Below are 144179 nucleotides of genomic sequence, written 5' to 3'. Positions count from 1 at the left end.
TTATCTTCCAATTATCCTCCGTTAAGAAGGCTGCGTTTCCCAAAAGCTTCTTAGCGCTAAGATGATCTTTCGTTAAGAAGGTTTTGTAAGAAGGGTCTGGAGCCTTCTTAACACCTTCTTAATGACAAAACACTGGCAGATCCAGCCGCGTCAGGCAAAAGGAGATACTTGTGTCCACTGTTCCTCTTGTGTTTTTCCCTTTTTCCTTTCTTTCATGTACCCTTTAGTGTTTAAAATTAGGGAACACTTGAAAATCTCCCCTGTATGTATGGTTACTTGTGTTTTAAATGTTTTACCGTAGGCTATATTCCTCTAATCAGAATGGATTCCTTTTATAATGTTGTGGATTTATATAGCACCTTTCACAGAACCCAAGGTCGCTTAAATTCTGTAGTGTTTCTCTGTTTTGTTGTATGCTGTGTATATAAAGCAATTTGAACTGCAGTCCATGTCTGAAATAAATAATGTTTAATAAAGTTTAACATGACCATGATTAGGTGTTAACAGTGTTTCTCAACCACTGAGTCGTGGCCCACTGCTGGGCTCAGAGTGCCATCAAGTGAGCCGCTCCAGTTAAGATGCTTCTTAAGAGCCTTCTATTTTTTTTATTTTTCTCGACTGTTAAGAAGGCGTTTGGGAAACACTTCTTTGGAGCCTTCTTAACTCCTTAAGAAGCTTCTTAACTCCTTCTTAACTCCTTAAGAAGCTTCTTAACTCTTAAGAAGCTTCTTTGTTGGGAAACTCAGCCAATCAGTTTAACAATAAAAGGAGCTGTCCATCAGCACAGAAATCAGAAACTAAAAGTGAGGGGCTGTTCGCAATACGCAAATTAATAAATAATTAATTGCAAATTAAAGCACCAATCAGTAACTTGTTCACCTTAACTCATTGAGTGCCAAGGACGTCGATCGACGTCAAAGTAAATAGTGACGTAGAGTGCCAAGGACGTCGATCGACGTCAAATGCGTTTTTTGACGGTGGGACGTGGATCAAAGCCTCAGGCATCTCCTGTACAAATATTGTAGCTATTGAAGGTGTATAACCTATTTTACGGACTCATTAGATGGCGACAGTGCTCTCCAGATTAGAGAAAGGTCCGGAAAACAGCAGGAAAAAGCCCCGTGATGAAAAAGAAACCGCTCATGCTGCAGCCAGAGCCATATAGATTGCTCTGTCTGGAGCTGACGTTGGCTGCGAACAGCAGTCAATCCGCGCCCACAACTCAGCCCCTCTGTCTCTGCTGTATAGTTTCTCCACACGATTAGCCGCCAGAAAAGCAGCACCCGACGCCGAAGGGCCAAAGCATTCTCAGCAGTCCGGTTTGGCTCTTCCGTGTCATGCTGGGAGCCGGTGCACAAAAACGGAGGCTCCGAAAATAGACTGGGTGCGTGTTAGGCTGTGTGTTAGTGTGGGGAGGAGTTTGCAGCTGAGGATGGGGAGAGGGGGGTGGGGCACGCAGGCACCACACAACTACACCACGTCACTACATCAGAAAATATTATCTTCAGAGTCAGTGAATGTGCTTGAAATGCTTAATTTCACAAAAGGCGGAATAACTCAGCTTCTAATTTGAAACGCCTGTATTTGCTCAAAACGACCTATCTTCTCCGGCTCATAACTAAAGAACGGAAAATGGTATCAATAAAAAAAATTTATGCTGATGATACAATAGAGTCAGCTCGTTCTTTGTGCCTGTTCGGTGTTTACATAGTAATATCACACAATATTCTGTGGGCCTCGAGAAATCACTGAAAACGCTCTGAAACTCTGGCACTGGGAGCGTCCGTTCTCCAAAAGTGGCTGGCACTCAATGAGTTAATATAACAGCTTTTTAGTCATTTGTTGAGAGTGACTTGTAAGAGGGAGAATGTCACCTCTATTGGTCACACAAACCCCCCTCTCCTGGGACTAAGCAGTTTGGTGCCTGCGTCCCGGTGGCACATGCGCTGTACATGAAAACAAGGAAGTAACTCGATGTGGATTTGCTATGAAAATTACGTTTCACGTAACTATGGATTATTATTTCATCACGTGGTGAGTACCCGATGTCACAACATGTACATAGAGCTTTCTGGCGCTGTGTTTTGTTGACTTTGAACGGCGATATCGATACTATTGCACGCAGAGGGCGCAGTTTCTCCAATAGCAAAACTTGGAAAAGTTGCTGAATGGGGCTTTAAATAAGGGTATTATTCAACAATGGAGTAATGCATTCTCATAATATTTTTTTCGATAGGTTATAGGGCCCTATCTTCCTAAAAGCGCTAATTTAGCGTTTGCGCTCGTTTAACGCTCTGCGCAATGCAAATTGGGGGCGGGCACAAGCGCATGCCTGTTATAATTGTACTGGGCAGAGGCGTGCCACATGCCAAAGCAGGCGTTTCAGCGCTAAAATGTGGGGATAGATGGCATTATCCTATCGTCAGCAGCGCGCAATTAAGAGCGCTAAGAGCTGTGAAAAGGACCTCTTAAGTGCAAATACCTCGCTGCGCTGGATCCCGCACCATAATCTCCACGCAGCGCAGCGCAGAAACGTCATTACGCACGGACGTGCCACCCCAGTACATCAAATTCTGCTGCTATAATTGGGTAACCAGCAGATTATTCGGTGAGGCAATCAACTATAATTCACTGAGAAACTTTTATCACATTGCAAGGAGGGGTTATGGTAAATTAATTGAGAAAACTTGTACATTGTAGCCTACTTGCAATAGGCTATTCACCTTCACCTGCTATAACCCGGAGGGTCGTTGGCATCACAGCCGATCTGGCACAAGCCTCAGCACGAGTCGAGTTTTGATAGAGTCCACTGTAAATCCTCAAATATTTTCTTTTGTCTCCACCGTTTACCCGCTGCAAACACGTTTCTATTGTCCCACCCCAGTCAACAAAATAACCCGAATTGCATCAAAACTCAGATGTTTTTAACAGGTATATGGGGCCCTATTCTCCCACAGGCCTTCGGCGCAAAAACTGGCCTCGCGCCTGCCTCGGGAAGATAGCAACATGGCTTTAGGCCCCGAAATGCGCTTTACGCGAAATAGGCATGCATGGCGCAGTCCCAGAATGGGCGAGAATGGGCGTTTCGGCCTTAAATACCGGCCTAATGATATCTTCCCTCCTGGCGTTAATTTAGTGCTTTGGGTATTAGAAAACCAGGGCCCCGTTCCAATACCCATACTTGTACTTCTTTCTTGTAGTATGTACTGCCGCTGCCCTCACAAAGTATGGATTGTAGTGTGCAGCATGCATGCAAAATGCATACTATTGGGACACACTACATCTGTCGTCACGTGAGCTTCCTGAACTCCGACCTCTTGCTCACTTCCGCCGACGTCCGCAGCGCCACATTTGAGTTTTTTTTTTTTTTTATTCAATAAACAAAGTCTGGCAGTAACAAACAGTACATTATACAAAAAATTCAGACTAAACATTTACAAAATTGGAACAGACAATCAAATAAACAAAATAAAATAAATAAAGCAAAAACATTAAGTCAGAGATCTAAACAGGAATCAAGATATGCATGTTTTGGTACACACCATGCTTGTTTGGTTTTAACATATTTCAAGGCTTTCTTAAAGTTAATTATCTCATTCATGAACACGCAGCTCAGTCAGTGCGACGTAACTCCAGTAGGTGGCGGTAATGCACAAAAAGTTGTTTGCCAACCGCCATAAAACATTAGAAGAAGAAGAAGAAGACATAACTTCCTGCTGCGCAAAGGATTGTGGGGAAGTTTGGCTGAAGCAGCATGCATCGATGCATACTCCGAAATAGGAGCTGATGTAGTACAACATCCTGGTACTCTTGGCATACTGCATCTGACATACTATGTATTGGGACATACTAAATCTTTTTTTGCCTACTAAATAGTATGGAAGTATGGGTATTGGAACGGGGCCCTGGCCTATTCAGTGCGCCGGTTGCGCGGAGCGCTCCTCTGCCTCTCCTCTGTCCCCGTTCTCTCTGTGTCACTCCCTCTCTCTTGCTCATCAGTCTGACAGGCACAATACGACTGCTTGAAAAAAAGTTCGCCGGTTCTCTCTCTCTCAGAAAAAAGAAGTTGCTATACCGTACATAGTATAACAACATGACAGTTTTTTCTAACATGACAGTTTTGAGCCCGTGACATTCAGAGGCTGTTGCATCATCCTACCTGTGCAGTGAAGGCGAGAGAAAACGAGATCATTCTGGCCAAACATTCACTGCCTGGCTTCCCTGCAACAGCCACACATGTGAAATCTCCCAGCATGCATTGGGCTAATACATTTCGATAATAAATTGCATCCAAATTAGCCTAAATAGATAGAAAGGTACATCGAAATAGATCGAAATAATGTGTAATGTTAGCACAACATGCAATTGTAGAACATTTCAATATTGGACAAAATGAAATCGCGAAATCCAAACACAACCCTATGTGAAACATATATGTCATCCTGGGCCTATATATATCCCTCGTAGATTTAACGTGATTTAGATAAGTGACAGCGTTCTACTGTCATGTGCTATACTGTGATGTCTGCTTCAATAAATTGGCCCTACTTCACATTTAGTTTTACAATAAAAACACATTTCTGCAATGACTTTACATAATGTAGGCTAAATTTATGTGCATCTCAAGTGTGTCGGAGGACACTGTAGAAAAAAAACTTAAGGCCCTCAACCCTGCGAAGGCAACAGGACATGACAAGATTCCCGCCAGATTCTTGAGGGACGCAGCGGAGACAATCGCTCCCTGTTTAACCTTTATTCTAAACATGTCCATTGAAAAGGGGCATTTTCGCACTGATCTTAAATCAGCAAGAGTTATTCCTATCTATAAAAAAGGAAATAAACTAGACCCGGGGAATTACCGTCCTGTCTCGATCCTCAGCACGGTGTCAAAGGTAATGGAAAGGATCATCTTTGAGCAAATCAATGAATACCTGTCAACAAACAACATTCTGTATGAGTTTCAGTCGGGGTTTAGAATATCTCACTCCACAGACACATGTTTGCTGTACCTGACAGACCAAATTAGAACAGAAGTAGACAAAGGTAAATATTGTGGAATGGTTTTATTAGATTTACAAAAAGCATTTGACACCGTGAACCACGATATACTGTTATTTAAAATGAAGGCTATGGGTTTTAACAGTGCTTCGTTAAGGTGGGTAGAGTCATACCTGAGGGGTAGGAAGCAAGTGGTGGAAGTGAATGGCGGTGCCGCGTCTATGTGCCGACAGGCCGCAGTGCCGACAGGCCGCAATGCCGATAGCCCACAAGCAGAACCAGCTGAGCGAGGCGACGTGCAGCGTGTCGGTGAAGCTAACCTCTCCCAGCCCCCACGCCAAACCTAACCTCCCCCCATGCCTAAACCTAACCTCCCCCAGACCCTAACCCAAAACCTAACCTCTCCCAGCCCCCACGCCAAACCTAACCTCCCCCCATGCCATGCCTAAACCTAACCTCCCCCAGACCCTAACCCAAAACCTAACCTCTCCCACCCCCACGCCTAAACCTAAGGTCGGCATTGCGGGTGGTCGGCATAGCGGGTGGTCGGCATAGCGGGTGGACCCCGTGAATGGCACCATGTCCTCTTCACTAGAGCCAACTTGTGGGGTGCCTCAAGGCAGGGCTGGACTGCAATGTAATTCTACCGGTGCAATGGCCGGTGGGCCGCTCGCTAGTGGGCCGGTCAGGTTGGTGAAAAAGTATGTATTATGTATTTGAAAAAAAAAATGAGTACACCTAAAACCCCTAGACCGGGTCATAACATGTGGCTTTATAAGTAAATCCTCAACCCATGCGAGCGCGAGCTCGAAAAATTGGGCCGATTCGAAATTGTGGGCCTGTCTGACACATGGCAGGTAGCTTTTTTGGTCCCAGTCAGCCCTGCCTCAAGGGAGCATTTTAGGTCCAGTTTTATTTATTTTATATGTCAATGACATGAAGTCTGCCTGTGACTGTGATTTGCTTCTTTTTGCGGACGATGCTGCTCTACTGGTCTCACACCAAGATAAAGGGGAGGTAGAAAGGATCCTCAGCCGAGAACTACTCAGGATCAGTTGCTGGCTGGTTGATAACAGGTTGTCCCTCCACTTAGGTAAGACAGAAGCCATCCTCTTTGGTTCTACCATTAGATTGAGGAGATCTCCGGGGTTTAGGGTAGTGGTGGGAGACGTAGAGGTCTCAGCCAGAGAGGAGGTCACCTACCTGGGCTGTGTGTTGGACAACACCTTATCTGGAGAGAGCATGGCACACAGGGTAGCCAATAAGGTTAACCAGAGAGTGAAATTCCTCACTAGGATTTCAACCTCTGTTAACAGGTCTGCTTTGGAAATTCTAGCGGGAGCCCTGGTTCAATGTCAATACGATTACGCATGTTCCTCCTGGTACACCAGCATCACATTGTCACTGAAAAATAGGCTCCAGACAGCGCAAAATAGACTAGTCAGACTCATTTTACAATTGAATCCCAGGACTCACCTACTACAGTCTCATTTCGACAGCCTCAAGTGGCTCAGAGTAGATGAGAGAGTAACACAAATCAAACTCGGCATGGTCCACAGGATAGTCAACAATGTTGTTCCAAAATACCTCAGAAATTACTTCACCAAGGTCAGTGACGTACATGGTCATCATGGCACTAGAGGGAGCCCTACAGATTTGGTCCCAGTTAAATGCAAAAGATGCATTGGCCAGAATTCATTTCTATACTCAGCGGCAGTAGCCTGGAACAGCCTCCCAGCTGAGATTAAGACAATCAGCCCCTATTCTTCCTTTAAAGTAAAAGTCAAGAGTTGGATCAGGAGAAGCAGAACCTGGATTTAATGGTAGCAAGAGTGTTGGATGTGGGGGCGACCTGTTATCGGCCAGCCAGTAACTGATCCGGTATCTTAATCGATCCTGCATTTTATTAGATTTTATTTTATTTTATTTTATTTACTTAATTATATTTTACTGTACGGTATTTTATTAGGATTTGTTGGGTATATTTTTAATTGTACTAATTGTTTTTTATTTTATTTTATGCTTATTTTTATTGATTATTCACTGTGCCTTACTTCCCCATGTTATCCTCCCCCCTGCGTGGCAGGCACACCCACGCATTACCCGCAGACTCAGACAAGTGCATGGGGTACTATGCACTCATACTGTCATACACTTACACACATCCAGGCATACACACACCAGTGCACATTTTATCACAGTCATCTTAAGGACCGCAATGGAAATAAGCTGTTAGCTTTATTGCGTTTTTTATCCTTTTGATAATGGTGGGCCTGTGTATGTATATATGTATATACTGTTGTTCATTATCAATAAAGAACTCAATCAATCAATCAATCAATCATCCTACCTGTGCAGCAGGGGAGAGAAAACGATATCATTCTGGACAAACTTTCACCAATCTAATCTCATCATAGGGATACGCTATTTTTTTCGAGCCAATGCGTTGAGAACATTCTTTTCACTTTGATCTTGCTATAGTGTAGCGTATTTACATGCTTGCAGTATTTAAACTGCAGTTAGATTGGTTTGAGAAGCATAATAATATGGAATAATAGTTTATATATAGAGACAGACAGAGGGGGATGAAAGGGAGGGGGGGAGCAGAGCGCTTGGGGATGAAAGGGAGGGGGGGAGCAGAGCGCTTGGCTTTGACCGGACTGGATCGCTCCGTGGAATTGGAGCTTAAAAGGCAAGCTGGGGACTGGTTTACTGCACTTCTCCAATGAGCAGACTGTGCATAATTTTACGCTTAAAAGGCGTGGTTGTAATCCTTAAGGCTGCGTGTAGCGCCGATACCAAAATATCGAGTGCGCTGGTCCACGCCCACTACTCTGGGCTGCGTCTGGCGTTGGGCGCAGTTCATAGGCCGATGCAACGATAGAGCCCACGATGTGATGGTGTCGTTATGAGATAGGGATAATATATACAGTCAATAGGCCTACACCTATCCAAATTATGCATGGGAAGAATTACAGCATGCCTCACGCAAACTGTATTACTGCAGCAAGACGGGAATCTGGTTTGATTGTAACGCCCAGGCATTGCCAGGCCACACCTGTGAATAATTCTGGTGGTTAACACCGCCCAAATCCTGTTAATCTGCGTTTGCGGCCGTTGTTGGGACGAGTTATGCTTCCCCACACCACCATGCATCGCCACCATATTGTGGGGCTGTTTTAACTTAAAAACAGGGGGGGTCACGTCTCCCCAAACAATTATATCATTTTTAAACAGTTATGTTTCTGTATAAATCATTACAATAGGTTCCGTGAGGTGGGGATGCGTTTTGCTGCTGTCTGGCGGGGGTGCAAAACTCGGCATAACACCTGGACGGACTGCAATCTTCCCTGCTTTAAGGCACGCGCAAACAGGTGCGCAAGCGCTAATAGGGGATATTGCCTGTCGGAAGATAGGGCCATAATGTTTTGCAAATTTCTTGGTGGACCACTTGCAATACCTTCATGGCCCACCAGTGGGCCCCCGGCCCACAATTTAGGAATGACTGCTGTAGAATTGCTGCTCTCAACTCACAACCCACTGCGGTGTTGATGTTTCACACACAATCATGGGAACATTGTAATAAATGTAACAATATCCTATCCTATCCTATGTATGATGATGACATGCAATTACATTTGTTTGCAACAGCTGTTCCGGTTATTTTTTCTTTATCACTACTACTGTAGGGGTGTGCGATATTAACAAAGAATGATGTTGTTATTTTATGGGATTTTGACGATAACGATAATTAAATGATATTTTGCATCATTCAAAAATGTTGTATGTACTAGTTGTAGCTAGCTGGTGTTGTGAAACAAGCAAAGGTTTACCAGATATTCCCAATACACCATCCCATATTGCCTTTAAGATCTGTGTTGCGTTAATATTACTGTCTAATAGGAGGTATCACAGAATTCAACAACGAGATACCGCTATGATGAGATGTGGCTCTTGATCTTTAGGCCAGGAGTTTTCAAAGTCTGAGACTGTGGGCCTCCCCTCAGTCTTGGAACATGCACTCAAGTCAACAATTCAGCCAAGATAGCCTGATGTTGCTGTTTGACATACTAGACTACACCAAATATATTAGGTAGGTAGATATAGGTAGGTAGGTAGCACAGGAGGTTTTTCTAGTGAGGGAGAGGAGGATGGTCCTCCTCCATTTTTTAGAAGAGATTGGGGATTTTATATATATATATATATATATATATATATATATATATATATATATATATATATATATATATATATATATTTTAAATAAAATATCAATCAAATGTGTTTTTTCTGATGTGCGGACGCTCCTTTTTTCATTCATTATATTCTTAAAATGCTTCAACAACAGTGACACCTGTAGGGCACTGATGGAAAGGAGAGCGCTATGCAGACAGGAGGCCCGGTACAAAAGGGCGTTTATTTCTTTGGGATTTATCTAATGCAAATATATGATTGGTTGAAAAACACTTGCAATTCACAGGGAACAGTGAAATGATGTGTTTTTCAACCAATCATATTTAGCTGAAGCTAATTTATTCAACCAAATTGCTTGTTGATTGGATAGATGGTAAGATTGACATTGTATTGTCCAATGATGAATGATTCAGACTCTCAACACTGAATCCAGCTCCGCTATAGGAAGTGAATGATGATGACATCAAAATTCCACTTTGCTGTGATGACCTGACAGTGATAGATATACAATATTTACACGACAGTAACAACATATATGCCCCTTCTTCTTTTTCTTTTTATTTGATCAAGCAGTAAGTTAGCTCACAAGCCAGGCAGTCGTTGCATTGTGTTAGAGCGGGCAGCCGCGGTTACAGACGGCATGGATGTATTCTGCAAGTAAGTCAATTAAGTTCAAGTTATCCGGGCCTTCTAGTAAATTCGGTGTGCAAATGGTCCACCAAGCAGCGCTATTTTTTTTCATATTAACATGTTTCATGCTGCATAGCCTGCCATTTTGCAAATAAAAACGGCGACCTTAAACTCCCACATTTTTAAACTTAATTTGGCTTCTACGGCTGACAGCGAGCTCATTTTTAAAGCTAGAGTGATGATCTTTATACCATATGAACGTAGAAGAAACAAGGAATTGGGACCAAGCATGTCAACCTAGCATGTTGGGAAGGGAGGGTAAATAACGCTTCAAAGTTGATTAATTTGTCGTAACTTTCCCCTCCATGCAATTTAATATAACTAGTATGTTGGTATTAAGTTGATGACAGTAGCTGATAGTCACTCCCCCTGTCTATAAGACAGCTACTGTCACCAGTACAGTAGTGGAGTGGTTTTGATTGGGTATATTTTTAATTGTACTAATTGTTTTTTATTTTATTTTATGCTTATTTTTATTGATTATTCACTGTGCCTTACTTCCCCATGTTATCCTCCCCCCTGCGTGGCAGGCACACCCACGCATTACCCGCAGACTCAGACAAGTGCATGGGGTACTATGCACTCATACTGTCATACACTTACACACATCCAGGCATACACACACCAGTGCACATTTTATCACAGTCATCTTAAGGACCGCAATGGAAATAAGCTGTTAGCTTTATTGCGTTTTTTATCCTTTTGATAATGGTGGGCCTGTGTATGTATATATGTATATACTGTTGTTCATTATCAATAAAGAACTCAATCAATCAATCAATCAATCATCCTACCTGTGCAGCAGGGGAGAGAAAACGATATCATTCTGGACAAACTTTCACCAATCTAATCTCATCATAGGGATACGCTATTTTTTTCGAGCCAATGCGTTGAGAACATTCTTTTCACTTTGATCTTGCTATAGTGTAGCGTATTTACATGCTTGCAGTATTTAAACTGCAGTTAGATTGGTTTGAGAAGCATAATAATATGGAATAATAGTTTATATATAGAGACAGACAGAGGGGGATGAAAGGGAGGGGGGGAGCAGAGCGCTTGGGGATGAAAGGGAGGGGGGGAGCAGAGCGCTTGGCTTTGACCGGACTGGATCGCTCCGTGGAATTGGAGCTTAAAAGGCAAGCTGGGGACTGGTTTACTGCACTTCTCCAATGAGCAGACTGTGCATAATTTTACGCTTAAAAGGCGTGGTTGTAATCCTTAAGGCTGCGTGTAGCGCCGATACCAAAATATCGAGTGCGCTGGTCCACGCCCACTACTCTGGGCTGCGTCTGGCGTTGGGCGCAGTTCATAGGCCGATGCAACGATAGAGCCCACGATGTGATGGTGTCGTTATGAGATAGGGATAATATATACAGTCAATAGGCCTACACCTATCCAAATTATGCATGGGAAGAATTACAGCATGCCTCACGCAAACTGTATTACTGCAGCAAGACGGGAATCTGGTTTGATTGTAACGCCCAGGCATTGCCAGGCCACACCTGTGAATAATTCTGGTGGTTAACACCGCCCAAATCCTGTTAATCTGCGTTTGCGGCCGTTGTTGGGACGAGTTATGCTTCCCCACACCACCATGCATCGCCACCATATTGTGGGGCTGTTTTAACTTAAAAACAGGGGGGGTCACGTCTCCCCAAACAATTATATCATTTTTAAACAGTTATGTTTCTGTATAAATCATTACAATAGGTTCCGTGAGGTGGGGATGCGTTTTGCTGCTGTCTGGCGGGGGTGCAAAACTCGGCATAACACCTGGACGGACTGCAATCTTCCCTGCTTTAAGGCACGCGCAAACAGGTGCGCAAGCGCTAATAGGGGATATTGCCTGTCGGAAGATAGGGCCATAATGTTTTGCAAATTTCTTGGTGGACCACTTGCAATACCTTCATGGCCCACCAGTGGGCCCCCGGCCCACAATTTAGGAATGACTGCTGTAGAATTGCTGCTCTCAACTCACAACCCACTGCGGTGTTGATGTTTCACACACAATCATGGGAACATTGTAATAAATGTAACAATATCCTATCCTATCCTATCCTATGTATGATGATGACATGCAATTACATTTGTTTGCAACAGCTGTTCCGGTTATTTTTTCTTTATCACTACTACTGTAGGGGTGTGCGATATTAACAAAGAATGATGTTGTTATTTTATGGGATTTTGACGATAACGATAATTAAATGATATTTTGCATCATTCAAAAATGTTGTATGTACTAGTTGTAGCTAGCTGGTGTTGTGAAACAAGCAAAGGTTTACCAGATATTCCCAATACACCATCCCATATTGCCTTTAAGATCTGTGTTGCGTTAATATTACTGTCTAATAGGAGGTATCACAGAATTCAACAACGAGATACCGCTATGATGAGATGTGGCTCTTGATCTTTAGGCCAGGAGTTTTCAAAGTCTGAGACTGTGGGCCTCCCCTCAGTCTTGGAACATGCACTCAAGTCAACAATTCAGCCAAGATAGCCTGATGTTGCTGTTTGACATACTAGACTACACCAAATATATTAGGTAGGTAGATATAGGTAGGTAGGTAGCACAGGAGGTTTTTCTAGTGAGGGAGAGGAGGATGGTCCTCCTCCATTTTTTAGAAGAGATTGGGGATTTTATATATATATATATATATATATATATATATATATATATATATATTTTAAATAAAATATCAATCAAATGTGTTTTTTCTGATGTGCGGACGCTCCTTTTTTCATTCATTATATTCTTAAAATGCTTCAACAACAGTGACACCTGTAGGGCACTGATGGAAAGGAGAGCGCTATGCAGACAGGAGGCCCGGTACAAAAGGGCGTTTATTTCTTTGGGATTTATCTAATGCAAATATATGATTGGTTGAAAAACACTTGCAATTCACAGGGAACAGTGAAATGATGTGTTTTTCAACCAATCATATTTAGCTGAAGCTAATTTATTCAACCAAATTGCTTGTTGATTGGATAGATGGTAAGATTGACATTGTATTGTCCAATGATGAATGATTCAGACTCTCAACACTGAATCCAGCTCCGCTATAGGAAGTGAATGATGATGACATCAAAATTCCACTTTGCTGTGATGACCTGACAGTGATAGATATACAATATTTACACGACAGTAACAACATATATGCCCCTTCTTCTTTTTCTTTTTATTTGATCAAGCAGTAAGTTAGCTCACAAGCCAGGCAGTCGTTGCATTGTGTTAGAGCGGGCAGCCGCGGTTACAGACGGCATGGATGTATTCTGCAAGTAAGTCAATTAAGTTCAAGTTATCCGGGCCTTCTAGTAAATTCGGTGTGCAAATGGTCCACCAAGCAGCGCTATTTTTTTTCATATTAACATGTTTCATGCTGCATAGCCTGCCATTTTGCAAATAAAAACGGCGACCTTAAACTCCCACATTTTTAAACTTAATTTGGCTTCTACGGCTGACAGCGAGCTCATTTTTAAAGCTAGAGTGATGATCTTTATACCATATGAACGTAGAAGAAACAAGGAATTGGGACCAAGCATGTCAACCTAGCATGTTGGGAAGGGAGGGTAAATAACGCTTCAAAGTTGATTAATTTGTCGTAACTTTCCCCTCCATGCAATTTAATATAACTAGTATGTTGGTATTAAGTTGATGACAGTAGCTGATAGTCACTCCCCCTGTCTATAAGACAGCTACTGTCACCAGTACAGTAGTGGAGTGGTTTTGATTGGGTATATTTTTAATTGTACTAATTGTTTTTTATTTTATTTTATGCTTATTTTTATTGATTATTCACTGTGCCTTACTTCCCCATGTTATCCTCCCCCCTGCGTGGCAGGCACACCCACGCATTACCCGCAGACTCAGACAAGTGCATGGGGTACTATGCACTCATACTGTCATACACTTACACACATCCAGGCATACACACACCAGTGCACATTTTATCACAGTCATCTTAAGGACCGCAATGGAAATAAGCTGTTAGCTTTATTGCGTTTTTTATCCTTTTGATAATGGTGGGCCTGTGTATGTATATATGTATATACTGTTGTTCATTATCAATAAAGAACTCAATCAATCAATCAATCAATCATCCTACCTGTGCAGCAGGGGAGAGAAAACGATATCATTCTGGACAAACTTTCACCAATCTAATCTCATCATAGGGATACGCTATTTTTTTCGAGCCAATGCGTTGAGAACATTCTTTTCACTTTGATCTTGCTATAGTGTAGCGTATTTACATGCTTGCAGTATTTAAACTGCAGTTAGATTGGTTTGAGAAGCATAATAATATGGAATAATAGTTTATATATAGAGACAGACAGAGGGGGATGAAAGGGAGGGGGGGAGCAGAGCGCTTGGGGATGAAAGGGAGGGGGGGAGCAGAGCGCTTGGCTTTGACCGGACTGGATCGCTCCGTGGAATTGGAGCTTAAAAGGCAAGCTGGGGACTGGTTTACTGCACTTCTCCAATGAGCAGACTGTGCATAATTTTACGCTTAAAAGGCGTGGTTGTAATCCTTAAGGCTGCGTGTAGCGCCGATACCAAAATATCGAGTGCGCTGGTCCACGCCCACTACTCTGGGCTGCGTCTGGCGTTGGGCGCAGTTCATAGGCCGATGCAACGATAGAGCCCACGATGTGATGGTGTCGTTATGAGATAGGGATAATATATACAGTCAATAGGCCTACACCTATCCAAATTATGCATGGGAAGAATTACAGCATGCCTCACGCAAACTGTATTACTGCAGCAAGACGGGAATCTGGTTTGATTGTAACGCCCAGGCATTGCCAGGCCACACCTGTGAATAATTCTGGTGGTTAACACCGCCCAAATCCTGTTAATCTGCGTTTGCGGCCGTTGTTGGGACGAGTTATGCTTCCCCACACCACCATGCATCGCCACCATATTGTGGGGCTGTTTTAACTTAAAAACAGGGGGGGTCACGTCTCCCCAAACAATTATATCATTTTTAAACAGTTATGTTTCTGTATAAATCATTACAATAGGTTCCGTGAGGTGGGGATGCGTTTTGCTGCTGTCTGGCGGGGGTGCAAAACTCGGCATAACACCTGGACGGACTGCAATCTTCCCTGCTTTAAGGCACGCGCAAACAGGTGCGCAAGCGCTAATAGGGGATATTGCCTGTCGGAAGATAGGGCCATAATGTTTTGCAAATTTCTTGGTGGACCACTTGCAATACCTTCATGGCCCACCAGTGGGCCCCCGGCCCACAATTTAGGAATGACTGCTGTAGAATTGCTGCTCTCAACTCACAACCCACTGCGGTGTTGATGTTTCACACACAATCATGGGAACATTGTAATAAATGTAACAATATCCTATCCTATCCTATCCTATGTATGATGATGACATGCAATTACATTTGTTTGCAACAGCTGTTCCGGTTATTTTTTCTTTATCACTACTACTGTAGGGGTGTGCGATATTAACAAAGAATGATGTTGTTATTTTATGGGATTTTGACGATAACGATAATTAAATGATATTTTGCATCATTCAAAAATGTTGTATGTACTAGTTGTAGCTAGCTGGTGTTGTGAAACAAGCAAAGGTTTACCAGATATTCCCAATACACCATCCCATATTGCCTTTAAGATCTGTGTTGCGTTAATATTACTGTCTAATAGGAGGTATCACAGAATTCAACAACGAGATACCGCTATGATGAGATGTGGCTCTTGATCTTTAGGCCAGGAGTTTTCAAAGTCTGAGACTGTGGGCCTCCCCTCAGTCTTGGAACATGCACTCAAGTCAACAATTCAGCCAAGATAGCCTGATGTTGCTGTTTGACATACTAGACTACACCAAATATATTAGGTAGGTAGATATAGGTAGGTAGGTAGCACAGGAGGTTTTTCTAGTGAGGGAGAGGAGGATGGTCCTCCTCCATTTTTTAGAAGAGATTGGGGATTTTATATATATATATATATATATATATATATATATATATATATATTTTAAATAAAATATCAATCAAATGTGTTTTTTCTGATGTGCGGACGCTCCTTTTTTCATTCATTATATTCTTAAAATGCTTCAACAACAGTGACACCTGTAGGGCACTGATGGAAAGGAGAGCGCTATGCAGACAGGAGGCCCGGTACAAAAGGGCGTTTATTTCTTTGGGATTTATCTAATGCAAATATATGATTGGTTGAAAAACACTTGCAATTCACAGGGAACAGTGAAATGATGTGTTTTTCAACCAATCATATTTAGCTGAAGCTAATTTATTCAACCAAATTGCTTGTTGATTGGATAGATGGTAAGATTGACATTGTATTGTCCAATGATGAATGATTCAGACTCTCAACACTGAATCCAGCTCCGCTATAGGAAGTGAATGATGATGACATCAAAATTCCACTTTGCTGTGATGACCTGACAGTGATAGATATACAATATTTACACGACAGTAACAACATATATGCCCCTTCTTCTTTTTCTTTTTATTTGATCAAGCAGTAAGTTAGCTCACAAGCCAGGCAGTCGTTGCATTGTGTTAGAGCGGGCAGCCGCGGTTACAGACGGCATGGATGTATTCTGCAAGTAAGTCAATTAAGTTCAAGTTATCCGGGCCTTCTAGTAAATTCGGTGTGCAAATGGTCCACCAAGCAGCGCTATTTTTTTTCATATTAACATGTTTCATGCTGCATAGCCTGCCATTTTGCAAATAAAAACGGCGACCTTAAACTCCCACATTTTTAAACTTAATTTGGCTTCTACGGCTGACAGCGAGCTCATTTTTAAAGCTAGAGTGATGATCTTTATACCATATGAACGTAGAAGAAACAAGGAATTGGGACCAAGCATGTCAACCTAGCATGTTGGGAAGGGAGGGTAAATAACGCTTCAAAGTTGATTAATTTGTCGTAACTTTCCCCTCCATGCAATTTAATATAACTAGTATGTTGGTATTAAGTTGATGACAGTAGCTGATAGTCACTCCCCCTGTCTATAAGACAGCTACTGTCACCAGTACAGTAGTGGAGTGGTTTTGATTGATTTATTCATCAAACCTTTTACTGACAAACTAACTGTAAATGGCTTACTTCATTTTGAGGTGCATTGCATTGCTCAGCCAGAAATTATTCCCAGATCAACTCTGTTTCTCCTGGGCCTAGAATGCACCAGATGACAGCTGTTTAATCCATTTTATTTGTTTGTTTAAATAATGCAGATTGTTTAATCAATCTGCATTGAAAATGTACAAAAATTCACCAACCAACAGTTGTAGCCTATAAGCCAGTGGTTTTCAAAGGGGGGTCCCCAGCAAAAAGAGGGGATAATCTATTTTCACTATAATTCCATCCATAAGTAACACAATCTAAGCTAGTGAAGTGAGTAACTAAGCTAATAATAACCATAACAGCACAAATAATTTACAAAAATCTCGAAATAAATATACAGTATTTACTCTGAGAAATGAAATAATGAGAAAAGGAACAATTATTGATGGTTAAAACTGAATAATGACATCAGTCTAATCCTAATGCTAAATATTAAACTGAGATATTCCTCTAAATCTGTCTTGAAACTGCAAAAGAAAAGAAAAAAAAAACGCCAAAAGAAATTCGCTGGCGACCGAGTAACCTCCCTTGCTTTAAAGCTCAGGAGCCGCCACTGTAGGTAGGTAGGTAGGTACTTTTATTAATCGCTGAGGGGAAATTCCTTTGTTGCAGCAGCAATACAGCACACAAGCAATAAAATAAGAATGAATAAGAAATAAACTATGAATAGCATTTAACAGCAATCCATACATGTATCTGACAAATATATTCAGGTAACAAATTTACATATAGCCTATGTAATAAATATACATATTTATGTAACAGGTTTACACAAGATATTACACAATTATATACAGTAATGGACATAGTTATATACACCAATATACACAAGTAAATAATATAATACTAATAAGTGACCCAGTCCGTGTGGGGCGGTGGGGGTGGTTAGCCCAGGGATGCATAGAGTGTGATGGCTGTCGGCAGGAAGGACCTCCTGTGCCGCTCTGTGGTGCACCGGGGCAGAATGAGCCTGTTGCTGAACATGCTCATCTGCCTGGCCAGAGTGTCATGAGTGGATGAGAGGCGTTGTCCATGATGGCCAGCAGTTTGGACAACATTCTCCTCTCAGCCAAACCACCGCACTCACAGGCTCCAGGCTGGACCCCAGGACAGTCCCCACCCTCCTCAGCAGCTTGTCTAGTCTGTTAGGGCCCTATCTTCCCACTGGCCTTAGGCACTAAACTGGCGTTAAACGCAAAAAAAACGTGCTTTGCGCCTGACTCTGGAAGATAGCATCATGTTTTTAGGCCCCGAAATGCGCTTTACGCCGAAGAGGTGTGGCCCAGTGCCAGAATAAGCCAGAATGGGCGTTTCGGCCTTAAACGCTATCTTCCCCCCTGGCGTTAATTTAGCGCTTAGCGCTTTTCAAAACCAGGCCTTATTCAGTGCAACGCGGATATTACTGTGCGTAATTACCAAGGGGCAACCCCACCCCCTTTCCCCTGAAGATGCGGAAGTCTTTATTTAAGCTGTAATTCCTCAAATGACCACTTGAGGCAGGGCTCAGTAGTCCCATTGTTACTGTTTAAATGCCCAACTTCTAACTGTAATTAAACATAATACAGCCTGGTCATTAAAGCAGCTACGAGCAAGATTTTTGATTGTTATTAGACAGTCTAAATTTAATATCGATGCATCACATCTTACCTCTAATAGTAGACGAGACCAACGCAGAGTAGTCTCGCTTGAACCCCGAGTGAATTGGCCAGTGTTGTCTTGACGAAATAGTCTGTCTACGGCCGGGGCAGATCAGGAAGTGAAATGAAACGGTTTGCGGCAGCCACTTCGGCCATAACCACAAAATAACAAAATTACTTCCAAACTGTTAGAATATAACGAGAGATGTTCGCGAGAGTAGCAAGCCCCAGCAACCCCCATTTCGTTTAACTTCCGAGTTTATCCAGCCCGCCGGTAGACAGATAGAGAGAGAGAGCCTGGTGACGCAAGGTTAGTAGACAGACACAGAGGGCTCTATCGTTGCATCGGCCTATAAACTGCGCTTAGTGCCAGACGCAGCCCAGAGTAGTGGGCGTGGACCAGCGCACTTGATATTTTGGTATCGTATCGGCGCTACACACTTAACTCATTGAGTGCCAAGGACGGACATGTTCGTCATTTCAAATAGTAACGTAGAGTGCCAAGGACGGACATGTTCGTCAATTGCGTTTTTTGACGGTGGGGCGTCGATCAAAGCCTTCTGCCTCTGATGTACAAATATTATAGCTATTGGATGTGTCTAACCTATTTTACAGAACCCTTAGGTGGCGACAGTGCTCTCCACATAACAGAAAGGCAAGGAAAAAACAAAGAAGAAGTCGTTATGGAAACGGAAATCGCATCGCATCCGTATGCATCGATATGCTGAAGCACGTTACTGCAGCTGTGCCTGCAGCAGCCAATCTGCTCCCACAATTGAGCCGCTCCATGTCGGTTGCGACAGCACACCCGCACATCCACACCGTGGAGTTGTTATTATTCTCAACTGGAAGCATCGTTGCCGGTGACAAACACACGCGGAACGCTGTAAAAAAGCAGGATGTCAAGCACCCTTCACTGTGCGCACAGCAAACTCAGCAGAGAGCCACCACAGACAGGAGGAGGAGTGTGCAGTTGAGGCGAGGCGAGGCGGGGCGGGGCGGGGGGGGGGGGGGGGGAGGGGGCACGCAGAGCAGCACACACAACACCCAGACAGACCCAGGCAGCAGGACAGGATTGACAAACGCAAGCCAGAATATCCGATGCCCACCAGCAGCAAATCAAGACCAGCAAGAAGCTGCAACCAGCAGCGCACGCAGGGGCCAGCGCTGCTGGTTGTAGCTAAAAAATATTATTCTGCCAAACAGAATTCCCTGGCCTTCACTGTTTTATTGAAGGAAATTATTTTTGAGGTGTGACTACATTAGAAAAGATTAGCTTCAGAGTCAGTGATGTGCTTGAAATGTTTAATTTCACAAAAGGCCAATTATCTCAGCTTCTAGAAAAAAATTGCGGTTTTTGGATGAATCAAGCTATCTTCTCCGGCTCATAACTAAAGAACGGAAAATGGGATCAATAAACTTTTTTTTGCAGATGATAGAATAGAGTCTCATCGTTCTTTGTGCGTGTTCAGTGTTTACATAGTAATATCACACAATATTCTGTGGGCCTCGAGAAATCACTGAAAACGCTCTGAAACTCTGGCACTGGGAGCATCCGTCCTCCAAAAGTGGCTGGCACTCAATGAGTTAAGCATTACAACCACGCCTTTTTTTTTTTTTATACTTTATTTTTGTACATTTTCATGAAACAAAGCACAAGTAGAACATACTGGAAAACAAAACAAAAACAAAACAAAAACAAAACAAAACAGACAGTTGGTCACCTTTACATACATCGACTTACTAGTGGGGGATTCAACTCAGTTCGTACATGTAAACACAATCCATTTCTCCCAGAACTTGGAATACTTGTCAAGCTGTAAGTTCAATGAAAAGGTAATTCTCTCCATGCTCTGTATGTTGGTCACTATTTCTGTCCAGTCAGTCTTTGTTGGAGGATCGGACTGCAGCCACTTTCTTGTTAAAGCTTTTTTGCTGGCTGCCAGCAGTATTTTTAAGAGATATCTGTCCTGTGATATCAAATCGGTTGCAATGTTACCCAAGTAGATTGTAGGGAAAGAGCAATCAGTTTCTTTACCAAATATATCCTTTATTGCTTGTGATACCTCCTGCCAGTATGTCTGGATGGAAGGGCAACTCCAGAATATATGGTGGTCTGCCAGTTGTTCTCCGCACTTCCTCCAACATAGACTCCTTCCCAAATCACCCATCTGTAAACCTTTTAACTTAGGAGTTATAAAATACCTCATCAAATTCCGCCAACAAAATCCTCTCCAAAAACCCGAGCTGGTGGAGGTAGATTGTACGTTGCACATATTCATCCAGTCCTCCTCTGAGATTACAATTCCAGCCTCTTTTTCCCATTTTAGTCTAACCTTATTTGTTGTGTGTTTCTTCATGGATTGAATACTTGAGTGCAGTATTGAGACAAGTTTCCTGTTACTCTTAACTGTATACATGTTGGTAAATACGTCAACTATATTAGTGTCATCTTTCTTTGTATGTATTATCTTATCATTAAAATAAGCCCTGGTTTGTAAATACCTAAAGAAGTCTATCTTTTCTAACCCATATGTATCAGAAATTTCCTGAAAGCTGACCAGATCACAGTTTGATGAAATTGAGCAATATGAAGTGATGCCTTGTCTAAACCACTGCTTAAACCTTCCATCAATCCCTGCTGGTTTAAAGTCTGGATCAAAAGCAACCCATCTCAGCTGTCTAGACTGTCTCTCAAGTGATGGTGGTTTGCATTCCTTAAACCAGATTCTAAAGGGGATTTTGGACCATTGATTTAACCTATTAGAGTGTTTCTCGTACAGTGTTTTACTACCCAGCATAGCTTGTATAGGTATATCTAGCTGTGATGTTTCCAACTCTTTCCACTTTGCAGTGTATTCTGGGTTGCAGCAGCATGCAAGTGGTCTTAATTGTGCCGCTTTGTAATAGTCTAGTAGGCATGGTAGTGATCTACCCCCTTTCTCTTTAGGCAATTGCAGTGTTTTGAATTGAATCCTTGGTCTTTTACCCCCCCAGATGAATCTTGAAATCCACTTGTCCCATTCGTTAAATTGTTTTGGTGTTATTTCGGTTGGTAAGGACTGAAAAAGGTATAAGAATCGGGGGAGTACGTTCATTTTTATAGTTTCTATCCTGTTATGCATATCAAAGGGCAGCTGAGACCATCTATCAATATCTGACTTAATACTTTTACTTATGGGGCCGTAGTTACTCTCATATATCTTAGATAAATCCTTAGGGATTTGAATCCCCAGATATTTTATGACTGACGTGTTCCATTTGAGTTCAAATCTTTCCATTATTTCTTTCTGAGGGGTATAATTATAACATAAAATTTGTGTTTTTTGCGTGTTTAGTCTATAACCAGAGTATGTTCCAAATTTCTTTAGTACAGACATCAGTGTAGGGATGCTATCGTCTGGGGTTGCGGTAAACAGCAGAACGTCATCTGCATATAAACAAATTTTCTGCTCCAGCCGCCCAACCATTATTCCTCTTATCCCCTCCTCCTCCCTGATCGCTTGTGCTAACGGTTCTATAAATAAGGCGAAGAGGGCGGGGCTAAGATTACAGCCTTGACGGCAACCTCTATCTAGGTTGATAGTCCTGGACAGGTGTCCATTAATCTTTATTCTGGCGTTCGGTGAGGTGTATAGTGTCTTAATGCAGTTAATTGAATTTTCTTCAAAGCCAAATCTTTTCAGCACCAGGTATAGATACTCCCAGCGCACCGAGTCGAATGCTTTTTCCGCATCTAGACTGATTACTGCGCCACTGGTGTTCTTCCTAGTCACATAATCAGTTACATGCAATACCCGCCTAATATTATCCTGTGTCTGCCTCTCATGTACAAAGCCTGTTTGGTCATCATCTATTAGTTCTGGAATTATATGGTCTAATCTTTTAGCTAGTATTGATGCGTATAATTTATAGTCTATATTCAGTACGGAAATCGGTCTATATGAGCTACACTCTTTTTTGTCCTTCCCTTCTTTAGGAATAACTGATATTATTGCCTCCCTCCACGATCTTGGGGGTTCGCCTCCCTCAATTGTGTAGTTAAAACACTCATAGAGAATAGGTGCTATTTGCTCCCTAAATGCCTTATACCACTCGGCTGGGAAGCCGTCCGTACCCGGCGCTTTATTAGCTTTTAATCTAGAAATTGCTGCTCCTATTTCCTCCATTGTGATCTTGGCTGTGAACGCTTTATTCTGGTCTTCACCTATGGAGGGTAGATCCAATGATTCTAAGAATGTGGATATTTCCTGGGGGGTAGTTGTGTTTGATTCGCTATACAAATTTCTATAGTAATCTTCAAAGATACGTTCAATATCCTCTAAGCTATGACACACTTTTTTTAGTTGTAGGGTCCCTGATTTCGAAAATAGCCCTCTCTGCCTGCTGTTTTTTTAGCCTCCATGCCAGGAGCTTCAGGGCCCTTGGGCCATTCTCATAATATCTTTGCTTAGCAAATTTGGCTTTCTTTTCCCATTCTTCTTCGTATAGGTTGTTTAATTCCTTTTTAACCTCTTTGATTTGATTCAATATGTGGGTTCCCTTCTTTTCTATGTGTTCCTTCTCTAAGACTTTCAAATTTTCCTGTAGCTCGGTCAGTTTCTTAACCCTTTCTTTCTTTCTGTGTGAGGTGAAGGCTATAAGTTTTCCTCTAATCACAGATTTTGCAGCGTCCCATAAGACACTTGGCGACACTTCCCCATTATTGTTGTTATCCATATATTCCTTAAATTGCTTCTGTACAAATTCCTTACATGCTCCATCCTTCAAAATACCTGTGTTAAGTCGCCAAAGTGTGTTTTTCTTTTTATTGTCTAGGTGTAGTGTCAAGTAAACAGCTGAGTGATCAGAAATGTCCCTAATTCCAATCCTACAGACCAAACCAAACCACAAGTCTGTGTCTGTCCGAGCTATAGGTAAAAAAAATAATCAATTCTGGAGTGAGTGTCATGGCTTGCCGAATAAAAAGTATATTGTTTTTCTGTTGGGTGGAAATCCCTCCATACATCAAACATCCCCAGCTCCATCAGCATTTTTTTGTTATCCTAGCACTGGGAGCTAACCTCTTTAGTGTGTTCGAGGAGTCAAGTTTAGGTTGCATCTGGACATTCCAATCCCCTCCACATATTAACACTCCAGAGGCTTCAGAGGCTATCAAATCAAAAATTTCCCTTATACAAGAATTATCTCCACCCGGTGGTATATAGACATTGACTAGGGTAACTTCTTTCTGTTCAAGGAGTCCCTTGACTAAGACATAACGGCCCTCCCCATCACAAAACTCAGAGGTCATTTGAAAGTTGACTGCATTAGGAATTAGTATTGCTACCCCTCTCTTATTACTGTTTTTATAGGATGAATAAAATATATTTTTAAACCCAAACTTTCTAAACTTTTCATGCTCGATGCTGTTGAGATGAGTCTCCTGCCAAAATATTACATGCAGCTTCTCCCTCTTCATTTTTGCAATAAGCTTCCCCCTTTTAATTGGATTGTGTAAGCCGTTTACATTAAGGGTAATTACCCTGTATTCCTGACATTGCATTTTGTCCCACAGCTAACTGAAATGTGTAAGTTACATGTTATCGGTGACCAAACTTGTACTATTCTCAAAAAACTATAAGATGAACTCAAAACAAGAAAATACAAAACAAACCAGTAAACCACAAAACTCAAAAAGACCTCCATTGAAGTAAAAATACTTCTTGGTGTGGGGGGAGTAGTCTAGAAGATAGCTCCCAGAGCCCCCCTCAAGTGCAGCGTAACCCTCTTTTCAAGAGTGTAATTCGTGCACTTCAACACGTCACCCCAAAATAAAACTCTCATCCCTATTTGTCGGTCATCTATAGTCTCTCTATATGTTAGGGGCAATGTTTTGTTAACAAATTAAAATAGGACCGGAAAGAAAACAATGGGCTGTTACTGTATATGCCTCTAATCAGTCACATGAAAAAGCGCTCTATCAACAAGAGAAAAGAGAAGAGGGGAAAATAGTAATAATAAAGAAAGAAAAGGAAAATGGGAGGCAGCGAGGTTTATGTAGACAGTAGCTCCTGCATGTGTCACTCAGGCGTCATCATTAAGCTTAATGTTGCTAGATTCCTGTATGATGCAGGTTCATTTGACAGTTTGTTAACGTTAATTCCCATTCCCGTTGACTCCATGTCTAAACTGAGGGTTGGTTACCGTTTAGTCCTCTATTCAGTAAAAAGAAATTGCACTCTGTTAGTGGGAGAAAAGAAAGAACGAGAGAAAAGAGAAAAAGAAAAAAAAAAAGGCAGCCGCCATGTACCGGATTCCGACCGGACCATGAAGGCCACACCACAAGGCACTGTGCATGCGACCTCCACGGCCCAACCCGCACCCAGCACACGACACCAGCTGTGTCTGTATGTAAACAGCTCCCGCTTGTGCAGCTTAAGTGTCTTTAATGATGTTCACCTTGTTTAACATTACTGGAGTCTTATGCAAGTTCGTTTGACAGTTTGTTAACGATAACGTTACCTCCCGTTCCCATTGATGCGTCTATTTATCACGTCGGTAACTCCGCAGCCTCTCTTTAATAGCATCCTGGTGGGCTTGTTGGTTGGTGGCTTTTCTCGCTGATGGTTGCTTCTGCCAGGATTCTCCCCGCTCCCTCTCTGGTGGCCTGGTCCCTCTCTCGTGCATCTCCCCGCCGATCATGACGCCCCTCTTCGTTAGGTCGTCTGCCGCCTCCTCTGCTGATCCGTAGGTTTTCGTCCCGCTGTCGAAGAAGACTCGTAGTTTGGCTGGCGGTGGCGTTTGGAAACGTATTCCCTTTTCGCGGAGAGCCCTCCTAATCTGTGCATACGCCTTCCTCTTTGCCAGCGTCTCTGCGGGATAATCATGGTCGAAGTAGATTCTCCTGCCGGCATGAAAAACCTCCTTCTTCTTCCATGCGGAGTGCAGCACCAGCTCTTTGGTCTTAAACTCTTGGAAACAGACTATCACCGACCTGGGTTGAGCCTCCTTGGGTGGTGTGGGGCCGAGCGCCCTGTGGCATCGTTGTATACGGAGATCAATTTCAGCGAGTGGGACCAACTCTTTCTTGATAAAGTTGTCAATAAATTGTTGGATGTTGTTGTCCTCGGCTCCCTCTGGAATGCAGTAAATTCGCAGGTTGTTACGCCTTGACCGTGCTTCGAGGTCTGTTAGCTTCGCCTGTATGCTTTCCTGGGCTTGTAGTGACTGACTCAGCGCCTCTCTGAAGTCGGCAGACCACTCTTCATTTTCGGCTATGCGGCCCTCCACTTCTTTCACTTTGTTGTTCGTGGCCTGGAGATCGGTACTCACGCTGGTTATTTTCAATTGAAATTCCTCTCTTATTTCGGATAGTTCCTTTTTGAGATCTTCTCGGATACTGTCTCTGAGGTTGCCCAGGTCAGTCTTCATCTCCTTGGTCAATTCCTTTATATCTGCCCGGATTATATCGATAGCGTCTCCAACCACATGTCCGCCATCGCCATCTTTCTGTTTCTCGCCGTCCGCCATCGTGTCTCCGTCTTTCACTTCTTTCTCACCGCTCCTCGCCCTCAGCTTTTTATTTTTCTTGCCCGTTTTGTTATTTGACCCCTTACAACATTAATTGGAATAAATTTAGTGAGTGTTTCTTCTCAGTTTAGGGGAAAAAAATTCGACCGACCGGGAGTGATTGTTTTATGCGGCCATTCGTCTCAGCCTCTACACCGGAAGTCCACAACCACACCTTTTAAGCATAAAATTATGCACTATCTGCTCATTGGGTAAGTGCAGTAAACGAATCACATGCTTCACTTTTCAGCTCCAATTCCACGGAGCGATCCAGTCCGGCTTCAGAAAAGCCGAGGGCTCTGATCTCCCCCCTTCCCTTTTATCCCCTCTGTCTGTCTCCATATAGGCTATTATTCCATATTATTCTCAAACCAATCTAACTGCAGTTTAAATACTGCAAGCATGTAAATACGCTACACTATAGCAAGATCAAAGTGAAAAGAATGTTCTAAACGCATCAGGTAGAAAAGTATAGCCTATCCCTATGATGAGATTAATTAGATTGGTGAAAGTTTGTCCAGAATGATATCGTTTTGCTACCTTTTCTTCTCCCCTGCTGCACAGGTAGGATGACGCACATAAATATAGCCTACATTATGTAAAGTCATTGCAGAAATGTGTTTTTATTAGAGATGGGAATAGATTTTTTTTTTTAATCTAGATTAATCTAGATTAATCCTGGTCATTAATCTAGATTAATCTAGATTAAAATGGGTCATTTGAAATCTGTCGAAGCCATTCAAAATATGTGTGTGCAACATAAATAATGACTAGAAGTAAGTCCTTGTGAACAGGTTTCTGTTTATTCAATTCAACTTGAATAGCCAGTAGGCATTTAAAGGTAAGAAACCAGCAGGTTACACACATGGTTTGTCTTCATCTGGACAAAGTTCTATGCTGAACTACCTGGAATGAACACCAGAGGGTATAAGAACAACAACCCACATTTCTGGGATCAATAATATTAAACTGGCATTAAACTGTCAGTAGCTGTGTTTCCATTACAGTTTTTCGCAAAATAATTGCGATATTTCTACAACTTCGACAATGTACAATTGCGACTTGTAGGCGTTTCCATTGAAGTTGAGTTTGGTCTGATGCGCGCACACCTGAACGCAATTCCCCATTACCAGCAGCTGCCACAGTGATTACGCACGGGGATCTGCCCATATCCCGTCCCCTGCATGCTCAAATCTAACCAATGGTCAATGCAAATCACAACATGAAGTTACAACGCATATAAACGAGCCTGATTATCAATTCAAAAGAAAATGAGTCGCAAAATGTTGCTGGCTGCGGTGAATGCGAGCGCGACAGACAGAGGAAAAAAGGTAGCCTATACAACTGGTCCGATTTAGACATTTCAGAATGTTGTGTAGGCTATTATAACATTGCACCTGAAACGTGTGTAATGTATTACTCACAGTCACTGTATTCACTTCACTGAATACTGAATACTGAAGTGACTTCAGTCAGGAGCACCGCACCGGTGTGTGCTTTTCCAAAGGAGAAGACGGGTCACATGACGTGCAAATGCGGAAAATCTGTTTCCATTACACTTTTGCGATAAACTGCTATATCGACACGTCTGAAAAACCACCTCATGAGAGCGGCAGACATAAATGTCCGCGCTTACATACCTGTTCCATTCTAAAGTGATAATCATCATGGCCTGCTCAATATAAGTGGACCCTGCTACCAGACAACTTTGAGAATAGATTAACGGCGATCATTTTTTTATCGCGCGTTAAGAGTCTCGCGTTAACGCAGCCGTTAACTCATTCACCGCCAATGACGTCTTTGACGTGTTATCAGAAATAGCCCTCCCCGCCAATGACGTGTTTGACGTGTTTTTGTTTTTATGAGTGCAGCGCATAGTTGAAACACTTACCCAGCCTGTGACATAGTTTCGGGTCCCTAACCTCAAAGTCAAGCCGACAGCACGTTATCAAACACGTTGTTTGAAATTAGGAAGAAGGTGGAAAGGAGGAGAAACGCGCTTCCTTGTTCCGGACATCGAAACCGCGGTAGTCAAACCCGTGACCAACATGATCGATCCTGGTCCCTGGACCCCGTTCCTATGTGCCAGCCTTGCTGCAGGGCGAACCTGGATTGCCTAGTCAAACCCGTGACGAACATGATCGATCCGGTTCCAGCAGCGCCTGGTCCCAAAGCCAAGCCGCGAACCCGTTCCTGTGTGTCGCAGCATTCGTCCCAGCGAGAGGAGGGACACGAGCAGCAGAGGAGGCAAAACGCTGATGGGGAAGGAGGGGGAAGGAGGTGCGATCTAGCAGCAGCTGTGGAGAGAACTCTCTCTCTGTGTGTGTGTGTGTGTGTGTGTGTGTGTGTGTGTGTGTGTGTGTGTGTGCGTGTGTGTGTGTGTCTGTGTCTGTGTCTGTGTGTGTCTGTCTGTCTGTCTGTCTGTCTGTGTGTCTGTCTGTACACTCACTCACACTGAGCAAACTGTATTGTTGAATGTAAAAAAAGCACTTCATATATATATATATATATATATATACACAGCGGAGCGGACGGAGGCGGTCGCATCACAGCGAGACGATCGCCAGTTTTGTGGATGAGGCATATCGCTCCTCTTTTTTTTTTTTTCGATCATCGCTTTGTTCTATCAAGTTTGTGAGTTATAAGAGCTGAATTCTTTGTCGACAAAGCAGAACTCTCTGAAAATATCTGCTAATACGGACTGCCTATCCTGTTTGGCGAGTTGCGGCTAGGCTACCCGCGGCCTGACTTGCTAGCGTGATGTAGCTTCGGTGGCCACTGAGCTAATAGCCAGCACACCATACCTACAATAGCGCTCCGCAACGGTTACTCATAGAGCTGAATTCTTTGTTATCAAAGCAGAACTCTCTCAAGTTGATCCTATTTTTATGACAGAGGACGCCTGTGGATTAGGTCCTGTACCATCGCTGGACAAACGGCTAGCTGGCTAGCTTGGCTGGATTTGTTTGTGTGCCTAGCTGCTGGGGTTTCAACGCCTCGGCCTACTACAGCTAAACATCACCGGGCGGTAGCCTGCAAGGGAGCCGACCAGGAGAGTGACGGACCAGCGGGTCCGTGCCGACGGCAAGTGCCTAGCAGCTGGGTACCTGGATGGATGAAAAAATAGCAAGACAGCTCAGAAGTACTGAAAAGAAAGATTTGGCGGTGCCGAACGGGCTTGAGATGGCCGGTAAAAAAGACAAGGATATCGCTCAGCTGTTTGAAGAGCTAAAGAAAATTAACGGCAAGATGGATGATATGCAGATCAACCTGGAGAAACAGGTGGCAGGCATGTGTGGAAATATTCAGAATGCTTTGGAAAAACATTTTGAGGAAAAGATCGATCTCATTAACTCTTCTCTGCAAAAATCAATCAAGGATAATCACACAGACTTGCTGTCTGAACTAGGGAAACACCGTCGTGATATCAAAGAGACACTCGATACTGAAGTTGACCGGCTGCAGTCCCGAATCCAAAGTTTAGAAGAAACAATAAAGACACAAGGTGCTGCAGCGGATTCAAAGAAAGAAAGATTTGACCCTGATGTCTCACTGATTGTTGCTGGTCTGCCTGTGGAGGAGGAAGAAAATATATCTGAAAAAGCCCGTCTGCTTTTCTCAGATGGCCTCAATATCCAGGTCGAAATAGTGGATGTGATCCGCCTGGAGGGAAGAGGAGGATACGGGCTGGTTAAAATTGAGTGTGCCTCCAGAGAGGTGAAAATTGACATTCTCCGTCAAAAATACAAGCTGAAGAATCTCCCTGGGTACGAAAAAGTTTATATTCGGTCAGCCAAATCTCATACTGACCGGCTGATTGAAATGAACTTTAAGACTTTGCTCAGGGAAATCCCAGCCGGGAGAGACTTTTTCGTTTCGGGGAGTGGCCGTCTCATAAGACGGGAGACTGAGAGAGGCGAGTCGGAGCGGACAGGTGACCGGAGCGGAGCCAGACAGCGCGAGTCGGAGCGGACAGGTGACCGGGGCGGTGACAGCCAGCGTTGGAGGGAGCGCCAGAGCGTTCACCGGGGAGTGGGATCCGGCAGACGTCATCCTGAGAATGAGCCCGAGGCCACCCGCGACAGACGAAATGACTGGGCGCGGTTCCGAGAAGGATCGGGGAATAGCAGCAGGAGGAGGAATGGAGCGGAGGCAGAGTGGCCTCCCTTAAACCGCAATGTTGAGGACGTAGCCTGAAGTTCACCACACTCAGACGGCTCACACGAGAACATTTCCTTTCTACACTGGAATATAAATGGATGGACAAACGCAAATCGCAACCTCAGATCACGTATTTTACAGTCACTGAATGCTGATATTATTTCTTTAAACGAGACTCATCTACAAGGGGAAAACGTTATTGAGGTGGATGGGTATGTATGGTTTGGTTTAAATAGGGTAACACACATTAGAGCGCCCAGAGGTTCTGGAGGAGTAGGATTACTAGTCAAATCCAGTTTACTCCAGGAATATGAATATGAAATCATTGAAAAAAATGACGGGATTATAGGCTTATTATTTCAACATAAATTATCAGGTTATAGTTTCATCATTTTCTCCTGCTATCTTCCGCCTGAAAACTCCCCCTGGGGAAGAGATGCCTCAGGTTCTTTTTGTCAATTACTGAGTTTGATTTATCAGTTCTCTGATGTTGACGCTATTTATATCGGTGGGGACTTGAACGCAAGAATCGGGAATATGGAGGACTTTATACCCACTATTGATTTCATTCCCAAGCGTGTAGCCATCGATGACTTTGTTAATAAACACGGAGAAACTCTCCTTGAATTTCTCCGGGATGCCAGAATGTGTGTAATTAACGGTAGGATTGATCCTCTAAATGATAACTTTACTTCAGTGTCCCCAAAGGGCAGAGCTGTGGTCGATTATTTTGTTGTTCCCTTTGATTGTTTGGAAAACTGCTTAGAATTTAAAGTAATGCTTGCCTCTCAAACTGTGGAAGATACAATTCTATTTAATTTGATCGATGAGCACTGTCGCCTTCCGGATCATTCACTACTATGGTTACAATTCAGGACTGGTTATAAAACACCGCAATTCAGTCAAGTTGCTCCTGTTATAAGTAAATCCTCTAAAAAGCGGGTGATCCGCATAGTACCTGAGACCTTTTTCAACTCGGATACGGGAGGTACAGCCTTGTCACAGCTGACTGAAAAAATTCAGATACAAATTAAAAACCAGGAGGAACTGGACACTTGGTATGGTGAGTTCTGTGTTTCAGTGTTGTCAGAATTGCACACTAACATTGTTAAACCCAAATTCAGGAAATCAAAAGAAAATAACCCCTGTTGGAATAATGAGCTGAGTTTGCTTTGGTCGGATATGTGTAAGGCTGAACGTCTTTTTTTGAAATGTAATGACCATGCTCTGAGAAAGCATCTCAAATTTATTTATAAGCAAAAACAATATAGTTTTGATAAATCACTTAGAATGTATAAACGTAAATATCAGAGAGGTCAGATTTTACAAATTGATCAACTACAAACTCAGAACCCGCAACAGTTTTGGCGTGAGATAAATAACCTGGGGCCTAAGCGACAGAAAAAGATTCCCATGCAGGTGTGGAGTGAAGGGGAATTAACATCAGACCTGGGGAAGGTATTGAAAGTGTGGGAGGAGGCCTTCTCCGGATTATTCTCTAGGAGTCAAGATGTTGCGGGTGTCTCCCCGGTTTTGTCTTTCGGTTTGGAGGGGGGTTACGCCCTCCTCAACAGTGTTATTCCTCTAAATGGTGCTGTATGTAGAGAGGAGGTGATGAAAGTCATTCATTCGGCAAAGTTAAAAAAGGCCGTCGGTATAGATGAGCTTTCAAATGAAGTGCTCAAAGACCCTAAGCTGTTTGATTTATTATTTCATCTTTTTCATACTTGTTTTGATCATGGTCTGGTTCCATCTGCCTGGTTTAAATCAATTATAACTCCAATACCTAAATCCCCAAAGGATGACCCCAGGATTCCACTAAATTATCGTGGAATTAGCTTACTAAGCACTGTTTATAAATTATATTCTTCTGTTTTGAATAATAGACTGTCGCATTTCTTAGAGCATAACGGATTATTAGAAGAGGAGCAAAACGGCTTCAGAAAAGGAAGAGCCTGCATTGATCACATTTATGTTGTGACCACTGTAGTTAGGACTAGAATGAAGCTTAAAAAACCCACTTTCTGTTGTTTTATTGATTTCCAGAAGGCGTTTGATCTTGTTGACCACATCCTCCTTAAACACAAGCTTCACCAAATCGGGATTAATGGAAAGTTTCACAAAGCGATTACTGCTATTTACGAAGCCCCTTTGGCTTGCATCAGAGTGAATGATTATCTCACAGAGTGGTTTCCAGCGCCCTCTGGTGTCAAACAAGGGGACATTCTTTCTCCAACCTTGTTCGCAGTTTTCATAAACGATTTGGCTAGAGAAGTTAAACAGCTGGGGAAAGGGGTTTCATGTGGCCAGGTACTCTTAAGCATCCTTCTTTATGCAGACGATATTATTTTGCTTTCAGAATGTGAAGAAGATCTGCAAGTGATGTTGAATTGTGTTAACGAGTGGTGTAACAGGTGGAAGATGTGCGTTAACCAAAGGAAGACACAAATAATGCACTTCAGAAAGCCGGGTGTCGCAAGAAGTCAGTCTGTGTTTTCTATTGGTGACACACAGCTTGAATTCACTGACAAATACAAGTACCTGGGTTTATTTTTGGATGACCACTTGTCTTTTTTGCCTGGTGTTTCTATGTTGGCAGACTCTGCAAGCAGGGCTCTAGGAGGTGTTATAGGTAAGACCAAAGTTCTGAGGGACTTGGGCTATCTCACTTATTCAAAACTGTATCACTCCTGTGTATGCCCTGTGTTAGATTATGTCTCTGGTATTTGGGGCGGTAAACGTTTTCTGTTAAGCGAACGTATCCAGAACCGGGCAATTCGCTTTTTTTTGGGTCTTCATAAATATGCTCCTCTTCCAGCAGTTAGTGGAGAAATGGGGTGGGACCCTTGTGTGATCAGATGGAAAATCAGTATGGTGAACCTCTGGAACAGATTGCTGGACCTACCATCCAATAGGGTTGCTAGTCAGATTTTCCTCTGGGACTTGTCTGTTGAAGGGGAGTGGGTCTCAGATATGTATGACTTGTTTCAGGAGTGTGGTTTTGGAGAATATTACTCTCAAAGAATGTGTATAAATGTAGAGTCGTTTAAATCTCAGATCCGCGCTAACTGGTTACAATCTTGGACTGAAGAACTATGGCAGAAGCCAAAATTAAGAACTTACTGTTTATTTAAAAATGAATTTAAATGTGAAAAATATGTGATGTTTAATTTACCTAAAAGTAAGAGGTCCTTATGTGCTCAGTTACGATGTGGTATTCTGCCTTTACATATTGAAACAGGCAGATACAGAGGGACGGCGGAGGAGGATAGGATTTGTGAATATTGTGAGTTGATGGAAGTGGAGAATGAATTTCACTTTATTTTGTACTGCCCCTTGTATCATGACTTACGAGATACACTATTTAAAAAAGTTCACTCCCCCGAGTTAAACCTGTTAGATTTTGAAGAAGGTGCCATACTTGAATTTCTTTTTGATAACATCTTTGCTTTTTCCGAATATATCTCTCATGCGTGGGATAGGAGGAAAAAGATGACATATGATAGATAATTCATATATTTTACTTAATACACATTGTAGTTAAATCTGTGTTTTGCTGCTGATGCCGCGTGCTGCTGTGTGTGTGTTTGTACGGTTTTGTATTGTTCAAGCACCGTAATAGATATGGAAATAACTGTATGGTGATGTGTCTGATAATCCCATGTGGGATGGGTCATGTAAATTGTCCTGACACGTAAATAAAATTTTCATTCATTCATTCATTCATTCATATATATATATATATATATATATATATTTTTTTTTTTTGTCATTTGTGTCATAATGAATAATATTTACATGTCTGATGTCAATACAGTTCAAAATAAAAGAATTGAGAGTGAGTTCTGCCTGATATTGTGTGCTGTGTACATAAATGCCATTTTCTGCAATTTCTTTTCTCAGAGAGACCTTTTGGGGGAAAACAGGGTGTATATAAATGGCTATAAGTAGAGTACAGAACATGCTAAAAGCTCACTTTTTTTTCCTGGTGAACCCAGAGACGTACATCTTCATTTTGAGGTATTGCAAATCACTCTGGTGCTAATAGATAATTTACTGTGGGTCTTGAAAGATGATCAACAAAATCTTTGGCCTGTGCTAAATATTGGCAGTCCTAAACTGGCGGTGAATGAGTTAATGGCGTTAACGATCCCATCTATAGTTTTTATTGTAAAACTAAAATGTGAAGTAGAGCCAATTTATTGGAGCGGACATCACATTAGGACATGACAGTAGAACCGCGTTACACTGTCACTCATCTAAATCACGTTAAATCTGCAAGGGATATATATAGCCCCAGTATGACATATATGTTTCACATAGGGTGCTGTTTTCATTTCGATGTTTTATTTGGTCCAATATTGAAATGTTCTACAATTGCAGGTTGTGTTACCATTACACATTATTTAGGTCTACACTGTAAAATGTAATTAGTTGACGTTACTTAAAAGAAATGTGAAAACTCATTGCCTCAAACAACTTGAGTAAAGTAAACTTAAGATGGTGAGTTACAGGAACTTGTTTATTCCAAGTGGGCAATACTTAAATTAAGTGATTAATTAGTAAACCTAACATAAACATTATAAGTTACTGTAACTTGACCATTCAGAGTAGGCAATACTTAAATTAAGTGATGAATTAGTAAACCTAACATAAACATTATAAGTTGATGTAACTTGACCATTCAGAGTAGGCAATACTTAAATTAAGTGATTCATTCGTAAATCTAACATAAAACCTTTATGTTGATGTAACTTGTTTATTCTGAGTCGGCAATACTTAAATTGTCATTATTAATTAGTAAACCCATACTTAAAATAACTTCACCATAAAAACATGCTCATTTATTTTGCACATGCTCTCACACATATCTGAAAACTGCAAACAGTTTTGCAGGCAATCATTTAGTCTGACAGTTGACAGTTGATTTAAGTGTAAGTTGAGGCCAGTGATGTTTGAATGACATCACTGGCCCACACTTAACTCAAAGAAACTCTCAATAACCGTCAAACTAAATCTGAATGATTGCAAAACTGTTTAGTTTTCGGATGTGCGAGATCCTGTGCAAAATTAATCAGCATTGTTTTTTGGTTTCTCCTTTAAATCAATAACTAACCACAACTCAACACTTTTACCCATTGACTGTAAATAGATTACCATTCATACTTTTTTCAGGTTGACTTAATTAAACAAACATGTCACTGAACTGAGAAAGCTACTATACTAGCTACTACAACAACACTTAATAATGTATCTACAAACACATTGTGGGAACTAAAATAATTACAGAAAAACAATGAATTGTGAATTTAGCAGCATTGCAACATTTATTTTCAATGGCAACAATTCAACAGTGAACTGGGACAGATTTGGGCTGAACAATTAAAAAGTTCTATGGGTGGTGGCTGCAAAAACCCTTCACATGGTGAAAAGTAGACATTTACATACATTGTACATTAGAAACTCTCCCCTATAAGTTTTCGAATAACAGAAATCTCTCTCCGATCAAAGTTATGAGTATTCTATCTGTCTAAAAGTAAAACGTCAGAAAAATGGGGTTTGAACATTCAACAAAATTATATTTTCAACAGTGGCATTCCACCGAAACATAAAACTAATCCTTTACCCTCGTTTTATGAAAATAATTATTCACTATGATGGAGTATGGAGATGAAAGTAACCATCACACAAAATCTCAAAATACCATAGTAAGAGTTCTCCCAGGCCGCCACACACATATTCTACTGCATAATATATAACCTTACTTTAATCGATAAAATGACTGTTCTCATCCTTTTCATATAAAATAGCGCAAACCTCTTATCCCCCCGCCCAATAAATTGATTAAGTAGCTACTCAAAAATAATAATGTTAAAGTTCCAGGTACTTTGGTCCAGTGAAATATTTTACTAGTTATTAATGTTTTTACTATTACACCGTTAAAATGGGAATGTTTTTTCTTCCTTCCGGGAGACAAGAGGTTTGCGCTGGACAGTGACAATATGTCTTTTGAAACAAATTTTAAATTGTACATACTGTGAGATTTACACGATTGTAGTAGGAATATGAATTTAATCCACTGTTCAGCCTCAAGTGAACTTCTGTCCGTAAACAAGCGGATTTTTCTATGACAGTTGCAAGAGAAAATTAAAAACCTTTGCAAAAAAGAGAAAAAGAACAAGGGAAATTGTGCCTCAAAAGGTTAATGTCAAACCCTGCAATCTCTCGTAGAGTCAAGTATAAAACAATAGTTCGATTTTAGTTAGAACGGCAGAACATGTCAAGGTTAAATAAAAAGTCTAAAGTGCCTCACAATATTAAACTTAAACTTAAAGTATAAGCACCCGTTATCCTCTTAACTGTGAACTTCTTATTTTCACCTGACAGTGAGGAGTTTCACTGGCAGGATGTAGCACCCCCCCACCGCCACCCCCGTGAGCGAACAGGCCAACCGGAGGAGGCTCTAGTTTAGCGACCTGGACACCACCGGCTTCCTTCCCGCAGACACAGCCAAATGTGTCTGTAGGAACACCTGACCAAGCTGGATGTACCGCTGTGGGAATTGAACCCGGGTCTCCTACACTACCAAGACACCCCCTGACCTAATGCAATTCTGACAATATTTTAAAACATTTAAAACAAAACATTGTCTCCCAAACAGCGCATCACTCCCCGGAACAATGCTTGATTATTTTCTGGCCACATCCTAGCCTCCTTTGTTTTTCTTTTCTTCTTCTGTTTTTTAAACACTGAGCAATCAACCCTTGCAGTCACAATGGGGGCACTATTGCCACCACTGTAAAATATTTTACTCAATTGAATGTCAATAGAAGATTGTAGCTCGGACAGCAAAATAAGCAGTTTCCAAAAATATAACTTCTCTCAACAGTACCGTTTCACAAAGGTATCTGACCTTTCTCTCATAACAATTAAGAGTACCATTTATCAAAAGTAGCAGATTTTTCTCTCATAATTAGGAGTACTGTTTGAAAAGTATCTGACTTTTCACTCATAATAATTAAGAGTACTGTTTCTCAAAAGTAGCTGACTTTTCTCTCATAATAATTAAGAGTACTGTTTCTCAAAAGTACCCGACTTTTCTCTCTTAACATTTAACAGTACCCTTTCTCAAAAGTATCTGACTTTTCAATCATAACTATTTACAGTACAATAATGCAACAGTTGCAAAGTGCTATCAAGCTGATGACTCTTTACTGGTCTAAACCAGTAGCTTGTTTTTTAGTGTTTGCAGTTTTGGTGGGAGCTTTGTATTTCCCAATCCAAGCATTACTAGTTGGATGAATTTGAGTGTATTTGCCATGCATTTTGGGTAATCCAAATGCAAAGCATATGTAAGCCCAAATAACAGGCAAACCGCCTGAGGCAAGTCTCTAATATTGTCCATGACAATACCTCCCTCAAGTATGATGGCATTGGAGATGGGCTGGAGATGCAGTGAGCTTGGACCCGGCTGAGGATTATCTTCACCATCTTCACTGAGAACAGTCAGCACACCAACTGTGACGTCTGTTAGGGCCTCATCTCTCGCAGCACCCTGCAAAGAAACACATCTTTAGAAACTGTACCAAGTTATGTTTGCTACCCATTGGATTTCCTCTTCTTATGAACATTCATTTTTAGCTGTCCCCGCAACTAGCGACGGTCAGCTCTACATGTGCGAATGTCCGTGAGTGAGTCGTGATCAAGTTTCACCATTGGTCGGCACCTTCGGGGAGAGACAGACACACAGAGTGGACAACAGCAACACCACATGGAATGGTTTATCAAAATGCCACAGTGAGTGACTGAACTACTAGATAGCTACAAGTCAAAGTACAAGTGATGCTAATTTCAATTGGTTTCCTGCTCAGTTGCTGGGAAAATTGTTTTTGCTATACACGCCGGGTGCATGAGTTTTCCCAGCTTGAAGTACAGACCATCTACAATGCACTTGCAGAATGTAGAAGAGATGGTCTGGGTTCAGAGACTAGCCGCGAGTGGTCTTCATAAGAAGAAAAGTGCTCCAGAACTTAGTAATGAGCCGGGTATATATCTAAAGAACTTGAATTTCTATTCTTACACAATATATAAATTCAAGCACTTTCAATGAGCCATCTATATTTATGTCGAATTTACAAAACTTTCAAGGTCTTGATTTTTCTTCTCATCAGATTTACAAACTTTAAAAGGATTTCAAGGATCTGTGGGAACCCTGACCGTCCTAAAGTAAAATAAAAATGCAGACCAAACTGTTTGGGTGTGCAAGTACTTACCACGCATGTCTTGTAGAATTCACTGGATGTGTCGCCGAGTACAATGGGGATGCCTTTGAGGACAGCGGTGCGCCGGGCAGTCACGTCTGGTGACTAATGATACAGAGACAGAAAAAGATCAGTTAAGAGATACATTTATTTGGCAGAAACAAGTCAGACAGGGAGGGGAAAAGGTTGGTCTGTCTTGATGATGGGCTTGTCTTGAGTCACAAAGCAACGACAGGTGACTATTCACCAGTGGTTAAAAAAAAGGAAAAAGTAACAGCTTAAAACGGTGGAAAAACATTGCATTTCCTATAAGTTCTTTACAATAAAAGCCTTTGGCTAGTTAGTGCAAAGCTTTTGATATGAAGCAACAGAGAATGTTTTCATCAGCTCGGCAATAACATAACAGCTCAGATACAACTGAAAGCGATGAGGAAATGGTAAAACAAAGCAGATATCTGAAAGTCCAAACAGAAACACAGGAGAGAAACCAAAACTTCAAACCAGACACAAACCACAGACATAGACCACAGACTCAGTTAGAGGCTACAAAAGCACAGACAGCTGAACACAGACGTTTAAAAACGCCTTTCTCTCTGCACAGACATGAGTTTGCTCACAATACAGCTACTTTGAGAGGGAGAAGGGGGGTCACCATGGGTTCTTGAGTTGTCACTGCAGCCCTAGTCTCACTGGCCAGCCTCCCCTCGCTTCTGTGAGAGTCGTCTGGCTGCACGGAAACAAGCAACTGGGATAAGCCCTCCTCTGCTCTACAGCTGCTTCCCAATGGAGCAACGGTTTCAGTTGCTGCCGGATGTCCGCTCCCGGCTTATTACAACCATGTCAATCAGAGCGGCTTCCGCTCCCTCCTCCCTGTGTGTCGCTGTAAATAGTGCCCTGCCGCGTCAGTGAAAACAACAACGCTAACTAGCTAGCAAGCTAACGGCAGAAACCTACACGCTAGCTCATTGCTACATGCTGAAAATGGCAAGTAGGATTGTTGGAAACTATTTTCCAAGGGCACTACCACCGAGCGCCGTCCATCGCAATCCCACTATGGAGACCTGCGCCGCCAGACTCATCTCACAGTAGGGAGGGGAGGCTGGCCAGCGAGACTACTGCAGCCCGCATGGAGGCAGGCCCATCTTGAGCGTTCTTCAGAAGGTGTTGACATTTTTAGGGCAAAGAAAAATCATGGTTTGGTGGAGCCAAAGGTCCCAGTGGAAGAGGGGTATAAGGATGAAAATAAAACGTTTAACAGTTACATCGTGGTCCACAAGTTATAAAAACAAAAAACATCCGGGTAACCGGTTACACACTGCCAGAAGGTCCCGTGTACCCGTGTAGAAAATGTAATAAGGATTCCTCAAAGTTGCAAAATGATATTACTTACCACCAAGTTGATGTGCTGCATTAACTCGGTGAGTTTCTCTCCAACAGCTCCTTTTTTGGACTTGAAGACTTCAATGAGAGCTGGGGTGTGCTGGTCTAGAGCTTTAAAGAAATCTCCCTCAAGATTCTTACTGGCAATTCTATTGAACTCCGCAAATACCTGAAAAAGCAGAGGGGGGGGGGGGGGGGGCGGGAAGAGAACCAGCAGATTAAGTTGACATTGATTTGATTCATAATAGTTATGCAAACTAGCAACCACTATAGCTGCTTACAAGATTGTTACACTTCTAGCTTGCTAAAATATACCATTTTCAAACAATCAGACACTAGTGTATATACTACTTTATAACCAACACAAAATACTGATTTGCATCAATAAATCCTGAGTGTAAGAAAAATATCTCTTCAACTTGAAAATAATGTGTATTAACTCATTGAGTGCCAGCCACTTTTGGAAGACGGATGCTCCCAGTGCCAGCCCTTTCAGAGCGTTTTCAGTGATCTCTCGAGGCCCACAGAATATTGTGTGATATTACTATGTAAACACCGAACACGCCCAAAGAACGATGAGACTATTGTATCATCAGCAAAAAAATGTAAAAAAAAAAAATCCGTTCTTTAGTTATCAGCCGGCGAAGATAGGTTGTTTTCAGCAAAAACAGACATTTCAAATTAGAAGCTGAGATAATCAGCCTTTTGTGAAATGAAGCATTTCAAGCACATCACTGACTCTGAAGCTAATATTTTCTGATGTAGTGACACCTCAAAAATAATTTCCTTCAATAAAACAGCGAAAACAAAGGAATTTTGTTTGGTAAAATAATATTTTTTAGCTGCAACCAGCAGCGCTGGCCCCTGCGTGCGCAGACCCTACACTTTCTTGCTGGTCTTGATTTACTGCTGGTGGGCATCAGATATTCTAGCTTGCCAATCTGTCCATCAAGCCTGCTGTCTGGGTCTGTCTGGGTCGGTGTTGTATGCTGCCCTGCATGCCCCACCCCCCTCTACTGCAAACCCCTCCTCCGTGGGTGTGTCTCTGGTGGCTCTCTGCTGAGTTTGCTCTGCACTGAAAACCCAGCTTTTTCACAGCGTTCCGCGTGTATTTGTCACCGGCTCCCAGCGCTTCCAGTTGAGAATAATAACAACTCCACAACTAATCATGTGGATGGGGCTATCGCAGCGGACATGGAGGGGCTCAATTGTGGCAGCGGATTGGCTGTGGCAGGCACAGCTAACGTTATGCTTCATGCATATCGATGCATACCGATGCGGTTTCCGTTTCATCACAGGGCTTCTTCTGCTGTTTTTCCTCACCTTTCTCTAATCTGGAGAGCACTGTCGCCACCTAATGGGTCCGTAAAATAGGTTATACACATTCAACATGCCCCAAATTTTTACAGGAGATGCATCAGGCTTTGATCCACGTCCCACCGTCAAAAAACGCAATTGACGACTATAGTCATCATTGGCACTCAATGAGTTAACATCCCTAAGTGTGCTGCGAGTTCTGCCCTCACAACTAGAATTTGTTGTGTTTTGATTGGCATTTCAGGCACTATTAAAAAATATAGTTACCTGACTCTCCGTGAAAAGTGCTGGCCATCGTTCAACCATGTTCTGTACAGCAGGCTTCGTTGTGACTATCTCTCGTCTGCGTAACGGGAATGTTCGGTCCATCTGTTGTGAGATCAGAGTTCCATTTGGGTGTCTTCTCTTCATCTCCTCCGTGAGAGCCTCTCTGGCATTCTCAAGGCTTTCTTCATCATGTCCCTCAGGTAAATTAGGCAGATAATTTGCTTCACCTCTTTTTCCTCGTTTGATATTCTTGCGTGATGGTTCCCCCTCTGGGTTGTGTGAACTTCTTTTGCCCCCATTGACTGCTACATCCTCACATCCAGCATTTCGCAGCTTTCTGCGGTAGTTTCCCATCTTAAATCTAATATCGTTAAGTAATTTATCATATCCTGGTGGAGCAGCCTCTCTAAGGCTGGGATGCTTGCTGATTAGTGCTTTTGCAACATCTTCATACTCCTTTTGGTTAGGATAAGGCTTGTAACTGTATATCTTCTCAGCAATTTTTTACATGACGTCATGCTTCATATCATGTGATAAAATGAAACGTGTTGTTCCATCTTTCATATAGGCAAGATCTGCCTGTCTAAGTTTGTACGCAACATCAATTGCAAAATTGGGTATGTCAAAGAACTCAGGCCATTGTTCTCTTAATGGTGGTGTTCGGCAAGGGGGACTCAAAGTTCCTGCAGTCGATGTGTTCTCAGTGTCTGTGCTGCAGTCAGCGCCTGATGTTGCAGTGGGGGATTGGAGAGTTGTTAATTGGAGAGTCAGAAGAGGGATGATTTTCAACGTAGGTTTTGGCGGCAAATCTGTCATATTAGACAAGCTGAAGAGGCGATCGTCAAAGTCTGGATCTTCATACTGGATTTGAAAGTCATACGACAGTGACAGTTCATCCTTTATCAACGTTTTTAATTCTTCAGTGGAATCCGGTCTCTCATTTAAGGTTATCTTCCGAATATCACCTTCTGGGATGACAACTCTCAACACAAACCTTTGGTCCATTTTGATAACGTTCCTGAGAAAGGGAGAAACTTGTGAGATTCCAACAGTGTTTATGTTCCTCAAAGTCGAATGCAAAATAGAAAAAAGGACCTTGGATATTAAGTTCACATTTTAATTTAGAAGTAATGTACAGGTGTACTATACAAGTTTACTAACATGTACATCTTCAAGCAAAAACACGGGCAACCAAACGCAACGCGTTTCAACCTCGCTGGTCTTCGTTAGGCTGTATTAGCTAGGTGTGGGGCTGCCGCACCTGTATAAGAGAGCATACGTGGCACAGGTAAGGTGACGTGCCACACGGAAGGAGTTTCTGACGCAGTGGTGATGTCAAAATATAGGAAATCATATAATAGCATGTAGGGATGTCACAATATATCGTCCCACGATATCTTGCGATATCAAAACGTGACAATATGCATCGTTGAGATGAAATCTCATATCGTGAGAAAAAGAAGCTAAACATGGTGGCACTGATCTGCATTTGATTGCATGCTCGCTCTCCTTTTCATTGCTTTGTTTGAACAGACAAGGCACATTACAGACACGGAGTATGAAAATGGTGAAATTACTCAAATTAGCGTGGAGGATGCCCCCTCAACGTACAAATCGATCGCAAAAAATATTGTTAAAATACCGTTATCGTGTGCCACGTATGCTCTCTTATACAGGTGTGGCAGCCCCACACCCAGCTAATACAGCCTGACGAAGACCAGCGAGGTTGAAACGCATTGCGTTTAGTTGCCCATGTTTTTGCTTGAAGATGTACATGTTAGTAAACTTGTATAGTACACCTGTACATTACTTCTAAATTAAAATGTGAACTTAATGTCCAAGAAGCTCCTTTTTTCTATTTTGCATTGTACTTGGCCTGCTGAGCTTTCTTCGCCAACTTTTTTGTATTCACCTGTTCCTCAAAGTCTGCATAATATGTACCGTTTGAGTGTAACAAGCTGTCTGCCTCTAACTCTGTAAAGTGACAGGGGGAAAACATCATTGAGTTCAGACAACTGGGTGACAGAGAGGGTGGACAAATGGCTGCTGCAGAGCTCATATGCATGAAGATGCTCATCATACCATGTGGTCATAAGCCTGCAGACAAATACTATGTCGGTATTGATCACGACAATCTTTGCAATTTGTCTGAAATCTGGGAGCCCTGAACAAGATCCAACCGAAATTACCATATCAGCATTGTATTTAATGCCATCTATGCAGACAGAAGATGCTACAAGGACTGTGTTCTGATGGGCATTCCTGCGATAGAGACAGTTCTGCACATTTTCAGGAAATGAAGTAACCATCACAGACTTCACTTTATTAATTTCAACAGATGGCTTGAAAAAGGAGGTTGACGATAACTGGAAGGCTATCATCTTCTGGTGTCTGACAGCTAAAGTAAGGGCTATGTTCTTGAAATTGTGAGCGTGACGCACAACCTTTTTGAAAAACTTGTGTTTCCCTTCGAAACGCATTGTCCACACATCAGATAGCGGGCCAAAAGTTTGAATTAATTGAGGGTAGTGCTCAATGTAGTGGTGCTTTGGCCGTAGTCTTTCGTTCGAGAAAACTTTTTGAAATACATCTCTATGTTCTGCTATCTTGCCTTCAAGAAAGTGCACCGACTGCTCTGTAAAGCGTGTGGACACTGACAATTCCACTACATCTTTCAAGTTCATTAAAACCTCCCAAGTTTCATCCCTCTCAGGAACGTGATGACCAATCAGTAGTGGCAGAAGACGGAGAAGTGCCCAGTTTTCATGACCATTTCCTCCAATTGTTCCCTTGGAGGAAAAGGTCTTTCCGATGAGCTGGGGTTGATTTGTTTTGTCTGAGAATGTATACGGAAACTGTTGAATAGCCACATTCAAGGTTTCAAGTGAGAAGTATCTCTTTGATATCAGTGCCTTCAAGCATAAGGCCAATTCAGCTGGAACAACACCTTCCAGAAGATCATGCAAAAGGTCTGGGGGGAAACCATTGACAACATGAAAATGTTCCAAGCTTTCACTAAGTGGGCAGCTTCTTTTCACACCATATTGTTGAGCCAAGGTGGCATCCTCCAATACTTCTTGCACATGTCTGTCATGGTTGGCTTTTGTTCTTGGTTGGAACGAGCCTGTCCGCACTTCCTTGTGTTGTATTTCCTCCCGCTTAGCCATACAGAATCGACACATCTGACTAACTGTGAAGCTTTCAAAGAATCCTCCCAAAGAATGCGCAGCTAAATTGTCTGCTGCAATGAATAATACAGTACCCTTTATGCTGGCTCCCAAGCGTTCGACATACACACCCTGTTGCTCAAGAGAAACAAGGTCCTGAATGAGAGGGCGGAGAATTTCACCATAACCATATTCTTTGAGGTCGTTGGTCTTGCAAAGCAGAGCAAGCTGAATGGAATGAAGAGAGGAGCGATATTTCGGGTGCAGATTGCCAAGGACCCAGTAGATGGCACATAGCTTGTGCTTCTTTCTGGAAGTACCCAGAGGGTTGGCCACTTCAAAGTCATCTATGTACAAGCAAAGAGCAATCCTGAACTCTTCCTCTGTCAAGAGAGCATTTTCTTTAAAGTGGGAACCACCCCTGTAAGATGTGTATCCCTCCGACGAGTTTGTTTCAGGTGACATGGCCTTATCCAAAATGTCTCCATTGCTTAGCAATGTCTGCAGCATTTTTAGTATGGGGACATACACAACTGTCTTGTCATTTTTTATGAGAAACTCAACAGGCATTACCACAGGGAATTCTCTCAAAATGTATGATGTTCGCTTGCTAGCTGTTGACAGTGATCCACCAGTAGAAGTCAATTTCAGGAATACATTATTCTCAGTAACTACTCTAACTATCTCACTCAGTAAAGAGTCATCAACATCTCCACAATGCTGATTTAGTATTGTTCGAATTGAGGAATGTAACAATGGCTGTGACAGCAAATAAATTTGGTTGATCTGCTCTATGACCTCTTGCATTGCATGTTCAGTGATGTTAAGGATTGATGACATTTTGAGAAAAAGAGCAGCAACATTATGTTCCAACTGACTCTCCAAGTCTTCCACATCTTCGCTGAACTCGGTATCCTCAAAAACATCATCTTCAGCGACACTAGCCTCAGGTTGAACATTCAGATTAGGGGGAAGTTCTTCAAGTACATTCTCTGGAACAATTTCATGTTTGAATGCCATCTTATTCTGGTGCACTCTGCTTTTGTGTGCATTAAAGGTGGAATAAACATTGCTCTGAAAGTTACAGCCTTGATATGGACAAGTAACCATTTCCTTCAGCCTCAAATGTCTCCGCAAATGAGTGAAAAAGTCTGCTTCTGTGCAAGGCTCAACAAAGTCACACAGCTGACAGTGTAATGGAGTTTCACCCACTTCTCCTTGATCCTTTTGACTGTGCCATGTTGATAAGTGGACCTTGAGTGCATTAAAAGTTTTAAACGTACACAGGCATTCCTTATGAAGGCATGGGAGAGGTGATATCCGGGTGTGGGACCCATGTTTTAAGCGGTAATGCTTAAGTAAGTAGCTTCTCTTCTCAACGGAAAATGTGCAGTACTTACAGGTCCACTGCATTGGAAGTTTCTGATTCTGCTTGGTAAATCTGAAAAGAATGAAAAGATTATTTTAGCATCAAGCACCATGACACAATGTGAAATTCAGCACTGCACAGTTCCCAGCATCACATTCCCCGAGTTTGAAGTTGATCGGACGAACCGTTCTCAAGATAAACCACTTTTTGTGTTGCCAGTAGGTGGCGCTATGCCGAATTGCAAGGAATTCAGCTCCCTGCACTCTGTTGCATCCCCTTAAGCACACTCCCCGAGTTTGAATTTGATCGGACGAACGGTTCTCAAGATAAACCACTTTTTGTGTTGCCAGTAGGTGGCGCTATGCCGAATTGCATGGAATTCAGCTCCCTGCACTCCCTTGCGCCCCTTAAGCACACTCCCGGAGTTTGAAGTTGATCGGACGAACGGTTCTCAAGATAAACCACTTTTTGTGTTGCCAGTAGGTGGCGCTATGCCAAATTGCAAGGAATTCAGCTCCCTGCACTCTGTTGCATCCCCTTAAGCTCACTCCCCGAGTTTGAAGTTGATCGGACGAACGGTTCTCAAGATAAACCACTTTTTGTGTTGCCAGTAGGTGGCGCTATGCCAAATTGCATGGAATTCAGCTCCATGCACTCCCTTGCGCCCGTTAAGCACACTCCCCGAGTTTGAAGTTGATCGGACGAACAGTTCTCAAGATAAACCACTTTTTGTGTTGCCAGTAGGTGGCGCTATGCTGAATTGCAAGGAATTCAGCTCCCTGCACTCTGTTGCATCCCCTTAAGCACACTCCCCGAGTTTGAAGTTGATCAGACGAACGGTTCTCAAGATAAACCACTTTTTGTGTTGCCAGTAGGTGGCGCTATGCCAAATTGCATGGAATTCAGCTCCATGCACTCCCTTGCGCCCCGTTAAGCACACTCCCCGAGTTTGAAGTTGATCGGACGAACAGTTCTCAAGATAAACCACTTTTTGTGTTGCCAGTAGGTGGCGCTATGCTGAATTGCAAGGAATTCAGCTCCCTGCACTCTGTTGCATCCCCTTAAGCACACTCCCCGAGTTTGAAGTTGATCAGACGAACGGTTCTCAAGATAAACCACTTTTTGTGTTGCCAGTAGGTGGCGCTATGCCGAATTGCAAGGAATTCAGCTCCCTGCACTCTGTTGCATCCCCTTAAGCTCACTCCCCGAGTTTGAAGTTGATCGGACGAACGGTTCTCAAGATAAACCACTTTTTGTGTTGCCAGTAGGTGGCGCTATGCCAAATTGCATGGAATTCAGCTCCATGCACTCCCTTGCGCCCGTTAAGCACACTCCCCGAGTTTGAAGTTGATCGGACGAACAGTTCTCAAGATAAACCACTTTTTGTGTTGCCAGTAGGTGGCGCGCTATGCTGAATTGCAAGGAATTCAGCTCCCTGCACTCTGTTGCATCCCCTTAAGCACACTCCCCGAGTTTGAAGTTGATCAGAGGAACGGTTCTCAAGATAAACCACTTTGTGTTGCCAGTAGGTGGCGCTATGCCGAATTGCAAGGAATTCAGCTCCCTGCACTCTGTTGCATGCCCTTAAAGGAACACTCCGCCCATTTTCAACCAGCTTTGTATCATTAGAACATCAGTAGTACGTATATCAGAAAACTGTAAACGGTTTTGAAGTCTGTCATTTAATTTGAGAGTTATTGAGTGTTAACTCAAATTAATAACTCATTAACTCAAATCAACTCTCAATAACTGTCAAACTAGATGAATGATGAATTTGAGTTAGTGTGGACCAGTGATGTCACTGATCCACACTTTAACACTCAATAACTGTCAAATTAAATGACAGACTTCAAAACCGTTTACAGTTTTCTGATATACTACTGATGTTCTAATGATACAAAGCTGGTTGAAAATGGGCGGAGTGTTCCTTTAACAGTTTTGCAGACATTCATTTAGTTTGACAGTTATTGAGTTGATTTGAGTTAAGTTGTGGACCAGTGAGGTCATTCCTGCACAAATGGTCCACAACTTAAATCAATTGAACTCTCAATAACTGTCAAACTAAATGAATGTCTGCAAAACTGTTTGCAGTTTTCAGATATAGTACTGATTTTGTAATGATACAAGGGTGCTTGAAAATCAATGCAGTGTTCCTTTAAGCATGCTCCCAGAGTCTGAAGTTGATTGCACGAACGGTTGTGAAGATAAACTGCTTTTTGTGGGGCCAGTAGGTGGCCCAGTGCCAAAACCATTGATTTAATTCATGCTCAAGCAACATCACTGGCACTGTAGGGGCATTCGAATATGCAGCAGCAGGCTTGGGTTTCCCCCAATGACGGCTCACTTTCAGCTCCAAAATCTCAATTGTTTTGGTCAAAACAATTGACTTTGGCTGTCAGTACTCACATACAATGGTTGGTGACAGAGGGCCGGGACAGAACAGGACTTTGCGTCTCTCCCCTGGGCTGGAACTCTCCGGCTTGGCCGTGGGGCGGAGGATGGGATGCAGAACGAGAGGGGAGGCTGGGAGGTACAGGGAGAAAGAGAGGAGAAGGGGATGATAGAGTGAGAGGGACAGGGTGGACACAGTTGGATCTCGGTTCCAACCTATAGCTAGTCTTGTTTACAAAGTCACAAGATAGGAATCTATGCATTTATTTTGATTATCGTTGGTTGTAATCAATTGTGGTGATGTAAGCATAGCTTTGACTGGACATCATAAAATACACATGCTGAGAGATTATGAATTGTTCAATGTGGAGACATTGGATGAAAATACCTTTTTTACTGCTGGGAGAGCAGATACTGCCAGCTGGTCACTCTCAGTTTGAGCCTGGATGGAGGGCAGTTGTGAAGAATCAGATTTAAGGCAACTATTTAAAAACAGACATTGAAACTTGCATCCAACCAACATGGCAGCAATCTCACATGTGACCAACAGCTACACCACACGTATCAAGTGCAAGTAAAAATAGCACAAATACAGTATAAACCACAAATACAGTTGCCAGTAATGACATTTAGATATGCTGGACATGAGCTTACAAAATAATCTAAGCTACTTGAATATGCCAGCCAAATGAGTAAATATATTCACTATCATCACAGGTTATGATAAAATAGAGTAAGCATTATACTCGTGTTAGATTAATTACAGTAGATGTGGTTTCTGATGGAATCAGGGTCAAATTAGCAGTAGGCTACTTACGCCTGTAGCACAACTGCTCACCATGATTTAGTTGTGGGCAGGACCTTTGGCACTCGTATCTTTGGCTGTCAATACTCACAATGGCTGGTGACACAGAGGACCACAGTCGGCCGCCTTTATTGCGTCTCTCCCCTGGGCTGGAACTCTCCGGCTTGGCCTTGGGGCGGAGGATGGGATGCAGAACGAGAGGGGAGGCTGGGAGGTACAGGGAGAAAGAGAGGAGAGGGGGATGATAGAGTGAGAGGGACAGGGTGGACACAGTTGGATCTCGGTTCCAACCTAGTCTTGTTTACAAAGTCACAAGATAGGAATCAATGCATTTATTTTGATTATCGTTGGTTGTAATCAGTTGTGGTGATGTAAGCATAGCTTTGACTGGACATCATAAAATACACATGCTGAGAGATTATTAATTGTTCAATGTGGAGACATTGGATGAAAATACCTTTTTTACTGCTGGGAGAGCAGATACTGCCAGCTGGTCACTCTGTTTGAGCCTGGATGGAGGGCAGTTGTGAAGAATCAGATTTAAGGCAACTATTTAAAAACAGACATTGAAACTTGCATCCAACCAACATGGCAGCAATCTCACATGTGACCAACAGCTACACCACACGTATCAAGTGCAAGTAAAAATAGCACAAATACAGTATAAACCACAAATACAGTTGCCAGTAATGACATTTAGATATGCTGGACATGATGAGCTTACAAAATAATCTAAGCTACTTGAATATGCCAGTTATTAATTTGAGTTAGTGTGGACCAGTGATGTCACTGGTCCACACTTTAACACTCAATAACTGTCAAATTAAATGACAGACTTCAAAACCGTTTACAGTTTTCTGATATACTACTGATGTTCTAATGATACAAAGCTGGATGAAAATGGGCGGAGTGTTCCTTTAACAGTTTTGCAGACATTCATTTAGTTTGACAGTTATTGAGTTGATTTGAGTTAAGTTGTGGACCAGTGAGGTCATTCCTGCACAAATGGTCCACAACTTAAATCAATTGAACTCTCAATAACTGTCAAACTAAATGAATGTCTGCAAAACTGTTTGCAGTTTTCAGATATAGTACTGATTTTGTAATGATACAAAGGTGCTTGAAAATCGATGCAGTGTTCCTTTAAGCACGCTCCTAGAGTCTGAAGTTGATTGCACGAACGGTTGTGAAGATAAACTGCTTTTTGTGGTGCCAGTAGGTGGCCCAGGCCAGTGCCAAAACCATTGATTTAATTCATGCTCAAGCGACATCACTGGCACTGTAGGGGCATTCGAATATGCAGCAGCAGGCTTGGGTTTCCCCCAATGACGGCTCACTTTCAGCTCCAAAATCTCAATTGTTTTGGTCAAAACAATTGACTTTGGCTGTCAGTACTCACATACAATGGTTGGTGACAGAGGGCCGGGACAGAACAGGGCTTTGCGTCTCTCCCCTGGGCTGGAACTCTCCGGCTTGGCCGTGGGGCGGAGGATGGGACGCAGAACGAGAGGGGAGGCTGGGAGGTACAGGGAGAAAGAGAGGAGAAGGGGATGATAGAGTGAGAGGGACAGGGTGGACACAGTTGGATCTCGGTTCCAACCTATAGCTAGTCTTGTTTACAGTCACAAGATAGGAATCTATGCATTTATTTTGATTATCGTTGGTTGTAATCAATTGTGGTGATGTAAGCATAGCTTTGACTGGACATCATAAAATACACATGCTGAGAGATTATTAATTGTTCTATGTGGAGACATTGGATGAAAATACCTTTTTTACTGCTGGGAGAGCAGATACTGCCAGCTGGTCACTCTGTTTGAGCCTGGATGGAGGGCAGTTGTGAAGAATCAGATTTAAGGCAACTATTTAAAAACAGACATTGAAACTTGCATCCAACCAACATGGCAGCAATCTCACATGTGACCAACAGCTACACCACACGTATCAAGTGCAAGTAAAAATAGCACAAATACAGTATAAACCACAAATACAGTTGCCAGTAATGACATTTAGATATGCTGGACATGAGCTTACAAAATAATCTAAGCTACTTGAATATGCCAGCCAAATGAGTAAATATATTCACTATCATCACAGGTTATGATAAAATAGAGTAAGCATCGTGTTAGATTAATTACAGTAGATGTGGTTTCTGATGGAATCAGGGTCAAATTAGCAGTAGGCTACTTACGCCTGTAGCACAACTGCTCACCATGATTTAGTTGTGGGCAGGACCTTTGGCACTCGTATCTTTGGCTGTCAATACTCACAATGGCTGGTGACGCAGAGGACCACAGTCGGCCGCCTTTATTGCGTCTCTCCCCTGGGCTGGAACTCTCCGGCTTGGCCTTGGGGCGGAGGATGGGATGCAGAACGAGAGGGGAGGCTGGGAGGTACAGGGAGAAAGAGGAGAGGGGGAGAGGAGAGGGGGATGATAGAGTGAGAGCGACAGGGTGGACACAGTTGGATCTCGGTTCCAACCTAGTCTTGTTTACAAAGTCACAAGATAGGAATCAATGCATTTATTTTGATTATCGGTGGTTGTAATCAATTGTGGTGATGTAAGCATAGCTTTCACTGGACATCATAAAATACACATGCTGAGAGATTATTAATTGTTCTATGTGGAGACATTGGATGAAAATACCTTTTTTACTGCTGGGAGAGCAGATACTGCCAGCTGGTCACTCTCAGTTTGAGCCTGGATGGAGGGCAGTTGTGAAGAATCAGATTTAAGGCAACTATTTAAAAACAGACATTGAAACTTGCATCCAACCAACATGGCAGCAATCTCACATGTGACCAACAGCTACACCACACGTATCAAGTGCAAGTAAAAATAGCACAAATACAGTATAAACCACAAATACAGTTGCCAGTAATGACATTTAGATATGCTGGACATGATGATGAGCTTACAAAATAATCTAGGCTACTTGAATATGCCAGCCAAATGAGCAAATATATTCACGATCTTCACAGGTTATGATAAAATAGAGTAAGCATTATACTCGTGTTAGATTAATTACAGTAGATGTGGTTTCTGATGGAATCAGGGTCAAATTAGCAGTAGGCTACTTACGCCTGTAGCACAACTGCTCACCATGATTTAGTTGTGGGCAGGACCTTTGGCTTATCAGATGCCAAATAGTTGACCTGCATTGGCTTACTGTTATGTTCATTTAAAAAGCTCCATCATTCACTAAATTAACTTCTTAACACTGTTCATGAATGGAACAAAAATTGAATTGCTAAACAGTGTTTCCCTATTTAAATCGACTTGTGTGGTATTGATTCAACTTATTTCCCCTTTATTTTAATGTTTAATCACAAACTACTTTTATCTGCTCACCTTGCCCCCCTTCGATTCGACTACCACCACAAGCACTCCCCCCCCACACACACACACACACAGTACAGGAGGGACCAGAGAAGGTCTCTCTCTCTCATTACTGTACATCCTCACTAGAAAGATTGCATGAACAGGGCAGGACCCCCCCAACACACACACCAACTCTGTACAGGAGGGGCCGACCAGACCAGACAACATATCTCTCGTTACGGTAGCCTACTGTACATCCTAGAAAGTTTGCATGACCAGGGCAGGATAAAGATCTGTCACACTTGCCTTCTGAGAAAAGCTATCCCGCCATCACACATAATAACCTCTGAATTTACTGGGGAAAACCCGTTTGCGCACCACATGGGAATGACAAAGCAGGGGAAAAAACAAGGCGATTAACGTTAATGAATGAAACGCGCACATCCAAGGGAAGAGTGGGGGATGGGCGCAAGTTAACGTTATGAACCAATATGTAGAAATACTGTGGCCCAGTTAAAATGACAACACCCGAATTAATTACCATTTAAGTCATGGGTTGAAAACGTGTAGCCTACAGTAGGCTAACTAACTTACTCATCTAACAACCATTGTTGCAACAGGTGGACCGCATGATGTGGCCGAGCTAGCTAGTTAAACTGGGCACCGTCTTGTCCCCAACAAAGCAAGCACATAGCCTACACCTAGCACTGAATTAACAAGCAATGATCAAATATGTACTCACCAGTTAAAACAACAACAACACCCGAATTAATTACCATTTAAGTCACGGGTTGAAAACGTGTAGCCTAACTAACTTACTCATGGGCGACCATTGCAACAGGTGGACTGCATGGTGTCGCCTAGCTAGCTAATTAAACTGGGCACCTCTTGTTGGCAACAAAGAAAGCACATAGCCTACACTTAGCACTGAATTAACAAGCAAGGATAAAATATGTACTCACCAAATCAGTGTGCTAAGCACGATAATCAAAAATACTCCCAATAAAATGAGGAAAATGTCCGTGTGTTCAGCTTCAGGGCTTGATGGCTCCATGGAGAATGTCGGAGAAGGAGGGCGTGACCCAAGACGAGGAGTGATCTGCGCATGTCTAAATGTTTAAGTAAAGTTTTCCCAGGGGTATAAGCTCATGTACAGTGAGTTAATTAGCGTGTTCATCATTTTTTGTCCCAAACTAAAAAGTAACTTATTAAACATGAGTGTTAATAACAGGCTGGTAAAAACTGATTTAGGTGCACTCATTGTTTCTGATTAAATACCATGTTAGTATTTACGGTGTACCTTTATATCTATTTTGGCTCATTTGGTTGCTATTTATTAGCGAAATGGATTAGCCCAATGCATGCTGGGAGATTTATTGCAGGGACGCCAGGCAGTGAATGTTTCGCCAGAATGATCTTGTTTTCTCTCGCCTTCACTGCACAGGTAGGATGATGCAACACCCTCTGAATGTCACAGGCTCAAAACTGTCATGTTAGAAAAAACGGTCATGTTGTTATACTATGTACGGTATAACAACTTCTTTTTTCTATCGGACTTGTGTTGTGTCTGTCTGAGCGAGGGAGTCAGAGAGAGAGAGAACCGGCAAACTTTTTTTCAAGCAGTCATACTGTATTTTGCCTGTCAGACTGATGAGCAAGAGAGAGGGAGTGACACAGAGAAGGGTGACAGAGGAGAGGCAGAGGAGCACTCCGCGCAATCGGCACACTGAATAGGCCTGGTTTTCAAAAGCGCATAGCGCTAAATTAACGCCAGGTGGGAAGAAATCAATAGGCCGGTATTTAAGGCCGAAACGCCCATTCTCGCCCATTCTGGGACTGCGCCCCGCCTATTTCGCATAAAGCGCATTTCGGGGCCTAAAGCCATGTTACTATCTTCCCAAGGCAGGCGCAAGGCACGTTTTTTTGCGTTTAAGGCCAGTTTTTGCGCCGAAGGCATGTGGGAGAATAGGGCCCAGACTCTATAATCATCAAGAAAGCAATCTCCAATTCACACGGCTTTGGTCTCAGCTACTATTATAGGTAAGATGTGATGCATCAATATTATTATTATACTGTTTAATAACAATCGAAAATATTGCTCGTAACTGCTTTAACACGGTTTTGGTCTATATAGCTGATGGCACCTTTTCATAACATGTGTGGGGGGGGGGGAATATATTTGATAACTCACCCGTTTACATTTGATAAGGGTTTAAAGTTATGCATAATTGAGGGCGTGTCCGAGTGAGTGAGCGCTGCTCTGCTGTAAAAGAGCCTGGTGACGCGAGGTTAGCTCTGCTGCCACAGCCCAGCCTGTTTGCTAGTACTGTGGCTAACGTTAGGCTAACGCTGTCAAATTGATAGGAAAGTGGGTGCCCGACCTCCAGGCTGCCACTACCCAGGCTTAGAGCCCATCTCCCGGCCCTACACAGCCAGGAGAGCCACCCCGACCTCCAGGCTGCCACTACCCAGGCTAAGAGCCCATCGCCCGGCCACACACAGCCAGGAGAGCCACCCCGACCTCCAGGCCGCCACTACCCAGGCTAAGAGCCCAGCTAATTGTCTGACCTGGTGGTTGCGTTTGTGGTGTTGCGGTCTTTAGTCAATATTGGACAGTAATTATGTTTTCTTGCGATGCAGTTGGTTGTATTTACCGTACCTCAAAGAAAGGTGGTTTCCACTTTTTTCGGTGAGTGAATGAATTGTCGGTGGTCACTGCTAATGTTTTACCATGGACTGTATACATTCTGTGCTAATAATGCTAGCATGATAACATGATCCTTTTCACACACACTGAATATACCGAAATGCTAGATTTGATCATGGACTTAACGCTAATGTTAATCAAAAATGGCCACACTCATAACGTTAAGGTGTGTTTGACCTAGCTAATAGAAATATTAACGTTAATGCACTCGCATTTCAGCATGGTTACAGATGTAAGCTATTTAGCTAACGCTAGCTAGCTACAGTAGATTTTTGGAGGCTATAACGTTAATGTGAATGTCATGACCTAGTGAGCGTAGTATTATACTGTATATTATACATAATCCAGATGTAACCTAGCTATAGCTAGACGTTAAGAGGTTAACGTGAATGCGACTGAGACCTGACATTAATGGCTTGATATCATATTCCAGATGCAACCTAGCTAGATGTTAAGCTCCACTGCTGTATGAGTAAAATCAAATGTATCAAGCCTTGATATCATATTCCAACCTGAATTCAGCTGAGGGGTTCTCTCCAGAACGAGACTGTTGCATTCAGTATTTTTACACGTTACTGTGCAGTAGTTAGTGCAGGCTAGTTAATTGTTGGAACTAAGGTTTTTGAATTCTAAAAGGCTCACAGCATATGGGGCCCTATTCTCCCACAGGCCTTCGGCGCTAAAACGGGCCTTAAAGGCAAAAAAACATGCCTTGCGCCTGTTTTGGGACGATATCAATATGGCTTTACGCTGCCAAATGCGCTTTAGGCCGAATGGGCGTGGCGCAGTCCCAGAATGGGCCAAAGTGGGCGTGTCGGCCTTAAATCTCGGTGTACTGCTGTCTTCCCACCTGGCGTAAATTTAGCACTTTGCGCTTTTGAAAAGCAGGCCTATTCAGTGCGCCAGCTGCGCGGAGTGCTCCCCTCTGGCTCTCTCCCTCCCCTCTGGCTCTCTCCTCTGTCACCCTTCTCTGTGTTACTCTCTCCCTCTCTCCTCAGTCTGACAGGCACAATACGACTGTCTCTCTCTGACTCCCTCGCTCAGACAGACACAACACACGTCCTATAGGAAATAGCAGTTGTAAGTTCACTGCCTGTGAATGTCCCAGCATGCAATTGGGTACTCCATTTCGCTACTAAATAGCAACCAAATAAGGCGAAATAGATATAAAAGGTCGATCTAAAATAATGTGTAATGGTAACACAGCTTGCAATTGTAGAACATTTCAATATTGGACCAAATAAAACATCGAAATTAAAACACCACCCTAAGTGAAACATATATGTCCTCCTGGGCCTATATATATCCCTTGTCGATTTAACGTGATTTAGATAAGTGTAACTTGGCCCTACTTCACATTTAGTTTTACAATAAAAACACATTTATGCAATGACTTTACAGGGTATATTTATGTGCATCATTCTACCTGCAGCAGGGGAGAGAAAACGATATCGTTCTGGACAAACTTTCACCAATATAAAATTAATCTCATCATATAGGGATAGGCTATATTTTTCTAGCTGATGCCTTTAGAACAGTCTTTTCACTTTGATCTTGCTATAGTGTAGCGTATTTACATGCTTGCAGTATTTAAACTGCAGTTAGATTGGTTTGAGAAGCATAATAATATGGAATAATAGCCTATATGGAGACAGACAGACTGGATGAAGGGAGGGGGGGGGGGGGGGGGGGGCAGAGCGCCTGGCTTCTGTCTGGTTTTGCTGGACCAGTGGAATTGGACCTTAAAAGGCAAGCGTGCAATTCGTTTATTGCACTTATCCAATGAGCATGACGGTGCATAATTTTACGCTTAAAAGGCGTGGTTGTAATGCTTTAGGCTGCGTCTAGCGCCAAGACCAAGATATGAAGTGCGCTGGTCCACGCCCACTGCGCCAGGCGCTCGGCGTAGAAACTAGGCCGATGCAACGATAGGGGCCATGTTGTTTCTGACTTGGACTTGGATTCTCTAACAACAATGAAACAGCTTACAGGTGCCAGGTTACAATGAGGTCTCAGCATTAGCAGTATGGTGTGCAGCTAACAACTTGGAGTTGAATGCCTCCAAAACAAAAGAAGTAGTCGTGGACTTCCTAAGAGCCATGATGGCCACCTTCCTCTGGTCATAAATGGCCAGGAAATTGAACAGGTGGAGCACTACAAGTTCCTGGGCATCACCGTCTCCTCCACTTTAAAGTGGGAGGTCAACACGACAAAAGTGCTGAAGAAGGCACAACAGAGGCTCTTCTTTTTAAGACAGTTGAAAAAGTTTTCTATTTCTCGTGAGGGAATGATGCAATTTTACCGTGCAAGTATTGAGAGCATCCTCACTTTTGGAATAACCGTCTGGTACGGAAACAGCTCGGCTCAGGATAGGAAACGCCTGAACAGAACAGTGCGTACGGCCTCCAAAATCATAGGACAGGAGCTCCCGTCCCTTACTGAGATCTACTCCAACAGACTCAAGAAAAAGAGACAAAATATTCTCAGGGACCCTTCTCACCCTGCCAATTATCTTTTTAATTTTCTTCCTTCTTTTAAAAGGTTGAGAAGTATCAAAAGCAGAACAGCTAGGTTTTGTAACAGCACCTACCCCGAGGCTGTCCGTGCTCTCAACTCTTAATGTGCTGCAGGCTCTATTCAAGTCTGACACAGACAGATATTCTGTGTGACAGCACTTCATTTTAACGTATATTATCTTAACTTACCACAGCTGGTCGTGGTTCTGTAACCTCCCTGTGGGAGTCTTGTTTTACTTTGGTAAAATTGTATTTTGTACTTTATGCATTTTGTCACTTTTATCTCTTCTTTTGTCGGAATGTGTGCATCGTATGTGAGGGGAATTGTATGTCTTCATGTTTTGTTGTGTTCTGTGATTGATCTCACTAAACCAAATTCCTATCAACGATGTTGAATGGCAATAAAGTATTGAAACTTGAAACTTGGATTGATTCATCAAAACTTTCAAAATCCTTACTACTGTACTGTCCATTAATAGTGACATCAGGTGACAAGCTGAAATGTCAATTCTTCTAGCAAATCTAGGTACATTTCAGACTTTAAAGTAGTGTCCCGTCTTGTCTGAGGTGAATGCAAGTGACCTATATTTTTCAATCCTGTCTTTGAATAAAAGTTGTACATTGTGTTATACTTGAAAACCATGTATCTGCTCCCTTATTTGTGTTCAAAATTACAACAAATCTGTATGGTTTATCTGTTGGCATTAAACCGTGGTATTTTCTTGGGTGATATTCCATTCCATATTTGTCATTAGACCTGTTCACATCTGCATTTTCTACAAATTGGGCTAAATTTGCAATGGTAAATCAAAGCCACGTGAGTATCACAAGTAGTTTTATTAAAACACCAAACAAAATAAAATGCAAAGAGAGGTTTCTTCTCTAACTATTGGTGCTTTCACAAAATATTTACACAATGAGATTTTTGATAAATAATCATCAATAACATGGATAAAGACTTTGATGATGATGATGACGTCGATGATGACATCTGCAGCTGCTGGACGAGAGACCGAAGACCAGTCCACTTGAAGGAGATCCACAAGACCTTGCAGCACGTACGCCATAGTGCCACACTCACCCAAGATAAACGCTGCTGTAGGGGTAAAAAATACAATGTATGCTTCAGGGAATGACATGAAAAAGTTAAATAATGGGGTGGTTATACATTGATTAACGTTAATGTTGTTTCACAGTACCGGTAGCTAATATCTGGCCATAATTCTGCAATTGCCCACTATATGCTTAGTACGTTATAACAGCGATAATATCAATATCAGATACATCTTTGGTTAAACTTTTATTGTAGTTTTGTGTTAATTTAGCCTACCTCAATGTAACGTGAATGTGGAACGACGACTCTTCTCCTCCTCACGGGCCCGACCGGAGCAAGGAGAACAGAAGTGGATGGCCTGGATGTAGCCTGTTAGCTAGCTTGCTAGCAGTCTGACCTAGCTTCAGTTAGCTTGAAGAGAACTGGCGTGTGACAAACACGCCCACTGCTGTGGGCGTGTGTGTCACCGCGTAAGATCACCCCCATAGGTTATGCTAATCGGTGCTCATCTCACGCTCCACCCTCTCAACCCCACCTTCGCACTAAAACCAAAATGGCAACGTCCAGCTCGTTTATGACTTGAACTCAATTCAGAAGAAGAAATTAAATGGGGTAACGACGTCCATATTTTTACAGTCTATTAATTACGCGCAGCTCTCCTCTGCCGATCTCACACTCTCTCCCCCTCTCTCTCTGTCACTCCCTCTCTCTCAATGACCGATGGAAAAAAAGTTGTTATACCGTAGTTTTGAGCCCCTGTCATTCAGAGGCTGTTGCATCATCCTACCTGTGCAGTGGGGGAGAAGAAAAGGTAGCGAGAGAAAACAATATCCTTCTGCCCAAACTTTCACCAATCTAATCTCATCATGACATCTAGGGATAGGCTATACTTGTTCTAGCCAATGCGTTTAGAAGATTATTTTCACTTTGATCTTGCTAGTGTAGCGTATTTACATGCTTGCTGTATTTAAACTGCAGTGAGATTGGTTTGAGAAGCGAATGGAACATGAAAGGGACATTGTGATTCGTTTACTGCACTTCTCCAATGAGCACGGTGTGAATAATTAAAAGGCGTGGTTATAATGCTTAAGGCCGCGTGTAGCGCCAACATGAAAATAGGCACTGCGCTGGTCCACGCCTACTAATATAGGCTGCGCCTGGCGCTAAGCGCCAATTTAAGGCCAGTGGGACGATAGGGCCCATAGTGTCTGCAGCTTTTATGCTGCTGCCCCAGCAGAAGAGGGCGCTTGCCACCACCGACTGATGGAACGCGTTAAGCTTAGGTCCATGACGCACGCCAAAGGACCTGAGCCTCCTCAGGAAGTACAGTCGGCTCTGGCCCTTCTTGTATATGGCCCCGGTGTTCCCGCTCCAGTGCACTCCCAGTGCACTCCCAGGTACTTGTAGGACTGCACCAAGTCCACATCCTCACCACCAATGAAGAGAGAGGAGATTGGTGTTTTGTTCCTTTTGAAGTCCACCACCATCTCATTTTTTTTTTACGTTTAGTTGCATGTGGTCCTGTTTGCACCAGTCGACAAAGTTGTTGACCAGTCCTCTGTACTGGCCCTCCTGCCCCCCCCCCCCCCCCCCCCCCCAACACATCTGACAAATGCAGAGTCATCCGCGTACTTCAGCAGGTGACATAACTCTGAGTTGTGCCTAAAGTCGGATGTGTAGAGGATGAACAGGAAGGCATGAGGACAGAAAAGGTCTGTCTGAAATGTATTAGGTTCTGACTCGTGTGGTGAAAGTGGGGAAAAACTGTCAAATTTCCCCAAACCACTGTATCTCTGAACTATGTATTTAAACAAATCACACACAGCTATATGTGATACCCTCTTGATAAATAATGTAACTAATGTTATATAATATAACGTTAGTTACATTGGGGAAAAATTTTTGTTTCACTTCCATTCACTGAGCCTCCCCTGAAACTGTTTGCAGCCCCCCTGGGGAGGCTCGCCTCCCACTTTGAAAACCTCTGCTTTAGGCAGCTGATGCTTTAGGATTCAGTTATACACTTGGAGAAGACCCATGGTTGTTGATGAACTCCTTGGCTGAGACCTTTCTGTTACGAGAAGGTGTCTCTAAACACTAAGCCAGGCTGATGCTTTTAGAGACAGATGAGAGAAAAAGAGGGGGTGCTGTCAGATGTTAGAGGGGAGCCGAATTGATTTTCTCAGGGACCAAAATGAAATGAGACCAGGATGGGAGTCATTTTCACCAAGAGGCAGGGCGAGTCATTTTGCCGGACAAATCAGTTACACTGGCACCTAATACTGTAGAGATTTTCTTGGCCCAAGAAAAGAAGCACCTCTGGGTCTTTGAAAATTGATGACAAAGTCCACTCCAGTCAATCGTATATGTCTGCCTCATTCTCTATTATCTACATCAGAACTTTACAAAGTCTGAGACTGTGGGCCTCCCGCAGACAAAGCCCCCATCATTATATTATATGATCCCATTGCCATCCAACAAATGAGCCAAGATAGCCTGATTTTGCTAATGACAAACTACACCATAAAGATCTGTCTTAGAGCATTTATTTGTCTCTGACTCTATGGGAATCCCCCCAAACTGCTGTATCTCTGAAGTCTGAACTATCTCTTTAGCCAAATCCCACAATATACAGTATTCTTTTGATAACACATGTAATAAATAATATAATATTCTTTCACTTCCATTCACTGAGCCTCCCCTGAAACGGTTTGGAGCCGCCGTGTGGAGGCCCATCTCCCACTTTGAAAACCCCTGATCTATACGATCCAAAAGTCTCATCTTGATCTTGAGCTAATTACGTTTTTGCTTAATGCTTAAAAAGGGCTTTGGCATGCCGTACTACTGTAACTCTCACTCCCACCTCCCACCTGTTTGTATTCAAATCTGTTGGCTACTCATCTAGGTTTCAATGTTCACACATCAACACTTTGCATCATCTTTTAAAAGATTCAGACTCGTATTCTGTCCTCTCACCTGCTTGTTTGTCATGTTTTTCTCTCCCTGCACAGATGAATAATAAATGTAGCATCAGATGGCTTGGTCTTTCACTTCAAATCAGACGAGCAGCTGCATTTTGTGAGTCAAACGCCCTAAATTTCACGAGACATCTATCTATACAGTCAGTGGGACAAAATTTGAGAGAGATTTGTTCTGGATTGTTGAGATTGTCACAAGGAATCCAGACTAATATGCAGTTATTTTAGTTACAGCCAAGCAGGGCCGGATCTATCGTATGGGCAACCTGGGCATGTGCCCAAGGGCCCTCAGTATGAAGGGGCCCTCAAAAGAAAGAAAAATGTTGGGCTCATGTCGGGCTCCACAGAACTATGACACAAATCTAAAAATAGTTTTCAAGAAGATTAAGTCTCATGATTGAGTGTCATTGGATGGCTGTGGGCAAGTGGTGACTGGTGAGCCATTCATTTTTCCATAGACATTTTGTAAAATGCTTATACAAAATAGTTTTATTTGGTTAAAAAAAAGCTAATCTGGCCTTGCAGCCAAGTGGTTTTAAGTCACTTACTCTGCTCAGATACTTTTGTCTAATATTTACATTATGCTCACCAAGTTGCATTGCCCAGACCAGTCAGGATCAACAGTTGAGCGTATATACCTTCATCTTTTGATCTCAAATATAAACTTAACTGGTAAAAAAATAAAATAATACTAATCACTGTATTCAGTATATAATCTCTAAAAACTGTAGAAACAACATTATACAACTCTACAAATATAGATTATGCCAAATAATATAGACAAAACCACTATAGCCTATACTGCTTGCATCTTTGGTGTTCAGTCGAACAGTGTGTGTGTGTGTGTGTGTGTGTGTGTGTGTGTGTGTGTGTGTGTGTGTGTGTATGTATGTATGTATGTATATATATTACATACACATACACACACACACGACGTGGGGTACACTTTTACAATATGCCGATGAAGCCAATTCATCATAATGTTCCTAGTCATCATGACTCCATGTCTCCCTTATCCTTTCTCTTTCCCTGTCTCTCTGTTTGTCTGTCTCTCTCTTTCGGTCTCTCTCACTCTTTCTTGTCATCTGAAGGACCAGATGGCTGTAACACCATCGATAAAGAGACGTTGAGCTTCTTCTTCCTGTAGATACTTGACCTCAGTGACTGTCGTTAATTTGCAATTAGGAGTGTGTTTTTGCCTTACTTGTCAATAAAGGTTTTATGTAAAAAAAACAAAGTAATCATTGGTAATTGACATGATAGAACCACACACCAAGAAGAAAGAGTAAACTCAAGCAAACTCAATGCAAACATTGAATAATGGCTTATAGCATAATTTTTTAAATAGTGAGAAGTGACAGAATCTTTTCATATATTCTTTTCAAATCTTTTTTTAAATCTTTTCAAATACTGTATGAATCTTTTCACAATGTGCAATTAATGATTTCCTGGAGCCATCTGGGACACTGAAATTAGCAGCAACTGCATAATGCCTGATATGAGACAAATATTTAGCTGCAAGAAAATGTCCATCTGTCTTGATTTGATGAGTTAAGCAGGAGCAGTCTGAGATAACATAATTACCTCTTCAACAAGCTGATAATGAGATCATAGAGATTCATATTTTATAAAAATGGTAACTTCCTTCTCCAGGGCGCTAGTTTTACAATGGAGTGTCATTTGAAACAGAATAGAAAGGTCTCTATACTTTTTATTTAGCACAGCCACTTTGCTCTTTGTGTGGAATCATACAATAATTTTGTTTTTGAAGTCTTTCTGATTGCGGTCCAATTGCCATCAGAGGTGTGTGTGTGTGTGTGTGTGTGTGTGTACCAGTGAATGTGTGTGTGTGTGTGTGTGTGTGTGTGTGTGTGTGTGTGTGTGTGTGTGTGTGTGTGTGTGTGTGTGTGCGTGTGTGTGTGTGTGTGTGTGTGTGTGTGTGTGTGTGTGTGTGTGTGTGTATGTGTGTTTGAAGGTTTGAAGGCTGTAGAGATTCTAACACAAGCCAAGATGGCCGTCAGGTGCGTTTGGCGTTTCAGTAGCTCTACTCACCTATGTGGTATTTTTAAACTTTATCGGTTTTACTGATTTTACCACTCACTATTTTAGTTGTGATAGTTTTAATGAAAATCTATGCCTGGTTGGAAAACAAGTAAAACATTTCGGACTTGGAAAAGCAGTGTTGGTAAACATCTTGTACCACTATGATCTTGGGTCAAACCACGACAGATCTAAACACAAACCATACAAATGGAGTACAAATGCAAACAAGCTTATAATAGCTCTCTTATCCGGAGACATACACCAATGCCCAGGACCAGCTAACGTGACGACGGGTGAAGCAAGCCGAAACAACTCGCTGAATCTACAGGTACAACAAGACAGGAAGTAATTTGTTTCCATTGGTAATTACACATCTGACCTAACTAGTATGACATGTGGGGTGCCTCAAGGATCCATTATGGGGCCCATCCTATTCAACCTTTATATGCTCCCTCTAGGCCTAAGTATGCACAAAAACAAAATAGCTTACCATAACTACGCAGACGACACCCAATTCTATATAAGTCTTTCCTCAGGTGAATATGCTCCCTTAGACTCACTCTGCCAGTGCATTGACCAAATAAATGACTGGATGCACCAGAATTTCCTCCAGCTAAACAAAGACAAAACAGAGGTGATTGTCTTTGGTCCCAAAGAACAAAGGCTTAAAATCGCTGCACGCCTTGAGTCTCTATCCCTGAAGCCAATGGATCAAGTTAAAAATCTTGGCATTATTATTGATTCCGATCTCAATTTCAACTCCCACATTAAGTCAATCAGAAAATCAGCTTTCTATCGTCTTAAAAATATAGCAAGAATTAGGGGCTACATGTCCAGACAGGATCTAGAAAAATGAATTCATGCCTTCATGTACAGTAGGTTAGACTCAGTGGTGTTGTCTACGTGCTACGCAGGTATACGCAGTATACACACTGCAAAATGACTCAGATTTGCGTATGCGCACTGGGAAATGCGCTATGATACATATCGTTTTCAATTTCCATTCATAAAATTCACCCTGTGCGTTACCCTACATTCACACACAGCACCCAAGCCTTGCCTTTATACCCACGCTTTTAAATAGGCGTCCTTTTTAGTCAATGAGGCTGTGTACACAGGGCGCCTCAACGTGAACCTTCCGTGTACGCACGCCTCGCCTGAGCTGCGCCGATTTTTACGTGAGTTCTATTTAGCCGACTAGGCGCGTGAAGGGAGACTTTTTCTGTCAAGCCAGGAAAGAAAAACGCGACAATATCCGTGGGAAATGGCAAAGTCAACTGAATTTCAAAATAAAATGGTGTTACAGCGTTGAGCAGAGAGAGAGAGAGAGAGAGAGAGAGAGAGATTGACGGGTGGCTATCACATGGGGCTTTCTCCCCGTCGGTAAACAAATCTTCAGGAGACAGAGTAGCGACCGAAGAAGCAAGATGAAGCTGATAGCTGAAGCTATTCTGTAAATTTGGGGAGGAACAACAACAAAAAATGGGTCGAATCTCCCCCACTTCCGGCCGAAACCACGCCCCCGGGGGGGGGGGTGTCAGAGTCACAGTATACCCTCTGAAAAAAGGTAGACTACACCACTGGTTAGACTACTGTAATAGCCTTTTCTCTGGTCTCTCCAAAAAATAACTTAGACGACTCCAGCTCATTCAGAATGCTGTCGCTTGAGTTCTAACAAAGACTAATAAAGCTGATCATATTACTCCAGTTCTTAAGTCCTTACACTGGTTGCCAGTGTATCATAGAATAGATTTTAAAATACTGTTACTAGTCTACAAATCACTTAACGGCCTAGGCCCAAAATACATCGCTGAATTGCTCCCAAGCTATGAACCGTCTAGACCTCTCAGGTCAGCAAGGTCCGGCTTACTAACTGTCCCTAGGATTAAATCAAATCATGGGAAAGCCGCATTCACCCACTATGCTTCTGCTAGCTGGAACAATCTGCCTGAAGACATCTTTTTATTTTGCCCCAACTTTACTTACTTTTAAAAATAGACTAAAGACTTTTATGTTTACCATCGCTTTTAACTGCTGACAGATTGAAAATGTGTTTTATTCCTCTGTACGTTTTTAACTATTTTTGCAACTACTCTGTTGTGATGCTTTTAAATGTCTATTTTATCCTCTTCTTTTATTCTCTTATTTTCTTGTGTCGACCATCTTATGTGAAGCACTTTGAAATGCCTCTATCTGATTTTATGCAAACCCAATGCTGTGGCATGTACGGGCAACAGAAGACGCAAGGTACCAGTAGAGGGTATGCTTGGCATCCAAACTACAGTATAAAGACAAAGCTGTTATGAAATGTCTATTTTATCCTCTTTTTTTATTTTTTCTTATGTCATCCATTTTATGTGAAGCACTTTGAACTGCATCTGTGTATGAAATGTGCTATACAAATAAATTTGACTTGACAACATGGGAGCAATACCACCTTCTCACAGGTAAGCACGGTAAACAGAGAACCTGCTGGCTTTACCTGTATCTGTACTGAACCGTCTGTTCACTTTTACTGTCCAGGAACGGTGGCGAGGGTCGATGACTACGGTGATCCTGGGTTATAATGTTTATAGATGAGACAGAAGTAGAGGGAAGGGTGGCGGTGTATTAATATACGTAAGAGAGCATTCAAAGCAAACAAATTGATACAGATGACAATATGCTGGAGTGTATAGGGGTTACCATTACTCTATCCCCTGAAATGTATTTTATTGTATTTGCAATTTATCGGCCCCCTACTGCAACAATTTGTTTCTTTGATTCTTTATCTGCAATACTGAAAAGACATGATGGTAAAGAAGTCCTACTAATGGGAGATTTTAATTTTAATTGGTTAGACAGAGCACGCTGAAATAAACTTAACTCATTGAGTGCCAGCCACTTTTGGAAAACGGATGCTCCCAGTGCCAGCCCTTTCAGAGCATTTTCAGTGATTTCTCGAGGCCCACAGAATATTGTGTGATATTACTATGTAAACACCGAACAGGCCCAAAGAACGATGAGACTCTATTGCATCATCAGCAAAAAAAAGCTTATTGATATCATTTTCCGTTCTTTAGTTATCAGCCGGAGAAGATAGGTTGTTTTCACCAAAAACAGACGTTTCAAACTAGAAGCAGAGATAATCAGCCTTTTGTGAAATGAAGCATTTCAAGCACATCACTGACTCTGAAGCTAATATTTTCTGATGTAGTGACACCTCAAAAATAATTTCCTTCAATAAAACAGCGAAAACAAAGGAATTTTGTTTGGCAAAATAATATTGTTTAGCTGCAACCAGCAGCGCTGGCCCCTGCGTGCGCAGACCCTACACCTTCTTGCTGGTCTTGATTTACTGCTGGTGGGCATCAGATATTCTAGCTTGTGTTTGTAAATCTGTCCATCGAGCCTCCTGCTGTCTGGGTCGGTGTTGTATGCTGCCCTGCGTGCCCCACCCCCCTCAACTGCACACTCCTCCGTGGGAGTGTCTCTGGTGGCTCTCTGCTGCGTTTGCTCTGCACTGAAAAGTGCGCTACGCCCAGCTTTTTCACAGCGTTCCGCCGTTTTGGTCGCCGGCTCCCAGCGCTTCCAGCTGAGAATAATGTAACTTTTCAGAATGACGCTGGTGTCGGCAACTAATCATGTGGAGGGGCTATCGCAGCGGAGACGGAGGGGCTCAATTGTGGCAGCAGATTGGCTGCTGTTCACAGGCACAGCTAACGTTATGCTTCATGCATATCGATGCATACCGATGCGGTTTCCGTTTCCCCATCACTTCTTCTCTGTTTTTTCCTCACCTTTCTCTAATCTGGAGAGCACTGTCGCCACCTAATGGGTCCGTAAAATAGCTTATACACATTCGACATCTCCCATATTTTTACAGGAGATGCATCAGGCTTTGATCCACGTCCCACCGTCAAAAAACGCAATTGACGTCTTTAGATGTCATTGGCACTCTACGTTACTATTTGAATTGACGTCTTTAGACGTCATTGGCACTCAATGAGTTAAGGATATCACTAAAACTTTCCAGATGACACAAATGGTAAATAAACCTGCAAGAATAACAAAATCCTCCCAAACACGACTGGATTTGATCTTCACAAATAAAGCAGACAGTATCACAAAAACATTTAATCAAATTTAATCACTGTGTGGGGGGGGGGGGGGGGGTTGCTGATGGGGTGCCTCCTCTTTTTGTGAAGGGTGCCTGTTCGGAGGGAGGGGAACTCGTTGGAATAGCGTGATCCTCCCACGTGCTATGTCCTACCGGTGAAGCTTCCCCTGTCAGGTGAAAAGAAGCGGCTGGCTAACTGCCCATGTCTCGGAGGAAGCATGGAGCCAGTTTTCGGCTCTCCCCAGATCGGCAGAGGGTGGAGCAGCAACCAGGATAAATATTATGAGCACTAATAAGGGATAAAAATGGGATAAAAAAAATCAGGGAAAAAATATTAGAAAAAAAATTAATCACTGGACTCTCTGATCATAATCTAATTGCTAGAAAGTTGACAAAGACACGCTACATGTACCAAAATGAGATGAAAATGTGATGATTTAATATCTGCTATTAGACATATTCTAATAAGTATACCAAAACAATGGCCCGGAGGCCTAATTCAAAACGCCGTCTGCCTTGGTTTAACTCATTGAGTGCCAGCCACTTTTGGAGAACGGACGCTCCCAGTGCCAGAGTTTTCAGAGCGTTTTCAGTGATTTCTCGAGGCCCACAGAATATTGTGTGATATTACTATGTAAACACCGAACACGCAAAAAGAACAAGGAGACTCTATTGTATCATCAGCAAAAAAAAGTTTATTGATACCATTTTCCGTTCTTTAGTTATGAGCCGGAGAAGATAGGTTGTTTTCAGCGTTTTCAGGCATTTCAAATTATAAGCTGAGATATTCAGCCTTTTGTGAAATGCAGCATTTCAAGCACATTCACTGACTCTAGATAATATTTTCTGATGTAGTGATGTGGTGTAGTTGTGTCCTGCCCTGCGTGCCCCACCCCCCCTCCCCCCCCTCAGCTGAAAACTCCTCCCCCCACTAGTAACACACAGCCTCGCACCAAGCGTCTATTTTCGGAATGCTTTTGGTGCGCCGCCTCCCAGGCAGCGCAACATGGAGAAGCCACACGCGGACTGCAGTGAAAGGTTTGGCTTTTCAGTGTCGCGCTGCTGCTTTTCTAGCGGCTAATCATGTGGAGAAACTATGCTGACAGACAGACAGAGGCAGAAGGACTCAGTTGTGTGCGCGGATTGACTGTGTTCGCACGCACCGTCAGTTGCAGCCAGAACAATCTACATGGCTCTGGACTGCAGCATGAGCGGGTTCTCTTTGATCAAGGCTATTTCAGGCTGTGTATTCCTGACATTTCTGTAATCTGGAGAGCACTGTCGCCACCTAAGGGTTCTGTAAAATAGGTTATAGACCTCCAATAGCTACTATAGTTGTACAGGAGCTGCGGAAGGCTTTGATCGACGTCCCACCGTCAAAAAACGCATTGGACGTCGAAGGACGTCCGTGGCACTCTACGCCACTATTTAATTGGACGTCGAAGGACGTCCATGGCACTCAATGAGTTAATAGTGACTTAACACGTTCACTGCCATTGACGAGATATCTCGGCTTACAAAATCCAACGGTTGACTGCCAATGACGAGATATCTCGGCTTAAATTTTTTTTTTTTTTTTTGACGGCGGGACGTGGATCAACGCTCCCCACGTCTCCTATAAAAATATTGGAGCCACCGAACGTGTACAACCCATTCCACCGACCCACTAAGTGGCGACAGTGCCCTCCAAACTAGAAAAAGCAGAGCCAAAACTGCAGGGGAACGCGCGATGAAACCATTCTCATACTGTAGAATGGATTGGCGAAAACGCTTTCGCTTTCGCGCTGATTGCTGGCGGTGAGGGATTGCAAATTTCCATAATAGATTACGGGTGGAACACACTTTGAAACATGCAGCATAAATATGACCAGAATCGCAAAAGCTTCATCAAAGCTCTCAACCGAAACTCCAAGAAACGAGCGAGCCCATCCAGACTTGCCCAGCGGCCGCCAGCAGACAGGCACAGTAGCAGCAAAGCAGTGAGCCTGGTGACGCGAGGTTACAGCAGCAACAGAAACGAGCTTGTGACACGCCCGCTGCAGCCAAGAAGAACACACACGGAGGGAGGAGTTTGAAGGAGAGGGGTGTTTCCTGCTGTTATGGAGGAAATGACTGTTCAAAACTATTGTTTAGATGTCTGACGTCTTACTGATGCCAAAAATGAATGGTTAAAGTGACTGTTCTATCGAATTTCACAAAAAGCCGTTTAACTCAGAATAAATTTTCAGACGCTGAAACCATGCTGTATTCAACTGCTAATGCTTACATAACTACTAACTCTACAAACTAACTCTTTTAGACAGAGAAAGCACACATTCTATTAGTTCTTTTGAGATATTGTGTGTTCACAAAATCCTAACAGAAACGAATCCTCGGCTCTTGAAAGATGCCAGAATCCTCAAAAAAAAACCTTGGCAGAAGCTAACTACAGTATTGAAAAACGGCTGGCAGTGAATGTGTTAACACAGCAATGTGCGACTGGATCCTGGATTTCCTGACAGACCGCCGCCAGGTGGTGAGGGTGGGCAACCTCACCTCCTCCCCACTGACCATCAGCATAGGAGCGCCCCAGGTGTGCGGCTCCAGCCCCTTCTGGTACGACCTCTACACCCACGACTGCGTGGCGACTCAAACCTCTAACACCATCGTGAAGTTTGCAGACGACACAGCAGTCGTGGGGCTGATCTCGGGGAGCGACGAGACGGCCTACAGAGAGGAGGTGGGGGCCCTGGAACAATGGTGCCAGGACAATCACCTCTCTCTGAACGTCTCCAAGACCAAGGAGATCATTGTAGACTACAGGAGGGGGGGGGGGGGGGCGGACACCCCCCAATCACCATCAACGGCACAGTGGTGGAAAGGGTGGACAGCTTCAAGTACCTGGGAGTCAATATCCACCAGGACCTGACTTGGGCCGGCCACACCGCCACTGTTGTCAAAAGGCCCAACAGCGAATACACGGACTCAAGAACCTGAAGAAATTTGGGCTAAGGAAAGAAATCCTCAGGGACTTCTACAGAGGCACCATTGAAAGCCTGCTGACTGGCGGCTTCACCACCTGGTACGGGAACTGTACCAGCATGGACCGCATGGCGCTACGGAGAGTGAGACGCGCGGCCCAGCACGTAACAGGATGTGAGTTGCCAGATCTGCATGAACTGTATAAACAGCGGTGCCTCAGGAGGTCCCTGAAGATCATCAAAGACACAAACCATCCCCACAACAGCCTGTTCTCCCTGCTACCCTCAGGGAGAAGATACAGGGTTCCGAAAGCACGCACAAATCGCTTGAGGAACAGTTTCTTCCCGCAGGCCACGAGACTCCTTAACATACACAAATAGTGTAGTAGCCGTACTGTACCGTACTGTAGCTGCTACCATTACATATGTCTAATGTTTAATTGTATGTTTAATAAGGAATATGCTATTTGCACCTGTATGTCAAATACGCCGAATTTAAAACGCGGGGTTTAATTGTATGTTTAATAAGGAATATGCTATTTGCACCTGTATGTCAAATACGCCGAATTTAAAATGTTGAATCACGTCTAAAGTATGCACACGGCATGTGCACCTATGTGCAGTGAATATGCCACTGTCTCTGACTTGTCTTATCACTCTACTGCCTTATTGCTGTTGTGTCTCTTGTTGTTTTTTTGCACTCATATGCCCTGATATACTTGTACTATGTTGTAAACGGAGTCCACAGCACAAGAATTTCACACGTGATACTTGTACCATGGAGTGACAATAAAAATCTTGAATCTTGAATCTTGAATCTTGAAAACTTATGGGACCAAATGAGGAAAAGAGATGCAGCGTTGGAAAAAGTCCCTCAAATCAGGTCTAAATGATCATCAAATATATAAAAGTCTGAGAAAAAAAAGTCACGTCACAACTTAGAACGGCTAAAGCAAATGTCTTCCTTGAAATAATTAGTCAAGCAAAAGGTAATAGCAAAATACTATGGCAAAACATTAACGAATTAACTGGAAAGGAAAACCCCAAGTGTGGCAGCGTACAGCAAAAATTAAATGGTGTCACACTAAACAATAGCTTAGCTGTAGCAACACATTTTAATAATTATTTTATAAATTCAGTTCTTGAACTGGGCCAGAATTTTTCAAATAGCATTGCTCACCTTCCCCAAGTCTCAGTGCATGACCAATCAGCTTAACCCTGACACCTATAAACGAGGCAAAGGTCAACAAAATCCTCTCAACCCTATCAAACAGCAAAGCAAAGGACATATACGGTCTGGATACAGCACTACTAAAAAAACTAAAATCTTTAACTTCCCCAATAACTCAAATAATAAACAAATCCATTAACGAGAGCACTTTCCCCAGTGTCTTGAAACCTGCTATTATACCCCTATACATACTGTAAATCTGGAGATAAACAGGAGACAAGTAATTACAGACCTATCAGTATACTTCCCGCCATCTCAAAGGTAATGGAAAAGGTTGTAGCAGAACAATTGATTGCACATCTTGATGCAAATGCCCTTCTACACGCCATGCATTTTGGCTTCAGGAAAAAACATTCAACTGAAACAGCCTGCTGCTACTTCCTGGAAGTCATTAAAACAAAATTAGACAAAGGAGGTGTCGTAGGAGCAGTCTTCCTTGACCTGCGTAAGGCTTTTGATACAGTACAGCACGAAATACTTATAAACAAACTGGCAAATTACTAGTAAATAAATGGCCGCCAACAGTGTGTACAGGTGAATAATAAATCGTCCCCTCTAAAAGCCTGCACAATGGGAGTGCCACAAGTCTTGATACTAGGACCATTGTGGGTTAAACACGATTTCAGATGGAAGCCCGTCTTTATTGTCACACGAACACACTACAACACATGCATGCGGCCACAACACACACTCATGCTGATGGTGGCCGGTGAAATATGTCCTCTGCATTTGACCCATCCAGGCTTGTCCTTTCCTCCGGGGGGCAGGCCAGGAGCAGTGGTCGCTTTTTCTTTCCAGCGCCCGGGGACCATCATTGGACCATCATTGGACCAACTTCAGATGTTGCCGTCACTGGTCGGATGACGATCTTCTGCATGTTTTTAGTGGGGGGTTATGTACGGAGGAACCCCCTGGGGGTACGGGGAGAACAGGCAAACTCCACACAGAAAGGCCCTTTCGACGAGATAGCCCACCTGGGCAGTAGGCACTGAAGGCAGTGTGCGAACTATACTGTGGCTTTCGGGGGAGCCGACTTTTGAGGGGCTCAAATTCATAAAAGGGCACTACAGCCGCCGTCCGAAGGGAAATTTGAGGCAATTTGAAGGCCAATTTAGGGGTATAACTCATTTTAAATCAGCACGCTCAAAGACACGGATACAGCTCTTGTCTGTTCCACTTTTCTCTCCAAGAGAGAAAAGCGCGCTGCGCACACAGAGAGGGAGGGAGGACACAGAGAGGGAGGGAGGGTGAGAGAGAGCACAGAAAGGCGAAACGGGCGCACTGCTCTCCATATACACTGCATCCACATTCACAAGAACATGATATCTCTGCCCAACACTTTTATCCACTCCATAACGCACATGTCCCACTCACTGTGAAGTTCCTGACGCATTCCATCTCACAAACAGTCCTCCATATGCGGGAGGACTCAGAGGTAGGCTATTCCAGCTTCACCTCGTCGTCACTTTTTCCACATCTGCGTTTGAAGTAGAAGCGACTTGTTGCTGTTCAACTGACGGCTGCTTCCATTTCTTCGTGAATGTAAAGTTTGTCAAACTGCCTTGTTTTCTTTTCATCTTGCTGTTGTTTTAAATCTGACCTGCCCGCGTGAGTGACGTTTGATTTGCACCTGCGCCGCCACGCTTCGATGTGGTGATGATAAGAATAACATGCATGTCGGTATAGGGGCTTACAGTGAATTTGACAGTGATTGAGCACACTCTGAATCATACGATTAAAATAGCGTAATTTTACGCATTATTCACTATGAAGGTACAGAAAAAGAAATAGAAAATACATGGGGTAATATATATTAGTCAATAATTTAGAGACCCCCCCAAATTTCACAAGTCAGCCTTTCAGGGGGTCTACTACTTCTTTAAGGGGAGCCAAAGCCCCCCCAGCTCCCCCGTAGTTCGCACCCTGACTGAAGGTATGGGGGGGTCACAACTCCAGCGCCCACAGCGTCCCAGGCGAGAATCGAACTCAGGACCTTCTAGCTGTGAGGCGACAGCGCTACCGACTGCGCCACCCAGGGACGTGCAGAGAACATTAGAGGGGCAGGGGCTCAAATTCATAAAAGGGCACTACAGCGGCGGCGGAAATTTGAGGCAATTTGAAGGCCAATTTAGGGGTATAACTCATTTTAAATATTCAGATTTTAACCAGATTTAGAGGAATATCTCATTTAAGGATGAGACTTGTCACGGAAAAATAACTACACAAACTGAATAATATTAGTATATAAAAGTTGCATGCTGTTGCAATACTGTTGTGAAATCATTTAAGCATCAATATTTATTTGCTCCTTTTCTCCCTTTAGGTTGTTGTACACTACAACATCCTAACAAAACTACAATATGCTAACTGCAAGTACAAGCATTGCATTACGCTGTGTCTACAGTTCAAATAAAACGGTACACATTGTTCACCATCAGCATGAATATTAGTATATTGTCTTATAATAATTAATAATTCGTTATTACTATCATTATTGTTATTATATATTCATGTGTTAATTAATTACTTAATTGGTTATTTAATTAATTAATATAATATGAATATGAATAGTTAATTAATATAATAATTAATAATATATTGTGTGTATATATAATATATTAATAATAATAACATATATTATATTTATTTATTTATTTATTTATTCATTCATTCATTCATTCATTCATTTAAGTCGAACAAGAGCTACCTAGGCCAGTAGCCATAAATGAGGCTCACTCAGTCATCACTGGCTACTGTCTGGCTACGGAATACATATCGATATCAGACAAAGCCGAATTACAGTTGCAGTTATTTAACTCCGTTTTTGCTACATAGACCACCATAAGATGTGATTTGCATCCCCTCCAGACCTGCCCTCAGTGCCCTGGCACATAAACACAGACTTTAAACTAAAGCATAAAAAGCATCGAGGTGACTTCCATGTTTTGGGGGCTCTCTCCTAGCACATGAAGGCTGAGTTTGGTGCTTAACATCCAGGTAGAGGTGATCTCGACACTTCGGGGCTGGCGGGGTGTAAAACGGCATTACAGGCTGCTATATGCCTGTCTGCACCCCCAAAATTTTAACATGAAACTGAAATGGGGGGGGGGGTATCTCTCTGTATAATCCTTTGTTTTGACAAACATACATCATACCTGATTCACGTTGACTGATATCTGTCAGTGTGGCCTGTGCTGCTGTTGCTCAGTCTGCATGTGCAGAGGACGGGCGTCTCGCTCTCAACAGTCAATGGGCAAGCCACCACGTGGCTGCTGCCTTCAGGGGCCGCTCAGAAAAACACTGGTCCAAGTAGAGGCCTATTAGGAATGGTGCATTCAAGGCCAAGAGAGCTCGGAAAATGCAATTCTCTTTGAATGCTGCCTTCAGTGACGGCATGGAAAGGGTAATTTCCTTACAAAGCACCATTAGAAATGTTGCATTCATGGTCAGGATAGGGCACTTTTTACAGACTGAAAAAAAGGCAGGGGCTCAAGCCCCCTTTGATGTCTATGTGTGCACGTGCCTGGCGCCACCGTACCCCAGTTAGTTTATGTATAAATGATCTCCCATCTGTTTGCAATGTTGCTGAAATTGTTATGTATGCTGATGACACGGTAATATTTGCACATGGGAAAAATGCAACAGTAGTCGCAAACTTACTAACCAAGGAAATGGAAAATGTTGCAAAATGGTTAAATGACTCTTGTCTCACCCTTAATGTTGGTAAAACTGTAAGTATGTATTTTACAAACCGTAACAAACTTATTGATTGACTGTTATCTGTGTTCTAAAGGTTTGTGGGTGTGGGGATGCAGGGATGATTGTATATTATTCTGTTTACCAGTGTTTTGTATCTCTTAACATGTAATTTCCTTATCTTTCACTTTTTAACTACTATGTTTTAGATTCTATTTTTCCTACAGTTTTAAGCTTGTAGTATTTTACCTGCCCAGGGACTATGGGTGGAAAATAGCATTTCTGCTATAACCTGGTATGATGCATCTCTCCCTATTTTATAGGGTTAATGTTCTTGTACACTGTCCCTGTTTTAAAAATGAAGAAAATTCAAATTCAAATTCATGCTCCACTATAGTGTCTGAATGAGGTGAACCATTATAAAGCCCAAGGAGCTCGGCCTTTGTGAGGAAATGCCACAATGGACAAAATGACATGGTACTTCAGGGCTTATATGAAGTCAGTGACTATTTGACTATCAAATGCAGGTGTATGTTTTGCGCACACACACAGACACACACACACACACACACACACACACACACACACACACACACACACACACACACACACACACACACACACACAGTGGGAATGCTCAGCCATTTCTTTATTTTGGAGAGAAGTTAGTGCTGGGAGTCGCTGTTCCTTGTTCTCCTGTTGTTTTGTTGTTGAATTAATTTACTGGGTTGAATTTATCCTTGAGGCAGAGAGGTTGGCTGTTGCTGGGCCTTACTGCCACAAAGAAAAAGCTCAGAGATGGAAGGCTCCTCATATCTGCCTTTTGAGCAGTGGGCATCTTCAATGACTTGACTGGCATGGAGATGTCAGTGGCCTGTATGCATGGAGCTGAAGTAGAAACTATTACAGCATGGACTGCATTTATTGAAGCCATGCGTGGGGATCACTGAGGTCGATATGTATCGTGCATCTCTGACTTGTGGGGGTGGGGGGTGGGGGGGTCCTGTGTGGGGAGGGGGATATGTTTGTGAGTATATGATTTTGTAGGTGGGTGTGCTTTTTGTGTGTGTTTTTTCTTTTGTGTTGTTTGGATAATCTGTTAATGAAAAGAATTATCACAAAAAAAGGACGAAGACAAACCCACTTTTTCATATAATTTCGACACCAGGAATCAAATGGAAAGGTCATTGAGTTAGTACAGCCACTTTTTATGCCTCCGCCGGCGATAGCCAGCCAATTTTCCTCAAACATCGACTTGGACTCAAAGATGATCTGATTAGATTTTGGTGGTCAAAGGTCAAGGTCACTGTGATCTCTCGAACACCATTTTCAAGCTTGTTAACGCGATATCTCAGGAATGCCTTGACGGAATTTCATCAAATTTGCCTCAAACATCGACTTGGACTCAAGGATGAACTGATTACATTTTGGTGGTCAAAGGTCAAAGGTCAAGGTCACTGTGACCTCTCGAATGCCATTTTCAAGCTTGTTAACGCGATATCTCAGGAATGCCTCGCCGGAATTTCATCAAATTTGCCTCAAACATCGACTTGGACTCAAGGATGAACTGATTAGATGTTGGTGGTCAAAGGTCAAGGTCACTGTGACCTCTCAAACACCATTTTCAAGCTTGTTAACGGGATATCTCACAAGCTTTGTAGCGAATCTTGTGGGCTTGCCTCGTGAAGTGTGCTGGATCGTAGATGAGGGCTCACAGGCCGTGGTCGATCAGAACCACAGAGATGTCGATCCTCGGACGCGGTTGAAGGAATACCACTCGTGACCTGGCTGGTTGTAAGGCAGTCGGTCACCAGGGCCTGGCTGGTTGTAAGACAGCCAGGATTCAGCTCGGGTTCGGATCTGGTCGTGGTAAGGGTAGACATTATGAAGTAGAATAGAGAGGAAGTAAGAATACCGGATACAGCGTCACAGAGCACCTTGTATATATATGTTATGTCTGACATCGCCGATGACCTCACAGGTGAACTCTATGCTATGACATCATCAGTGACCCCGTAAAGTCCCGTCTGCCATCACAGTCAGCCTAGACCGCCTGACGTCGCCGATGACCTCACAGGTGAACTCTGACGTCATCATTGATGATGTCATCATCATTACGTCGTTGGCGCGCCGGCTCGTGGGCATCGACTGCCCCAAGAACAGGCCTGACGGTGGGCCATTATGGACCCTTTTCTACAAATGCCTTGACGGAATTTCATAAAATTTGCCTCAAACATCGAATTGGACTCAAGGATGAACTGATTCGATTTTGGTGGTCAAAGGTCAAGGTCACTGTGACCTCTCGAACGCCATTTTCAAGCTTGTTAACGCAATATCTCAAGAACGGCTTGATAGAATTTCTTCTGATTTGGCTCAACCATCGACTTGGACTCAAGGATGAACTGATTACACTTTGGTGCTCAAACTTCAAGGTCACTATGACCTCATGAACGCCATTCCCAAGTTCGTTAACGCAATATCTCAAGAACGGCTTGATAGAATTTCTTCTGATTTGGCTCAAACATAGACTTGGGCGCAAGGATGAACTGATTCCATTTTGGTTATCAAAGGTGAAAGGTCAAGGTCACTGTGACCTCTCAAATGCCATTTTCAAGCTTGTTAACGCGATATCTCAGGAATGTCTTGATGGAATTTCTTCGAATTTGCCTCAAACGTCCACTTGGACTCAAGGACATTTTGGTTGTCAAAGTTCAAGGTCACTGTGACCTCACACACCCAATTTTCAAGCTCTGTAATGCAACATCTCAGGAGTGCCTTGACGGAATTTCTTTCAATTTGCCTCAAATGGCGATTTGGACTGTAGAATTTACTAATGGCGGAGGCATAAGTCCGCGTTGCGGTCGTTATTGATGAAAAACAAGAAAATAACAGATTTTGAGCTCATAACGATCTGAAAATGCTAGTAAATTGAAAGCAAAAGTAATCAAAACCCTGTTTCACTTATCGCACTTAGTTCTGGAACATATAGAAAAAAGGAATCATACATACATAACATACCAAATTATATTCAAATTCATCCACCAACCTGAAAGTCTTTTGGAATTCCGAGTTCTTCTGCAGCTTATTCAACGGCGCCACCTTGCCCTTGCCCTTGAAGGCGCCGGTGCAGTCATATGTTATTGTACAAAAGTGACTCTCAGACTCCAATTCCCATAACCCATCACGTCCTCACCTCCAGCCATTTTCCCTCACCTAAGCACACCTGCCCCTAATTCCGGACTGATCACCACACACCTGCACTTAAGAGGCTCTAATCAACCTCTAATCAGCTTTGGTGTTTCATTCCCTTGTTGTTTGTCCTCTTCAGATGCATTATTGAGTAAGTTGTAGTGTTGTTATTCTTTCCTTTGTGCATTGGTTTAATGAGTATTCTGATTTGGCTTAGATGTATTTGATTACCTGTAGTTAAAGCTGCTGTTTCCCTTTGTTTTATCTAAACCCTTTGTCATTTGTTTCTGTTATAGACACAAACCATCTGCCTTGTACATCTGCCTTGACCATCTGCCTGTATCATCTGTCATGAGCATAACATCCTGTTTGACCTGGAGCATCAACATCAAGGGATTCAAACTTTGAATGCACCCTTGTAATTGTTCCTCTGGTCTTCACTCTGATCGGTGCCCCACTTGCTGAGGCTAAAAGATTTAACCACATTTAGTAGTTTTTACATTATATTACTAGATGGGTCACTGCAGGCTCCGCCAATAGACCCTTTTCATGGGGGCCATTTTGTGTCAAAGGCAGAATAAACACAGGTGCAAGCAAAACACTAATGAGGGTTTTAAAATTCCAATCACGGAAGTTGGAAACCCTCATTAGTGTTTTCCTTGAACCTGTGTTTACCCTGCCTTTTCGACACAAAATGGCCGCCGTGAGAAGGGTCTATTCTAACAAATGGTAGCAGCAAGTCTCCTAAATGGGCATGGTCAACCATTGACTCAGACCTGCCGAAGGTCTCCTGAGTGGGCGTGTCCGTGGAAAATGACACCATGACACCATGACAAAATGACACTAAGTGAGTTTAAGTTGGGCTGTCTTGCTCGAATCCCATCATCTTTGGTTCAAGATTCAAGATTTTTATTGTCACTCCGTAGTACAAGTATCACGTGTGAAATTCTTGTGCTGTGAACTCCGTTTACAACATAGTACAAATATAACAGGGCATACGAGTGCAAAACAACAAGAGACACAACAAGCAATAAGGCAGTAGAGTGATAAGACAAGTCAGAGACAGTGGCATATTCACTGCACATAGGTGCACATGTCATGTGCATACTTTGGACGTACTTAAACATTTTAAATTTGACGTATTTGACGTACAGGTGCAAATAGCATATACCTAATTAAACATACAATTAAACATTAGACATACATAATGGTACTATTTGTGTATGTTAAGGAGTATCGTGGCCTGCGGGAAGAAACTGTCCCTCAAGCGATTTGTGCGTGCTTTTGGGACCCTGTATCTCCTCCCTGAGGGTAACAGGGAGAACAGGCTGTTGTGGGGATGGTTTGTGTCTTTGATGATCTTCAGGGACCTCCTGAGGCACCGCTGGTTATATAGTTCCTGCAGTTCTGGCAGCTCACATCCTGTTACGTGCTGGGCCGCGCGTCTCACTCTTCGTAGCGCCCTGCGGTCCATGGTGGTACAGTTCCCGTACCAGGTGGTGAAGCAGCCAGTCAGCAGGCTTTCAATGGTGCCTCTGTAGAAAAGGATTTCTGGCCTTAGCCCAAATTTCTTTAGGCGCCTGAGTCCGTGTAGTCACTGTTGGGCCTTTTTGACAACAGTGGCGGTGTGACCGGCCCATGTCAGGTCCTGGTGGATGTTGACTCCCAGGTACTTGAAGCTGTCCACCCTTTCCACCACTGTGCCGTTGATGGTGATTGGGGGGTGTGCGCCCCCCCCCCTCCTGTAGTCTAATGATCTCCTTGGTCTTGGAGACGTTCAGAGAGAGGTGGTTGTCCTGGCACCACTGTTCTAGGGCCTTCACCTCCTCTCTGTAGGCCGTCTCGTTGCCCCTGGAGATCAGCCCCACGACTGCTGTGTCGTCTGCAAACTTCACGATGGTGTTAGAGATTTGAGTCGCCACGCAGTCGTGGGTGTAGAGGTCGTACCAGAAGGCGCTGGAGACGCATCCCTGGGTCGCTCCTATGCTGATGGTCAGTGGGGAGGAGGTGAGGTTGCCCACTCAAACCACCTGGCGGTGGTCTGTCAGAAAGTCCAGGATCCAGTCACACATTGCTGTGTTTAGTCCCAGGACCTTGAGCTTGCTTACCAGCCTGGAGGGTACTATGGTGTAGAATGCTGAGCTGTAGTCCACGAACGGCATTCTCACATATGTGTCCTTCCCCTCCAGGTGTGAGAGGTGCAGTGTGGAGTACGTTTGCTGTTGCATCCGCCGTGCTCCTGTTGGGGCGGTATGCAAATTGGAGCGGGTCGTGGTCTGGGGGGAGTGTGGGGCGGATCTGTGATATGACCAGCTTTTCAAAGCACTTGCTGGCTATGGGCGTGAGGGCTATTGGGCGCCAGTCGTTTAGGCTGGTCACTTTCTGCTGTTTGGGGATGGGGATGATCGTTGCCGCTTTGAAGCAGGAGGGAACTTGTCAGAACTGCTTGGTGGGAGGGGTGCGGAGGAGTAACCTGACTCTGCCACTCCATCTGGTTTTGGTTCCGCGGACCCAATGTCGAGTAAAAAAACAACTACTTGACAGGTGATTGGCAAGCATCATGGAGACGCAACCGGCACAATGAAAGGCTTCGTGAAAATACTGTTTTGGAACTTTAATCTCCATGTACATGGCTTATTATAAGTTACTCTTCTGCCCTACTGAGATGTAAAACATTAAGTACATATTGCTGGTGATCCATTAGTTGTCGTTAACTGGGATCATGGCAATATATTTAACATTAACGACTGGTGAATTTGAACATTCTGTCAGTGCAATGGTAGATGTTCACACTTGAGTGGAGAATATTGTTATTTGCTTTTTGTGAGAATAAACGGAGCAAAGACGGCCTTGTGGTGGTGGGGTTAGATAATCTGCTACTTCTGGGGTAACTAAATACTGTAACTTTAAATCTGAATCATCGCAGAATAACGTTTCGGTCATGAGACCTTCATCAGATTCTCTAATCTGATGAAGGTCTCACGACCGAAACGTTATTCTGATTAAACTTTTTATTGCATGTGGAGACAGTGTGCGGGAGTTTATTCTGATACCTTCAAATCTCCAAAAGCTATTATTGAAACATGGCGATCTGTAACGTCAAAGAGAGGCAGCAGTATGTTATCCCCCCCGAGGTGGCTTGGCATGCTAGCCCAGTCCCGGCTGGTCCTCTAAAATTGAAAATCCATATTCCCGTTATTTAGATAATCTGAACTCCATAATGGGAATCTAAATTGTTATTTGTCTACTACAAATTTTAAAAGTTCATAAAGTGCCATATTAACATTTGTAGAGCTAAAACTATCAGCATTAGCTAGCATCAGCTAATGCTAACTTGGCATTAGCTGAATGGAATAAACCTTGAATAAACAGGCCGCGGGCGATTGTCGATGGCGTCACACACCAGCACAAAGCCTGCCCGTAGCTGCCGCTGATGGTTCGGCCCAATCCTGGGGGCCATGCTCAGATGGACGTGCGTGTAGTGTTGTGAAAACAATACCGCCCCCATCTGGCAGAGTCAGGTTAGTGGAGGACCGGGACTGTTCAAAAATCTGATTTACCAGTTTTACTGGCTAGAAATGTATATTTCTGCCTACTAGTGCAGCATGAGGTCACATTATAATGTATTTTCCAGGAAGTAAAATCATTGTGAGTTCAATAGAAACTGCACAGCAATCAGTGAAGTTTTTCAAAACGGACACAAAAATAAGTGTGGCTTTGTACTAAAAGCCGCTTGTCTCATTGAAAATTCACAGCATGTTCATCTCCATGTGAATCTGTGAGACACGTACCGTATCTGCTAGCATATTTTGCTCATCACCCTTGGCCCGGGTAAGGGTTTAATGACTTGCCATCGTGCATGACAGCACAGACTATCCATGCGCAATACAGGCCGAGGAACGCGTCTAGGTGCATACACTCAATCTCAGTGCTGAAAATAGCGATCATAATGGATATATATTCGCTGGAGTGAAAACTGATGGCCGGGATAAGCCACTGCTCTCATATCTTCACTGAGTGTCTGCAGGATGAAGGGGCAAGCAACAGAGTGAGCAAATCTACATCTCCCAGCAATTTCAAATACTGTGTAGACTTAGCACCTGATCTGATGAGGCAAACCACATGAGGTTTTCCCTCAGTAATATATAGTGTAGACCAGTGATCCACACTATTTTTTCGATGAGAGCCGCACTGGCAGGACAAAGTCAATAAGAGAGCCACTTTTACCGCAAAACACCAAAAGCCACCCCAACCAAGCACATCTGCCTGTTTTATTGTTTTCCACACACACACACACACACACACACACACACACACATATATATTGTAGCGAATCAAGTATTCGTCCAGGAACCAGGAGACTTATCGTTGGTACAGGCTTTTATTCTTGGCTTCACACACAGCTCCTAGCGGTAGCTTCGCTGCTAGCTCTACACACGACCAGCCAGCTCGCTCACATACCCAGACTGACTCCACCACGAGACAGGAAGTGGCACTAACAGCGTCTGGCATGCTGCCTTCACATAACGTCGTAATCCCCACAGACATGTCAAACCCTGGATCGCTACATACTCCTCACCCAACAATAACCAGCGCCCACGCTGGCACCCACAACCCACACATATCCCCCTGTACCAAAACACACAACACAATAACATTTTTGCATTCCCCCAAATAGTCTCTTATTATTACACCACTTAACTCATTGAGTGCCAGCCACTTTTGGAGAACGGACGCTCCCTGTGCCAGAGTTTTCAGAGCGTTTTCAGTGATTTCTCGATGCCCACAGAATATTGTGTGATATTACTATGTAAACACCGAACACGCACAAAGAACGAGCTGGCTCTATTGTATCATCAGCAAAAAAAAGTTTATTGATACCATTTTCCGTTCTTTAGTTATGAGCCGGATAAGATAGGTCGTTTTGAGCAAATACAGGCGTTTCAAATTATTAGCTGAGATATTCCGCCTTTTGTGAAATGAAGCATTTCAAGCACATTCACTGAGTCTGAAGATAATATTTTCTGATGTAGTGACGTGGTGTAGTTGTGTGATGCCCTGCGTGCCCCAGCCCCCTCTCCCCCCCCTCCCCCCCTCAGCTGCAAACTCCTCCCCACACTACACAGCCTCACGCACCCAGTCTCTTTTCGGAGTGCTCCGTTTGTGTGTGCCGGGCGGCTCCCAGCGCGACAGGGAAGAGCCAAACGGGACTGCTGAATGGTTTGGCGTCGGGTGCTGCTTTTCTGGTGGCTAATCGTGTGGAGAAACTATACAGACAGACAGACAGAGACAGATCGACGTCCGTGGCACTCAATGAGTTAATTATTTCGTTCCACCACCACTTAATTCTCTTTACTTCACATCATCAATTTTTCAAATAACATCCAACCCCGTCACATTTACATTCAACTCAATAACCCGTTTACGTTTTCCCTCTTTGCACACATTTAAATTCACATCTCCATTCAACAATACCCCAACATTTACCTTATTCCCTTTCCCTTATTTCTTTTTCCCTTTTCCCTTCATTTCGACCACCACCATTTCCATCCCCCCTTTCAAAGCTTCTGTCCCACCTGAAGCACGCTACTCCCTCTCAACCCCCAGTGGGGTTAGTCCTTTGCAGGGTGACTCTTTTCAGCCCCTTTTCTGTGCTCTACAGTCATCACACGCACTGCAGTATCTCCGCACGTCCTCCTTTTGTTTGCCCCAGTAGTAATGTCCACGGATGAGGCTGAGTGTCTCTTCGGGCCCACGATCACCGTATGGGCCCTCGTGCACCCCCCTCAGTGCCAATTCTCACAGGCAACCGGGTACAACCCACTGGGTCCCGCTTTTCCCACGCCCCTTTCTCTCCAAAACCCCATCTCCACCCAGATGCAGGTCCGAAAACATGCTCCACAGTCCCTTCGTGGCACCGGAAAACATGTGAATCTCCTCCACAGGGGGCCAGCGTCCGGCCGCTACCCACGCATACACCGGACCGATATCTGCATCCTCCATCTGTCTGCGTCTCCACTCACCCCCGTTGACATGCGTGATGTGCCTGTCCTCGTCTGTCGGCTCCACCTCTTGCACTCGCTCGTCCTCCCGTCCCCCTCCCCCAGAGGGTGGCGTGTTCAGGGCAGCAGGGCGAACACCACCGGCATCCATCTCCACCTCAGCTTTCTGCACAGCAACCATGGGGGGTGTGTAGCGGCTTGGTTGGGCCGGCTCCTCCGGCGTTGACCCCTCTCGCTCACCCGGAGACACGAGCGTCGCTCCCCCGACTGTAACAGCGTGGCAGATGATGGACGGGTGTTATCAACACCCGTCCATCTGGACACACAGTCCACACTCTCCTGACCTGAATAACCGGCTCTGCACTGCTCCGCGGCTCCGCTGCCTGTTGCTCCGGCTGCTCCCCCGGCTGTGTGTCTCCTCCATTCCCCAAAGTCTCAGTGCACTCTCTGGCTAAGTGCTCAGGCGAACGGCACGTCCAACAGAGTCTCACCTGTCCGCCGCCTGCATGTCTCTCTTCTCCCGCTGTCCTCTGGTCCCCGACAGCCTTTCGACACTCTCTGGTGTCCCAACGCACCGCATGCCCAGCAGGCTCCCTGCCGTCCCCAGTACCGTTGCTCCGCGTACCTGGTCTGTTCCCCGGGACCGCTGCGACACCACCTCGCTAGATGCCCAGGTTCCATGCATGTCCAACACAGTCTCACTTGCGGCTCCTCCGGCCGTTCTCCACGCTGCGTTACTTCTGTGCTCAACTCGTCCACACGTTGCATCACCTCCCGCAGCATTCGCAACAGCTCCACTGCCCAGGCAGGAGTCGCTTCCAAAAGCCGTCTGACTTCTTTCAACACACGGGCTTCCATGCCCGCCAGCACCGAGCTGATCCCCGTCGTCAGCTCCTTTTTCCTCCCATTCAGCGACGGCCATTCTCCGTCGCGCACCATCGCACGTGGTGCTCTTAGCAGTTAGCACCACTGCTAGCTAACCTACTACCGCTAGGTCGCTCGAGCCCAAAAGCCGTCCCACACACAGTCTCTTTTGCCGTTCCTTCTCACCCTCTCCCCTCTCGGCCGACGCAGAGGCGATACCACTTTACTTGCTGACACCAATGTAGCGAATCAGGTATTCATCCAAGGAACCAGGAGACTTATCGTTGGTACAGCTTTTATTCTTGGCTCATTCTCATACCTCCTAGCGGTAGCTGCGCTGCTAGCTATACACACGTCCAGCCAGCTCGCTCACATACCCAGACTGACTCCACCACGAGACAGGAAGTGGCACTAACAGCGTCTGGCATGCTGCCTTCACGTAACGTCGTAATCCCCACAGACATGTCAAACCCTGGATCGCTACAATATATATATATATGTGTGTGTTTCCCCTAGAAAATCTTTCAGGCCTGGAGGGATTTCGAAACGTACCCCGACCGCAACGGTGGGGGCCGTCCCTGGCGACGGTTACATGCCGCCATTCCGACGTGCTGCCACTCCGACGTTCCGCCACTCAGAAATATCGGCACTCAGAAATATTGCCACTCAGAAATCCCGCCACTCCGATTTTCATAAGGTCCGCCACTCCGAACTTGATTTGACTTCCAGTTCACGTTCAGGCAGCTGAACCTCGTTCAGACAGGCACCTCTCTCAGATGCTGCTAAATGGGTTGCCTGTTGCCTCGAATCCTCGAAATGATTGTGGAGCCCAACAAAATTAAAATAAAGACGTTGTTGATATAAGAGAGAAATATGCTCTCAATTGTATAGCATTGTAATTTAGGATGTTACCTGAAGGCAATACAGGCGGTGCCAGCCAATGACATGCACGGAAAACGTATGTATGTGTGTGTCAGCGTTGCCAGACGTACAATAATTATCGTATTTGTACGATAATTTCGACCTCTGTACGATGTACTATCAATAATCCCAAAATACCCCAAATGTACGATAATTTCATCATTTTGTGACACTTAGACGAATCCTACGTCTATCACTCTATCTGTTTATACAATCATCTCTTCAAACAACATATTTGCAGCCAATACGTGCAGGGTGTTTTGTTGTTGTTGCAATGCAGGCTGAGATCACAGTGTTGAAAAATCATGCCAAGTCCAAAAAGTAGCCTGTGATCAGCCACAGCCCCCCTGACATAGGGGACTGCCCCCTAGTCCGATACCTCACGAGTCCGATACCTCACGAGTCCGACACCTCATGGTTTTGGGTTAGGGTCTGGGGGAGGTTAGGTTTAGGCGTGGGGGTGGGAGAGGTTAGGTTTTGGGTTAGGGTCTGGGGGAGGTTAGGTTTAGGCGTGGGGGTGGGAGAGGTTAGGTTTTGGGTTAGGGTGTGGGGGAAGTTAGCCTCTTTTTTCGGACTCGTGAGGTGTCGGACTCGTGAGGTATCGGACTCGTGCCATGGCACCCTGACATAGGGGAGGGGGCGTACGATAATTTCACTCCAAAAACGATAATTTTGACCCTCTGGTACGATAATTCAACATTTGCCATCTGGCAACACTGGTGTGTGTGTCTCTGACCCAGCGTCAATAAACAGCTCCATGGGAGAAGAACCACAGAGAGAGAAAGAGAAACTGTTCCTCGTGTTATATTTATTTCCTCCGTCTTGCTGCTGCTCTGGGAGTGCACGCGAGAACTGCTGCATTAACCACTCTGCTAACAGACGTGTTGTTCAAAGATGTTGTTGGTGCTCCCTCTAACTCCACAATGTGCAAGATAGTAATAGGCTATGTGTCTCTGTATAGGCGGGTGCACAACGCACACACCCTGCTTAGAGAGCAGCGCACACACATGCTGACACGCCCGTGGCCAAGCCTAAAATTATGTTGTCCCTCCATGCGCCCTGCAGCTGTGTAAAATGTCATACGAAATAATTATGAATTCCAATAGGATAAGCTTGCCTGATTAACTGAAAACAATTAAACAATAACGAAAAAAATAATATCCTAAGGAAAATATAAGTCTAATCAAGTAAATAGCCTTCAGAAAGCATCAGTAAAAGCCCAGTTCTAATAGGCTACTGCTGCGCTGCTGAGACGCACAGTGTGCGACTGAAATGTCTGCACTTTTGTGCCATATTCCACAATATCCAAACTTCGGAATGGCAGATCCTTTAGAAAAAAGAGGAAGGGCCGACATTTCGAATAATGAAGGCAGGGATTTTCGTAATGGTGGGACCTATGAAAAAAAGGTGAAGGACCGCCAGTCCGAATAATGGAAGTTAACGTTCGGAGTGGCAGGGTTTCGGAAAGGCAGACAGTTACCGCTGGCGACGCTAAAGTTTTAGCTAACCTGTTCGCATCTATGTTCGCAATGGCATCCCAAGTATCATCATACTATTATGGGATGCGATGCGAACAGTTGTATTATGGGCATGTGCGTTTCCCAGGCAACGGCACACGTTGACACGTTTTGGAACAGCGCTGCACGCTGGCACAATACTCCTAAAAGCAAAATGCTTATTTTGAATGATTTGGCACCTTCTGTCAACACCAGTATTGTTGTATTGTAATAATATAACACAAATATAGTCTACACACTGAGGCTCCATCAATGTTTTTTTATTTGCAACGTTTCGATCTTCACAGGATCTTTGTCAAGCAATGAGTGAGGCAGTGAAAGGCATGACTTACATACAGGCAGGCAGTAATCAGCCTAAATCAGTGGCACCTGCTACTCCCAACACAAGGGAGGGGGCCAGAGTGGCATTCACACATACATGAAAAAGTATGGAAACCTTACAGTCTGATGGAAACTATTAGTCCATGGGCCAATGCAGAAATCGGTACCACCTGAGGTGACCGCACAATTTTGTTATTTTTGTCTTCCTACATGTCTCTAGTTTATATTTTGGTATGATAATGATAACCCTGCCGATTTGGTAGCTTAAGGATAGTTATCACTCTGTAAACAAACCTACCCCCATATAAATGACAAAACCCTGATTTCTGTGTATTAGTCCAGATGATATGTGAAAATGATGTTCCCTTTTTCGTAAAAGCATGAAACTTGTACGATTATAGTTTGGGGCCCTGTACATTTTCAGAAATTGAGCCATCGCAAAAATGCCTTGTGGCGGCCATTTTAATTCTGTCATAAGCAAATTATGTAGTTTGCATCATATCTCCTGAACCACACATGCTAACACAGAAAAGGTGATGTCTATCCCAACGTTTTCATGGTCAAGGATTACAATGATACCAAATAGAACATCATAAACTGTTAAAGTGACTAATCAATGGTGAATTTGATGACGTTGTGAGAAGGAAATAACAGTATCTGATAACCGATGCTATAACTTCAAAGCCATGACCATTCTCTGGCTAAGATGTTTTGATGAGTGATTTGACTTATATAGACCTTTTGTTAAAATAGCGCCCAGGTCCCTTTTCTTTGCCAGATGGCCAAATTCAAGATGACCACTGGCGCCATGTTGAAAAATTTATTTTTGACCGAGAGCACCTAGAATAATGTATGAAGACACTTTTCGGTGTAAGTCAACCATGAGGAATTCGATTCTGACATCAGTTTGACATTATGGCATAATTTTGATCCAGAATTCCAAGATGGCTGCCATCCAGTATTGTGGAAATGTAACTTTTGAATGGGAAGGTATACTGTGCGTTTGGGGTTTACCACAAGCAAGGAGATTAACAATGGTGGATGTTTCGGGAGTCATTTCAGAATTATGTTCACTGAAAATATGTTAATGTCAACACCCATTTTACCTTGGTACTGCTGTACCAACTACCCCCAGGATTTCTTGAAGTAAAATATTTAAAGAATGTATGACAAGATAACTAAAATAAGCTATTTTTATTAGCTGTAACTTGAATAATTGAATAATGAAACCACTTAAAACATGTCATATGATCAGATTGAATTCTGCCTCGCTATAGATTCTGAATCATCAGATTCCGCTCATCATCTTTAGCCAAGTATGCTGTGTCATACCGGTCGATCACACAGATGAGATGTCAACATCACCATGGCGGGCAAGGATGATGGATGACACCTTGTGGCCATAGTCCGACCACTTGTATGGGGTGCCATCTTGTGTCTGCCGATCTCTTGCTGATGGAGTTGCCATCCTCTAGAATCTAGAGGATGGCAGATCTAGAGTGATCTAGAGTCTAGATCATGCCCATGTCAACGAGAGTGATTGGAGATAGATCTTCTAGATGAGCTTGCTCTTCTGCGTCTTCCTGTATGTGCTGTTGAAGTTGAATAAGGCAACACATTCATCAAAAACACAATGTTCCAGCAACTCGGTTCGGTTCTCAGTTGACCACAATCGGGTCAATCACTGCCTTGGAGTGCTCCACTCCATCTCAGCAGCTCCTACCTTGAGTTCCTCCCCGGGTAGTCTCGCTTGCCTGACTCCCTCCCTACAACGGCAGAGTCTGGCTGCTAATACCTCCACCCTGGTATAGGGGGAAAAGGCTCTGTTTACCTTTACAACTATCCACCAAAAGTATCAAGCAGGCCTGCTTTATTGCACAATCCAGATCCAACCATTTTAAGCATGTAGCAACGAGCTAGCATTGTTGATATTTCATAGTGGCACAGGCATTTGAGATAAACAGATTCGACACGGAGGGAGTGGAAACGAAATCCATAAATGGTCGCCACCAGTCAGTCAGAGCGGGATGGAGCATGCATGCAGGGAGGAGGGTGGAAGATGATTGTGATGCTGCAGATGCAAAGTGCCGCTGTGTGTAAATTCAGCTCGAGCAGGACCCTGGCCATTCACACCAGACGCACTGCTTTGCTCCGCGCTGGTGACAACTTGTACTGACTTCCTATCTGGCTTCACACAATCACTCGCGGGTCTCACACAAAAATAGATTAGATGCCGAAACAATCTCTGCATGGGGCGAGCCGGCCGCATCACGGCTGGTCTGACTGAACGGTCTAATCAAGTGCGGCAAAATGAAACTGGCTGCGCTTCCAGATGCTTCAGCATCTGGTGTGTTTGCATCTTTTCGCATCCATTTTGAGCCATGCATGCATAATTTTTCACCAACCCTCCGCATCCTACAGTCTGCCTGCCTCTGATGAACTCATTGCTGACTTAAAATCAGCCCATGCTGCAGGAGAGGATAAGTTGACCAGATTCTTGCAAGACCGGGGGCCCTATCTTCACAAAACCGGTAATTTAGTGTTTGCGCTCTTTAATGCCGTGCACAATGCAAATTGGGGGCGTGCACAATCGCATGCCTGTTATAATTGTACTGGACATAGGCATGCCACATGCCACTCCAGGCATTTCTGCGCAGACGGGGCAGCACCTCTTACGCGCTAAAAAAAAAGCATCTCTTACACGCTAAATACCCCGCTGCGCTTGAGCGCACCATAATCTCTGTGCTGTGCAGCGCAGCGCAGTGCAGAGAAAAATTCCTTTTGGATATGTCATTACACACGGACGTGCCACGCCAGGACATCAAATGCTACTGCTAAAATTGGGTTTTAGCAGATAATTCAGTGAGGCAATCAACTATAACTCACTGAGAAATGTTTATCACATTGCAAAGAGGGAAATTAATTGAGAAAACTTGTTGGACAATGGACATAGGCTATTCACCTTCACCTATCCCATAGTCTCGCTGGCCAGCCTCCCCTCTCTACCGGGAGAGGAGTCTGGCACCGCAGGTCTCCATAGTGGGATTGCGGTGGGCGGCGTTTAGCGGCAGTGCCCTTGGAAAATAGTTTCCAACAATCCAACTTGCCTTTCAGCGTGTAGCAACGAACTAGCGTGTAGGTTTCTGTTGTTAGCTTGCTAGCTAGTTAGCGTTGTTGTTTTCACTGAGGCGGCAGGGCACTATTTACAGCGACATACAGGGAGGAGGGAGCGGAAGCCGCTCTGATTGACGTGGTCGGAGCCAATGACAGAGTTTGTAATAAGCCGGGAGCGGACATCCGGCAGCCACTGAAACAGTCGCTCCAATGGGGAGCAGCTGTAGAACAGGGGATGGCTTATCCCAGTTGCCTGTTTCCGTGGCGCCAGACTCCTCTCCCGGTAGGGAGGGGAGGCTGGCCAGTGAGACTACGTATCCCATAACCCGGAGGGTCGTTGGCACCACAGACGATCTGTCAATAAGCTCTTATTTGGAAGTATAATTAGTTATCTTGTCATAGTCATACATGCATTAATTATTTGACTGCAAGAGATCCTGGAGGTAGTTTGTTTAAACTACAGCAGTACCAAGGCAAAATAGGTTTTGACATTAACATCTTTTCAGTGAACATAATTATGAAATTACCCCCAAAACACAATCATTGTCATTACTAAACCATGTTTGGTATGCATGGCTTCGCAATTAAAATAGCTATAATTCACCATTGTTAATCTCCTTCCTTAATCTCCTCCTTCCTAACACCACATATTTGCCATTCAAAAGTTAAGTTTTCACGCTACTGGATGGCAGCCATCTTGGAAGTCTGGGTCAAAAGTATGTCAGAATGTTAAACTGATGTCAGAATCAGATTCTTTGTGGTTGACTTACACCGAAAAGTGTCTTCATACATTATTGTAGGTGCTCTTTTCAAAAGTCAATTTTTCAAGATTGTACCAGTCGCCATCTTGGATTTGGCTGTCTGGCAGAAAGTCCCAGGATGTTTGGGAGGGACCTGGGGGCTATTTTAACAAAAGGCCCATAGAAGTCAAATTACTCATCAAAATATCTTAGCCCGAGAGTGGTCATGGAATTGAGGTTATAGCATCAGTTATCAGATACTGTGATTTCCTTCTCACGTCATTAAATTCACCATTGATTAGTTACTTTAAAAGTTTATGATGTTCTATATGGTATCATTGTAATCCTTGACCATGAAAACATAGGGATAGACATCACCTTTTCTGTGTTATCATGTGTGGTTCAGGAGATATGATGCAAACTACATAATTCACTTATGGCAGAATTAAAATGGCCACCATGAGGCATTTTTGAGATTGCTTAATTTCTGAAGACTTACGGGGCCCCAAACTATATGCGTACCAAGTTTCATGCTTTTATGAAAAAGTGAACATGATTTTCATATCTGGACTAATACACAGAAATCAGGGTTTTGTCATTTATATGGGAGTAGGTTTTTTACAGAGTGATAACTATCAATAAGCTACCAGATTGGCATGGTTATCATACCAAAATATAAACTAGAGACATGTAGGAAGACAAAAATTGTGCGGTCCCCTTAGGACCTAACGGGACCGCACAATTTAGGCTTAGGTGGTACCGATTTCACAATTGGTCCATGGACTAATTGCATTGTATCCTTCTCAAAACACCACTGAATTCACCTTTAACTATTCATGTGAACAGTTTATGATGTTGTATATGGTGTCATTGTAATCTTTGACCATGAAAACATAGGGGTAGACATCACATTTTCTGTGTTATCATGTGTGGTTCAGGAGATATGATGAAATCAGGGTTTTGTCATTTATATGGGAGTAGGTTTGTTTACAGAGTGATAACTATCCTTAAGCTACCAAATCGGCAGGGTTATCATACCAAAATAAAAATATACACTAGAGACATGTAGGAAGACAAAAATGACAAAATTGGGCGGTCACCTCAGGTGGTACCGATATGTCAAAATTTGAGCATTGGCCCATGGACTATATAGAGAGAAAGAAAAAAACCACAAGCAGAACCTGACATGTGGCCACCTGGTTGAAAAAGAGAGTATAGTCAATCACCAAATTGGCCACATGTCAAGTGTCTGCATGACATGAAAGATTCTATAACAATTCTATAAGTATTTATACAATAATCTATCTTTAAAGAAGAAAACAGCTACATCTCAGTGGCAGATATCAACAGTTAAAGCCCCAATCAGTAAGATTTTTGACATTTTTTACTGTAATATAACTGATTTTTAGTCAAAGGACATGGTAGATTGACTTTTAACACATTGAGTGCCAGCGACGCCAAATGGCGTCAGGAGAAATTTACTGTAGGCTGCCAGCGACGCCAAATGGCGTCAATAACTCCAAATTCATATTTTGACGGGGGGATGTCGATCTAAGCCTCTTACATCGCCTCTTACAATATGGGAGCTATTGAATGTGTCTAACCTATTTTACAGAACCCTTAGGTGGCGACAGTGCCCTCCCGATTAGACAAAGGCCAGGAGAAAAGAGAGAAGAAGTCATGAGGAAACGGAATACGGAAATCGCATCGATATGCTTGAAGCATAACGTTAGCTGTGCCTGTGAACAGCAGTCATCTGCTGCCACAATTGAGCCCCATCCGTGTCCGCTGCGATAGTCCATCCATATGATTTAGTTGCCGACACGGCGACACCAGCGTCTTTCTGAAAAGTTACATTATTCTCAGCTGGGAGCCGAGGACACGCTGTAAAAAAGCGGGGGGATGCAGGCAGCGGACTTTTCAGTGCAGATCAAACTCAGAGCAAACCGCAGCAGAGACACGACTCCTCCCACCACGGAGGAGGAGGAGGAGGGGGGTGGGGCACGCAGGGCACTACAGCATACAACCATTGACAGTACACACACACCCAGGCAGCAGCAGGCTCGATGCATAGAGAGCAAACAAGCTAGAATAGGCTATCTGATGCCCACCAGCAGTAAATCAAGACCAGCAAGAAGGTGTAGGGTCTGCGCACGCAGGGGCCAGCGCTGCTGGTTGCAGCTAAAACATATTATTTGGCCAAACAAAATTCCTTTGTTTTCAATCTTTTATTGAAGGAAATTATTTTGGAGGTGTCATTATATCAGAAAATATTAGCTTCAGAGTCAATGATGTGCTTGAAATGTTTAATTTCACAAAAGGCTCATTATCTCAGCTTCAAGAAAAAAATTGCTGTTTTTGGCTAAATCAAGCTATATTCTCCGGCTCATAACTAAAGAAGGGAAAATGGGATCAATAAACTTTTTTTTGCAGATGATAGAAGAGAGTCTCCTCGTTCTTTGTGCGTGTTCGGTGTTTACATAGTAATATCACACAATATTCTGTGGGCCTCGAGAAATCACTGAAAACGCTCTGAAACTCTGGCACTGGAGTTCTCCAAAAGTGGCTGGCACTCAATGTGTTAATAGGGAGACCCTCGTTTTTATTTATCCCACACCGCCCTCCATTGGCCAGCACTGGGACTAAGCAGTTTGTCTGTCACGTCCCGTAGCAAGAAAAAAGAAAAAAAGAAAAGCATGCGCGCATGCGCTGTACAGCGGGAGCGCTGTGTTCATGAAAACGAGGAAGTAACTCGATTCGGATTTGCTACGAAAATGATGTTTCACGGAACTATGGATTATTATTTCATCACGTGGTGAGTACCCGATGTCACAACATGTACATATAGCTTCTGCCGCTGTGTTTTGTTGACTTTGAACGGCGATATCGTTATCGATACTAATGCACGCAGAGGGCGCAGTGGAAAACTTACTGAATGGGGCTTTAACATAGGGAGAACACCTATGTCACACCACAAAGGAGTCATGTGACAAATGAATAGGGTTAAAAAGCAGCAACAATAGACTACAAAGAATCATTAAAAAAGTGGATAGGTAAATAACCATAGCAAAAGATATATCCACATACCATATACAATCAGAAAAGGTCACAGAAAGGGTTTCAAATCAAAATACATATTAAGACCTTTTGGTGATAAGGTACCAAGTGTATGGATGTAGAAAGCCTCTCTCCTAAGGAGGATGTTATCAGTGTCACCCCCACGTCTATGTGTGGAGTTCAATACCAATTTAAAGTGGATAGGTTATGTCTAAGTTCATTAAAATGAACAGCTACAGGATGTTTTTGATCGTTTAGTCTGATGTTACTTCTGTGTTCGGCTATGCAGGTTTTTAGACAACGCTGGGTTTTTACAATATACGCCAGACCACAAGGACACTTGATCATATAAATAACATGATTTAGGCTGATTACTGCCTGCCTGTATGTAAGTCATGCCTTTCACTGCCTCACTCATTGCTTGACAAAGATCCTGTGAAGATCGAAACATTGCAAACAAAAAACCATTGATGGAGCCTCAGTGTGCAGACTTTATCTTTTTGTTATAGTTACCTTTTGTCCAGCACCTGTACGTTTTTTGGATGTGCGCATAATTGTCTTTTTCACTGTATTGTAATAATATGCCATAAAGGTCTATTGAAATTTTGGGGAAATCTTTAAACAATATTTTTGTATTTTTTTGCAATTTCTTAGAGCCGCCAACTAAAGCTTCGAGAGCCGCCAGCGTCTCACGAGCCGCGCAATGAGGAACTAGGGTGTAGACTTAGCACCTGATCTGATGAGGCAAACCACAGTAATAAACATTGAACAAAAAGTTTGGAAATTTGTGTTTGGTAGATTATTTCTCTGTTGTAACAATGCTTCTTGGCAATACATTTTATACCGTTGGAAAGCCTGTTTATTTCTCTTTTAAATGCTGCCCCATTTGTAAGGAACATGCATTTGTGGAATGAGCACAGCTGAGTATGTGGGTTGCGCTCATGAAAATGTGACAAAATCTTCTCTGCCAATGCAAAACAGCTTATTCTGCTGTTGCTATTGACTCTTGTTTGGTGTTGATTGGTTGATTGGATGATTGAAGTCTATCAGTAACAAGGAAGAAACAAGACATATTGGCAATTTTACAATTTATTCATTTAACAAACAGCCAGGAGCCTCAGTAGCGTGTGGAAGAACCATACACAGCTACAACAGCCTGGCACCAGGCTTGTCATCATTGGAGGCAATCCCAAAGCAGAGAGATATCGAGATGAGATTCTGCAACCAGTGGCAATTCCATATCTCCGCAGTCTGGGAGCGAACACCATCCTCCAAGATGAGAACGCTCGCCCCCACAGAGCGGGGTTTATCAGAGACTACTTCCAGAATTTGGGAGTAGAGAGAATGGAATGGCCTGCCAACAGTCCTGACCTCAACCCAATTGAACATTTGTGGGATCAGCTTGGGTGTGCGGTTCATGCTAGAGTGACCAACACAACCACGTTGGCTGACTTGCGACAAATCCTGTTTGAGGAGTGGAATGCCATCCCACAGCAGTGTGTGACCAGGCTGGTGACCAGCATGAGGAGGATGAGCAAGGCTGTTGTGGCTGTGTATGGTTCTTCCACACTACAAAGGCTCCTGACTGTTAAATGATTAAATTGTAAAATTTGTCAATATGTCTTGTTTCTTCCTTGTTACTGATAGACTTCAATCATCAAATCCAGTGACGTGCGGCGAGGTCAGTGGCTGGGTATGCAGGCGGCCCCCTGCCGGAAATTTTCTTTGGTGTTTTTTTTTTCTTTTGTTGTTTGAAGACTGATTTAGAATTAGGATTACACTGTTGTGATGTCATTATTAAACATCAATAATTGTTCCTTTTCTCATTAGAGTAAATACTGTAGGCTATATTTATTTAGAGATTTTTGTTAATTATTTGTGCTGTTATGGTTATTATTAGCTTAGTCATTCACTTCTACACAGCTTACACTGCTCCCAATTTTCTTGAAAAATAGCTTTAAAACATGCCCGTAAACGGTGCCGTTTTACAATGAGGTTATCAGGAGAAAATCAAATAAAGCGCCTGGTTCACAATTGTCAAGCACGGTACTCAACTAGGGATGTCAACGGTTAACCGTTAATCGATTAACCGTCGCTAACGTCGTTGTTCGGTTATTGCTGTCGGTCTATCAGTTAATATAAAAAAAAAAAAAAAAAAAAAAAAAAAAAAAATTTTGGTCTATTTACTCAATGAGCTCATGCCCAAACAAGGCGTGTCTATTTAGATGCTGAAATGTTAATGCTTTTTGTGTTAGAAATTCTAACACAAAAATAATTTGTGTTGAAATGTTGATGCTTTTTGTTAATGCTTGTTAATGCTTTTTGTGTTAGAAACTCTAACACAAAAAGCATTAACATTTCAGCATCTAAATAGACACGCCTTGTTTGGGCATGAGCTCATTGAGTAAATAGACAATTTTTTTTTTTTTTTTTTTTTTTTTTTTCTTTTATATTAAAAAATTATGAATTAACCGATAGGTTAATCGATTATTAGCGTCGGTTAATCGAAAGTGAAATTAACCGAAAATTGACATCCCTATACTCAACTATGCATTTTATCATTTATGATGCCCATTCAGTGTCATTCAAAGCTGCGCAGCTACATGATACATTACTGTTAAATATCAGCTTTCCAAAAATCCATAAAGAGAAGAGAAGATGTGATAGGATAGGTACGAACATTTGCTTCATGAGAGGAGAAACTATTTTCCCAAATTCCCATGTAGTCATATACACACACACAAACACACACACACACACACACACATGCATTCATACACACGCGCACACACACACACACACACACACACACACACACACACACACACAGACGCACACACACCTAGTCGCATCTGCATAGAGAAAACAAATCAATCCTGCCCAAGTCCCGCACAAATAAATTGATCATCCTGTGTCTGCTTTAAGCCGCGGCCGGTCACAACTCCAACTTCAAAGATGGAAAATAATAGCTGCCTACTTAAACTCAAAATTAACTCTCACACCCTAAACATAAAGAATGAGAACGAAAAACCCATTCAAAAGTGATCAAATATTGATCCTATTCAACCTTTCATGAGAAACACAAAGTCACAAATGCAATCCCAAAGATAGCAATAAACAAATTCCTATTAAACTTGATTTGAATGTCAAAATATGTTCACAATACTTAACATAAAAAGCAAAGCTATAACCTAACGGCTGTGACACCTAACCCTTATTATACTAAGGCTGATACCATCAGCGGCCTCCGGCCTGTAGCCTATGATGAGCTGAGCCCACAAACACATACACACACACACACACACACACACACACGCGCGCGCGTCAGTGTGGATAGTAACAGCATATAGCATAACTTGTCAGCAAGACTCGTCATTACACATGAAGATGTTTGATCCAGCATCCACAACAGCAATCAGATAAAGAGCAGGAGAGAGAGAGAGAGAGAGAGAGAGAGAGAGAGAAAGAGTGAGTGAGTGAGTGAGTGAGTGAGTGAGTGTGTGTGTGTGTGTGTGTGTGTGTGTGTGTGTGTGTGTGTGTGTGTGTGTGTGTGAGTGAATGAATGAATGAATGAATGAGCTTTATTTGTCACTGTTACAAAAAACAAGTTTAAGAACAACGAAATTGAAGCAATCCCCTAGGTGCGTTAGACAAGACAATACGTCAATAAGTCAAGGTAATAAAGATAAGGTATTTAAAAAGTAACGAGGTAATAAGGATAAAAGTGTTCAGTGTATAAAAGTATGAGGTAATAAAAAAGTAAAAAGTAAAAAAAAAAGTAAAAAGTGTCTAGTTTCAAGTTTGTTCTGAGTACACTCTTGTACACTCTATACATTCGGGACGGTCATTCCACTTAGCCTATTTCACAGTCCTATATACACAGTCCTATATACATTAAGGCATCGACAGTGAACTTAGTTCTGTGTGTACATTTTTGAGCATTCTATATACATTAAGGCACAGTATATCTAAGATAACTGAGGGTGGTCGCTATACTTTTAGCATATTGCACATTCTTATACATTAGGCACAGAGTATCTATGATAACTGTGTTAGGGCATGTTGAGCGCAGCTATGGCTCTTGGAAATAAACTGTCTCTGAACTGGCTCGTTCGTGCCCTCATCGCTCTGTAGCGTCTGCCCGAGGGCAGCAGTTCAAAGGGGCAGTGCCCGGGGTGGGATGGGTCTTTGCTGTGGGCTTTCCTGAGACAGCGGGAGCTGTACAGGTCAGCCAGGGAAGGGAGGGGGCAGCCGACCATCTTCTGGGCTGTGTTGGCGACTCTCTGGAGCGCCTTCCTCTCCGCGGCTGTACAGCTGCAGAACCACACACAGATACAGTACGTGAGGATGCTCTCGATGGAGCACCGGTAGAAGGATACCAACAGTTCCTGTGTAAGATGGTTGTTCCTGAGTACTCTCAGGAAGTACAGTCTCTGGTGTGCCTTCTTGATGGTGGCAGTGGGCCGTCCCCACTGACAACCAGGGGCTGAGTGTCTGTTTTCTTCCTCCTGTAGTCAGGGATGATGGTGTTGAACGCCGAGCTGTAGTCCACAAAGAGCAGCCGCGCATAGCTCCCCCGCTGCTCCAGGTGGTTCAGAGTAGAGTGGAGAGCTGTGGTGATGGTGTCCTCCATGGACCTGTTGGCTCTGTAGGCGAACTGGTGAGGGTCGAGCCCGGGAGGGAGTGCCGAGATGATGTGGGTCCGGACCAGCTTCTCGAAGCACTTCATGATGATGGGTGTAAGTGCAACTGGACGGTAGTCGTTCAGGCAGCTGATGTTGGTCTTCTTTGGTACCGGGATGATTGTGGAGGTCTTCAGGCAGGGTGGAACGACGGCCTGAGAGAGGGACTGGTTGAAGATCTTGGTGAAGATCCCGGCCAGCTGGTCCACGCAGTCTCTCAGTACCTGTCCCGGGATGCCGTCGGGGCCCATAGCCTTCCTTGGGTCCATCGCTCTCAGCGTGCGCCTCACTTCATGCTCCTCCAGCGTGAGGGTTTGGCTGCTGTGGGCTGGGTGTGGGCTGTGGGAGGGGGTGTTGTGGGAGGGGGTGGTGTGTCGGCCGCCAGTGTCTCCCTCTCGAAGCGGGCGTAGAAGCGGTTTAGCTCCTCCGCTCGGGAGGTATCGCCGTCGGCCGTGGGGTTTCTGGGTTAGTTGGTCATGTGTTTTATTCCCTGCCATACTTTCCTGGTGTTGGTGCTTTTGAGGAAGTCCTCAATCTTCCTCTTTTCAGATTGGCCCTGGCAGCACTGTAGAGCTCCTGGTCTCCCGCCTTGAAGGCTTTGTCTCTTTCCTTGAGTAGGTCCTGCGCTTCTTTTGTCATCCAGGGCTTCCTGTTGGGGTAGACCCGGATGCGCTTATTCACTGTCACAGTGTCTATGCAGTGTGTGATGTACCCCAGGACCGCTGTTGTGAACTGCTCAAGGTCCTTGTTTTCAAAAACCTTCCAGTCTGTAGACTCAAAACAGTCTTGCAGCTTCTGCATGGCCCCCTCAGGTCAGGTTTTCACTGTTTTGGTTGAGACTGGGGCGCTTCTCCGTATGGGGGTGTAAGCTGAGATCAGCTGCAGGGACATGTGGTCTGACTGGCCCAAGTGAGGTAGCTGTTTAGCTCTATCCGTGTTTGATGTTGGAGTAGACCTTATCCAGTGTGTTCCCCCCCCCCTTGTGGCACACTTGACGTGCTGATGGAATTTAGGGAGCACTGTCTTTAGATCCGCATGGTTAAAATCCCCCCCAATGAGGTGGATTCCATTGGGGTAGTGATGGTATCATGTAGCAGAGCTAGCGCTACGTTAGCATTAGCATCGGGGGCTACATACACAGCTGTTATCAAAACAGCAGAATGCTCTCTGGATAGATGGTGCGGTCTGCATTTCACTGTTATATATTCCAGATCTGGGGAGCAGTGGCTGCTCATTACCTTGTAGTCGGAAGTCCATTCGTTGTTTAGATAGATTAGCAGGCCTCCTCCTCGTTTCTTACCGGTCGCTACGTTGTCTCTGTCTAGTCGGCAGGCCGTGCAGCCCGCTAATTCAATAGCTGCGTCGGGTACATTGGACGATAGCCAGCTCTCTGTGATTATAATCACGCAACTGTCCTTCACTGTGCTATCCTCCGCCACCATAAGCCTCACCTCGTCCATTTTGTTCATGATCGACCTCGCATTCGTCAGGAATAGGCTCGGTATTGCTGGCTTATTTGGGTCCCGTCTCAGTCTGGCTAGCACTCCCGTCGCCTCCTCCGCTTCCTGCGTCTCCCAACTGGGTTGGGAATCCACGCCTCGCCGAGGTCTCTTGTGATCTCCACGGGGATATTCCGCTGGCGTGCAAAGTTAGTTGTAATGGGCTGCTCGCATTTAGATCCGATCTCCAGTAGGGCCTGTCGGCTATATACAGCCTGCGCCCAGCAGGATGCTGCCTGAGCGAGTAAAAAAACACTGAAATCACATAAAAACAATGCACTTATAGGGACAGCTGGGAACATCGCGACTGATCGCGCCGCCATCTTCCTCTCATTGTGTGTGTGTGTGTGTGTGTGTGTGTGTGTGTGTGTGGAATAAGAGCAGAACATAAAGGCCCCTATCGTTGCATCGGCGCTGTTTCTAGGCCGAGCGCCTGGCGCAGCGCAAATCAGTGGGCATGGACCAGCGCACTTGATATCTTGGTCTTGGCGCTAGACGCAGCCTCAACCATTACAACCACGCCTTTTAAGCGTAAAATTATGCACCGTCAGTTCATTGGATAAGTGCAATAAACGAATCGCATGCTTGCCTTTTAAGCTCCATTCCAGTTGTCCAACAAAACCAGACGAAAGGCAAGCGCTCTGCCCCCCCCCTCCCTTCATCCAGTCTGTCTGTCTCCATATTATAGGATATTATTCCATATTATTATGCTTCTCAAACCAATCTAACTGCAGTTTAAATACTGCAAGCATGTAAATACGCTACACTATAGCAAGATCAAAGTGAAAAGAATGTTCTAAATGCATCAGCTAGAAAAATATAGCCTATCCCTATATGATGAGACTCATTTTATATTGGTGAAAGTTTGTCCAGAAAGATATCGTTTTCTCTCCCCTGCTGCAGGTAGAATGATGCACATAAATATACCCTACATTATGTGAAGTCATTGCATAAATGTGTTTTTATTGTAAAACTAAATGTGAAGTAGGGCCAAGTTATTGGAGCGGACATCACAGTATAGCACATGACAGAAGCGCGTTCCGCTGTCACTTATCTAAATCACGTTAAATCCACAAAGGGTATATATAGGCTCAAGAGGACATATATGTTTCACATAGGGTGGTGTTTCATTTCGATGTTTTATTTGGTCCAATATTGAAATGTTCTACAATTGCAGGTTGTCTTACCATTACACATTATTTTAGATCTACCTTTTATATCTATTTCGGCTCATTTGGTTGCTATTTAGTAGCGAAATGGAGGACCCAATTGCATGCTGGGACATTCACAGGCAGTAAACTTACAACTGCTATTTCCTATGGGAAGCTGGGTGCTGCTATGTGTTGTGTCTGTCTGAGCGAGGGAGTCAGAGAGAGAGAGAGAAGGGTGACAGAGAAGAGGCAGAAGAGCACTGGCGCACTGAATAGGCCTGGTTTCAGAGAGAGACAGAGAAGGGTGACAGGGGAGAGGCAGAAGAGCACTCCTTGACACTGGCGCACTGAATAGGCCTGCTTTTCAAAGGCGCAAAGCGCTAAATGTACACCAGGTCGCAAGATATCAGTAGGCCGGTATTTAGCGCCGACACGCCCACTTTGGCCCATTCTGGGACTGCGCCACGCCCATTCGGCCTAAAGCGCATTTGGCAGCGTAAAGCCATATTGATATCGTCCCAAAACAGGCGCAAGGCACGTTTTTTTGCGTTTAAGGCCCGTTTTAGTGCCGAAGGCCTGTGGGAGAATAGGGGCCAAAGTATTTTGGTCTTACCTTTACTTGTAAATAAAGTCCATTCACCTTTCTTTCTCAATAAATCTTTCGGTGACAGCATTGTAGAACTGGTCCTTATTCCTTTGTAGTTTGACAAGTCTTTCTCTCTCTATTGAAATGATGCCCAAGGATGACAGACGCTCTTCCCCAGTCCTGTTCCGACTGTAGGTCTTGATCCGTTTCAAAGTAGAAAATGATCTCTCCACTGAGGCCGTAGTAGCAGGTAATGTAAGGACAAGCTGGAGCAGTTTTGTCCCCTGTGGAACAGTGTGCACCAAATCATTTGAGAACAAAAAGTCCAGCAGTTGTATCGGGGATTTGCAGCTCTCTCGTACCATTTGTGAGCTGTACAGTCCAGTTAGATCGGCCTTTAATCTAACAAAGTCAAAATACTTTGCATGTTGCCAGACTCTCTGGCTTACTGTCATCAAAGCATCTTGACATCTGCTCAAACTTCTGGCAGTCAACTAAGCTGAAGAAATTAAGCTTCACAAAATTATCAAATCTCACTGTCATTTGAGCATTGATGTTGTTCAAAATGTTATTGAACAACACTTTCCTCTGCTGTCTGGGCGGCTGCCCGTGTCCACCCCGGGTCGCTGCCTCAGGCTCAGTGCGGTGCATTTCCGTTCATAGAATGCTTCAAACTCTTGTCTCCGAGTATCCAACACTTTCTTTGTGTCGCTGATCCGTGCACAACAAAATCCCATGTCCATTGTTTTAGTCTGCAGAACACGAAATAGTGAGTCCGTTTCACTGAAAATAACAGCATCAGCAAAAAGCAGGTGGAAGCTTTAGACAGCCAGGCATCATATCCAGCGGCCATCATCAGCGTGTCACTGTCCCAGTCGTCATGATTATCAGCCATCGTTTGGAACATTGCTCTGAGATCAGATTGGTAAAAGTCGATCATATGCACCATTCTTGAGTTTGGGCTCCATCTGGTTGGCGCGGCCCTAGGCATGCGTCGCTTAACTACCTCGTTCAGCAGGTGAGTACGTTTGACAGATTTACTAAAAAAGGATCCCAAGCCCTCGACTGTTTTGAAAAATATTCTGCATTCAGTGATACTTTTGGCTGACTGGGAGAGCACCAAGATTAACTTGTGTGCTTAACAGTGAATGAAGGTAGCTTCAGGTATCTTCTCTCTTATTTTAGCCTGTACACCATTAAAGGAGAATTTCGTTTTTTTTTAACCTGCAGCCCTCTCCTCACATTAATTATGATCTGACGACTCACCCAGTGATCTCCGCAGCGTTTTTGTCCGTCCTAGGCGTTGTTGTGATCAAAATAGTGTGCAAGCCAGTCCTATGTAGCTCCGTGGGGGCCAAGTGGCAGCGTGTTTTCCTCCATGTAAATAGACAGTTTTATTCCCGTTTTCGGATCCCTAAAGAACCAGCACACTGCTATTGTCCCCCGGGCTCTTTACAGCGGTAAAGAGCGCCGAGCGGTATGTTGTTACAGGCATGCCAGGAATTCCAGGCATCCCATTTCCGCCTGTCGGGTCAGTGAGACTTTCCTGAGAGAGTTGTGTCTCACTGACCCGACAGGCAAAAATGGGATGCCTGCAACCACCAGTGAAAAGAGCCCGGGGGAGAATTGCAGTCTGATCGTTCCTTAGGGAACAGTTTATGACGATATGCGTCGAAAACGGGAATAAAACTGTCTATTTAGATGGAGGAAAACACGCTGCCACTTGGACCCCACGGAGCTACATTCTAGGACTGGCTTGCACACTATTTCGATCACAACCATGCCTAGGACGGACAAAAACGCTGCGGAGATCACTGGGTGAGTCGTCAGATCATAATTAATGTGAGGAGAGGGGTCCAGGTAAAAAAAAACGAAATTCTCCTTTAAGCTCTGAAGCCATGACAGCGGCCCCATCATATGTTTGAGCTGCCAGCCGCTCACTGCACTTATCCAAGACCTCCAATACATAATCTGCCACAGCCGCAGCTCGTCTGTCATTACTGATCATCGAATCCCAAAAATGCCTCCTTGACTTGATTGTTACATACATAGCGCAAAATAAGAGAAATCTGTGCTTTGTTGGTAACATCTGTAGTTTCATTTACCTCTACAGCTACAAATGGGGCTGCATTTATGTCATCTTGTATATCCTGTCTTACCGTATCACTTATTGCGAGGATAAGGTCGTTTTGGATCCTGTTTGATGTCCCAGAAAAAAACAGTTGATGTTTCCAGCTGCTTATCTTTTTCTGCGATGACATGTAATAACTCCACATAGTTTCCACGGTTTGCAGAGCTGGGTCTCTCATCATTGCCTCTGAATGCTAGCTCTTGCTTTCCAAGGTAGCATGTTACTCGGATCAGGTCCTTTAAAATCTCACAGTTTTCCTTTACCTTGGCATTGTGCACGGAGATGCGTTGTTCTCGCGCTTCATTTAGAGCCAGGTCAATCCGTGTGGAATTCCCAAATATCTTCAGTGAAATTTGCTGTTGAATATGATTTGTCGATTTTTCATGCTTGGCGAGTGCACCTGGAAGATTGTGGAGGTCTGCGTAGCCGGCTTGTACCCACAAGTCGCGGTCCTTGGAGAACAGCAAGCAGGGGAAACAGTAGAGCCTACTAGCTACTAGTAGCTGAACCACACAGCCATTCCTTTCTCTGATACCACTCTCGCTGGAAAGACCTCTTTACATTCTGTGCCTTCTGTCCGACTCCTTTCACGCGTTGAAACAGTTTGGGTAGAGCTGGTGGTGGTCTGCCATTTTTAATAATCTCTAATTTTTGTTGGAAATCCAACTTACTAAAGTCCCACAGTTGTTCAATTGATATCATTTTGTCCCGCTAGCTTCCACATTCAAACTTCGCCGGCAACAGTGACTGACACATTATTTTGACCCGCCCACACACAGATAAACCAATGCCAGTCAGCCCACACAGAAATCAACCAATGCCATGCAGGGTCGGCAGAGAGCTGCTGTGCAGACCCTGTGCCATATATGGCTCTGCCTGGTGCCACCTGAAATACACAAGGAAGGCAACACGCATGCGCAGACTTGTATGAAGGCCTCGTTGGAGGGAAGGCACTACAGAGCAGTGCCTACCCTGTAGTATCTCTGTGAGGCCGGAGAGGTCATTAGAGGCGGGAAAATTAGTGTTTGACTGCTTTGAAATGCACAGCAATAAAAGGGAAGGTACACAATAGATTTTAACAGATTTGAATTTAGTTTTAGACATTTTGAGCAAAAATAACACCAGGACCATAAAAAAAACATGGAATATTTAGGAAAAAGTATAAGAAAATAAAAAATAATTAATAATAATAAAATTAATAAAATAATAAAATTTTAATTTTGAATGGATTATCACAGGGTAGGCAGTGCCTACCTTGCCTACCCTGACGGCACATCACTGATTCAATCCACCAAACAACACCAAACGAGTCAATAGCAACAGCAGAATAAGCTGTTTGGCATTGGCAGAGAAGATTTTGTCACATTTTTCATGAGCGCAACCCACATACTCAGCTGTGCTGCTCATTCCACAAATGCATGTTCCTTACAAATGGGGCACCATTTAAAAGATAAATAAACAGGCCGGCTTTCCAAAATGTTTTGCCAAGAACCATTGTTACAACAGAGAAATAATCTACCAAACACAAATTTCCAAACTTTTTGTTCAATGTTTATTACTGTGGTTTGCCTCATCAGATCAGGTGCTAAGTCTACACCCTAGTTTATATAGTGTAGACTTAGCAGACTCTGATGAGGCAAGCCATGGGTTTTCCCTCAGTAATTATACTATAGACTTAGCACCTGAGCTGATGAGGCAAACCACATGAGGTTTTCCCTCAGTAAGTCAACATGCAACATTTCTGTCTCCCTCCTTGTCATTTCTTCCATGCACTCTCTCGCTCTCTCTCTGTCTCTCTCTCTCTCTCTCACACACACACACACACACACACACACACACACACACACACACACACACACACACACACACACACACACACACACACACACACTCCCATAAAAATGAGCACTTTCACTTGCCCTTGTATTTCATTTAGCTATTTTATCTTTCTTCCCCCTTAACATTCTCCATGTTGTCTCTGTTGTCATTCACATTCTGTCATTGTGATTTTTTTCATGTTAAAAAGGACACTAATTAAAAAAAAGATCACAACATGCACATTCCACGGTAACTGTCTGCCTTTCCGAAACCCTGCCACTCCGAACGTTAACTTCCATTATTCGGACTGGCAGTCCTTCACCTTTTTTTCATAGGTCCCACCATTACGAAAATTCCTGCCTTCATTATTCGAAATGTCGGTCCTTCCTCGTTTTTCTAAAGGATCCACCATTCCGAAGTTTGGATATTGTGGAATATGGCAGAAAAGTGCAGACATTTCAGTCGCACACTGTGCGTCTGAGCAGCGCAGCAGTAGCCTATTAGAACTGGGCTTTTACTGATGCTGAAGGCTATTTACTTGATTAGACTTATATTTTCGTTAGGATTTTTTTTTTTTTTGTTATTGTTTAATTGTTTTCAGTTAATCAGGCAAGCTTATCCTATTTGAATTCATAATTATTTCGTATGACATTTTACACAGCTGCAGGGCGCATGGAGGGACAACAGAATTATAGGCTATGTTCCCGCGGGCGTGTCAGCATGTGTGTGCGCTCACTGCGCTGCTCTCAAAAGCAGGGTGTGTGCGTCGTGCACCCGCCTATAGAGACACATAGCCTATTACTATCTTGCACATTGTGGAGTTAGAGGGAGCACCAACAACATCTTTGAACAACATGTCTTTATTTTAATTTGGTTGGGCTCCACAATCATTTCGAGGACTCGAGGCAACCCATTTAGCAGCAGCAGAGAGAGGTGCCTGTCTGAACGAGGTTCAGCTGCCTGAACATGAACTGGAAGTTAAATCAAGTTCGGAGTGGCGGACCTTATGAAAATCAGAGTGGCGGGATTTCTGAGTGGCAATATTTCTGAGTGCCGATATTTCTGAGTGGCGGAACGTCGGAGTGGCAGCACGTCGGAATGGCGGCATGTAACCGCATTCCACGTGATGCCATTGCCAAAACTAATAACATTTTGGACAATGCATGATAAGTCGCAGCGTGTTTATACTGTAAAAACCTGTGCAGCTCCAGAAACGGGCAAGACACACTCGCCCTACTCTAAATCCTCTGGGTGTTTTGTATAAACAACAAAACAAGGTCACTCACTCTGCGACTTCCAAAGTTTGAAACCCTGCGTCACTGCAAAGAGTGACATGAACACATGCATGCACACACACAAACAAACACACTGTCACTGCAGACCCACTTACTCTCCCCATGATTCTACACAAACACACACACACACACACGCATGCACATGCGCACACATGCGCGCACGCGAGCGCGCATACACACACACACACACACACACACACACACACACACAGACACACACACACACGCACACACACACAGACACACACACACACACACACACACACACACACACACATTCTTCCTGTGTAACTGCATACACACTATACACATGCACAAACATAAACACACACACACACACACACACACACACACACACACACACACACACACACACACTGTCCCTGTGGGACAGTCCTGTAATGTACAATAAAATAATATCTCTATTCTTTGATTATCCTTAGATATTTTTCACCTTTGTTTTTTTGTCTTTCTTTTCTAATGTAATTTTACTAGACAAATCATTATGTAATTACTGTATGTAATGCCTATATAACTGGAGACAAGATATACACATATGCACACATACACAGTGTTCCTGTGTAACTGCAGACACACACACACACACACACACACACACACACACACACACACATACACACACACACACACACACACACACACACACACACACACACACACACATACACACACACACACACACACACACACACACACACACACACACACACACACACACACATTGTCCCTTACTGCAGAAACACGCCAACACACAAATACAAACTGCTTCTATGTCACTGGGGGGACAGCACTTGAGGCCATACTCTGTCACTATTGTGCTGATTGAGAAACATTGGAGAAATATCTTGTACAGATCCAAGCCTCGGGGCGGTGGGGCACCATGTCCGATTCTGCCTGACCGCATTTCACCTTAGCTCTGCATTCTGTCCAGAACTTACTCCCTGTCCTGCCTTCTGGTCATCACAAGTAATTGAGGTTTTGGCCTTGAAGCTTTCTACCATGGGATCTGGGCTATGCACACACGCGCGCGCATGCACACGCACACGCACACACACAGACACACACAGACACACACACACACACACACACACACACACACACACACAAACACCACACACACACACACACACACACACACACACACACACACACACTCACTCACATTCAGGTTATAAAATGTCCACCTTTCAGCTTTTCTTTGCATTACAGCCTTAACTGTGAGTTGGGTCCAGACCAGTACTATGCTGAGCTTTCACCAATGCAGGAAATACTTTGTGTCCAACTTTTAAAAGCACCACTTCTCAGCAACCAGAGAAGTGCAGAGTGCCAGTGTGCCGATGGCATCATGCTTGTACTCCATATTGATTTTGTAAAGATACGCTCTTGCCACAAAAGAGCTGTAATGGACGAAGTGTAAGTATGCCAAAAGATATGTTTATGCAGCACATCATGACTTCCAATGACTTCCTCTCTCTTGCTCTCTCTGACTGTCATTCTTTCAAAAGACATATTGGATTGCTTTACACTGCAGTATTTTATCCCCTTGTGGTCCAAGACACACTGTTAACACCATCTCTAACATTAGATTGTTGCTAAAGCCTGTGTGCATCACAGCGCTGCCTGTGGGTGCTTCTGTCAATGCCACACCCGTTGGGTAGTCCATGGGCCAATGCAGAAATCGGTACCACCTGAGGTGACCGCACGATTTTGTTATTTTTGTCTTCCGACATGTCTCTAGTTTATATTTTGGTATGATAACCCTGCCGATTTGGTAGCTTAAGGATAGTTATTATCACTCTGTAAACAAACCTACCCCCATATAAATGACAAAACCCTGATTTATGTGTATTAGTCCAGATGATATGTGAAAATGATGTTCCCTTTTTCGTAAAAGCATGAAACTTGGTAAGCTTATAGTTTGGGGCCCTGAACATTTTCAGAAATTAAGCCATCGCAAAAATGCCTTGTGGCGGCCATTTTAATTCTGCCATAAGCAAATGTATGTAGTTTGCTTCATATCTCCTGGACCACACATGCTAACACAGAAAAGGTGATGTATATCCCAACGTTTTCATGGTCAAGGATTACAATGATACCATATAGAACATCATAAACTGTTAAAGTGACTAATCAATGGTGAATTCGATGATGTTGTGAGAAGGAAATGACAGTATCTGATAACCGATGCTATAACTTCAAAGCCATGGTGCCGCGTCTATGTGATGACAGGCCGCACGCCTAAACCTAAGGTCGGCATTGCGGGTGGTCGGCATAGCGGGTGGACACCAAAGCCTTATAAAGAAAAGACTTATATAGACCTTTTGTTAAAATAGCCCCCAGGTCCCTCCTAAAGATCCTGGGATTGTCTTTGCCAGATGACCAAATCCAAGATCGCCACTGGCACCATGTTGAAAAATTGACTTTTGACCCAGAGCACCTATAATGTATTAAGACACTTTTCAGTCAACCATGAGGAATCCGATTCTGACATCAGTTTGACATTATGAGATCATTTTGATCCAGAATTCCAAGATGGCTGCCATCCAGTATTGTGGAAATGTAACTTTTGAATGGGAAGGTATACTGTGCGTTTGGGGTTTACCACAAGGAAGGAGATTAACAATGGTGGATGTTTCGGGAGTCATTTAAGAATTATGTTCACTGAAAAGATGTTAACACATTAAGTGCCAGAGACGACCTAACTCGTCTTACATAATCCAGCGCTTAAGTGCCAAGGACGAGCTAACTCGTCTTACATAAACATTTTTTTTTTTTGACGGTGGGACATCAATCAACCCCTTTTACATCTTCGAGATAACTATTTGGAGCAAGAGCATGTGTGTAATCTATTTTACCGACCACTAAGTGGCGACAGAGACCGAGAGAAGCCACAGCCACGGGACCCAAAAGCAGCCGCCTCCCGCGGAAATGGCTTGGCGATTTTACAGTCAGAAGCCCGGACACACACACAGAACGGACAGAGATCTCTTCCCCCCAGAGCCGCGGATCAACGCGCGAACACACACACACACACACACACACACACACACACACACACACACACACACACACACACACCGCGGGAGCAAGCCATTCAAGGAAATGGCTTGGCGATTTTACAGTAATCCATTTCAGACTCGTCCCCGCACGCAGGCAAGCAGGCAGGCAGGCACGCAGACAGACAGGCAGGCAGCACAACGCGCTTCTGACACGCCCGCTGTTAGGAGGAAGGAGGAGAAGACACACGGAGGGAGGAGTTTGAATGAGAGGGGTGTTTCCTGTTGTTATGGAGGAAATTACTGTTCAAAACTATTGTTTAGAATGTCTGACGGTCTTACTGATGCCAAAAATGAATGGTTAAAGTGACTGTTTCACAAAAAGCCATTTATCTCTGAATAAATTTCCAGACGCTGAAACCATGCTGTACTCAACGGCTAATATCTACATAACTACTAACTCTGCAAACTAACTCTTTTAGACAGAGAAAGCACACATTCTATTAGTTATTTTTAGATGATTGGTGTTCATGAATTCTTAACAGAAAAGAATCCTCGGCTGTTCTAAAATGAGCCAGAATCGTCAAAAACACCCCTGGCACAACTTACCTACAGGAATGAAAACATGGCTGGCATTCAATGTGTTAATGTCAACACCCATTTTACCTTGGTACTGCTGTACCAACTACCCCCAGGATTTCTTGAAGTAAAATATTTAATGAATGTATGACAAGATAACTAAAATACGCTCTTTTTATTAGCTGTAACTTGAATAATTGAATAATGAGACCACTTAAAACATGTCATATGATCAGATTGAATTCTGCCTCGCTATAGATTCTGAATCATCAGATTCCGCTCATCATCTTTAGCCAAGTATGCTGTATCATACCGGTCAATCACACAGATGATATGTCAACATCACCATGACGGGCAAGGATGATGGATGACACCTTGTGGACATAGTCCGACCACTTGTATGGGGTGCCATCTTGTGTCTGCCGATCTCTTGCTGATAGAGTTGCCATCCTCTAGATCAGTGATCCTCACTATTTCTTCAATGAGAGCCGCACTGGCAGGACAAAGTACATAGGAGAGCCACTTTTACGGCAAAACACCAAAAGCCACCCCAACCAAGCACATCTGCCTACCATTTTTTTGTGTTTTATTGTTTTCCACACACACACACACATATGTGACACCCGCTAGTAATTTGAGTACAATCTCGCCGAGGTCATTTTTCTGTTTTTTGCAGATTATGAAACTACAGACTGTAAGGTTGCAAATAATGTGTCACACATCAAAATCTGAAAATAATTGAAGAAGATTGCTCATTTGAATGTTGTTACACCTCAAATCAAGTTTCCTAGAAAATCAGCCTGAAAGGTGAGTACTTCTCAGCCCCTGGGCCAGCCAGATAATGGGGGGAGTGAACAATAGCTGCTCATTTACATTAAACACTCCCCATGCACTCGAGCTATCATCTGTCACAGGTCCCCAGCAAAAAGGGGGATACTTATTTCCACTATAATTCCATCCACAAGTAACATGATGATACTATTTTGGTCATTGGTTTCATAGACTTTCTGTAATAAAACATCTAAAAGCAAAACTATTATCAAAGGGGGATCCGTGGTCAAAATTGTTTCATTAGGCCTACATTACATTACATTACATTACGTCATTTGGCAGAGGCTTTTATCCAAAGCGACTTACAATAACACATTTTTGTCAGCAATAGAGCAATCAACTATAAAAAAAAAAAAAACGATTTCAGACGGACAAGCCCGTCTTTATTGTCACACGAACACCACAACACATGCACGGAGGGCCACAAACACACACATGCTGACGGTGGCCGGTGAAATTTGTCCTCTGCATTTAACCCATCCTGGCTTTGTCCTTTCCTCCGGGGGGCAGGCCAGGAGCAGTGGTCGCTTTCTCGTACAGCGCCCGGGGACCGACTTCGGATGTTGTCGTCACTGGTCGGATGACGATGACGATCTGATCTTCTGCATGTTTTTAATGGGGGGGGGGGGGTTATATACGGAGGAACCTCCCTGGGGGAGCACGGGGAGAACATGCAAACTCCACACAGAGAGAAAGGCCCTTACGCCGGCATTCCACTGGTTGCATTGCGTTGCATTGCGGCTGAGCTCCGGTTTTGCTCCGTGCTCTGTGCTGCGGCAACACTCACTGGCTGCGTGTAGAGCACGTCACGGCTCAGCTGCGCCAGACAGCTAGAGTGACGAGACCGACAGGTTATCACTGTAAAATCGAGCGAGACAATTTGTATGTGGGATAAATACAACGACAAACAGGCAGAAGATCATTGTTCCCAACTGGAGGAGCAGAGGAGGGGTGGACTTGCTTGGTGTTGTCCTTGTAAAAAGGATGTGTTGTGTCATATATTATTTTGTGGTTTTCCACTTCAATTATGAACTTTTCCTCATACATATTTGTCCTCTGGCTTGATATTGAATGCTGTAAACACCTCTGCCCTGTTGATTTCATGCCTGGCTCCGCCCAACTTGCTGCGGCTTTGCTCCGTCATCCGTGAAAAATAGAACCCTTGCGTATCTTTTTCGGAGAGCTCCGGATCGTCGGAGCTGGGACGGAGTAGACACGCAATGCAGCGGAGTAGGTGGGAGTTGACACAATGATTAGAGTGGAAACGTATCGGCTCCGATGCCGTACCGCAGCGCAGACGGACCGAACACGGACCTAGTGGAATGTAGGCGTTACGACGAGATACCCCACCTGGGCAGTAGGCACTGAAGATATGGGGGGAACACAACCACAGCGCTCACAGTGTCCCAGGCGAGAATCGAACTCAGGATCTTCATGACTGCGAGGCGACAGCTCTACCACTGAGCCACCGTGCGACTTTAAACTATGGAGCACAGTCTATGACAACTACAAATTCTGAAGGAACAGTGGTACAAGTTTAGTTTAGGTTAGTAGTTGTTTTTTTTTTTAGAAAGAGAGAGAAAGAAGTTAGATCAGTTTCAGTTTAGGGAAGAAGTTTTGAGAACCACTGTCTTTAGTGACCTTGACTTTAAAGTTGCAAGTAAGCAGCAGATGTAACCGTTCAAGTAAATTTATGTCATATTCATGGTAAACACGAGCCCTCTTGCACACACCAACACACACCATCTTAATCTTACTTTTAGTAGCGTAGAGTGAGCATTGATAAGAAGCGTCAACTAGTCCATTGTTCCATTGCAACAGCACACAAGAGACCCGCCATTTTGGGGCCCGTGGGAAGTGGTTTGAAGTGGTGGGTGCTGTGAAAATGACGTTCAAAATACAAAATAAACGGTAGGCTACTAGGCTACACACTGTTATGGGTGGTAGTATAGCACCACCCAGTGGATGTTAAACAACATTACGTGAGTCAGACAACTAAAGCTCCTGCACGTTCAAGTACAGGTGTCTGGTCTCGTCTTTATAGCACTACACCACGAACCCAAACAAACACACGTAACGTCGGGTACTGGCTCATAGAACCAGATTTACATAATAAACGAAAACGATTATGAGAAAACTGCTACAGATGCTGTCGTAGGCTACTCGCAAATCAAAAGTAGGCTACACACACACACACACACACACACACACACCTCTTTTCTCATGCGTCTTTACGCATGGTTACACAGTGCAGTAGGAAGGCTATATATAGACAGCTCATGTGCATTTAGACATACAGTAAATTAAACTGCACGGCGGCAGTGAATGAAAAAATGTGTCTTACCTTATGCTCCAAATGTGCGCTTTCGCGCTGGAGTGACACTGATGAAATCTTCCATCATGCCTCGAATGTCCAGCTTTTCCAGGACGTCTCCGTGAACATGGAGTAGGGTCAGGTGAGTCAGCCTCTCCTGGGACATGGTGCTCCTCAGCCAGGTTTTAAGCCGTCTCAGGGTCGAGAAACTTCTCTCTGAAGAAGCGACGGATATCGGTAGACACAAGCAGAGTTTTATGAGTTTCTCTACTTCTCCAAAGAGCTCTGGTTTGTGGATGGAGTTTTGAGAGATCTGAGGCGACATCCTGAACCCTCTTATAAGGCCCATCATCACTCCCTCTGAACACGTCTCCCAACATCTGAAGATGAAGTTTCAGTCGGGCTGGAACTCCACGGGGGGGAGAGAGAGAGACTGTGTGTCCAGTACTGTACGCATGCAAAACAAAACACGCTGTCTGTCTCTTCAGCAGCCACTTCCATTTATAAAACCACCGAGCTTGAAAAGAACGCTTAAATGCTTCGTCTCCAAAACGCCTGGCAGGAAATGCATGGTCGCGAGGCTGACACAGTGTTAACGTGCTCGTTGCTTCAGCATTTCTTCCTGCTGCAGCTGCCACAGGAGGTTCTGCGCCGGTCACAGCTTCGGCCTCCTCCCCTCCACCACCTCTGTTAGCACCAGAGCGCCCGGCCGGGGACCCGGCTAGCGGTAGCGGGATAACATCACTGGCGCTGCTACAACTTGCAGTCGCCAGCTCAGCAGCAGTTGCATTGGCGAGCGCATCTGAAAGTTTAGCCCGTTTGCTGCTGCCCATTGCCGGTGGCGGCTTCGTAAAGAAATCGGAAATTCGACTTTGCTTATCCTTTTTTGACGCCATCGTTACAGGCTAGCTCTCTCTGACTGCTCTCCTCTGTCACTCCTCATTCACTGTCAACTTCAAGTGGCCCGCCTTGTTTTTCGACAGCCGACAGGAACAGAACACAGAACAGGAAGTGTCGTGAAAACGTGAAACGTAAAATAAGAATAATTTCTTTAAACTTAACTACTTAAACCCATTATTAGCCACTTACTGAAGTCAAAATATTGTTAGAATGTGAACATAACCAACAAAAATGTAATGAAACTTTTTTTAATGATTTATTTTATTTTTTATTTGTAAACGTGCAATACTTCCAGCATCCACCAGAGGGCTGTAGCACCCCAAGCACCCCTACTTCCCACGGCCTTGGGCGCAACAAGCCTCTATTGTCCCCGTTTTCCGCGCCACAATGGCCACGCTGCTGTCGTAAAGGGTCGCTTCTTTCCTTCAATACTCTTCGTTACTGTTCGACGATACAAACAAGACATAACGTTAGTTAGGCATCGTGATTAAACTCACCTATAGGACTAGGTGAGGAAAAGCCAGAGGTGTTCCACTTCCTGCATCAGTAAATGCTGTTATAGTGTTGTCTACAAGTGTGTATTTTTGTTGTCTGCGTTCTGTCGGTCTTGTGAATAAAATCTGTTGTTCCTCCATGTTGTCAGATGAAGTGGCACTCGTCTTACAGATAAAGTTTCAATGATTTTAATCCACACAGACTGTCCTCTGCCGTGGGGCTCCTTTTGTCTCTCGATTTGTAAACATGGGGGCAGGGAGCCCCCATGAAACACGCTGAATTATATTGTGGGTGATTGGCCGACACTCCGAACAATAGAAGAGATTAAGCCAGTGAACTGCCGCATGCAAATGATTACCAGCTCTGTCAAGCGAGAAGGATTCCTTCTCTCAAAGACGTTTTTTATCTTACAAAATATACCTATTTACTGACTCTAAAACGACTCCATTTTATGTGGAATGGATAGTACATGCTCTTCTTTGTGTATTAATAAAAAAAAACGAAAAACATATTTTTTCACAAACCAATCTTTCACCTCCAATTGCGCGGTTTCTACTTGGCGAGATTGTACTCAAATCACCAGAGGCTGAAACATATATACCAGTTTCCCCTAGAAAATCTGTCAGGCCTGGAGGGATTTCGAAACATACCCCGACCGCAACGGTGGGGGCTGTCGCTGGCGACGCTGAAGTTTTAGCTAACCTGTTCACATCTATGTTCACAATGGCATCCCAAGTATCATCATACTATTATGGGATGCGATGCGAACAGTTGTATTATGGAATGTGTGTTTCCCAGGCAACGACACACGTTGACACGTTTTGGAACAGCGCTGCACGCTGGCACAATACACCTAAAAGCAAAATGCTTATTGTTTTGAATGATTTGGCACCTTCTATTACTGTCAACACCAGTATTGTTGTATTGTAAATTGCCATAAAGGTTTATTGAAATTTTGGGGAGAGCAGCGGGGGGGAAATTGGGAAAAAAAATCTGAGGATATATATATTTTTTTTGCAATTTCTTAGAGCCACCAACTAAAGCTTTGAGAGCCGCCAGCGTCTCGCGAGCCGCGCAATGAGAAACTAGGCTCTAGATCATGCCCATGTCAACAAGAGTGATGTAGGGTTCTTGCAGCCCTACAGATTGGAGATAGAGCTTCTAGATGAGCTTGCTCTTCTGCGTCTTCTTATATGTGCTGTTGGAGTTGAATAAGGCCACACATTCATCAAAAACACAATGTTCCAGCAACTTGTGGAGGTTCACAAGTTGACCACAACCAGGTCAATCACTGCCTTGGAGTGCTCCACTCCATCTCAGCAGGTCCTACCTTGAGTTCCTCCCCGGGTAGTCTCGCCTGCCAGACTCCCTCCCTACAATGGCAGAGTCTGGCTGCTAATACCTCCACTCTGGTATATGGGAAAAAGGCTCTGTTTACCTTTACAACTATCCACCAAAAGTATCATGCAGGCCACTCACTGAACAGCAGGCCAGGCGCCGCCTACTGGTTTACTAGTGGTTTTATTACTTTATTCAGGTTTAAAGTGGGTGCATCTCATTGTAAAATTGGACTTGGCCCAAATTGGGCTTCAAACGGCCCAAATCGGGCTTCAAACAGCCCAAATCTGGCTTTAAACGACCCAAATCTGGCTTCAAACGCCCCAAATTGAGCTTCAAACGCCCCAAATTTTTCGGGGACTGCCCCCTAGTCCGATACCTCACGAGTCCGATACCTCACGAGTCCGACACCTCATGGTTTTGGGTTAGGGTCTGGGGGAGGTTAGGTTTAGGCGTGGGGGTGGGAGAGGTTAGGTTCTGGGTTAGGGTCTGGGGGAGGTTAGGTTTAGGCGTGGGGGTGGGAGAGGTTAGGTTTTGGGTTAGGGTCTGGGGGAAGTTAGCCTCTTTTTTCGGACTCGTGAGGTGTCGGACTCGTGAGGTATCGGACTCGTGCCATGGCACCAATTTTTCACCGCCACCCTTCGGACGCCGGCACGCGCATCGGCCCATATCGGCCTGGCCTGCTTGGTCTCTAATGCCCGGCCTGAATTATGATCCCAGTCCGCCCCTGGATCCAACCATTTTCAGAATGTACCAAGGAGCTAGCATTGTTGGTGTTGTTGTATGCCAGTTGCACAGGCATTTGAGATAGACAGATTTGACACGGAGGGAGTGGAAACGAAATCCATAAATGGTCGCCACCAGTCAGTCAGAGCGGGTTGGAGCATGCATGCAAGGAGGAGGGTGGAAGATGATTGTGATGCTGCAGACGCAAAGTGCTGCTGTGTGTAAATTCAGAACGTAGGAAACTATGTCAGCGGATAATGCAATAAAATGTGTCATGGTGCAGCTAGAAGTCAAAATGGTTTTGAAATGTCCACATTGATTACAGCCTTTCATGCAAACCAATTATCATGTCATTACCAATAAATTATTATTTCATGCCACCAGGTGCCACATCCATGCAAATAGGTACCGGAATGTAAGTAGTCCAAAACCGGGAGGTGGCGGATCCTGTTAGAGCAGGATCCAGCACTGCTTGGAAGACTTGACTGAACTGTGAAGGAAATCATCCCCTCAAACAAGATTTTTGGGGCTGCTGCTGCGATTGTATTTATTCCTCTACTCCTTAGCAGGGTGTGGTGATCGGGGTTTGGTTGAGAGTAGGAGAAGAAGGGCCCTGGCAGACTCGGGGGAAGTGCAGACTGCAGACTGTCTGTATTCTGGGACTCTGAGCTCCCATACCCACCCACCCCCGCAATGGTCCCGAAATAAATTCACTGTCTCATTCACCCAAGAATGTGCCGATATGGGAGTACAAAACAACATGCAGATATAGTATGCACACACACACACACACACACACACACACACACAGTATGTTTCTGTGTGTATGTGTAAAATCTGGATGTGTGTGAATGTTTGCATGTCCACACAACATAATAGGCCTATTTGTGTGTGTGTGTGTGTGTGTGTGTGTGTGTGTGTGTGTGTGCGCGCGCGCATGTCCGTTGCATTAAGCAGGCAGCATCCAGCTTCCAGTATCATGATGATAAACTAACCGGGCCCCAGGGAGAACAACGTGTGAGCGATGCTCAGATATGATTTGGAAACCCTCCCTTGTGTTAAGAGTGTTAACAAGGAAACTAGGCACAGTACTATTAGAACCTAAATGAAAACGTGTGTGCACTCATTGATAATGACACACACTTTAAACATATGCTGTGATCAAAGACATTGCAACTTCAAATTAACTAGAAACATGTATGTTTTGTGATTTGACTGTTTTGATCCACCTGCAGCAAATGTGGGAGTCCAAAAATGCACTGCATGCTCTGCTGAGAGGAATTGTTAAAAAAACAAACATTGGATGGTGCAAAATGTGGTCTGGCAGCAGTTTGAAGGATTAGAGATGAGTGTATTCATTAACCGTATGCTTATTCAGCTGAGAACATTAGAGAAAGCGTCGGGGCTGTTTGTCGCAGCTACAGTGAAGATAGTTGCAACCGGGGTAGATGCAGGATGGGTTCCACAGTAGACAAACACAAAGAGGCAGAGCAAAATGGGAGGTCCCCTCCTTCTATTTATTCCCATTCATACTGTACCACATGCAGTGGTGTATAAAGTACTCGAAATCCATGAGTAAACGTATATGTTAGGAAGTTTGTGTGAAGTTTGCTGGATCTAGGTAAGAGCTCGCGAAGGGTGATCGATTAGAACCACAGAGATGTCTTTCAGGCAGTTTATTTGAGATATCAGGCCGAAGCAACATAGCTACCAGATATATAGCTTACGGATTGCAGGGAAAGGGGAACCTTGTGTATGAGGTGCAGAAAGGGAACAATCATAGCATAACAGAACATCACTTTTATACCTCCCACATTCGAGGTATGACATCATTGGTGATGTCACAACGTCCCGGGAGGTATGACATCATCGATGACCTCACAAAGTCACGTCTGACATCACACAGTCTGGAGACAGCCTAGAGACCGTCTGACATCGGCGATGACCTCACAGGGGAAACTCTGACATCACCGATGACCTCACAAGGTGAACTCTGACATCATCACAGATGATGTCACGGCGGTGACATCATAATTGCATCGTGGGCTCCTCCAGGTCGTGGGCGTTAATTGCCCCACGAACAGGCCTGATGGTGGGCCATTACGGAGCCTTTTCTACAGTAGACTTGGGTAAAAGTCAGAGTCACCCATTAAAATATTACTTGAGTAAAAGTCTTAAAGTAGCTAATATTTTCTGTACTTAACACATTCACTGCCAGCCGTTTTTCAATACTGTAGTTAGCTTCTGCCAAGGTTTTTTTTTGAGGATTTTGGCTCATCTTTCAAGAGCCGAGGATTCGTTTCTGTTAGGATTTTGTGAACACACAATATCTCAAAAGAACTAATAGAATGTGTGCTTTCTCTGTCTAAAAGAGTTAGTTTGTAGAGTTAGTAGTTATGTAAGCATTAGCAGTTGAATACAGCATGGTTTCAGCGTCTGAAAATTTATTCTGAGATAAACGGCTTTTTGTGAAATTCGATAGAACAGTCACTTTAACCATTCATTTTTGGCATCAGTAAGACGTCAGACATCTAAACAATAGTTTTGAACAGTAATTTCCTCCATAACAGCAGGAAACCCCCCTCTGCTTCCAACTCCTCCCTCCGTGGGCGTTCTCCTCCGCCCTCCTTGGCTCTGCAGCGGGTCTGTGACAAACGAGTTGCTGCTGCCTGGCTGCTGCCTGGCAGTCTGGATGGGGCTCGCTGGATGGGTTTCGCTCGTTTCTTGGCGTTTCGGTTGAGAGCTCTGATGAAGCTCTTGCGATTCTGGGCTTATTTATGGTGCGTGTTTCAAAGTGTGCATCCAGTCTATTCTTGGAACCCCCCACCGTTGCCACCGCTGTGCGTCAGCGCGAAAGTGAAAGCGTTTTCGCCATCCATTTTACAGTATGAGAACGGCTTCCTCGCGCTTTTCCCTCCAGTTTTGGCTCGCCTCTTTCTACTCTCGAAAGACATGTCGCCACTCAGTGGGTCGGTAAAATAGATTATACACATTCAATACCTCCAATATTGGTATAGGAGACGTAAAAGGGTTAGATCAACGTCCCACCGTCAAAAAAAAAAAATAGATTTTTTTTTTAACGTAAAAACACGTCATTGGCAGTCAACCGTTGGATTTTGTTTGACGTAAAAACACGTCATTGGCAGTGAACGTGTTAAGTATCAAAAGTATTTTTTTTATATTGAATGTACTTAAAAGTATTGAAAGAAAAAGTACAAGTAAATCCTGTTCATAAGAAAGCAAGCAGTCCAGATTTTCAGAATTTTAGGCTTTATTGTGAGTTTGCTTACATAATTACCTTATCTAGTCTAACATTTGAACTGACTGCAGCTTTTGGCACAAGTGCCTGCTTTAGGTTATCATGGCGATGAGGTATCTCCATGTCAAGGGTAAATATTAATTAATAATAATAAAAATAATCATCATCATCATCATCATCATAATCACCATAGATCATGGACATCTCCTCCATATACAGTACCTATATGCCTGGATATTGTCACGGCCATAAACAGTTAATCAATGTAATCACATTTCAACTGACGTTACCTTTCTGAAACACGGCAGTATTGGACTGTGTCAAATCAGCGACAGTTACACCAGCCTATACGGAAATACCACCATTTACTTTCAGAATAAAATGCTTCTCACCTTTGGAGAAACAAATAAAGCATTTAGGATTTTATTTTGAAATCCTTAAAGGAATGATCCGACGGCAATTCCCGTGGACATTGTGTTAAAGGAATTTAATTCCCGAGTTCATAGCAGCAATTTGTTTTCAAATCGACCAAACATTGGCGGAAAAAACTGCATTTTTGTTGTTCTGGTGTGTTCAGACCGGTTCAGACAGCTCATCCATTACCCAGGGTTCATTGCGCTGATAACGCGCGCTCCAGAATCCCCACCCTGCCCTGAGTCAGACCGAGACACCGGAGACAAATATACATACTTACTGTACATACAGAGAGAGATAGCGAATTTTATTTATAGAAGAGGAGAGGAAAGGAGAGGAGAGAGCAGAAGAGACAATTAAAGGAGAATTTCGGTTTTTTCGAACCTAGAGCCATCTCCTGCCATTAATTATGATTTGTCCACTCACCTGGCGATCCCCGCGGCGTATCTGGGCGTCCTAGCGTTGTTTTGATATCAATAGCGTCCAAGTCAGTCGTAAAGTGGAGTTGATTTGGGGCCAAGTGTGAGCCTGTATTTCCTGCATCTAAATAGCTATTTTTCTTCCCTTTTTCGCCAAATATCGCCATAATCTGATCCGTCAACATCCAGCAGAGTGTTATTTCACCCCAGGCTGTTTCCTGGAGTGCACAGGGATCAAATTACCTCAAACGTGATCTAGGTCACCAAGTCTCGTGAAGTCCCGCGATACTTTCCTGTCGACTGGCCAAATACAGGCAGGACGCTTTGCGGTCGTGGTTTTAGCGTAACCTATGTGGGGTTTGGCATAACCTTCGTTATTTCGAATCCCACATAGGTTACGCCAAAGCGTCCAAAGCGTCACTCTACTGTCCATCGGGGAAATGTACAACGTGTACGTGATGAATCACACACGCAGGCAGTACAATGCGGTTTCCTTTGCGAAGTCTCTCTCCTTGAAGAACCCATTCCACAAAGAACCGACACGCAGTCAGACGATATTGTCTGCAGAGAACAAAATACATGAAATGTGGTTATTCATCTGGAAGCTAATAGAGCAGCTAACGCTAACATTACTGTAAACAAAACAGTGGTGGCCATTGAACCAGGTGAGCTAAAACCAATAACGTCAGCCTGCTGGCCAAAACACAGCCTCAACGTGAGACAAAACAGCGTTAGGTGACAAAAAATTAAGTTACTCACTCTGGTTATGTCCTCTGGCTGTGGCAGCCTCGGCCTCTGTTGCATCTCTTCTGGCTCATAAAGGAAGGAAGGGCTGTATATATCCGACTCAGCCAAGAAACTCAAGACATTAGTTATCCATCGTGATGTATCGGGATGTCATTTTGTCTGGAAGCACTGAGATGAACTGGAACGTGGACTGACGAAGCTAAGTAACGTTAGCTTAGTTAGCAGCAACTCCTCTCCTCTCTGTCTGTCAGCTCACAGCGGCTGCTGCGGTGCTACCGTGAGGCTCGTCCCCGCTCCCTGAAGCGCGTGCCGCACCCTGTATGTTCTCAACTCTCAAGAGACTGTAGTTTGTCCGTGGACCTCTGACATCAGCGGTCCACTTATTCTGCCAGATTGAGAACGCAGCATCTCAGCTGAGGCAAAATAGAGGCAAGCTAACCTGTGTCCATGTGTTAACAATATTGACATAGTACGCATACACAACTGGTTGAATACCGTCGGAGTGTCCCTTTAAGCGGAAGACCTATACTTTTACGTTCTGGCTGCTTGGATGCTTGACCAATTTGAAGCTTATACCTCAAGAGACGGCATATTCTGTCATTTTGGTTAAATTGGACACAATGTAAAGACAATTTAAAGTAATTAACCATCAGATTTCAGCCTGTGGGAACATGGATGAAAAGACTTGGGAAGCGCTGACGGTAAGCAATTGGCAAACGTAACTTGCAACACAGAAGCACTGATTCGCTAGCCAGGCTGATTCGCCACAACACAGCTGTTTGTTTATTTTATAGTAACGAGTAACGAAGATGCTTTTGGGAAATGTATCAGAGTAAAAGTATAGATTTTATTATGAAAATGTAGTGGAGTAAAAGTGAAAGTTGAAAGAAAAATAAATACTCAAGTAAAGTACAGATACTCAAAAAAGATACTTAAGTACAGTAACAAAGTATTTGTACTTTGTTACTTTACACCACTGACCACATGTTAGATTTGAACATTGTCACTGAAACAACTCCAAAAATAAGCTTTTTTGTCTGTCATGATTTAACCATCTTTACGCTATCTGCTCCATAAACTTGAAGTTGATTTAGAATTTTGTCCAAAACAGTCCCCCCCCACACACTTATATCCTCCTACATGTCCACTCTTCACCATTTTTTCTGCACTGTCCAGCACAAAAGTCATTTGACATAACTGTATAGTTTTTGATATCCCATGCTGATTTGATAAATGCAGGAATGCATTGTGCTATCATTGCACTTATAGGGGAGCACATCAATTGTATTTACATGTCAGTCATCACACTTGCACATTGGCTCACACGTTCACCCCAGAGGTCATCAGGTGCTTGGTCGCCGCCAGTTGCCACTTGCGGCTTTTTTTTTTTACTTATCCTACTTATTCTACTTAGGCATTTAAAGCTGACTGCTCCTAATTATTTCTCCAATCAATACAGGACTTGATATGTATTCCCTTATTGAAGGCCCATATATTATTGACGGAGAGGAACAACACTGTCCGCTGTCACAAGAAAAGATAGATAGACCGCATAACTACCAGAATCCCACTGGCCATGCCCATCAAGATGACTGATGCTGAGTGAACATGTTGAGTCTGCTGGTTTCAGCAACACACACACATGCACACACCCACGCACGCACACGCGCACGCAAACACACATGCACGCATACACACACACACACGCTTGCGCACACGCATGCAAACTCACACAAACGCACGTACACACACTCGCACGCACACATACACGTACGCACACTCAATCACACACACACACGCATGTACTCACGCACACGCACACAGACACACACACACACACACACACATGCATGCTTCCATCCATACATTGCAGCCCAGATCAGCTAACTATGAGCACAGGCTATGCTGCAGCGCTAATGGGAACATAAAAGTTCATGTAAATCAATCATGTATTAGGAGACACACAAGCTATGAATCCTCCCCCCCCCCCCCCCTCTATCTCTGTCCCTCTAGGGCTGGCTTAATGACATGCATCTCCCGTCCTTAACATGGGCCTAGACAGCAGCCGCCCGCATCAGTAACTAACTCTCTTTCCATAAGTCAATAATGAGGCTTGACAGTGGCTGCGAGGAAAGCGTGTAGAGAAGACACACGCACTTAATCATTCGGTTCATTTTTTGGCGGCATGCAAACACCAGCACAGCACCGGTAGGCTGCACACACTACACGTCATCGCATGTGTGGTCTGTCTTGGCATGCAGTACATTTATAGTGGGGTATGTTCAAATCATTTGCCATACATTCAGGTGGTGTCTCATCATAGACGCATGCATGGTCAATGGGTCAGCATGGGGGAAATTCTCCCGTTTTTCCCAATCAGCATAGTTAGCATTTAGCTGCTAGCCCAGCCCATGGAGGCAGACAGGGTCAGGGATTCAACCCCCGCAGTAAATGCACATCTGAACAGACATCTGTGTACCTGCTGTTGAATCCCCAATCCTGTAGTGTAGAGCCACAGCACCTTCCTTTGGTGAGTTAGCCCATTGAGATATGGGGGTTTTCCCCCACCATCCACCATTCATCCTACTGACACAACGGTACCAGAAGGAATGTTTTGTGGGCGTTCCCACACAGACCGACTGTATCTATGCCAGGATGAATAAAAAAACATGTATTTTTGTAGGTCACCCCATAAGCTGCGTAGCATCGTGCTGGGTTGAAACTGAGATCTTTGTTCAGCAAGATGATCCTCACAAATGAACACTGCTTTTATGATTTTTGAAGCATAAATGCAATGACCAAAATTTTCCGAAAACTTGTAAAAATGTAAAAAAAAAAAAAAAAGTGGTGTTCAGTTGTGAAGATTATCTTGCTGAATACAAAGGTTTCAGTTTCATTAATTTTTGTTAAGCACAGACCTTGTTTCGGGCATCTAAAGGTCGGGGCCAAAATGTTGCAATTGAACACGCCTCAAACATGAGAGGCGACGGGCAGCTAGCACGTACGCTCTGCACCAGCTTGACACCTAATTCATGAAACAAGGCAGCGTTTGCCTACCATTTCGCTCACTTAAATGGTTTCCTAATATAGCTACTGCTAAAGGAGAATATGTCTGATAAAAAGTTACAAATGGCACGGGTGTTGTCAGCCCTTGTCTGGTCTTTTGCTTGTGGAAGAAGAAAGGAAGAACCCCTAAAAGGGTGATATCACGCAGCGACAGGCTCAATGGGCTTTCCCAAAGGCACGTTGTTGTGAAAATATCCGTGTTTTCGTATGATCAGATGAGATGATGTTGGAAAATGAGCAGAGCATTTAGTGTGTGCCTCCGCTCTTCTTCTGCGCTGTTTCGCTACCCCTGGCCAACCAGAGTGATTTCTCTACCCCTGACCAGCCAATCAGAGGGATTTCTCTCACCAACCACCCGAACCAGCAAAGCCGCCAACAAGCCGCCATCAAAGCCGACAAGAGCCAACGTTGCGGGACACACAGCAAATACTAGAGGAATCTGGGAACCCTATCTATTTTTATTTGAAAAATAGACTCTGGGACAGCCCTTCCTTTTTTCCCGGCTTCCTGTACAGCGCCCTCTCCTGCCACTGTCACTTCATTTTCCGCATCCGTGCTCCACTGTTTACAGTCTGAATAGCAACTTGCGCCGCGACTTTGGTGATACTACTAGTCACAACAACTACATCTCCAGTAATTTTCCACTGTTGTTGTGAGACGAGTTGACATCTTCTATGCAGTGTGTTTTTGCCTTAACGTTATTAGCGAATAGCCGAAACGGATGCGGAAAAGGAAGTGACGGTGGCAGGAGAGGTGTGCTGTACAGGAAGCCGGGAAAAAAGGTAGGGCTCTCCCAGAGTCAAATAAAAATAGACTCTGGGTTCCCAGATTGATACTAGAGTGACGGCCAGACATGGCTGACAGCCGACTGTGGGCTTCAGACATGGCTGACAGCCGACTGTGGGCTTCAGACATGGCTGACAGCCGACTGTGGGCTTCCCCATACAAAAATCCCATTGACTTCCAGACGAGCGAAGCAGGCCATGCTAACTTCTGGATTTTTAGGACTCATTCCAGCTGCACAGACAAGACAAACCTGGTGAATATATTCCAGAGATTTCTGAAGCGGATCATGCTTAGGTGCTGTTGCTTTCCCAAATGTCTTTGTTCATCCTGTTCTTTCTTCTCTCTGTTTCCTCTCTCTCTCTCTCTCTCTCTCTGATCAGTCAGAAATATCTCTCTTCCTCTCTAAGCACCCGCCCTCTCTTTTCACGCTGGTGTCTGTAAGCAGATTATGGGCCCTATCGTCGTACGGCGCTATCGTTTGCGCTGCGTTTGCGCGCCTCTTATTGCTATCTTCCCAGCGTCTTAAGCTATCGTCTGCCTCCACCGTCCAGTTTTGCGCTGGGATGATCGACGCAGGTGTAGGCGTGGCCCAGGCGTGTCCGTGGGCCTCTAGCCTGCACCTGTCTTGCGCAAGTGTCACAAAGAGAGGTCTGGGCGTTGCCCATTCCAAAATAGGCATTCCAGCGCAATGTGTTAGAAAAAAATCGCCTTGGGTGCTCTCAATTTTAATGCCAGGAAATAGCTGGTCTTAGCGGAAACGCAGACGTACGCCTGAGCGCAGACAGTCTCCACATCTCCGTGCAATGCAGGAAATCCTTGCTTGGATCCATTTACGCACGGCATGGATGTCACTCTCCACTCGCGCCTGCACACACTCTTCTCTGCTCGGAATGCCACGTTGATTTTCAACTATAGCCTACATTGCAGAAAAACCACACCTTGATTTAAAAATGAGAATTCGTTTGGCAAGGTTTTATTAGGCTACACAATTCCCGGACCATACAGGTTTGTGGTGTGAGGTAACAATAGATTGCTTTTGAGAAAGTTGTGACGGTGTTGTGCCAAGCTGCCTCTCCCCACCCTGGCCGGCCCAAAACACCCAGGGCACCGACCCACACCCACCCCACCACCAAGCCTGCATACCCGTCCACCTCCCACCTTCTTGGGGGAGACCCCCCTCCAGCACCCGGCGCACACAGACTCCCGCCCCGCCAGACCCTTGTTCCCCTAATCCAACACAACACCTGTGTCCGGCCAGTACAGTAACCTCTTTCCCTGCAATTGCACGCATGTAAGACCAGCTTCTCCACAGCGCGGATGGCGTGACCGCAGTCAATGGCTTAACCAGAGTGGACAATTCTGACATAGGCTATTGAAATAGGCTAGACGTAAAATCTCACACATTCCTACCCTATTAAAGAAACAAATATTTTTAGATGTGTAGGCCTATGTTATATCCTATATGAACGAGACGTCTAATTACAGTAAGCGCACGCTTTGGGACATCACTGCGTAATTGCGCGGTGGCCCTCTCTCTTCCCTCTCTCGTCCCCCCCCCCCCCCCTCTCTCTCTCTCCCCCCCCCCCCCCCCCCCTCTCTCTCTCTCTCTCTCGGTTTCTCTGCTTGCTCTCAGCAAGAAAGAAGGCGGTGACGCTGTGGCTTTTAAGGGGAGTGATCTCAGCTTGTGAATCCTGTTATGGGCATAAACACGCCTATGGAGGTTTGCGCCGAGATGACGTGAAGCGCAGCGGGCCAACACGCCCACAATTAGGGCTTTGCCGCCGCTATTCCAGTGCAAAACGGGCGCTAACGCAAAATTACCACCGTTGCGAAGATAGGGCCCGATCAGTCTAAAGTCCTCCTGAGGTGTAAACCTGACGCCGGTTTTAACTCATTGAGTGCCAGCCACTTTTGGAAAAAGTGCCAGCCCTTTCAGAGCGTTTTCAGTGATTTCTCGAGGCCCACAGACTATTGTGTGATATTACTATGTAAACACTGAACACGCCCAAAGAACGATGAGACTCTATTGTATCATCAGCAAAAAAAAGTTTATTGATATCATTTTCCGTTCTTTAGTTATCAGCCGGAGAAGATAGGTTGTTTTCACCAAAAACAGACGTTTCAAACTAGAAGCAGAGATAATCAGCCTTTTGTGAAATTGACGTCTTTAGACGTCATTGGCACTCAATGAGTTAATAGACTCCCATTTGACACAGTACACAAACAGCTGCATCCCACACTTTTCATTCAGCACACAATATGCAAACACATAACACAAAACAGAAACACATACACAGGGGCGCGCGCGTGCGCGCACACACACACACACACACACACACACACACACACACACACACACACACACACACACACACACACACACACACACACAGTATAAGCCAGGATGCAGATTTGACAGACCACTCAAGCATAATCTTCACAGTGACAGAATATTTCTCAAATTCTTGTTGAAACCTATTGGCATGTGAATGCTAATCTGCTTAAAGGGGAATACCTCTGACTTTCAGATTTTAAATAGGCTATGTTATTCAAATGCACTGGCAAAGATGAATTTGTATTCATGAACAGAGAAGAACAGAGATTGTCCCGGGGTCACATACTGTATGTGCCCAAATACTCCATCTACCATGGTTGGTATAATGTATATATTTTTGACAGCCACTCCATTGAAGTGTGATAGCACAGTAGCTAGCATTAGCTGCAGCAAGGGTTAATTGGCTCAGTGTAAGGCACAGGACTGAGTAGCTATGTTTCCCCCTTGCTTTGGGACTTGAATGTGTTAATTTATAATGGTGCCAAATAATCAATGCATTAGGCCACTATGAGTGGGGGATAATGTACAGGAAGCTGGTTATTATCACAAAATAAGCCTGACAGGGCAAAGCTACAATATGCTGCTCATTACATGGCTACTTACCCAACTAACCAAGACATTAATCATTTGACATCAAATATTCATTTGAAATTATTGAATTACAAGCTAAAGTAGCTTACAAGCTTCTGCCAAAAAAGGTAATTCAGCATGCAACCATCTGTAGCATCCATGGGCTAGCCTACACTGTAGCAGAACTGTTGCCATAGCAACATAAACAAATGCTGTCAGATTGCTGTTCATTCTGTAACCAGCAATCACAAGTTTTGTGCTGTCTCTGTTAGTCAAAGATAACAGGCCTCAGAATGTTTTCATCATAATTGAGTATTCAACAAAACCATTTTTTGTTCAAATTGGCTATGGGGTCTGTCTGTCTGTCTGTCTGTCTGTCTGTCTGTCTGTCTGTCTGTCTGTCTGTCTGTCTGTCTGTCTGTGGTGCTGTCACTGTCAGTCATGTGATGGAAGTGATGTCATCAGTGATGTCACTTGAGCAAATGTGACATAATCAATGATGTCGCTCATTGCATGGTGTGTCACTCAGTGGATTCAGTTCTAAAAGGAGCTGGCTAAACAAGGATTCAAGGATTCAAGTTTATTATTTGTGCAGGGCAATTTGTGTGCAAGCAGATATAAAAACATACAGAATACATGTAAAACAAAAACATGAACAAGTGAAACAACATGGAGCATGTGCAGCAGTTTTACAGCAGATGGATCGAGTGAACACAGAAATAGTAAAAGTCACACCTCAAAGGATCCGTACAATGTACTTAAAAGTAGTAAAAGACACGTACAATGTACTTAAAAGTAATAAAAGTCAGGGACTATTTGAGCTCGGATAGATAGGTAGGTAAAAGTAAATAAAATATATCTATATTAATAGCAGCAACGTTACCTACCTAAGAGAAAGTAAAAGTGCATACCTTAAGAGACATAGATCACAGCCATGCGCGATTATACGTTGGTGCACTGGCTGCACGTGCAACCCCTAGTGGCCAGATGATTTTTTTTTTTTTTTTACATAAACGATTTAAACCAAATCTAATCGAATATATTATATATATATCATGTGTTGTAGATATCTATATGTCGTTATATTCTACATTTGTGACAAAGAACTATGGACAGCCCCTTTCCCCCTTCCTCTGCTGTCGCAGGAGACCAGCAGCCAGCAGAGCAGGAAAAACTTAACGTGAAAGTGAAAGTCAAAAAGTGCGCTGCTGGTCAGAGAGGTTTTCTAATGTTTACCGAGTGGATTCAATTGATATTTTGTTGATCCAGTTGCTGGGGTTTTTTGTTCTAAGTTGCTGTGTGTCCAAGGAACAAGTGAGTGTTTAATGTTTGTTGTTGTTTGTGTGGAATTACGTTTGTATTGTGTTCTACATGCGGTGGATTCGTCACTGGTAGTGCCTTGATTTGACAGTTATTGATGTTTCTTTGTATTGTGCAAGTGCCAGTTGTTTTAGCTGTATGTGATTGAATGTGCTGGGAAAATGTGTTTGTTGGGCTTATTGGGGAGAGGGATTATATAATTTATATGTGCTGGAAATTCAAGATTCAAGATTCAAGATTCAAGATTTGTATTGTCACTCCATGGTACAAGTATCACGTGTGAAATTCTTGTGCTGAGGACTCCGTTTACAACATAGTACAAATGTGACAGGGCAATGTGACAATGTGACAATATTCTCAGCTGATGGCATGATGCCTTATTGTTTACTTATTATTTACACATTGATGTTTATTTGTAGATTGATGTTGAGTTGAATGAGTAATGTTGGTTTACTGTATACATTTAGGGCATTTGCTGTAACAACAAGTATCATGCAGATTGTAACTGCTATTTTCATTTGGTTTCAGAACCACACACATACCTACCAAGTAAACCCTGGCCTGAACATCCAACATCTTGAGTGTGCGTCTTTACTGATGCCCCCTGGTGGTCACAAACTTTAATAACTTTATACAGTCCTAGCATTCATGCAAACAAGGATATTAATGTGATGTGTGTAGTTCTTCATATCTACTTGCCTCTTCATTTTGCTCTCAGAGTGCCCCAGATTAATGCATTTTATTTAAAAATTTACAAAATTTCTTTATCCAGGGGGGCCTGTGAGACCCCCCTACCGGAGTAATATTGACTTCGGGGTGGTGCAACCCCTGTTGGGAAGGTCTAGAATCGCCTATGATCACAGCTAGATGCACTCAAACCCCTCCGCCCAGCATCTAATAAGGCTGTGATGAGGGACAGAGAGAGAGAGACTGAGAGAGAAAGAGACAGAGTGCATCGTCTCCTCCACCCAGCAGCGTTTAGGCTGTGTGAGAGAGACAGAGAAAGAGAGCGAGACAGAGAGAGAGAGAGAGAGAGAGAGAGGGAGAGCATTATCTCCTCCTCTCAGCAGCATTTAGAGCTGTGATGGAAACAGGAACGAAAGAAAACTTGTATCTGTTTTTTAAGGCCCTCGGAACCTTTAGCCGAAGGCCTGAAGGGAGCAGCATATTCAGAGCGGAGAGGATGAGTGTCGTCCATGCGGATGGACATGGCCTTCTTAACCACCTGTTCGTAAAAAATGTGATCCAGGCTACTAAAATTTACTCCGGCTATTTTTGAAGCCGCTCTCACAATCCTCCCGAGGGAGTTCTTCCCTTGAATACAAAGGTTTCCATACCAACAGATGATGGAGAAGGAGATCACAGACTTGATATAGGCACAGTAAAACAGTTTAATCAGAGCCCTGTCAACCTGGAATCTGGCAATCTTCCTTAGGCAAAAGAGATGTTGTTGACCTTTTTTGCACCGCATTTCACAGTTTAGATCGAACTTCAACTTGCTGTCAAAAATAGTGCCAAGGTATTTATAATTGGTCACCATGTCTACTGGTTGCCCATGTACAACACTGTTCTGGGGAACTGGGGAGGATTGTCTAAAATCAACACAAATCTCTTTTGTCTTTGAGACGTTAAGTTGGAGGAAGGCTTCTTCACACCAAGACAGAAAATCATTAACTCATTGAGTGCCAGCCACTTTTGGAGAACGGACGCTCCCAGTGCCAGAGTTTCAGAGCGTTTTCAGTGATTTCTCGAGGCCCACAGAATATTGTGTGATATTACTATGTAAACACCGAACACGCCCAAAGAACGATGAGACTCTCTTCTTTAGTTATCAGCCGGAGAAGATAGGTGGATTTCAGCAAAAACACACGTTTCAATTTAGAAGCTGAGATAATTAGCCTTTTGTGAAATGAAGCATTTCAAGCACATCACTGACTCTGAAGCTAATATTTTCTGATGTAATGACACCTCAAAAATAATTTCCTTCAATAAAACAGTGAAACAAAGGAATTTTGTTTGGCAAAATAATATTTTTTAGCTGCAACCAGCAGCGCTGGCCCCTGCGTGCACAGACCCTATACCTTCTTGCTGGTCTTGATTTACTGCTGGTGGGCATCAGATATTCTAGCTTGTTTGCCTGTCTCTGTCCATCGAGCCTGCTGTCTGGGTCTGTGTTTACTGTCAATGGTTGTATGCTGCCCTGCGTGCCCCACCCCCCTCCTCCTCCTCCGTGGGAGTGTCTCTGGTGGCTCTGCTGCGTTTGCTCTGCGTTTGCTCTGCACTGAAAAGTGCGCTGCACCCCGCTTTTTCACAGCGTGTCGCCGGCTCCCAGCTGAGAATAATGTAACTTTTCAGAAAGACGCTGGTGTCGGCAACTAAATCATATGGAGGGGCTATCGCAGCGGAGACGGAGGGGCTCAATTGTGGCAGCAGATTGACTGCTGTTCACAGGCACAGATAACGTTATGCTTCATGCATATCGATGCATACCGATGCCGTTTCCGTTTCCATAACGACTTCTTCTCTGTTTTTTACTCAACTTTCTCTAATCTGGAGAGCACTGTCAATGGAGATGGAGAGATCTGCGAGAGGGCAGTCTTTTCCTGGGAGGAAGAGTAGCTCTGTTTTACCAAGGTTGAGCTTGAGGTGGTGGGCAGACATCCAGTCGCCAATGTCTTTGAGGCATGCAGAGATGCGAGCCTCGATTTGAGTGTCGGAGGGGGGGAAGGAAAGGAAAAGCTGGGTGTCATCAGCATAGCAGTGATAAGAAAAGCCATGAGAAGAGATCACATAGGCAAGAGATCTGATATAGAGAAGGAAAAGTAAGGGGCCCAGGACTGAGCCCTGGGGGACACCGGTGGTAAGAGGACAGGATCTGGAGAGGGACCCTCTCCATGAGACCTGGTATGAGCGGTTCAAGAGGTAGGAAGCAAACCAGGAGAGTGCAGAACCTGAAATGCCGAGGTCAGACAGAGTGGAAAGAAGGATTTGGTGGTTGACTGTATCGAAGGCAGCAGACAGGTCAAGGAGGACAAGAACAGAGGAGAGGGATGAGGCCTTAGCAGTGTGAAGGGCCTCTGTGACAGCAAGAAGAGCTGTCTCAGTGGAGTGAGAAGCCTTGAAACCGGACTGCAGAGGGTCCAGGAGGTCATTTTGGGAGAGATAGAGAGAAAGTTGTTCGGACGCTGCTCGTTCGAGGGTTTTGGAAAGGAATGAGAGAAGAGAGACAGGTCTGTACTTGTGAATAGCAGTAGGGTCAAGGGAGGGTTTCTTAAGCAGAGGCTTGACTCTTGCAGTCTTTAGAGCAGGTGGAACAAGACCAGAGGACAGAGAGGAGTTAATGAAGGTAGTGAGGAAGGGAGATATGTTAGGTGAGATGGTTTGGAGGAGAGATGAAGGGATAGGATCGAGGGGGCAGTAAGTGGCTCGGTTCGAGCTGATGAGTTTAAGCACTTCATCGGGAGAGAGGGGAGAGAAGGAAGGAAAACCAGGGACAGGGGGCCGAGGAGCAGGATTGGAGTCGGGAGTGTTAGTGAGGGTGCCTGGAGGATGGAAGGAGGAGCTGATGTCATCCACCTTTTTAGTAAAGAAGGTTACAAAATCATCAGCAGAGAGGGAGGAGGGGGGGGGGAGGGGAGGGAGGGTTGAGGAGTGTGGAGAAGGTGGAGAACAGTTTACTGGGGTTGGATGCAGAGGACTGGATTTCAGAGATGAAGAAGGAGGTTTTTGCTTTGGAGACAGCAGAGGTGAAGTTGGAGTGGATAAGGTGGTAGGAAGAGAGATCTTCAGGGAGATGTGATTTTCTCCATTTTCTCTCAGCTGCCCGAAGCTCAGTTCGATAAGTTCCCAGTGATTCAGTCAGCCAAGGAGAAGGGGGAGAAGATCGGGCAGGCTTAGTGGTGAGTGGGCAAAGAGAATCAAGAGCGGAGGAGAGAGAGGAGAGAAGAGTGGTGGAAGCCTCGTCAGTGGACAGGAGAGCAAATTGTTCGGCAGGGGGAAGCAGGGAGGGGACGGTAGAAGAGAGGGAGTCGGGAGAGAGAGTTTTTAGGTTGCGTCGGGTGGTGGTAGAGTGAGGGGGAGATGGGTGGGAGGAGGGGAGGGGGATGGGCAGGGAGAAGGTGATAAAGTGGTGGTCGGATACAGGAAGAGGAGTCACAGTGAGATTAGAGGTGGAGCAGGATCTGGTGAAGACCAGGTCAAGCACATTCCCTGCTTTGTGAGTAGGAGGAGATTGAGAGAGGTAAAGGTCAAAGGATGAGAAGAAGTTAAGGAAAGGCAGAGATTGTAAGGTTACTGGCTGGATGTTGAAGTCTCCCAGAAGGATGAGAGGAGTACCATCCTCAGGAAAGACAGAGAGGAGGGTGTCCAGCTCGTCCAGAAAGTCACCAAGCGGACCAGGCGGGCGGTAGATTACCACAATGTTGAGCTTGATGGGTAGGGATAAGGCAACTGCATGGGACTCAAAAGATGAGATAGACAGATGAGAGAAAGAGGTGACAGTATAGGTCCATTTGGGAGAGATGAGGATACCAGTGCCTCCGCCACGGCCAGAGGCTCTCGGGGTGTGTGGAATGATCCAGGTCTCTGTGAGAGCTAGGAAGTGGAGGGGTTGAGATAGAGCATGAGCCGAGATGGTCTCAGTTTTCTTAACAGCCGACTGACAGTTCCAGAGACCTCCGGCAATAGTAAAAGGACTGTTTGCGTGCTTAGGGTGGGAGAGATTACCGGGGTTATTACACCTGAAGCTGCCGTGTCTACGGCATCTGTGGGCTGAGGTTACAACAGGGATGGGAAGAAAACACATAGTTAGGTAGATGAGTAGGTAGAATAAGAGAGGTAGCAAAAAACCCTATTACATCATGCACATCAAAAAAAGGATTCAACGGTGGGGCCAGCTGGAGATTGTCATGAACATCAAATCGAACATAAACATCATTAAGGCATTGAGCCAGTTCGGCATCTGAATTGTATTCCTTGAGCTGAACTTTTTTTCTACCAGATTATTTGGTCCCAGTGATCGTTTTCAAGCTGTCCCAGGCAGATCCTAGATTATTCAGTCTGAGCTGAGACTCAATTTTATCCTTGTATTTCAGCTTACAGGACCTGATTTCACGTTTAATTTCTTTCTGTAGATTATATAGATCTAGCCTATTCCCTTTTCTAAAGGCTTTTTTCTTCAGGTACAGAAGCTTTTTAAGAGACTTGGAGACCCACGGCTTACCATTAGGATAGGCTTTCACAATTTCACAAAAAGGAATAATACAACTTTCACAGTATGCAACCCAACTGCTCACAACATCGGTCAGCTCATTGATGTCGCCGGAGGATTCTTTAAACATGTCCCAGTCAGTCGCATCCAGACAGCCCTGCAGAGTGAGACAGGCGTCATCGTTCCAGTCTCTCACACGAAAGCTCTGCACTGCACCTCGCTTTAGTACAGTGCGATAGACCAGGATGAGCTGAATGCAGTTATAGTCGGACGAGCCCAGGGGTGGAAGGGGGATGGATTTGTATGCATTTTTAACATTGCTATAACATAGATCTAGAATTTTGTCCTTTCTGGTCGGGCATGTGACATACTGATGGAAATCTCTCAGTGTGTTTTTCAGAGTGCAGTGATTCATGTCACCAAGGATGATATTAGGGGCATCCGGGGATATAGATTGTAGCCTCTGTGTGACTTGATGGATGGTTTCACATGCATTTTTTTCATTATCCCTCGGGTGAATGTAAACAAATCACGAATATCTGGGGAAATTCCCGACGCAGATATGGAGGGCGTAATGAAACAGAGAGCAGTTCTATGTCAGCGGTACAGAGCTTTTCGCGGACAATAACAGTTTTGCACCAGCGTTCATTAATGTAAAGACCCCCCCCCCCTCACCAGATGACTTGCCTGTTGCAACGGCGTCCCTATCCAGCCGGATAGGCGCCCCGAACCCCTCCGTCTCTAGGTCCTTGTCTGTGTCCCTGTCAGACAACCAAGTCTCGGTAAAGGCTAGGATGCAGGCATCTCTAAAGTCGTGACTGTAACGAGCTTGAGCTTGGAGTTTGTCAGCCTTGTTGCGCAGGGACTGGACGTTGGAGAGGATAATTGAAGGTAACGCGATGCGGGAGAGAGGTTGAGTTTTCAGCTCCAGACGAGCGGCGCCTCTTCTTCCTTGTTTCCTAATCCTAGTCCTTCAGTCTCGTCCCCCGGGGAGGTCACGGGAACCGGACATCTGGAATCCATCAAAGTTTAACAGATTGAGATCTGCGGGAGGATCATGTATGTTCCAGCAAAGAAGCAGCTCTTTGCTGTACTGGAGCCATGGTGGACGATCAGGAGACAGAAGAGCGTGGCCAAGATTGCAGGCTAGGTGAAACACTAGCCACGCTAGTATCATGGCGTAGAAATCCATGATTACACAGTGTCCACAAGCACAAAAGAGAGTTCCCGAGTCCGCAGGCTCTTTGAAGGAGGGTTCCTGGATCAAACCGAGCTCTTGTCACACTGGTATCACGGTGTAGAAATCCATAATTACACGTAATCCACAAGCACACAAAAGGAGGGTTCCCGGTTCCGCAGGCTCTTTGAAAGAGGGTTCCTGGATACACCGGGCTCTTGTAGACGGTGATCTGAGGCTCTCAGTTGCAGGAAAGCTTTTGCGACCATAGGAGGATGACTGGCAGTTAGCTAGGCAGCACTAGCGTTATCCAGCATCGGCTTTGTTTGTAGCCAGTATGCTAAGCGGGGTCGCTAAGCGCAGCCCGTTGCTAGCGGGTCGCTAAGCACGGCTAGTTTAACAGGCTTTAAAAAAGAAGAAGGTATAGACGAGCTCTATGAGAGATTCCTCGAGTCTCCCAGGGAGAGGACAGTCTTTAGGTCCGAGGCGTAGATTTGGATGGTAGCACTCCTTGTAGCACTGGTGGTAGCACTCCGAGCTAGCCTAGCCAGGCTTTCGCGGGAACAAGACAAGAAGCCACACAACTGAAGGCGTTGGCGCAGTGGTGGTCACAGCAAGAGGGTCCTGGGTTCAATTCCCACCTGGGATGCTGTTGGTACTTCGCACTCCCAATGGCTTCGGTGCCTAGTGCCCAGTTGGGCTATCTCGTGTAAAGGGTCGTTCTGTGTGGAGTTTGCATGAATTCTCCCCGTGCTCCCCTGGGGTTTCCTCCATATAAGAACCCCCCACTAAAAACATGCAAGAAGATTTGCCTGACCAGCGGTGGTTGGCAGAAGTTGTTCCCCGGGCGCTTCATGCAGCTGCCCACCGCTTCTGGCCTGACCATGAAGGAGGACGAGCCAGGATGGGTCAAACGCAGAGGACACATTTCACTGTGCCTCCAGTGTGTGTATACTGGCTGCTGGGCACATGTGCATGCATGGTGTCTGTGACAAAATAAAGATGGGCTTTGTCTGTCCAGTTTAATCTTCAAAATCTTTTCAATTTTATGAGGTTCACATGCAGTACTGTATAAATACATACAGGAGTTACTGCTCAGGGGGTTTTGTGTGATAGGGTCAAACAATTTCCCCCCTACCTATATAGGCCTATATCACTATCGCCAAAGACCTGGGATACACCAACTAACAGGTCGATAGAGAATCAATCATAGAGACTGTGTTTTGGAAATGACATGACTACAGCTAGTTCTCTTTAAAAGTTCAGACAAACATCCTATGAGTGATTTTTGCCTTCCCAGCAAAGCTGTCTGGCAAGTGGCACCATGCTCTGCTGATGAAACGATGATGAAATGAATCTCTAGTGTGTGTGTGCGTGTGCGTGTGCGTGTGCGTGTGTGTGTGTACGCACACATTTTTGAGGATTAAATTAAACTTTATTTCCATTTTAAAGTGTGACTATCGATGTTGATATGGGGGAGCGTACCCTCATAAGCCATCTAACCTCTCCTGCACAATGTTCAAACTTGACTCTATTTTTTAAATATATAATTATATGTGCAAAAAAACATACTGTAGATGTTGATTAGATGTTGATTGGCTGCTTCCTGAGTCATTACACTCTCTCTCCCCTCTCTCTCTCTCTCTCTCTCTCTCTCTCTCCCGAAATAATCTGTTGAAAGTTTGTCCAACATTGCTGCAAGTCCGCAACATGCTCCAAAGCAAATGCCACGCTTTCCTCTTCTGCGTGTTGATTTTGCCCCGGAGCAGAGGCTGTATAAATTATGGGATGTAAAGCCAGTCACAGGTGGCCATTATTGTGCTTAATTTCATCAACCCTTTTTCCTCCTACCACTCCACTACTTTCTGCTGATTATATTGTTGAGCGCGTTGATTTGGTGTTTCCGTTTGGAGTGTCTCACTGTTGTGACAAATCCAAGAGAATGTTTGTGACTTTGATTTCATTACCGCCTTCCTTTATTCTTTTCGGCAAACTCTTGACAGGCGTCGTCGTTTCATGTTCAAGTAAGCCTTTCAAATCCCGGGAGAGCCAACAGGCAAGCAAGTGTGAGAGGAAGAGATAGACAGAAGAAAGAAAGAAAGAAAGAAAGAAAGAAAGAAAGTAAGAAAGAGAGTGACAGTGAGACAGAGAGAGGGAGAGATTGAAACAAGCAAGCAGAGCTTATTAATGCAGCGTGCGTTCTAAAACCTGATGGTGACCTTTCAAGCTCAAACGTTTATTTTTGCAAGTAACATTTCATGCCAATTAGGGCTACACTTGGGAAAGTCATGTCATCTCCTCTCCTCTCTTTTCCTCAGCTGCCAGACTAAAAGGTCGGTATTGTACATTTCTGCAATCCTGGAATATTTCTGAAGCAAAATATATGAAAATACGCTGAGCACAGCAAGCAAACCGACGAGGAGGAAGAGAGGAAAGAAAGCTGGTTTGAGACAGCAGCTGAAAAATACTACGAGACGAAAACCCCTGCCACCGATTATCCTAGGGAATGTACGCTCACTACGCAACAAACTGGATGAGCTACAGGCGAATGTCTACCACCTGCAAGAGTACAGGAATGCGTGCATCCTGGCCCTGATGGAGACGTGGCTGGACGATCGGGTTTCTGACTCGGACCTGTATATTAAAGGCTTTGGCACACCAATACGACTAGACAGAGATAAGACCGTTACCGGTAAGCAGAAAGGGGGCGGTGTCTGCTTATATATAAACCAAAAGTGGTGTAAGACTGTAACTGTACGAGATACAATATGTACAGCTGACATAGAAATAATGACTGTGTCTCTTCGCCCGCATTACCTACCAAGGGAGTTCCCGCAACTTATGTATGCGGTAGTGTATATCCACCCCCGTGCCAACATGAACAATGCATTGGAAGTTATAGCGGACGTTGTAAGCAAGATGGATAAAATATCGACAGATGCACCAAAGTTTTTCCTAGGCGACTTCAATCACTGTCAGCTGGATGGTGTCTTACCTGCATACCACCAGTATATTGACTGCCCTACACGACTCAACAAAGTGCTGGATAAATGCTACGGCTCTGTTCCCAGAGCATATAGATCCTTCCCCCTACCGGGCCTTGGATTCACGGACCACAACGCCGTTCTGCTGGCCCCTGCATACCAACCAGTCTTTTTAAGAGAAAAACCAGTTACAAAGACATTCAAGGTCTGGTCTGAAAACAACATTGAGGCCCTTAGAGGCTCATTTGAATGTACTGTATGGGATGCTCTTGTCGAGCCAAGCTCAGACATAAATGATCAAGTAGATGTTATATCATCATATATTAATTTCTGCGTGGACACAGTGATACCCTCCAAAGAAACAAAAATTTGGCCGAATAATAAACCTTGGGTAACGAAGGACCTAAAAAGCATTCTTAATAAAAAGAAAAGGATATTTTTCTGTGGCACACCTGAGGAGAAGAAAGATGTTAATAAAGAGGTCAAGCGAGCAGTGAGACAGGCAAGGTTAAATTATAGGAATAAAATAGCAGAAAAATATAATCATGGTGACATGCGCTCAGCCTGGAAAGGAATTAAAATTATGTCGGGGACAAATGCCAGTACAGGCCCTAGACGCATACAAATAGGAGATAGTAGCCAGGAGTCCCTGGCAGATGAGGCAAACAAGTTCTTCTGCCGCTTTGACTCACAAGATTTTAGTACTCAACTTAAGGAGTTATCAGATACACTCTCACTTGGGCATCCACTGCAAGTTTCCACGCAGTCAGTAGCTAAATGTTTTAAAGAGAGTAAGGTAAACAAAGCTAAAGGACCAGATGGAATATGTGGACGGACACTGAAACACTGTGCTGATGAGCTGAGCAAGGTGTTTCAAAGACTATTCCAGCTCTCCTTGGACCTAGCTGTGGTTCCTGATCTCTGGAAGAACTCTAACATTATTCCAATTCCAAAGATCAGCAGACCTAAAATTCTTAATGACCTGCGGCCTATAGCCTTAACATCATTGGTAATGAAAAGTTTGGAGAAGATTGTCAAAAGTGAAATTGTTAATGTAACCAGATCAGCTCTTGACCCCATGCAATTTGCATATAAGCCTGAGAGAGGTGTTGATGATGCCAAGTTATTTATTTTGAATTCTGTACACGAACACCTGGAATAAAAAAACACATATGCAAGATTACTTTTTGTTGATTTTTCCTCAGCCTTTAATACAATGCAACCTCACATATTAGTAGAAAAACTTATAAATTATTTTCACTTGGATCATCAACTCATCAGATGGATTATTAGTTTTCTTACTAGTAGAACTCAGACAGTAAGTATAAATGGAAAAAGCTCCAAATCGATCTTAATTTCCACTGGGTCACCGCAGGGCTGTGTTCTTTCTTCCTTTCTTTTTATTTTATATACAAACGACTGTCTTAGCAAATATAAAAATCACCATATTATAAAATTTGCTGACGACAGTGTTATCTTATCTCTTCTCAGTCAGTCAGACCAATCACATGGACCCATAATACAAGACTTTGTAGACTGGTGTGATCGCTCTCTTTTGGATCTAAATGTGTCCAAAACCAAAGAAATTGTAATCTCACCAAAACACATAGACATCGCTCCAACAACCATCCACGGAGCTGATGTGGAAATTGTCCAGAACTATAAATATCTGGGAACTGTGTTTGATGACAAACTGAGATTCAGTGACAATACAGATATTGTTGTAAAAAAGGCTCATCAGCGTCTGTACTGTCTTCGTAAACTAAACTCCTTTGGAGTCGACCAGAGAATTCTGGCCACGTTTTATTCTTCCTTTATTGAAAGTATTTTAACATTTTCATTTATCTGCTGGTTTTCATCCCTCTGTCAAAAAGACAAGAACAGACTGCAAGGTGTTGTCAACCTTAGCTCTAAAATTATAGGCAAAACACAAAGATCCCTAGTACAGTTTAATAGTGCACAAGTGCTCAAGAAAGCGCACAAGATAATCAATGACTCCACACATGTCCTTCATGTCTGTTTTGATTTAATGCCATCAGGAAAGCGCTTTAGACAGCCTGCCTGCAAAACAAACAGAAGGAAGTTTGGTTTTGTTCCAGAGGCCATTCGACTGGTGAACAGCCACAGTACAAGAAATGGTCAGTTTATCTAGACTAAGTCTGCACCTTGACCTTTTGATTTGAATATATTCCTTGTGGTGTTGGATACATTGTAATCAGGGATCTTGCTTTATCAGTGCCATTTATTGTATTTATTGTCTTGTTTTTTGTATTGTTTTTGGATGTGTACAAAGTACAGCTTGTTTGCAGTATTCATGCCTTAAATTGCCCCTTGCGGGACTAATAAAGTTTTTTGAATTGAATTGAATTGAATTGAAATATTGTATATAGGGCTGTCAAAGTTAACGCGATAATAACGCGTTAATGCAAATTCCTTTTAACGCCACTATTTTCTTTTTTACGCGCGATTAACGCATGCACTTTCTGTGATGTTTGAGCCTTGGTCCACACCGTAGTTTTGGAAATCACGAAGTAAAGCAGAAATAAATCTCCGTGAGGAGCAGAAAAGGAGGAAGAAAAGGGTATAATGGCAAGTTCAGCTTCAAGTAGGGTGAGTAGATGTCCTGCTTTGTGCGGGACTGCACAGCATTTTCATGACTTTTCACACGTCCTGCAAATTAATAAGATGTCCGAGACAGTGAGAGAGAGAGCGACCTAGGCCGTTTCTCAATACCAAGAATGCGTTCTGGTTCTTGTGTTCTTGGGGAGACGGTTCTTGCTAGTCGTTCTTGGAAGAATGAACTTATAGGTCACAAGCACACATAATGCTGTTGGCAGTTTGAGACGATGCATTCTTGAGGGTATTGCGCAATGCCAGCGCAGAGGCAGCCTGCACTGCAATACTAACT

This window comes from Poromitra crassiceps (assembly GCF_964638095.1).
Source record: "Poromitra crassiceps genome assembly, chromosome: 1".
Lineage (NCBI taxonomy): Eukaryota > Metazoa > Chordata > Actinopteri > Beryciformes > Melamphaidae > Poromitra > Poromitra crassiceps.
The sequence above is the reverse complement of the archived record's forward strand: the minus strand, read 5'-3'. Positions refer to the sequence as shown.